The sequence below is a fragment of the Globicephala melas genome, chromosome 5, assembly GCF_963455315.2.
Source record: "Globicephala melas chromosome 5, mGloMel1.2, whole genome shotgun sequence".
NCBI lineage: Eukaryota > Metazoa > Chordata > Mammalia > Artiodactyla > Delphinidae > Globicephala > Globicephala melas.
Genome location: NC_083318.1, coordinates 39,159,219 through 39,303,397, shown reverse-complemented (window position 1 = coordinate 39,303,397; position 144,179 = coordinate 39,159,219).

Below are 144,179 nucleotides of genomic sequence, written 5' to 3'. Positions count from 1 at the left end.
ATGTGGCACATATATACAATGGAATATTACTCAGCCATAAAAAGAAATGAAATTGAGTTATTTGTAGTGAGGTGGATGGACCTAGAGTCTATCATACAGAGTTAAGTAAGTCAGTTAGGGAAAAACAAATACTGTATGCTAAGACATATATATGGAATCTAAAAATAAAAAATGGTTCTGACGAACCTAGGGGCAGGACAGGAATAAAGATGCAGATGTAGAGAATGGACTTGAGGACATGGGGAGGGGGAAATGTAATCTGGGACGAAGTGAGAGAATAGCATTGACATATATACACTACCAAATTTAAAATAGCTAGCTAGTGGGAAGCAGCTGCCTAGTAAAGCCAGATCAGTTCTGTGCTTTGTGACCACCTAGAGGGGTGGGATAGGGAGGGTGGGAGGGACACTCAAGAGGAAGGGGATATGGGGATATATGTATATGTATAGCTGATTCACTCTGTTATACAGCAGAAACTAACACAACAATGTAAAGCAATTATACTCTAATAAAAATGTTAAAAAAAATTATTGAATGACTTTTCCAAGATCATCAGGTTTCTAAGGAACAGAAAAGGAAAAAAGAAGCTTAATATTTTCACTGCAAAATTCTTTCAGAGATTCATTTGCAGCATTAAGCCTCAATTATGTCTTAGAAAATGTGATAATTTTTGACTTTCTATTTATACCAGCTTAAAATTTACAGAAAAATTGGGACAATAATACAAATGGTTCCTGCATATCCATATATCCCCCCAAATAGTTTTCCTATTAATATTTACTTTAGTATGGGAATTTCTTATAATTAATGAGCCAATATTGATACATTATTATTAGTTGAAATCCATATTTTATTCAGATTTTCTTACTTTTCACTTAATGTCTTTTTCTGTTCCATAATGCCATATTATATTTAGACTCTTGAGGCTCCTTTTGGTTGTGACACTTTCTCAGAATTCAGCATGACTTACTACTATTGCTGTTGACCTTGACCACCTAACTGAAGTAGTATTCGTGAGATTTCTCCAGTATAAACTTATTTATCCCCCTTTTCCACACTGTACTCTTTAGTAAGAAGTCACTTAGAGCAGCTCACACTTAAGGAGTTGGGGGTTATGCTCCAACTCTGAAGTGTGGAATATCTCCATAAATTATTTGAAATTCTTCTGCATTGAGATTTGTCTCATCTCCCTTACATATTTGTTCATTTATTTACATCAGTGTGGACTCGCAGATATTTATTTTATACTTTGGGAAGTAATTCAATGTTACTCTAATTTGTTGCTCAATTTATTCCACATTTGGGCATTAGTCTTGATTTCTTTTAAAATCAAATTCAAATTTAATTTAATTTCAAAATCACTCTTTGCTGGTATATGGGCAATCAACTGGTTTTAACTGTGTATTTTTGAATTTTGTTGTATTCCCCTACTAGTTCTAGGAGTGTTTTGTCCATTTCTTGGAATTTCCTACATAGATAAGCATGTCACCTGTGAATAAGTTACTTTTTTCCTTCTTCCATTTAAGTCTATATATTTTATTTTCTCATCTTATTTCACTAGCAAGGACTTCCAGCATAGAATAGAAGTGATGAGAGAGGCTATCCTTACCTGGTTTCCAATCTTTGAAAGGATCTAATTTACCAACATTAAATAAGGTATTAGCTGTAGAACTTTTTTGTATGTTCTTAGTCAAGTTGAGGAAGTTCCCCTCTATTCTTAGTTTACTGGAATTTGTTTTATTTTGTTCTTTTGTTTAACCATAAATGAGTGCTGGATTTTGTCAATGCTTTTGATGTGTCCATGTCAATTGATAGGACGATTTGATTGTTCTTCTTTAGCCTGTTGATGTAGTGAATTGCATTTACTGATTTCCAAATGTTGAAACAACTTCACATACCTGGAATAAAGCTGACTTGGTCATAGCATATAATTATCTTTTACATATTATTGGATTCTAGTTGCTAACATTGTGGGGGGACTTGTGCATCTGTTCATGAGAGATATTGGCCTGCTCCATAATTTTCCTTTTTTGTAATATCTTTATCTTGTCTTTATATGAATATAATAGGGGCCTCATACAAAGAATTCAAAAGTGTTCCCCCCTAATTTTCTGGAATAAAGTATGGAGAATATTTTCCTTATATATTGGGTATAATTTACTAATGAAATCATAGGAGTCTGATGCTTTTTTTGTTGAAGTTTATTATCACTGACTTAATTTCATTAATATATGTAGGTTTTTTCAGATAGTCTGTATCCCATTTTATGAATCTTGGTAGTTTGTGTTTTAAGGAATTGGTCCATATCATGTAAGTTATCACACTTGTGGACATAGAGTTGTTTGTAGTATTCTTTTCTTTTAATGTCTATTAGATGAGTAGTGATGAGCCCCTATTTTGCCTCTGATATAGGCAATTAGTGTCTCCTCATTTATTCTCCCTCCAGTTACCCTTAGTAGAATTTATAAATTTCATTGATCTTTTCAAAGAAACAGCTTTGATTATGTTGATTTCCTCTATTGTTTTCCTACTTTCACTTTTATTGGTTTATGTTCTATTTTTCAATTTCTTATATTTGCTTTAAACTTAAATTGCTTTTTGTATGATTTTTTTTATGCTTTACTCTTGAATTTTATTTATTAATTAATTTTTTTTAAATTATTATTATTTTTTTTTGCGGTACATGGGCCTCTCACTGTTGTGGCCTCTCCCGTTGTGGAGCACAGGCTCTGGATGCACAGGCTCAGCGGCCATGGCTCACGGGCCCAGCCGCTCCGCGGCATGTGGGATCTTCCCAGACCGGGGCACGAACCCGTGTCCCCTGCATCGGCAGACGGACTCTCAACCACTGTGCCACCAGGGAAGCCCCTATTTTTATTTTTAATTTTTTAATTTTTAATATTTTTTATACAGCAGGTTCTTATTAGTTATCCACTTTGTACACATTAGTGTATATATGTCAATCCCAATCTTCCAATTCATCACACCACCACCACCACCACCCACCACGTTACCCTCTTGGTGTCCATACATCTATTCTCCACATCTGTGTCTCAATTTCTGCCCTGCAAATCGATTCATCTGTACAGTTTTTCTAGGTTCCACATATATGCGTTGATACGATATTTGTTTTTCTCTTTCTGACTTACTTCACTCTGTATGACAGTCTTTAGATTCACCCATATCTCTGCAAATAACCTAATTTCATTCCTTTTTATGGCTGAGTAATATTCCATTGTTTATATGTACCATATATTCTTTATCCATTTGTCTGTCAATGGGCATTTAGGTTGCTTCCATGAGCTGGCTATTGTAAATAGTGCTGCAATGAACATTGGGGTGCATGTGTCTTTTTGAATTAGGGTTTTCTCTGGGTATATGACCGGTAGTGGAATTGCTGAGTCATATGTTAATTCTATTTTTAGTTTTTTAAGGAACCTCTATACTGTTCTCCATAGTGGCTGTATCACTTTACATTCCCGCCAACAGTGCAAGAGGGTTCCCTTTTCTCCACACCCTCTACATCATTTGTTGTTTGTACATTTTCTGATGATGCCCATTCTAACTGGTGTGAGGTGATACCTCTTCGTAGTTTTGATTTGCATTTCTCTAATAATTAGTGATGTTGAGAAGCTTTTCATGTGCTTCTTGGCCATCTCTATGTCTTCTTTGGAGAAATGTCTATTTAGGTCTTCTGCCCATTTCTGCATTGGGTTGTTTGTTTTTTTAATATTGAGCTGCGTAAGCTGTTTATATATTTTGGAGATTAATCCTTTGTCCTTTGATTTGCTTGCAAATATTTTCTATTATGAGCGTTGACTTTTTGTCTTATTTATGGTTTCCTTTGTTGTGCAAAAGCTTTTAAGTTTCATTAGGCCCCATTTGTTTATTTTTGTTTTTATTTCCATTACTCTAGGAGGTGGATCAAAAAAGACCTTGCTGTGATTTATGTCAAAGAGTGTTCTTCCTATGTTTTCCTCAAATAGTTTATAGTGTCAGGTCTTACATTGAGGTCTCTAATCCATTTTGACTTTATTTTAATGTATGGTGTTAGGGAGTGTTCTAATTTCATTCTTATACATGTAGCTGTCCAGTTTTCACAGCACCATTTATTGAAGAGACTGTCTTTTTTCCATTGTATATCCTTGCCTCCTTTGTCATAGATTAGTTGACCATATGTTCGTGGGTTTATCTCTGGGCTTTCTACCCTGTTCCATTGATCTATATTTCTGTTTTTGTTTCAGTACCATATTGTCTTGATTACTGTAGCTTTGTAGTATAGTCTGAAGTCAGGGAACCTAATTCCTCCAGCTCCGTTTTTTTCCCTCAAGACTGCTTTGGCTATTCGGGGTCTTCTGTGTCTCCATACAAATTTTAAGGCTTTTTGTTCTAGTTCTGTAAAAAATGTCATTGTTAACTTGATAGGGATTGCACTGAATCTGTAGATTGCTTTGGGTAGTATAGTCATTTTCACAATATTGATTCTTTCAATCCAAGAACATGGTATATCTCTCCATCTGTTTGTATCATCTTTAATTTCTTTCATCAGTGTATTATAGTTTTCTGCATACAGGTATTTTGTCTCCTAAGTAGGTTTATACTTAGGCATTTTATTATTTTTGTTGCAATGGTAAATGGGAGTGTTTCCTTAATTTCTCTTTCAGGTGTTTCTTCATTAGTGTATAGGAATGCAAGAGATATCTATGCATTAATTTTGTACCCTGCAACTTTACCAAATTCATTGATTAGCTCTAGTGATTTTCTGGTGGCATCTTTAGGATTCTCTATGTATATTATCATGTCATCTGCAAACAGTGACAGTTTTACTTCTTTTTTCCAATTTGCATTCCTTTTATTTCTTTTCCTTCTCTGATGGCTGTGGCTAGGACTTCCAAAACTATGTTGAATAATAGTGGTGAGAGTGGACATCCTTGTCTTGTTCCTGATCTTAGAGGAAATGGTTTCAGATTTTCACCACTGAGAACAATGTTGGCTGTGGGTTTGACGTATATAGCCTTTATTATGTTGAGGTAGGTTCCCTCTATGCCCACTTTCTGGAGAGTTTTTATCATAAATGGGTGCTGAATTTTGTCAAAAGTTTTTTCTGCATCTATTGAGATGATCATATGGTTTTTCTTCTTCAATTTGTTAATACGGTGTATCACATTGATTGATTTGCGTATATTGAAGAATCCTTGCAGCCCTGGGATAAATTCCACTTGATCATGGTGTATGATCCTTTTAATGTGTTGTTGGATTCTGTTTGCTAGTATCTTGCTGAGGATTTTTGCATCTATATTCAACAGTGATATTGGTCTGTAATTTTCTTCTTTTGTAGTATCTTTGTCTGGTTTTGGTATCAGGGTGATGGTAGCCTCATAGAATGAGTTTGGGAGTATTCCTTCCTCTGAAATATTTTGGAAGTGTTTGAGAAAGATGGGTGTTAGCTCTTCTCTAAATGTTTGATAGAATTCAAATGTGAAGCCCTCCGGTGCTGAACTTTTCTTTGTTGGAAGATTTTTAATCACAGTTTCAATTTCATTACTTGTGATTGGTCTGTTCATATTTTCTACTTCTTCCTGGTTCAGTCTTGGAAGGTTATACCTTTCGAAGAATTTGTCCATTTCTTCCAGGTTGTCCATTTTATTGGCATAGAGTTGCTTGTAGTAGCCTCTTAGGATGCTTTCTACTTCTGCAGTGTCTATTGTAACTTCTGCTTTTTCATTTCTGAGTTTATTGATTTGAGTCCTCTCCCTCTTTTTCCCGATCAGTCTGGCTAATGGTTTATCAATTTGGTTTATCTTCTCAAAGAACCACCTTTTACTTTTATTGTTCTTTGCTATTGTTTTCTTTGTTTCTATTTCATTTATTTTTGCTCTTATCTTTATGATTTCTTTCCTGCTGCTAACTTTGGGTTTTGTTTGTTCTTCATTCTCTAGTTCCTTTAGGTGTAAAGTTAGATTGTTTATTTGAGAATTTTCTTGTTTCTTGAGGTAGGCTTGTATTTCTATAAACTTCCCTCTTAGAACTGCTTTTGCTGCATTCCATAGATTTTGGATCATCGTGTTTTCAGTGTCATTTGTCTCTCGGTATTTTTTGATTTCTTCTTTGATTTCTTCAGTGATCTCTTGGATATTTAGTAACGTATTGTTTAGCCTCCATGTGTTTTTGTTTTTATGTTTTTTTCCCTGTAATTTTTTCCCTATAAATTTCCCTGGCATTTCTAATCTCATAGCATTGTGGTCAGAACAGATGCTTGATATGATTTCAATTTTCTTAAAAATTTACTGAGGTTTGATTTGTGACCCAAGATGTGATCTACCCTGGAGAATGTTCCTTGCGCACTTGAGAAGAAAGTGTAATCTGCTGTATTGGGATGGAATGTCCTATAAATATCAATTAAATCTATCTGGTCAATTGTGTCATTTAAAGCTTGTGTTTCCTTATTAATTTTCTGTCCGGATGATCTGTCCATCGGTGTAAGTGAGGGGTTAAAGTTCCCCACTATTACTGTTACTGTTGATGTCCTCTTTTATAGCTATTAGCAAATGCCTTATGAACTGAGGTACTCCTCTGCTAGGTGTATATATATTTATAATTGTTATATCTTCTTCTTGGATTGATCCCTTGATCATTATGTAGTGTCATTCCTTGTCTCTTATAACATTCTTTATTTTAAAGTCTACTTTATCTGATATGAGTATTGCTACTCCAGCTTTCTTTTGATTTCCATTTGCATGGAATATCTTTTTCCATCCCATCACTTTCAGTTTGTCTGTGTCCCTAGGTCTGAAGGGGTCTCTTTTAGACAGCATATATATGAGTTTTGTTTTTTTATCCATTCAGTGAGCCTGTGTCTTTTGGTTGGAGCATTTAATCCATTCATGTTTAAGGTAATTATCGATGTGTATGTTCCTATCCCCATTTTCTTAATTGTTTTGGGTTTGTTTTTGTAGGTCCTTTTCTTCTCTTGTGTTTCCCACTTAGAGAAGTTCCTTCAGCATTTGTTATAGAGCTAGTTTGGTGGTACTGAATTCTCTTAGCTTTTGCTTATCTCTAAAGCTTTTGATTTCTCAAATCTGAGTGAGATCTGAGTGAGATCCTTGCTGGGTAGAGTAATCTTGGTTGTAGGTTCTTCCCTTTCATCACTTTAAATATGTCATACCACTCCCTTCTGGCTCTTAGAGTTTCTGCTGAGAATCAGCTGCTAACCTTATGGGAGTTCCCTTGTATGTTATTTGTCATTTTTCCCTTGCTGCTTTCAATAATTTTCCTTTGTCTCTAATTTTTGCCAATTTGATTATTATGCGTCTTGGTGTGTTTCTCCTTGGCTTTATCCTGTATACACTCTCTGCACCTCATGGACTCCTGTATACACTCTCTGCACCTCATGGACTTTCTCCTTGGCTTTATCCTGTATACACTCTCTGCACCTCATGGACTTGGGTGGCTATTTCCAAGTAAGTTTTCAACTATAATCTCTTCCAGTATTTTCTCAGGTTCCTTCTCCCTCTCTTCTCCTTCTGGGACCCCTATAATGTGAATGTTGTTGCGTTTAATGTTGTCCCAGAGATCTCTTAGGCTGTCTTCATTTCTTTTCATTCATTTTTCCTTATTCTGTTCTGCAGCAGTGAATTCCATCATTCTGTCTTCCAGGTCACTTATCTGTTCTTCTGCCTCAGTTATTCTGCTATTGCTTCCTTCTAGTGTTAAACATTTCTTGCATTTTTTCAATTTTTGCCTCCATTCTTTTTCCGAGGTCCTGGATCACCTTCACTATCATTATTCTGAATTCTTTTTCTGGAAGGTTGAGGATCTCCACTTCATTTAGTTGTTTTTCTGGGGTTTTATCTTGTTCCTTCATCTGGTACATAGCACCCTGCCTTTTCATCTTGTCTATCTTTCTGTGAATGTGGTTTTTGTTCCACAGGCTGCAGGACTGTAGTTCTTCTTGCCTCTGCTGTCTGCCCTCTGGTGGATGAGGCTATCTAAGAGGTTTGTACAAGTTTCCTGATGGGAGGGACTGGTGATGGGTAGAGCTGGTTGTTGCTATGGTGGGCAGAGCTCAGTAAAACTTTAATCCACTTGTCTGCTGATGGGTCGGGCTGGGTTCTCTCCCTTTTGGTTGTTTGGCCTGATGCAACCCAACCCTGGAGCCTACCGGGCTCTTTGTTGGGGCTAATGGCAGACTCCGGGAGGGCTCACGCCAAGGAGTGCTTCCCAGAACTTCTGCTGCCAGTGTCATTGTCCTCATGGTGAGACACAGCCACTCTCTGCCTCTGCAGGAGACCCTCTAACACTAGCAAGTAGGTCTGGTTCAGTCTCCTATGGTGTCTGTCACTGCTCCTTCCTCTGGATCCTGATGTGCACACTACTTTGTGTGTGCCCTCCAAGAGTAGAGCCTCTGTTTCCCCCAGTCTTGTCGAAGTCCTATAATCAAATCCCACTAACCTTCAAAGTCTGATTCTCTGGGAATTCTTCCTCCCGTTGCCAGACCCCCAGGTTGGGAAGCCTGATGTGGGTCTGAGAACCTTCACTCCAGTGGGTGGACTTCTGTGGTATAAGTGTTCTCCAGTTTGTGAGTCACCCACCTAGCAGTTGTGGGATTTGATTTTATTGTGATTGTGCCCCTCCTACCATCTCATTGTGGCTTCTCCCTTGTCTTTGGATGTGGGGTATCTGTTTTGGTGAGTTCCAGTATCTTCCTGTTGATGATTTTTCTGCAGTTAGTTGTGATTCTGGTACTCTTGAAGAGGGAGTGAGTGCACGTCCTTCTACTCCGCCATCTTCCCCCAGCAGTGTATGATTTTGTTTTTAAATTTCCAGTGTGGAGAAATGATATGTGGCATCCTCAGACTTGATTAGATTGCAAGTCAATGTTTAGTACTCAACTAAAATACTCTGTCCTGTAATCAGTGAGGACCACAACCCAAGTGATCAAAACCTCTTTAAATTTCTAGAGAATATGTTATCTATTTTTTCTTGTACATAGATTACATATCAAATTTGATTGCAGTTTTTGAAAATGTGTAGTGTCACTTCTATAAGATTGATCATTTCTTGACTATAAGAAATTTGGTACCAAAAGTTGCTGCTTCAGCCACACCCAACATTGTGTTTAAAATAAAGATACTCAATAAATATTTAATCAGTGATTCTGGGTTATGTACTGTGGTGACCTCAATGTATAGTAAATCAAACAGTAATCTTTTCAAAGTAGAAGTAGCCTGTTTGGTCAGAGTCATAGGAAACCTCTAATAGGGTGATAAAGCCACCACTCATTTACCCCAGTCAGAAAGCAATAATTATTTTGATGTGTAACCAGGAGGTTGTTATGTTTCTTCTCCCAAGGTAAGACCAACCCTTATATGGTTATCTGGAGTGAATGTGGATTCAAAGTTCACATCTGTTTCCTTTGAGTATAAAAGAGACAAACAGAACAAAACAAAACAAAAAGCAAAAAACTCAGCAAAGGGAAAACTGGGCCACACACAAAATCAGTGGCTTTGGAGGCCAGCATAACCTGTTATTTTTGTTTTTGTTTTGTTTTTAATTAGCACTCTCCTACTTGAATGGAAAAATAAGATTAAGTGAATTATTGATAATATCCACATTTGGGAGTAGATAACTGATCTGCATTCACTCAAGGCATTGCCTATTCTAAGTGGAAAACAGCACTTATTTAATTTAAATTTTTATTTAGTCTCTATTGCTTTTCTTTTTATTTTTCTGAAAGGAAATAAAATAATGCAGTAATACAACTTTGCTTTCCTTGTAAATGTGTGAGATTAACACCAGATGATGTGCTTCATCGGACTGGGCTTATCAAGATATCATGATAAGTCATGCAATTGGTAAGCCAGAGTTCATGAAATCTTTCATTCAATAATCAGTAATTTTGAAGTATTTATTCTGTGTCAGTCATGGGGTATGTGTTTTACATTGGTTATACTGTTTAGCAAACAAACAAACAAACATAATGTAACGATAGGAAAGTTCTCCAAAGTAAAGGATGCTAGAACATGGTAGTCAAAATTGTACTCATCCTTTTAACCCCAAAGTTTATCCTTATTGAGTTCCAGGTATTATAATTTTTTGTTCTTGTGCTATATTCAAGGAATATTAGATGGATTGAGTGTCTGCTCAGGCATACTTGGTAAATATTTCTTTCATGAAGAAACACATGAAAGAAGTAAATTTCAGGGATGTTACAGTATATTAAAATTATAAATACAATTAAGTAAGAATTTCTACTGTAAAGAAACACTAGTCTATTGCTGCAATTCTCATGTAATCAGGCATGTACTATCATAGAGATTAGCATAAAGATTGAGGGAACCCAGAAGAGATAACCATTAAGTAAGCTTAGAGGTAGTGAGATACAGTTATGAAGAAAAGTTGATACATGAATTGGTCCTTAAAGATGAATAAGAGTTCACCAAATGGAAACTAGGTTATGATATTCTCAGCATATGAATTAGAATGTGCAAAGACATTGAGGTAAGACAGAGTTCAGCACACACAGGGACCAGTCAATATTCCTGTGTAAATAGACAATATGATCAATACATATCTGAGACTGTCAAGAAATATAATTGAAAAAATATGCTATGAAAGTTTGTTTTTTGCAGCAGTGTACAGTACCTGGCATGTAACAGGTGGTTAATAAATAATTTGTAAATTAATCTACTATATTTTCATGTAATGCAACCCAGTAGAGAGTTTAATTAAAGCTCTGAATCCTGCAAAGATCACACTAGTTCCTGAATAACAGGAAAAGACAAGCACAATAGGAAAAGAAAAGACAAGAGGAAGCCCTGGGGCTTCTCTGGTGGCGCAGTGGTTGAGAGTCCACCTGCCGATGCAGGGGACGCGGGTTCGTGCCCTGGTCTGGGAGGATCCCACATGCCATGGAGTGGCTGGGCCCGTGAGCCATGGCCGCTGAGCCTGTGCATCCAGAGCCTGTGCTCCACAACAGTGAGAGGCCCGCGTATCGCAAAAAAAAAAAAAAAAAAAAGAGAAAGCCCTGGGAGTGAGTATGGGAACAAGGTACTAAACCCAAGAAGTATGTCATAGGCCAAACCATGAGGATTGTCTTTTATTTAGGGGAAGGAGAATGGTGAAATCACACACAGTCCAGAGTGCTATTTTCAAAGGATAAAATTAGCAGGAGGTCCGTGTCTGAAGCAGATATATACTGATTTCTAACTATACTACAAAGCTACAGTAATCAAAATGGTATGGTGCTGGCACAGAAACAGACACATAGATCAATGGTACAGAACAGAAAGCCCAGAAATAAATCACACACTTATGGTCAATTAATCTACAACAAAGGAGGCAAGAATATACAATGAGGAAAACACAGTCTCTTCAGTAAGTGGTACTGGAAAACTGAGCAGCTACATGTAAAAGAATTAAATTAGAACATTCTCCCACACCATATACAAAAATAAACTCAAAGTGGATTGAAGATCTAAATGTAAGACCAGAAACCATAAAACTCCTAGAAGAAAACATAGGCAGAACACTTTTTGACATAAATCATAACAATTATTTTGGATCTGTCTCCTAAGGTAAAGGAAATAAAACAAAAATAAACAAATGGAACCTAAGTAAACTTAAAAGCTTTGGCACAGCAAAGGAAACCACTGACAAAATGAAAAGAAAACCTACAGAATGGGAGAAAATATTTGTGAATGATATGACCGATAAGAGGTTAATATCTAAATATATTTTTAAATATATTCACATATATAACATAAACAGCTCATATAATTCAATATCAAAAAGACAAACAACTTGATTAAAAAATGGGTAGAAGACCTGAATAGACATTTTTCTAAAGAAGACATACAGATGACTAACAGGCATAGGAAAAGATGCTCATCATTAATCTTCAGAGAAACACAAATTGAAACAACAATGAGATATCACCTCTCACCTGTCAGAATTACTATTATCAATAAGACCACAAATAACAGATGTGGATCTGGAGACAAAGGAACCCTGTTGGTGGGAATGTAAATTTGTGCAGCCACTGTGGAAAACAGTGTGGAGGTTCCTAGAAAACTAAAAATAGAACTACCATATGATTCAGAAATTCCACTTCTGGGTATATATTGGAATACAATGAACACATTAATTGGAAAAGGTACATGCACCCCAATGTTCATAGCAGCATTATTTACAGTAGCCTAGATATGGAAGCAACCTAAGTGTCCATCAACAGATGAATGGATAAAGATGTGACATGTGTATATATATACACACTGTACTACCATAAAAAAATGAAATTTTGCCATTGGCAAGAACATGGATGGAGGGAATTATGCTTAGTGAAACAAGTCAGGCAGAGAAAGACAAATACTGTATGTTAACACATATATGGAATCTAAAAAACAGATGAAGGAATGAATATAACAAAACAGAAACTGACTCACAGATATAGAGAGCAAACTAGTGGTTATCAATGGGGAAAGGGAAGGGAGGAGGAGCAAGATGGGGTAGGGGATTAAGAGGTACAAACTACTATGTATAAAATATATAAACTACAAGAATATGTTATACACCCCAGGGAATACAGACACTATTTCATAACTTTAAATGGAGTATAAGCTAAAAAATTTTGCATCATTATGTTTTATACCTGAAACTAATATAATCTGTAAATCAACTATACCTCAGTAAAAAAAAAACTGATGATTATTAAAACCAAATGTATCCCCAAGTGTGTGCAAATAAAACCAAGGACTTCAGAGAAATCACAAATATTCATTGAGTGATTTTACAAATAATTTATTTTTTTACTTAGTGCTGCTTCTAGTTAAGTAAGAGCTAAATTGGAAAATTTGCTTTGTCTTTCTATTTGGCTTTCTCTTTATAATTAAAATTTGATTTTGAAAATCACTGCCTCTGGTTGCTCTCACTTGATAGCAATTATAAACATCAGCAGTCGTCACACTGCAAAGATGTCCTGCCTCCTGCAGAGAGTTTTTCCCATATTTTAGAAGATCAAACATTTCCACATCAGTCCTTGCAATCATGCTCATTTGAGTCCTCATTTTCTCTCAATGTTTGAGGAATTCCATTAATAATATACAAGGTAGTGTAGAATATGGAACTGAGTTGGGCTCAGGGGTTAAAACACACAATAATTGATCTTTTGTTTTTTCCTGTTGTTGGATTTTTTTCCTGAAACTCCTAGATATCAAGGCATGGAAGCTAGATGTCCTGATAAGCATATGTACTTTAGACCATATGGTAAGCAAAGACTTCAGAGTGTCTCTACTCACTATTCCTTCCCTGAGACACCTAGTAAACACTGCAAACCCTTGCCATGCCAAGTACTGCACTGGACATTCAGGATACAGATGAAAGACACAGCCCTGTCCTTAAGGAACTAATGGGCTGATGAGAAACAAGTTCCATTAGTGAATGACAGGAACTGTGAAAGAAGTAGAAGCACAGAAGATGGACAATTACATACCTGAGGGCCTCTGACCCTCTTAACAATTACTGAATAATATCAAATCAACAGAAATCTGCACCTAGAGATTTCTTCACGTGAAAAGGCAATTCTTTCCGACCATTAATTCAGGAGGGAAAAGAAAGATTTACTTCAGTTGCTAAATGGTAAGATAGAACAGATACATTACATGTATTAATATATTATGAATATACATATATATTTATATTAATATAACAATTTATTTCTTCATTCTGACTTTGGTCCCGTATAAAAGAAGGTCAGGGCACTCTTCCCATTTACCCACTGTTAAAAGTTTTCAAAAGTGACCTGCCGAAAGGTACGCTATTGAATGGAACGGCTCAGTTGTTTAGAATTTATAAATGTATTGAAATAAACTTCAAGCTTTTGTTGTAACAAACTACAGATATAGAAACTTAGAATTGTAAAGAGTAGAAATGTGGCACTCAGAGAGCTTTTTCAGATTATCTGAGGCAATTTTTAAAAATTATTTTAAAGAAGTGGAAACTACTCATAACAGCACTGATAAGGGGCCCAAGAACTTGAGAAACAGAATAGGCTTAGATCCAGTCTTGGGGTGCATGGCAGGGATGAGAGTATTCTCCCCCACATTTGCTATTTTCTTTCAAGTGGAAGGGCTCCATTAGCATAAAACATCTGTCCCCTCTTTGACTCCTCACCTTCCTTCCTTGGGAGATGGATTGCTTGTCTGCTTGGTGCACGCAGAAGTGAGAACAAGGCATATATAGAAAAGATGTCCTTCTTTTTCTCTGGAGCTGGCCTGCCTGTGTAGAGCATGAGTGTTGACAGCCCTTGGCTGTGCAGTGAATTCGTTAGAGACCCCAGCCACTGTGGAAATGGACTTCACAGCTCCATTGTTGCCTGGATGGGAATGGGAAGTCTGTATCCAAAGTTAAGCATCAGGTAGCCCATTTCACCAATGCTGGCTTTATCAGTAATAACAGTAATATTTTGATCTCTGAACAGGGGTGTGCTGGTAAATGTCCTACAACTAACTATACAAGGGAAACAAACAAACAAACAAAAAACCCAGATCTGTAGCATCTGCAAAGTTCTGTGCTATACATAACCACACCTGGGCTTATTTCAACCTACTACACTAAACATAGTTGAAGAAGGAATTGGGAAGACATGGATATAATCGACTCGTAAACCTGCACAAGATGGATTCTGCTCAGAACTCTCTACTATTAACTTTATTATTTTACCTTATTTCTCAGTGGGTTCAGACCCTGGTTATACAAGAAGCATCTATTTAACAACCACCCTCAAACACCAATTTTCAGGTTTCCTGATTTCCAGTTGAATGTGTTTCATACTACATCACCATGTCATTTGTAAACTAGAGTTTCACTACTCATTACATAACCAAATACATGTGCAATTTATATATATATATATATATGTATATAAATGTGTGTGTACTGAGCATATTTATATATGTATGTATGTAGTGTGAGGGTTATAGTAGTGTTTGTACAGGTATATACATTATCAAAACTTATGGAAAATTTAAAATAAGTGAATTTGATTTTATGTAAATTTTACCTCAATAAAGTTAATTTTTAAAAAGTCAACTTATTCACTTGTAAAAAATATAATAAAAATATTAGTAGTAGTTTATATCAGACACAGAAAACCGATGAGATGATAGTAGTGAATTGTTTTACTTACAAATCTTCACCCTTGCTAATTCCATATTTTTGCTCTGTGATTTGCTGTTCCTTCACTGATGTCAAGTACCTATTCAAATTTAAAATAAAGAAAATAAATGAAAAAAATCATAGTACATTGCCATAAAATTGCTATCAAAACATAAACCAAACAGCCAAATTTTCTCCTATCTATAAGCAGCAATCTTCTTTGAGCTATAACCTACTCCTCTGATTCCTGAACTGGTATGTTTTAATGGGACAAAATTATACGCAGCTTGTCCTTAGCAGCAAATGTTAAACAGATGAAAGTTGCATGAAGCTTATAATTAAGATATTACTTTGACATTGAATGCTCTTAGTGGACTGGATATCAATTAACTTCTTGAACTTCTGGCACTTTAATTGATCATCTCACTTTGTTATTTTAAATAGGAGTTTTAAAATACTTTTCCCCAGAGTTATAGCTTCTGTTTATCTTTTTCCCTTGGGCTACAGTGTGAAATTAATATATTTCCATTGCTCAAATTATAGAAATTATATGCATTTGGCTTCTAAATACACACACGGACACATACACACACTCACACATTTCAGGTTTTCAGCCTAACACATGGTATGTTATAAGATACTTTTATATAATTTAACATATTGATATAGACCTATCTATCACTGAATATTATCACCTGATATTAAATTATATTTTAATGACATAAATGTAAGCTCCAGAAATAAACACATAATAGACACATTTATTCAGACACAGGCACATGTGATTTAAGAAAGTAATATAAGTGATATTTTCAGCATCTACATGCAAAAGGATGTGACTAGTTTCTTAATTGCCCTATAAGGGGCTATGCATTCCTACCAGCAGGGGAGCCATCGCTGAAAACATTTTTGAAGCTGTTTTGAAAATTGTCTTTGGTGCTAACCCTTCCCTGTACTAACCAGTGTTGACTCTTGGCAAAGTCTTGGTCATTGACTTAATATCTCGAAACTGCCAAAGGCATATGGAACCAAGACTAATGAAGATAGCTGGTGGAGAAGGTGAAGACACAGCTTGGAATCAATAACTCAGTGTGACCATGACATAATGAGGCTGTATTTTTCTCTGTATCTTCTAACCTATATCTTAAGCCAGACCAGACTCAAATGCAGAGTTCACAACATGCTTTGAACAAATGCGTATGAAATCTATTCTTAATTGCTTACTTGAGCTACACAAAATAATATATAAATATTGGCAGCACATTCATTCTTCTTATTTTATTCCTATCCTGGAAAGTCCCTATTTGACACCAATGGAATGTGATAATTCCCTCATCTTGGAAAAATGTGGTCTAAACTTCCTATAATACTTTCATGGAATTGCAGGTTTAAGACTTCAACTTATCTGTGAAGTGGGCACATAACTCTTAGGTCACGAGTGTTTTGTGAGGATTAAACAATAATGCATGTATAGTCTATTACGGCATCTGGGCAAAATAGATGTACAAGAAATGTTAATTATCTTTTTCTCACTCTTTGCTTCTCTTCCCAACTAATAAAATATTCAGGATATTCTAACTTGTTAAATTATGCTGTTAATCCAGCAAATCATAAATGCTATAAAATCCACCCCACACCCCCCAAAAAATATGCAGCCAACTTCAACCCAGCAAAGCAGAAATGCCATGAGTTTTAGGGATATTCATATACCACACATGTCACTCTTTTGTTCCAGTACAGGAAACTCTTTGGTCTTGTGTGATGAATTCCAACAAAACATCTCAACTTGAAGCAAAACATCTTTTTTATTGAAGTACAATTGACATAAAACATTATATTAGTTTCAGATGTACAATGTAGTGATTCGACATTGGTGTACATTTCCAAATGACCACCACATAAGTCTAGCTGCCACCTGTCACCATACATGGTTAGTACAATATTATTGACTACATTTCCATGCTGTACTTGACATTTCCATGACTTTTTTATTTTATAACTGCAAGTTTGTACTTCTTGATCCCTTTCACCCATTCCCTCCCCCAACAACCTCACTCCTCTCTGGCAACTACCAATCTGTTCTCTGTATCTGTGAGTCTGGGTTTTGTCTTGCTTTGTTTGTTTTGTTTTTTAGATTGCACATGTAAGTGAGACAGAGAAAGACAAACATGGCATGATTTCACCTTATGCAGCAAACGATTTTTGTCACATTTTCATCATTTGGCAATTTCTATAGGTGATGATAAAGCACTGAAGAGGATGGGGCATTTTAGACAAACACATTTACACAGACATATTTTGGATTGATTGGTTGCAAGGAGATAGTATCTGTTTTCTTTTTTCTTTTCTAATTTTGGAAAAAACAAAAAACATTGGAACGGAAATATATGCAAAAGCTTTTCAAATAGTATCTATTTTGGGCTCCCAGAGAGCTTAGCTGTAAAGGAAGGTGCTGAAATGTTGATGATGCCGAGTTTGAAATGAACATGTGCCTGAGCCAAGGTTACAGCCCTGAGGAGCCCCCTGCTTCAGCAGTCCCCCACGTAGAGGCAACGTGGGTTCACTCCACACTGTGAAATGGCTACACACTGTGAACACAAAAGTGGAATGACAGCATTTGGATGAACCTGCCAGTCTAATCTGCATTTTCTCACACAGGACCCATAATAGCCGTGGAAAAATTCTCCAATCAGACTATTCTACAGATAACAGATGACACCCCTCCTCTGGAGATGCAGATCTCTTGAATGAATCATTTAATTATATAGTGTTCCTTTCTTCTTTTCTTTTTAAGTGGGAGGTGTGGTTTTGAGTTGTCTTTTGAAGAAAGTGGACTTGAACCTGTCATTAACTAGAAAACATTCAGAGAATTCCTCGGCAAATGCAATGGTTTTACACTATGATTTGAATTTTCAGGGAGAGCTTAGAATGGCCTCATTAGGCTCCTGCAAAGGAGACCTCTCCCATTTATTTTTAATTTTGTATCCTTGTTCCTGGGTGTGATAGGAGTGCCTGTTGTGTCCAGCTGCCACATCTCTCCTACCTTTTTGGTGGAAAAGTCTATCCCATTATCTTAGTTGACATTGTACATTATGGTTCCTAGAATTATTTCTGAGACAGTTGAAAAGTTTGCTGGGGGTGAAATGTGGGAGGGAGAGATGGGTTAAGAGCCAACTGCAGCAAAATTCCTCAGAGATAATATAGTGGTGTCTTAGCAAAACTCTTGATGAACAAAGAGTGTCTTCAGGCTAAGAGCCAGATGGTCTGGGCTTAAGGTAAGGAAAACTTAATTGCTTTGCATAAAAACATAGGTTTTCTATAGGCAGAACAGGAGGGAAGAGGGTAAAGATTCTCAGAAATAAAGAGATGCAAAAATTTGTGATAGAAAGAAATGACCACGTTTAAGATAAGAGGCAGGGGCTCTGGAAGATAAGTCATCCAAGAGATAGATCTTTGGGCTGACTTTAAAGCTACTTAATAATTATTACAACAATGTTCATTGAAGCACTATTTACAATAGCCAGGACAAGGAAGCAACTTAAGTGTCCATCAACAGATGAATGGATAAAGAAGATGTGGCACATATATACAATGCAATATTAGCCATAAAAAGAAATGAAATTGATTTATTGGTAGCGAGGTGGATGGACCTAGAGACTGTCATACAGAGTGAAGTTAGAGAAAAACTATTTTAAAAAAAAATTATTTTTCTCAGAAAAAGAAAAATAAATACTGTATGCTAACACATATATATGGAATCTAAAAAAAAAAAAAGGTTCTGATGAACCTAGGAGCAGGACAGGAATAAAGATACAGACGTAGAGAATGGACTTGAGGATACAGGGAGGGGGAAGGGTAAGCTGGGATGAAGTGAGAGAGTAGCATTCACATATATACACTACCAAATGTAAATAGATAGCTAGTGGGAAGCAGTTGCATAGCACAGGGAGATTCAGCTTTGTCCTTTGTGACCATCTATAGGGGTGAGATAGGGAGGGTGGGAGGGAGAAGCAAGAGGGAGGGGATGTGGGGATATATGTATATGTATAGCTGATTCACTTTGTTATACAGCAGAAGCTAACACAACATTGTAAAGCAATTATACTCCAATAAAGATGTTTAAAACAGTAATTATTACAAATTACTTGTTCATTGGCTCTTTACTATTTCTTTGTTGGCATGAACCTCCAAATTCAGTTAATTTCTGCTTGGAAAAATGACCATGTCAGAGCAGTGCCTTGAGGAAATAAAGGCCAAGGGTTTTTGTTTATTTGTTTGTTTGTTTTATTCTCATTATTATTTGGTACAGAAAAGGGAACAACTAAATGAAACAAGATAGGAGATTTGAGTGGAAACAGAACATTAGATTAATAAGGGATTATGAGAAATGCAACCTCCTGGAAGAATGTCCCAAAACACTGGGAAGTGGACAAATAACCCAGGTTGTCCATAATTTGTATATGAACATTTAATTCATTTTTATTTAGATGTCATCATTCAGCATAAACCCAAAGTCTTAAAGGCTTGGGGATTACTTGGATAGCAATCTCAATATTTTCACTCTAGATTTTTAGAGATATTTTGTTTAGTTAGCTATAAGTCATTTCTTTGCATGTAGACATGGATCTTCAGAATCTACACATAAAATCTAAACTCCTAAGGATTGTATATGTGACTTGTGGGCCCAAACTACTTCCCACCCACATTTCTTGCCTTTCCCTATAAGACTTTTCAACAAACCTGTTTGCAGAAGAAAAATTTTCCCAAATTTAACCTGGAATAGAAACGATTTACAGGAGTGGGTCATGACACCTTCTCTCTAGAAGAGAAAGAACACATGCTGGAGAAGAGAAATAATCTTCTAGAGTGGTAGAGTTCATAGAACCCTCCTTCTCAGGAGCAATTTGTATTCCTGGCAAAATGCTAAGTGATATTCTGCTGAACTCAAACAGGATTAATTCTTATTCTGGGAACTTCACCCTCCCAGTTGAAGGTCAGCTAATTGTCAAAGAATCCAATGGCCTTTAAGGAGATTTTCTTTTCTTTCTGTATCTAACATGATTATCTGTAATTAATAGATAATCCAACAAGTTTACTTATTCTTTCTCTTGTTCTACAAAATACCTACTAAGAGTAAACCCTTGAATTGGCCCATTCGGCCTTTTATAAAAGTATCTCATGCAAGACTGTAATAAAACTTTGACTCATACTTACAACCACGCTGTCTGAAGTTTTCTTTAATACACATGGTAAAATATTTTGGCTGCTTCAAAGCAGCCAAATACAAATTTGAGACCTACATAGTACAGGCAGCCTGGAGGCTAGAATTACATGAAATAAAAACAAACAAATCAAATCAAATATTTATTTGTGATTTGAGTAAATACATATATCTTAGAATTCCCTGTTGGAGTGTACTATAGATCTGTACCGTCTTATAGGTTAGCTATTGGGAACAGTGGCTATTGAGGATTTGAAATGTTACTTGTTCAATTGAGATTTTCTGTAAGGGTAAAATACACATCTGATTTTTAATACTCTATTTAAAAACAGTATGCAAAATATCTAATAATATTTACATTGATTACATGTAGAATACTATATTGGATAAAATTATATATATTAGTAAAATTAATTTTACCTGGCTTCCTTTTTTTTTTTTTTTATGTGACTTTAACTATGCACATGTAGCTTGTATTTGCAACACACACTGTATTTACATTGGTTGGCACTATTATAGATAATGAGAGAAATTTTTATTGGTTTTTTTTTCTTTTTTCTTTTTTTAATTTTGTTCATTTGGTTGTTCAGTATGATTTCTAAGAGGGCTAGCTGTAAAAATTATGGAAAGAATTTTGACTTAACTTGGTATGGGATAATAATGAATGAAGCCCTCCATCTGATTGCAGACTAAAAAAGTAAATAGATCCTAGATTAAAGCACAACAGTAATTCTGTGTTTCCTTTTGTTTAACAAATATTTACTAAATTTCAAATATACACTGAGCATGGTACTATATCCTGGGGTTGCAGTGATAAACAAAGCAGGTGTTTTTCTTTTCCTCTCCTTTTTGCAGAGTAAGTGGGTATCAGCCATCACACCTGTAACTACAAGCATGGGGAATATCATAAAAAGGATTTTAAGTGGTGCTACTCGTAAATAACCAATAACCATTGATGAATAACCATTACTAACCTGGAGAGTTTTGAAGTGGACTCTGATTTAATATTTTTAAACCTGATACCTGAATGATCAATATATATTAGCTAAGTAAAGAGGGATCTTCGGTCAGGAAACTCTTCATTTAGGGCCATTCCTAGAGACGAATTCTGCCAAGAGCCATCAGGTGCTGAGGGATGACTGTCCTGGTCCTAAAGGGAAAATCTGAGCAGCACAACACAGTGTTCACTACAGAATTTGTTAGGTTTGAGTTGCTCCAAAATATCCAACTGTGGCTGCTTATTGTATCCAGAAGTAGATTAACTGTAAACTAATGAATCTCAGGCTTCAGGAGCTTTCTCTGGCAGGGGTCCCTACTAAGGCTCTGGGAAGGACACTGGCAGTGAGTTGGTAGGATCCTATACGTTTGTGAGTTTGCAAAAGTAGATATTTTAACCACTATTTCTTCCCTCTACATCTCTAACTTTCCTCTGAATTCATTGGCAAGTTCACAGGTATTTAGGGATCTGGCCATGGGGAAGATAAAGTAGGGATTCATCACGTTTCATAAACATAAACTTAGAAGGTTATATTTTTAAAATTTAGACTCACTTTCAAGACTAGTTACTGTTAGCTATTCCAGCATGGGAAGGTCTTTCAGGAATAAGACTGGTGTACATTATGACACAAAAGTGCAGGGGTCATACAATGACATAAACATGTCCTTTGAAGCCTAGTGTCAGAAGCATGTGAATAATGGAGGAGCAATAAAGTTTAACATGTAAGGAACAAACATCTAATCTCTAGAAAATTATTCTAATCATTTGATGTACTGAATTGTAAACAGAAGAATCAGTTCTCATCAACACCTACTTAAAACAGAAGGTCTCTCCTGTCAAGGATATACTTGAGGTGGAAATGGTTCAGAAGAGAGGATTGTTCTGAAGAACATATGGGTGTTCTATGTGTCCATCAAGGATCTCACCTAAGGGAAATGGAGGTTATAAGGAAAACTTCCAGAGAGCTTGACACAGGTTCTCAGGAGTTGGCAGAACATGGAGTAGCCCTTTGGTTCTGGCTAAGAAAGTCTGTGAGCAAAAGCTCAGGAGTTGTCCTTTTCTGATATCAGAGCAAAAAGTAGAATGATGCAATCAATATATACTTCCCCTATGTGCTGTCAGCATAAAGAGCTAGAAAAGAAGTATTGATCAAATCAAGGACACTGAAGTTGAGGTCCTAAGCAGAGAATCTCTCAGAAATCCACAAAAGTACTCAATGAAAGAACCATCAAAATGACATCCAATACCATAGGGGCACTGATGCTGGCTCACAACACTGCCAGCCATTTCCCTCAAATTACCTCTTCTGCTGAAACTATCAGGGATAGCAGTTGAATAATATGGGGTGGAAGAAAAAGAAAGAAGCCAACTTTCACCCACTGCCCACTGCAAATTCCCAAGGTTAAATCAGATCTAGGGCTTTAAATTGGCTAAGAGTTTTGAATGTTTATTATTGCATTAGCCTAAACCAGAGTTATTTGATGATTCAACCAGAGCAGATTTTTAACGTCAAAAAAGCGTAGAAGGGTGGGAAGCATCAGCAAAGTTGTGGAATAATTCTAAAATTTCAAACAGAAATAGAGAAAGTGCCATCCCAGAGAGTGGAATTGAGGGGACAGTGGAAGAAAGAATAAAGCTAGTTATTATATACCTTCTCAAGCCCAGTTTGACAATAAAACAAGTTACACATATTTGAGTTCATTCAGATTGTAATTTTTCATTTTTGTGTATTGAAAAATTAGTTCAATGTTGGATATATACTGGTCACAGAATACATTTTTAATAAATAAATGCTTCGTGTGTGTGTGTGTACGTTATGTAATGTAGTATTTGGGGGAGAGAGGTACTGAAAAGAAGTATCCTGTCTGACTTTGGAACTGGCTAAAGACATGACCTTACCAGTTGGGAAGTTGGGAAGGTAATTTTTCACAGCTATAGGCACCGATGAAGTGCTAAACCCAGTAGGGTTCAGAGGTCTAAGAGGATGAATTTCTTATACTTTATCAGCATTCATGAGTGGATATTTAACTACCAAGCTAATGACAAAAGGTTTACATCATCGGAATTAATGAGGAATTAAAACACTTGACTGAATCAAGGGAAATTTTTCAAAGTTATCTGCCATAGGCTATTGATCTCTCAGCAGTTCATTAAACACCTGAAGCAAACATTGCCCTGAGCTGGAAGGGCAATGGGTGGGAGCACAAGAGATTTACAGATGGAACAGGGATGTGATCCATCAGTATCTTCTTTGTCTCTCCTTGTCCACCCCCACTCTTATCCCAGATCTCTTTGTTGATGTGTTGACCTTCTTAGAAGGTCTCCTGTGATTAATGAAGTCAGATAAATATAAGAATGTCCAACACAGAGGTTTAGAAATCATGTAACCTGATGGTCCTTTTTCCTAAAGCTGTATTTGACCAGAGCAAATCCTGACTAAGGAATCAAACTGTGCTTTCCATAAACCAGATATTTACTATTTTTACTACTTTTCTAGTTTGACTTCCACACTCCCCCCTCTTTAAATTCCAGAGTAAATCATGCCTCATGTGGAAAATCCCTCACAGGCACCCTGTCTCATAGCCATATATTAACTGTTGCTAATTGCATAATATAGGAGCTTCTTTAAAATATGTGGAAATATAGAAGGAAAGGGAAAGTGATACTTAAGCAGGAATAGAAGCTGAGTGTTATCTTGAAAGTTGATTTAAAAAATCAAAGTCATTTAATAATTTTTCAAGTATAGAAGAACCAACAGATATCAAATCTCCTAATGAAATAATAGTAGATAACTAGTGCATGGAAGATCAATAGATAGATCCATAGATAGATATATAGTTAAATTTATACTTATACTTTAATGAATGTATTTAAATTAATTTTATTCCTTTCTCCTGGATCATTGACCAGTTTAACATATATTTATTAGCCACCTATATTGTTAGGAAGTGTGTTACATAATTAAGGAGAGAAGACAAGTAGGAGGTAGCCATGACTTGAGGGATCACAGTCTTTAAGAGACAACAAGTGAACAGAGAATCATAAGACAGGTAAACTGAGCTCTGATAGAGGCACTCTGCTTTCCAGGAATCTCAGCAAAAGGGTCGCCAGTGTTGGAGGGTGTTATGGACTGAATTGTGTCACCCTCCCCAAATCCATATGTTGAAATCCTAATTCTCAGGGCCTCAGAATGTGACTGTGTTTGAGATAGGGTCTTTTAAGAGGTAATTAAGGTAAAACGGGGTCATTAGGGTGGCTCTAATCCAGTACAATTTAGAGGAGATTAGGACACACACACAGAGGGAAGACCAGGTAAGGACACAGGGAGAAGAGGCCATCTAGAGCCCAAGAAAAGAAGCCTCAGAAGAGACCAAACCTACTGATACCTTATTTTTTTACTTTTAGCTTACAGGACTGTGAGACAGTAAGTTTCTGTTGCTTAAGCCACCCAGTCTGTGTTAATTTGTTACAGCAGCCCTAGCAAACCAATACAGAGGGCAAGTGTCTGTGAAGGGTATCCTAACTTTATCAGGTTCTGACATTATCAGTGGAGGCAGATTTAGGGGAAATGATAGTGTCTGTCTCCAAACAGAGAGAACAATACATGCAAAATTCAGGCAATGAGAGAGAGCAGGGAACATTAAAAGACTCAAAGTGTGAAATGCAAATCAAAACCACAATGAGGTATCACTTCACACGAGTCAGAATGGTTGTCATCGAAAAGTCTACAAGTAATAAATGCTGGCGAGGGTATGGAGAAAAGGGAACCCTCCTACACTGTCAGTGGGAATATAAACTAGTGAAGTCACTATGGAGAACAGTGTGGAGTTTCCTTAAAAAATTAAAAATAGAACTGCCATATGACTCAGCAATCCCACTCTTGGGCATATATTCAGAAAAGACAAAAACTCTACTTGAAAAGATACATGCACCCCAGTGTTCATAGCAGCACTATTTACAATAGCCAATACATGAAAGCAACCCAAATATCCATTGACAGATGAATGGATAAAAAAGATGTGAGATATACATAGATAGATAGATAGATAGATAGATAGATAGATAGATAGATAGATAGACAGATAGATAGATAGATAGATAGATATAATGGAATATTACTCAGCCATAAAAAAATGAAATAATTCCATTTACAGCAACATGGATGGACCTAGAGATTATCATACTAAGTGAAGTAAGACAGAGAAAGGCAAATGTCACATGATATCACATATGTGGAATCTAAAAAATGATACAAATGAACTTATTTACAAAACATAAGAAATAGGCTCACAGCCATAGAAAACAAATTTATGGTTACCAAAGGGAGAAGGGCAGAGAGGGAGAGGTAAATTAGGAGTCTGGGATTAACAGATACACACTACTATATATAAGATAAACAACAAGGACCTACTGTATAGCACAGGGAACTATATTCAATATCTTGTAATAACCTATTCTGGAAAAGATTCTGAAAAAGAATATATATATATACACATATATATCTGAATTACTTTACTGTACACCCGAAACTAAAACAACATTGTAAATCAACTACACTTCGATAAAACAAAGCAAAACAAAACCCTAATTGTATCTGACTAGAGGACAAAATGGGAATATGCATGGCAAGTTGAATCTGGGCTCTCAGCAGGGTTCAGATCTCAGAGGGTAGCAAGTGGCTGGTTAACAGGAGCCACTGACTTCCTAGCAAGAAAATAAAAAGAGTCCTACAGTGTTGAGGATGATACATTGGCAAAGTTGAATTTCACACTCTGCTTCATCTTTGGACATTTTGAACATTCTCTGCTTTGTGACTATTTGCTAACCTCACCTGTAATGGGGAAAGCCATATGATAGAACCCACAAAAAAGCCACCTTTACAAAAGGACATTAATTTATTGGCAGAGATTCTGAGGGGTGCTAGAATGGACTGATCACAACAGATGGAGACAGGTTGCTTGAGAAAGTGAACAGCTTCATGTCTGTGTTTCTTTTTCATGATTTCAAATTTATAACAAAATTAATACAACTTATCACCAGAGATTGACGATATTTCAAAAGCAATGAGTAACCACAGGCGTGAAGCATTTTACTATATATCTGAACACAGTCATTAGTTAAAACAAGAAATGTCCTTTAAACTATGAGATGGATGACTGGATAAGTGAATAGAATTCAGCCGCTGGCTAATATTATTTGATAATACAACTGAGATTATGTTTTATAAAGCAAGATTTGACCATATTAAGGAAGAAGCCCAAGTCATACTATATTGAAAGAAGAAGCCTTGAATAATGGTTAAATGCATTGATTACGGAACCACAGGCTCTCAGTTCAAATCCTACCTCTACCACGTATTAGCTGTTTAATCTCAGGAAAGTAACACAGCCACTCTGTGCTTCATTTTTCTCATATTAAAGTCATTTTAAGAATGATGACAGCATGCATTATGGGATGTGCCCACTGCTATAATAAATGTTTTATATATACATATATGTATTATCTTCTTTAATCCTCGGAACAACCTGTAAATATAAGCATTATCATTAACCCCATTTTATTCATCAAGAAACTGGGACAGAGAGTGGTTAATTAACCAGCCCAAAGTCACACAGCTAGTAGTGACAAAGATGAGATGTGAACCCAGATGATCTCTCTCCAGGGTCTATGCTTTCTTTATAATCTACTAGTTCCATAAGATTATTAGAACTATTATTGTTATTATTATAAATACTTACTATAGGCACACACTCTCCATTCAATTAACTTACTCCATACCTAGGTGTTTTTGCACATATCTGATCTCATCTTATCCTGAGCCTTAAGCAGATTGTCTCGAACTAGACCTCGGTTCCCGTCTTCCTATCCAGCACTCTGGCTGGCACCTTCCTCCCGAAGGGTCTCAGTTCTCCAGAATTGCCTTCAGTTTTATGCTCACTGGTACCTGGATTTCGCTGTTGGATCAATGCTTCCTTGCTCAGTTCTTTGGTTTTGGTTCCAGGATATCTTCAACTTTTTCATTCTCTTCCCTTAAAGCTCCTTCACATCGGACCCATTTCACCCTCAACTCTGGGCCTGCTTCTTGCTCACTGGCACCAACTGACTTCTCCAACAACAAATGACTTTCTTCCCCCTCCTCTCTTGATGTAAAACTTCATGTTTTCCAACAAAATAAGGGAGTCCAGAATGTATAAATTCAGGTGGAATGTAGTTTGTGAGAGCCTGAGCTTTGGAGAAGGAAACCTTCAATTTGAACTTGACCCTATCATTTGTTAATCGTGTGACCTCAGATGAAGTTCTTGATGTCCCTGAAACCAGGTAACTTTTCGTACCATGTAGATGACATCAGCCCCGCCCTCAGAGAGTTGCCTTAAGGATTAAAAGAGGCAACATGTGCAAATGCCTGGGTGCAGGTCACAGTACTCAGTAAGTCCTCAGTAAAGTGATATGTTTATTATTTTTAATTTTGCTTAAGGTAATGTAATTTACATTGCCAGAACTATTAGATACACAAGCAACAAATGACAAGGCACATGGGATCATAAATTTTCCCCGCTTAAAACCTGCAAAATCTTCTAATTACCTCCTAAATGAGTTTCCTAAGTTGATATCTGCTTCTCTCTTTTACCTCATAGCCATCTATCCTGCCATGCTTTATATTCCAATAACAACAAATTATATTCTTCCTCAAAAATCACCATATGTCTTTGCATTTACAGAGTGCGTTCCTTAATACTAAGAATCTCCATTCATTCATTTCCCAACCTGGAAATGTCCTACTAAACCTTAAGAATCCAACTCAAGTAAAGATCCCTCTTCTACCCTGTTTGAGAAACCAGGCTCACAATCTCCAACTGAAGCTGAACCAATGTTCCTCTCTGTGCAACCCGTGGGCCTTGAAAGTGCATCCAGTAGCATGCTCGTTCTGATAAATTTATACATTTTTAGTGATAGCCCTATCATTCTAGGTCTCACCTAGATTCTGAGTTCTTTATCCCATCACTGGTATGTCCTCAAGACTTAGTAAAGATTCCTGATACTTACCAGGAGTCCAAGTTTTGAATGAATGAATCAACGTATGAGAACGTTTATGAATAGTAGTAAATTAGACTATTTTTTAAGGCACTTTCTGCCAAGTTCCAGTAGCTGCAACCAGAGATCACAGATAGAGGGGTTTCTCTATATATTTTCAAGAATTTGATGTAAAGTTTCTGTGTTACCTAGTTTGAAGGTTGATATATATTACATCTTAAGCATATGTTTGATCTTTACATAGTTGGCTTCAATTTCCCTCTATAAATTGTGACAATTGGCATAAATAATACTCTGGGTTTTTTTCCTAACACTCTATGCCCATGTTGAGGCAGCACTGTGGAAGAGAAGGGATATGTGCTTTAGACCCATACTGCTTATTAGCTGGATAGACTCTAGCTACTTATTTTTGCTTAGGCAGTTTCTCTCCATCTTTAAAGAGGGTTTATAATCCCAATTTGCAAGGCTTTGTTAAAAATTAAAAATCATAATATTATACATTAATGTGCAGGATTTAAAAAGCACTAAATAGAAAATATCACTATTAATTATTGATTACTATTGACATACTATTTCATTTTTAACATCTTTATTGGAGTATAATTGCTTTACAAGGGTGTGTTAGTTTCTGCTTTATAACAAAGTGAATCAGCTATACATATACATATATCCCCATATCTCCTCCCTCTTGCGTCTCCTTCCCACCCTCCCTATCCCACCCCTCTAGGTGGTCACAAAGCACCGAGCTGATCTCCCTGTGCTATGCAGCTGCTTCCCACTACCTATCTATTTTACATTTGGTAGTGTATATATATCCATGCCACTCTCTCACTTCGCCCCAGCTTACCCTTTTCTACGTCTGCATCTTTATTCCTGTCCTGCCCGTAGGTTCTTCAGAACCAATTTTTTTTTTTTTAGATTCCATATATATGTGTTAGCATACAGTATTTGTTTTTCTCTGACTTCACTCTATATGATAGACTCTAGGTGCATCCACCTCACTACAAATAACTCAATTTTGTTACTTTTTATGGCTGAGCAATATTCCACTGCATATATGTGCCATATCTTCTTTATCCACTCATCTGTCCATGGACACTTAGGTTGCTTTCATGTCCTGGCTATTGTAAATAGAGCTGAAATGAACACTGTGGTACATGACTCTTTTTGAATTATGTTTTTCTCAGGGTATATGCCCAGTAGTGGAATCGCTGGGTCATATGGTAGTTCTATTTTTAGTTTTTGAAGGAACCTCCATACTGTTTTCCATACTGGCTGTACCAGTTTACATTCCCACTAACAGCGCAGGAGGGTTCCCTTTTCTCCACACCCTCTCCAGCATTTATTCTTTGTAGATTTTTTCATGATGGCCATTCTGACTGGTGTGAGGTGATACTTCATTGTAGTTTTGATTTGCATTTCTCTAATGATTAGTGATGTTGAGTATCATTTCATGTGTTTGCTGGCAATCTCTATATTGTCTTTAGAGTAATGTCTATTTAGGCCTTCTGCCCATTTTTGGATTGGGTTGTTTGTTTATATGATATTGAGCTGCATGAGGTGCTTGTATATTTTGGTTAATTCTTTATCAGTTGCTTCATTTGCAAATATTTTCTCCCATTCTGAGGGTTGTCTTTTGGTCTTGTTTATGGTTTCCTTTGCTGTGCAAAGCTTTTAAGTTTCATTAGGTCCCATTTGTTTATTTTTGTTTTTATTTCCATTTCTCTATTTCCTGTTTCCTCCACCTACGTTTTTCCTTCTCAAGATCGCTTTGGCTATTCGGGGTCTTTTGTGTTTCCATACAAATTGTGAAATTTTTTGTTCCAGTTCTGTGAAAAATGCCAGTGGTAGTTTGATAGGAATTGCATTGAATCTGTATATTGCCTTGGGTAGTATAGTCATTTTCACAATGTTGATTCTTCCAGTCCAAGAACATGGTATATCTCTCCATCTGTTTGTATCATCTTTAATTTGTTTCATCAGTATCTTATAATTTTCTGCATACAGGTCTCTTGTCTCCTTAAGTAGGTTTATTCCTAGATATTTTATTCTTTTTGTTGCAATGGTAAATGAGAGTGTTTTCTTAATTCCACTTTCAGATTTTTCATCATTAGTGTATAGGAATGCAAGAGATTTCTGTACATTAATTTTGAATCCTGCTACTTTACCAAATTCATTGATTAGCTCTAGGCCATTTGTTTATTTTTGTTTTTATTTCCATTTCTCTAGGAGGTGGGTCAAAAAGGATCTTGCTGTGATTTATGTCATACAGTGTTCTGCCTATATTTTCCTCTAAGAGTTTGATAGTGTCTGGCCTTATATTTAGGCTTTTAATCCATTTTGAGTTTATTTTTGTGTATGGTGTTAAGGAGTGTTCTAATTTCATTCTTAACATGCAGCTGTCCAGTTTTCCCAGCAACACTTATTGAAGAGGCTGTCTTTTCTCCATTGTATGCCCTTGCCTCCTTTATCAAAGATAAGGTGACCATATGTGTGTGTGTTTATCTCTGGGCTTTCTATCCTGTTCCATTGATATATATTTCTGTTATTGTCCCAGTTCCATAGTGTCTTGACTACTGTAGATTTGTAGTATAGTCTCAATTCCGGGAACCTAATTCCTCCAGCTCCATTTTTCTTTCTCAAGATTGCTTTGGCTATTTAGAGTCTTTTGTGTTTCCAAACAAATTGTGCAATATTTTGTTCTAGTTCCATGAAAAATGCCATTGGTAGTTTGATAGGGATTGCAGTGAATCTATCAATTGTTTTGGATAGTATAGTCATTTTCACAGTGTTGATTCTTCCAATCCAAGAACATGGTATATCTCTCCATCTGTTTGTATCATCTTTAATTTCTTTCATCATTGTATTATAGTTTTCTGCATACACGTGTTTTGTATCATTAGGTAGGTTTATTCCTAGGTATTTTATTCTTTTTGTTGCAGTGGTAAATGGGAGTGTTTCCTTAATTTCTCTTTCAGATTTTTTCATCATTAATATATAGGAATGCAAGAGATTTCTGTGCATTGATTTTGTATCCTGCTACTTTACCAAATTCATTGATTAGCTCTAGTAGTTTTATGGTAGCATCTTTAAGATTCTTTATGTATAGTATCATGTCATCTGCAAACAGTGACAGCTTTACTTCTTCTTTTCCAATTTTGATTCATTAATTTTTTTTTCTCTGATTGCTGTGGCTACAACTTCCAAAACTATGTTGAATAATAGTGGTAAGAGTGGACATCACCTTGTCTTGTTCCTGATCTTAGAGGAAATGGTTTCAATTTTTCACCATTGAGAATGATGTTGTCTGTGGGTTTCTCATATATGGCCTTTATTATGTTGATGTAAGTTCCCTCTATGCCTACTTTCTGGAGGGTTTTTATCATAAATGGGTGTTGAATGTTGTCAAAAGCTTTTTCTGCATCTATTGAGATTATCATATGGTTTTTGTCATTCAAATTGTTAATATGGTGTATCACATTGATTGATTTGCATATATTAAAGAATCCTTGCATTCCTGGGATAAAACTGACTTGATCATGGTGTATGATTTTAATGTGCTGCTGGATTCTGTTTGCTAGTATTTTGTTGAGGATTTTTGCTTCTTTCTTCATCAGTGATATTGGCCTGTAGTTTTCTTTCTTTGTGACATCTTTGTCTGGTTTTGGTATCACGGTGATGGTGGCCTTGTAGAATGAGTTGGGGAGTATTCCTTCCTCTGCTATATTTTGGAAGAGTAGGATAGGTGTTAGCTCTTCTCTAAATGTTTGATAAAATTCGCCTGTGAAGCCATCTGCTCCTGGGCTTTTGTTTGTTGGAATATTTTTAATCACAGCGTCAATTTCACTGCTTGTGACTGGACTGTTTACGTTTTCTATTTCTTCTTGTTTCAGTCGCAGGAGGTTGTGCTTTTCTAAGAATTTTTCCATTTCTTCCAGGTTGTCCGTTTTATTGGCATATACTTGCTTGTAGTAATCTCTCATGATCCTTTGTATTTCCATAGTGTCAGTTGTTACTTCTTTTTCATTTCTAATTCTATTGATTTGTGCCTTCTCCCTTTTTTTCTTGATGAATCTGGCTAATGGTTTATCAATTTTGTTTATCTTCTCAAAGAACCAGCTTTTAGTTTTATCGAGCTTTGCAATTGTTTTCTTCATTTCTTTTTCATTTCTTTCTGATCTGATCTTTATGATTTATTTCTGTCTGCTAACTTTGCGGCTTTTTTGTTCTTCTTTCTCTAATTGCTTTAGGTGTAAGGTTAGGTTGTTTATTTGAGATGTTTCTTGTTTCTTGAGGTAGGATTTTATTGCTATAAACTTCCCTCTTAGAATTGCTTTTGCTGCATCCCATGAGTTTTGGGTTTTCATGTTTTCATTGTCATTTGTTTCTAGGTATTTTTTGATTTCCTCTTTGATTTCTTCAGTGACTTCTTGGTTGTTTAGTAGTGTATTGTTTAGCCTCCATGTGTTTGTATTTTTTACACATTTTTTTCCTGTAATTGATATCTAGTCTCATAGTGTTGTTGTCGGAAAGGTACTTGATACGATTTCAATTTTCTTAAATTACCAAGGCTTGATTTGTGACTCAAGATATGATCTATCTTGGAAAATGTTCCATGAGCACTTGAGAAGAAAGTGTATTCTGCTGTTTTTGGATGGAATGTCCTATAAATATCAATTAAGTCCATCTTGTTTAATGTATCATTTAAAGCTTGTGTTTCCTTATTTATTTTCATTTTGGATGATCTGTCCATTGGTGAAAGTAGGGTATTAAAGTCCCCTACTATGAGTGTGTTACTCTCGATTTCCCCTTTTATGGCTGTTAGCATTTGCCTTACGTACAGAGGTGCTACTATGTTGGGTGCATAAATATTTACAATTGTCATATCTTCTTCTTGGATTGATCCCTTGATCATTGTGTAGTTTCCTTCTTTGTCTCTTGGAATAGTCTTTATTTTAAACTCTATTATGTCTGTTATGAGAATTGCTACTCCAGTTTTCTTTTGATTTCCATTTGCATGGAATATCTTTTTCCATCCCCTCACTTTCAGTCTGTATGTGTCCCTAGGTCTGAAGTGGGTCTCTTGTAGACAGCATATACACGCTTCTTATTTTTGTATCCATTCGGCCAGTCTATCTCTTTTGGTTGGAGCATTTAATCCATTTACATTTAAGGTAGTTATCGATATGTATGTTCCTATTCCCATTTTCTTAATTGTTTTGGGTTTGTTATTGTAGGTATTTTCCGTCTCTTGTGTTTCCTGCCTAGAGAAGTTCCTTTAGCATTTGTTGTAAAGCTGGTTTGGTGGTACTGAATTCTCTTAGCTTTTGCTTGTCTGTAAAGGTTTTGATTTCTCCATCGAATCTGAACCAGATCCTTGCTGGGTAGAGTAATCCTAGTTGTAGTTTTTTTCCCTTTCATCACTTTAAATATGTCCTGCCACTCCCTTCTAGCTTGCAGAGTTTCTGCTGAAAGATCAGCTGTTAACCTTATGGGGATTCCCTTTTATGTTATATGTTGCTTTTCCCTTTCTGCTTTTAATATTTTTCTTTGTATTTAATTTTTGATAGTTTGATTAATATGTGTCTTGGTGTGTTTCTCCTTGGATTTATCCTGTATGTGACTCTCTGTACTTCCTGGACTTCACTATTTCCTTTCCCATATTAGAGAAGATCTCAACTATAATCTCTTCAAATATTTTCTCGGTCCCTTTCTTTTTCTCTTCTTCTTCTGGGACCCCTACAATTCGAATGTTCGTGCATTTAATGTTGTCCCAGAGTTCTCTGAGACTGTCCTCAATTCTTTTCATTCTTTTTTCTTTATTCAGCTCTGTGGTAGTTATTTCCACTATTTCATATTCTGGCTCACTTAACCATTCTTCTGCCTCAGTTATTCTGCTATTGATTCCTTATAGAGAATTTTAATTTTAATTTCATTTATTGTGTTATCATTGTTTGTTTGCTCCTTAGTTCTCCTAGGTCCTTGTTAAACGTTTCTTGTATTTTCTCCATCCTACTTCCAAGATTTTGGATCATCTTTACTATCATTATTCTGAATTCTTTTTTAGGTAGATTGCCTATTTCATCTTCATTTGTTTGGTCTGGTGGGGTTTTACCTTCCCCCTTCATCTGCTGTATGCTTCTCTGTCTTCTCATTTTGCTTACTTTACTGTGTTTGGGGTCTCCTTTTCGCAGGTTCATAGTTCCTTTTGTTTTTGGTGTTTGCCCCCAGTAGCTAAGGTTGGTTCAGTGGGTTGTGTAGGCTTCCTGTTGGAGGAGACTGGTGCCTGTGTTCTGGTGGATGAGGCTGGATGTTGTCTTTCTGCTGAGCAGGACCATATCCAGTGGTATGTTTTGGAGTGTCTGTGACCTTATGATTTTAGGCAGCCTCTCTGCTAATGGGTGTGGTTGTGTTCCTGTCTTGCTAGTTGTTTGGTGTAGGGTGTCCAGCACTGTAGCTTGCTGGTTGTTGAGTGGAGCTGGGTGTTCACATTAAGATGGACATCTCTGGGAGAGCTTTCACCGTTTGATATTACATGGAGCCAGGAGGTCTCTGGTGGACCAATGTCCTGAACTTGGCTCTCCCACCTCAGAGGCATAGGCCTGACACTCATCTGGAGCACCAATACCCTGTCAGCCACACAGCTCAATTTTGGGATGACTCATTGTCTATTCAGGTATTCCAGAGAGGCAGAGTACATCAAGTTGATTGTGGAGATTTAATCTGCTGCTCCTGAGGCTGCTGGGAGAGATTTCCCTTTCTCTTCTTTGTTCACGGCTCCTGTGGTTCCATTTTGGATTTGGCCCCACCTCTGCATGTAGGTCGCCTGAGGGCATCTGTTCTTCGCTCAGACAGGATGTGGTTAAAGTAGCAGCTGATTAGGGGGCTCTGCCTCACTCAGGCCGTGGGAAGGGAGGGGTACGGAATGTGGGGCAAGCCTGTGGCGGCAGAGGCTGGCATGACATTGCACCAGCCTGAGGCGCGCAGTGAGTTCTCCCCGGGAAGTTGTCCCTGGATCATGGGACCCTGGCAGTAGGGGGCTGCACAGTCTCTGGGGAGGGGAGGGGAGGATAGTGACCTGTGCTTGCACACAGGCTTCTTGGTGGCTGCAGCAGCAGCCTTAGCATTTCATGCCCGTCTCTCATGTCTGCGCTGATAGCCGCGGCTCATGCCCATCTCTGGAGCTTGTTTAGGTGGCGCTCTGAATCCTCTCTCCTTGCGCATCCCAAAACAATGGTCTCTTCCCTCTTAGGCAGTTCCAGACTTTTTCGCGGACTCTTTCTCAGCTAGCTGTGGCGCACTAGCCCCCTTCAGGCTGTGTTCACGCAGCCAACCCCAGTCCTCTCCCTGGGATCTGACCTCCGAAGCCAGAGCCTCAGCCCCCAACCCCCACCCGTCCTGGTGGGTGAGCAGACAAGACTGTTAGGCTGGTGAGTGCTGGTCAGCACCAATCCTCTGTGCGGGAATCTCTCTGCTTAGCCCTCTGCACCCCTGTTGCTGCACTCTCCCCCATGGCTCTGAAGCTTCCCCATTGCCACCCCCCCATCTCCGACAGTGAAGGGGCTTCCTAGTGTTTGGAAACTTTTCCTCCTTCACAGCTCCCTCCCAGTGGTGCAGGTCCCATCCCTATTCTTTTGTCTCTTTTTTTTTCTTTTTTCTTTTGCCCTACCTCTGTATGTGGGGAGTTTCTTGCCTTTTGGGAAGTCTGAGGTCTTCTGCCAGCATTCAGTAGGTGTTCTGTAGGAGTTGTTCCACTTGTACATGTATTTCTGATGTATTTGTGAGAAGGAAAGTGATCTCCATGTCTTAGTCCTTCACCATCTTGAAGGTCTCTCCTGACATACTATTGTGATCTATCTATCTATCTATCATCAAGAGAGAGAGAAAGAGAAAAATAAGTTGAGAGAGAAAGGAAGGAGAGGAAGAGTTACTGGAGACTGAAAATGTACCAGTAATATTTGTTAGATATAGAGTCAGTTAAGTTCGCAAACTTAGGGAACGTAGATCAATAGGCATATATAAGAAACAGAAAAAATAATGAGCAGGGATTGCTTAATATTGAATTTCATTCATGATAAGAGTGAGGTGACAAAGAACAGAGTTAAAGTTCAACGAAATAGTCCAATTGAGTTGTTCTGGCTGAAGTCCAACATCTTCATGATAATGAGAATACAATAAGAAAAGTCACAAATAAATTAGGAAATAAACTAAGTAGAAGTGAATCAACATATAGTCTACTTTTGTCTTGAACAGATGCATGGGAAGGAATAAAGGAACAGTTTGTATACTGAACCAAGAATGAGAATTTTGTATTTAGTAATTTCTTAGGCACTTCATGTTGGCAAAAATATTTCTTCCCTACTCCTGTATTTCCTTCCTTTTGAAGAAAGCTCAAATAATTTAATGTCCTGGCTTCTTTCAGCCTCTTTACCAGTGCACTAAGTGTGGTTGTTCATCTTGTGCACTGTACAAATCTATGGATACCATTCACATTGTATTCTACTTAAATAGGCCCAGTGGAATAATTCAGTATACAACTTGTACAGATGTACTCAGATGCCTGCCTTAAACTCTCTCTATACTTGGGCTGAGGAAATAACTTTTCTCACTGAAACTTGGCCTGCTTGGCTTTGTTCCTCTTCTTAGCCTCTTGAGAAGGAGCTGCCTCCAAAGAACACATTTTTCCTTGTTCTTCCATGCTGTAACTGTACAGAGTCTGCTTCCTTGTAGGGTGACCAGTAAGTGTGGCTAATTCTGATGTTTAGTGTTAGGAAATTCAATTTCTCACACACGTAAATTGTGTCCTCCCACCAACTCTTTATTATTAATGAAGGGAATACTTTGGCTCCTATTTGCTATTTATTTCTCAGTTAGTTCATGACCCAGGCATAGCAAAGAGTAATGTTGTTTATTTAGCTCTTTTCAAGTAAGTCTAATGTGTGCCTTATGGACCTTGAGAAATGAACAAGGTGTAAAATTTTGTAGAATAAATTATGCATGGAATGATTTGGGCTTTGGGCATGGTTTGAACAGATGGCTATAAGCTTTGTTAGTAATTTCCTAAGCATAGACCATGTTGATTTTTCATTTAAATCCTAGTGATTTGCAGCCAGCATTGCACAACAGCTGATTTTTCAGTTGTAGAACTGGCTTTATGAATGTCTGGCTTGGGTATGTGGTATTGAACCTTTGCTGTATTTTGACTTTAGCAGGTTACTGCAGTGAATGGAGGCAGTGACTAGAATGACCCAACTCACGTGCAGGGTCTTTGCAAACCCCAACAAATGTGTGGACTGCCTCAGCAAGCAGGTTAGAGCACCTCAACCTTGCCCTTTACTTAGTTTATGTGTGTAAAGAGCGGGGACCATGGTTACTAGGGGCTGCCCTCATAGGTTTTGGTAATAAAAAGGAAGGAGAGGCAAGAATTTGATTGGAGAGAACAGATTGTCACTACAGAACTTTCCAGCATCAGTAGCTGAAGAATATGTGCTGTGTTTAGTCTGAAATGAGTGAATTGTGGATTGTTACAGAGCACAAAGGACATTCTGCCTTAAATCGTTAGCACCAGCCCTAGGTAGGAGACTGCATTGGTCTCCCCCAATTTCAATAAGGATTCAATGCCAAGGAGGGAAATTTCAGGGCTGGAACCAGCTCAGGCTTCTCCATAGGGTCAAGCATCAAGCCACTTAACCCTTCCAGTTCTCACCACAATGTGGTGTCAAGCTAGTACCGTATTGCTTAATTACTTATATGGAAGGAAATACTCTCTAAGAAGTATAATTATTTTAAGTCTTAAAACTTCCAAAAATACATGAAGGAGAAGCAGCCTTAGTACTGAAGGACTGAAAATGCCTTCTCATAAGAGTGGGTGGTAGATCCCACATTACTTTGTAGAGCCCCGATTCAATTAAGCACTATTTGCCTGAATCAGGAGGCAAGGCAAACACTCTTCTGATCTACCAGGCAGTATTCATAAGTGGATTTTATTGATACCGTAAATAGTGCCAAAATTAACCTCTTGCTGAGAGAGTTGCCCAACTGAGTTTTAATTCCAAGTCTTAGGTAGCAGGAAATTGACATAAACTGCCTGGTATCCCAGCAAGACCCCACCAAGACATACATCTTCTTTCAGGATAATCATAAGTCTCTGCTATGGTCTTTAGCAACACAAAAGATTGGCTTGAAAACAATTTTGTCTGAGATAACTCTTTTAAGAGCAGGGATTACATTGTTTTTCTAATTCTGGGGATATGATGCCAGTGCTGTGATAATCTTGTTTTTCATAATAACTCCTGGGAATCTTTAAAATAATGAGGAACACCAGTGACTCGGTGTTGGACAAATACAACTCTGAGGCCATGAAGGAGGAGATATATTTTAGTGAGAAAGAAGGCAATATTCAAGTTAAAAGGACACTGTTTCTACCAACATGCTGAGAACTCTTCCAACTGAGACTGAATGGACTAAAAATTAAGTACTTTATAATCTTTGGAATTTTAAATCACTAGCATAAGGAAAATTAATTAATTTATGGACATTTAATTCTTAATTCTATGGAAATTTAATATATTTGGACTTTTACTTGCAAAAGAATTTAATCTCCCTCTTTTACTATTTCCCCAGTAATAGTATATTAGCAGAGTGTTTATATTCAAATTTGGGCAATCTCTTTATTGAAATTTTGTTATTGGAGTATAATTATGTCATCAACCATGCTCTCAAAACAGATCTCATAACAGACTATGCTGAGCAATGTTGGGAAAAAATGTAGACTGGAAAATCAACTAGAGATTAAATTTTCAGCCTTGTAGTTGATTTAAGTAAAGTGCTCTTCTGACCCATTTTAGAGTCTTTGGGCAGGAGATGTTGGGGGAAGTCAGCTCTGATCACAGTCCTCCTGAATGTTACTCCAAGGTGTAGTGTCGGCATTGGCAGAGGGGCCCACACAGGTCTGGAAAGAACTGACTTGTTAAACTTTCACTCTCCTCCCTGGTCAGGGAAAACACAGTGTTAACAGAGCAAAATGTAGAGGAAGGCAAAAGGGAAATACTTCTCCCCTGTTCCTCATATTTCCTTCCTTGTGGAGCGAGATCAATTAGTGAAACACTCCTAGCTTTTCTCTGTTCCATTATTCACTACGTTATGGAGAAATTGACTAATCTTGGATTAATTTGGGAAATAATAAACTGTACATCCTTGGCACCATTCCTCCTTCTCCTTTTGGAAGAGTCTGAGTTCTCTTCTGTTCCTTTCAGTCATATATAGTACAGTTTTCTCTCCCCAGGAGCAGAGGTTTGTAGGGGTCTAGTGATACCTGTGCATGGAAGAGTAAGTCTTTCTAATTTGGGGAGGGGGCCAATCCTGGGGAGTCTACCTGGCAGGACAAATGAACTACATCCTCCAAACTATGATGTGTCACTAATAAAGATGATATTTTATTTTCATCTAATGATTAGTTTATTTTCAAGGATTGTTTCTTCTGGGCCAGCCTACATAGATAGAGGGTGGGGGGAATTTCAGGGTCTTGCAGGAAAAGGGTCCAAAATAAGTGGAGTCTTGTCATCTGGAATGGGTACACCCCATGGATGGGACAATGAGGAGAGAGACTGGAGTGGGATTAGGCCAGGATTATGTGGGATGTGATAATTTAGAAAGCTCTTTCCATCTGGAAATAGCTCTGAGTCAGCACTGTCTCTGTGTCAAGCTCAATGGAAACAATGCTGATAATGGAACTGAATTGGTCTAATTTATGTGTGTGACATCACCTCAAGCTGACTTCTAGCGAGAAATAAATCCTGAGTCCGTTTTACTGATCATTCTTAGCACTGAATTAATTTCACAATAGATCAAGTCCTGGGGAAGGTAAAGCCAGTCTCCCTAAGGCAGTTCATGGTGAGATATTTTGTGACTGTACAATCTCATACACCATGCTTAATAGAAGAACATAAAGATAGCTGAGCCATCCTCATCAATCAATGTCTTTTTGCCCAAATTTGAACTCACCTGGAGCAATAACAAACTACTTCTACCTTTGAATACATTAACTTCAAGCCCAGGCTGATGTATGTGGAGAGCAAGACAAACGACAGTTAACTGTCTCACTTCTCTCTGCTGGTCTGACCAGTACAAAAGCAAACAGCATTATTATCTCTTATAGTGTAACCGTATTTCTCTTAATTCAGCCAAGTATGTCCCCAAAACCTTCTTGTATATTACCATACTAATGCACCTTCTATGTGAAGCAGAAGGAGCAATGGGTCTGCAGTCTTGTGGAGTCTAGTCTAGGCTCTGATACACACTATTGTATCTTCCAATGAGTTTCCTAGCATCTTTAAACCTTGTTTTACTATTTTCATATATGAAAAGCCTTATGTTAGCCACATATTTGTAACCATAAATGATGAGACTATAGACTCTGAAGCCAGACGGCCTGGGCTCAAATCCTGACCCTGTCTCTTATTAGCTCTGAATCCTTTGCCAAGTTAAATGACTACTCCATGACTCAGTCTCATCAGTAAAATGGAGATAACAAATGTGTCTTTATATTGCAAGATTATTCCAATAATTAACAAACAGTGAATAAATGTAAAGTTCTCAGAATAGTGCCTGGCATGTTATTAGTCTCAAAAACGTGTTGTTATTAGTAGCGACAAGATAAAACTCAAACTCCTTTGTGTGTCACTGAAGACTTCACAATAATGAATTAAACTTCTATTGATGTCTGCTGCATCCATACCCCAAGGACCATTACCATCTCTAAATAACATGAGAGCAGACCATGTCAAATCCCTTGCTGTATTTCTAGTATCTAATCATGGTATCTGTATATATGTATATTGAGTTAGTGAATTAATTCATACCACACTCAAATCTACCTTGTTCTTGATCCTTGTCAGTGACATCCAGATTCCATGTTTATAGGTTCATGAAAAACACTCTCTGGTGGTCCTCTCCCACTTCTTTTCCAAAATAAATTTTACCTGTTCTTCAAGGTCTATTTCAAAGGTCATCTGTTTAATGAAACTGATAAGGTAACACGATGCTTTAGCTGGAAAAGGCATCACTGTTCTGAAATGAGAAAGAAATGAGGATCGGAGATAGAGCAACTCTTTCTAGAAGTTTAAAAAAAACCAAAAACTTCTAGATGAAGCCCAGAAATTTGGAGCAGTAGCTGCAGGGGTGTATATAGTTCATGGTCGTCCTGAGGAAGGCTTTGGGGCTTTAGCCATTCCATGTTCCTCAAATGTCCTTTAGCCCATCCAGAAAGTCCCCTTGGTGTATTTATAGTCTGATAAGAAGAAGTAACAATTTATTATGAGTGGAGTTCACGGAGAAATAATTTGAATACTTTGTGTTTTTTTATTGTTGTTGTTTTTTTTTGATCTGTAACTCACACTCTGAGGTACACCAATATGCTTGATATACAAATAGAGCGTCAAGACAAGTTCCCCAAATCTTCGTCTTACCATACGCCTCCTCTTAGATCCAATAAATAAATTTTGGTACCACCGCTGCTTAAGGGTGGAAAAAAATGTCTTTTAACACAAAAGACCTGGCGCTATGCTTATATACACATTAAAACAGAAGAAAATATAAATTGCTGTCCCATTATTCCTTTGACTTATGTAGGAAAAGTATTAAAGCCCTCATAGTATGAATAAGAACATGAAAGCACAGAGGTTCAACAACAAGAAAGAGAAAATGTAACAAGTTGAATGCAGGGCAAAAATGAGAAGCCTGTTCTAATTATTACAAACTTTGTCTTTTATTCACAGTATTTTAATGTTAATGGAAAGTAATCTGTAAATTTTAATTCCATAGCCATGAAAATTTAAACCAAAGCATTGCCAAGTCTTTGTTATTAATAACTGCTCATGAATATTATGGCAAGAATTAGTTTCTTGCCCTGTAGTTATAGTTGTGTTTCCACATCCAAGCTGGCCTTTAATTTCTTAAACTTTATTTTGGCTATGGAGAAAAATATTAGAAAAAAATGTTTACTAGTTACAGTATTAACCCAGCAGAAAGATTTGGGCTATTAATCAGAGATTGGACCTTTAGCCCACATATATAAATACTTTATATATAGATGAAAAGTTCAAGGAGCTGAAGTCTGGAAAAGTCAATTGTTCTTAAGGATCCTTTAAAGGAGAGAGGACCCAGTGTTTGCACCAACTGGGAACTACTCTATGTGTCTGAAATGGGAACGTTTTTCACTGTTTAATGCTCTAGAGGGTATCAATGTGATAATGTCTCTTTTGAATTCTTTTCTATACTGAGTATATATTATGTGCCAGCTGCTGTTTTAAATACATAGTGTAGAACTGCTCCCCCACAACAGCCATGTCTTTTCTTTATGATTCAAACTTCACTGGCCATACTTGTTGGCACAGGGGTGGACATCTGATCAACTGACCCAACAGATATCTCAGGGATTTTCAAAGTGGAACCAAAGACAGAGAATAAAGCTCTTTTCAATAATTCCAGCTACATGGCGAGTGGCTTTGGTGTCAGTAGTAGTCATAAGTTTCAGCGTGTCAGGGAAAAAAGAACCAGACATGCAAAGACATGCAAGAGATACATAGAGAGATCTCTGGAGCTCTTTTTTTTGTGTTTAAATTTATTTATTTTTGGCTGCGTTTGGTCTTTGGTGCTGCGCGCGGGTTTCCTCTACTTGTGACGAGTGGGGGCCACTCTTTGTTGTGGTGTGCGGGCTTCTCACTGAGCCGGCCTCTCCCGTTGCAGAGCATGGGCTCTAGGCACACAGGCCTCAGTCATTGTGTCTCGCGGGCTCTAGAGCGCAAGCTCAGTAGTTGTGGTGCAAGGGCTTAGCTGCTGCGTGGCATGTGGGATCTTCCCGGACCAGGGCTCGAACCCATGTCCCCTGCATTGGCAGGTGGATTCTTAACCACTGCGCCACCAGGGAAGTCCGAGTTTTTAATATCTTTGGAATCCAATATGTTTTCCTTTTTTAATAAAATACTTCAAGTTCAGTTTCTGCCACTCTCAATCAAAATATCCCTTATTTATTCAAGAGTCTAATAGGTTCAGGGAAGAAAATGTACTGCACAGTGTGGTAAGTGTAAAAACAGAGGAAATTCTAGGGTAGTGTGAGCGCTTAGAAGATAATTTTCTATTCCTACTCCAGCACTGGGGAAAATAACATATCCAGAGAGATGTGCTAGTTATTATATTTTGTTTGGTTTTAATTTGTTGTTTTAATTTTTTTTTATGGAGGAAAGCTGGTGATGTGGGTGGAGAAGGATACAGGATAGGTATAAGTGGTAGGAGATAAGACTTCAAGACACTGTATCATAGCTTTTATTTGTAAGCAATATAGTGCAATTTATATTGGATTAACCATAATGGTTCACTTACTTGAAGATTTATTATTATAAGAATAAATCTATATTAACCTCTGTTAATGACTGATTTGTCTGGCTTCATATCATTTTTTTTTTCTACAGGGTGGATGGGTCATCCTGATCTAGACTATCATGGAATATGGTCAACACAACCCAAGTGATTGCTTTGGGGATTGACATGTATCCTAAATCAGGTCAATCCAAATTCACCCTGGGATGGTTCTGATAGCAGTTCCAAAAGCCTCCCATGTTGGTGATCATGGGATGAGAAGCTGGGGAAGCATTTGGCCATATTCTCTAACATGTGAAAAATTATCAATCTGCAGCAGGTGGGTAAGAGCCCAGCACAGAGAAAAAGGGAAGAGCTATGAGAAGGCAGAGCGTGGAATCTACATACCCACCTAAGCCTGAGGTGAGATCCACCACATCTTTCTTAGTGATAAAGCTAATAAAATCCTATTCTTTGATTAATCTTGTTGAATGTCAATGAAAGAATATCAATTACACACTGGGTACTGAAGAGTGCATCAATGTGTTTCTCCTGTTGAGTATATATGTCTTTACTTTGCAAATCATGTTATAAAATGAATTTAATAACTGAGAAACAGCATAGATGTCATGTGTCCCAGCTGCCACTGTTTTACATATAAGAAAATTGAGGAATAAACCAGGCATGTTGCTTGCCCAAAATCAAAATGTGAATTGCTGGTAGAGCAATCACCTCTTTAGCAATTAGTAAGCTAGTCTATTTCAAAATTTGTACTATACATGTTATAATTAATTGTGTATGATTGCATACACACACACACACATATATACACACACACACATATCAAATTGAATGCAATTCGTGCTGTTGATGACAGCTCCACTTGACTTTAGAGTGGTTACTTTGCACAGTGAGAACAGAATACGTGAGGACTTTGTAGGTTATTTTTCACTTAACATTTTTAATTAAAACCATTCAAAAATATCCAAAATAGACAAAATAGTGTAATAAAAAATGTAGTTATCATCCAGATTCAGTAATAGTCATCTCATTAAAAATCTTGCCTCATTTGTATTTCTATCCATCCTCTGTATGAGGACTTTGGAGTCAACTCGTAGCTCCTTGGTCTGACCTCACTGAGAACAGAGAAGGGCTCAGTTCAGGAGCAGAAGACCCAAAATATGTACCTCCTATCATTTTGTCTATAGCTTTTTTCAACAATTTAAGTTTTTATTTTTTTTCTCTTGAAGATGACTCATCAAGGTCCAGGTGATTGCTGAAGCTCATTATCTGGGGCATGGTATCACTGCTGGGTAGAACATTTCTTTGAGAAGTGTCACTACTGTGTCTTCTCACTTTAGATAGTAGATTTGGTTCAGATTTGAAAACACTAGGGTCCACCCCTCCTTCATTTAAGCTGATTATGATTAAGCAGGCTGAGAAGAATTTAACACTGATAAGCCTCTGGTAGTGAGGACAGGCCTCCTTAACGTTTAGCAGTTAACACCAAAAACATCAGCACTTAACAACAGGATCACACTTTCCTTTGACACCAAGAGGTTATGATGATAACCTAATTGTTTTCTCTCTCCCAAAGATTTAAGGAGCTGCTGCTCTTACCCAGCGGCATGAAGCACATGGAAAGAACTTCAAAATCTGACCATGTTCCATGTTCCTATTAGGAAATATATTTAAAAGGAAACACGAAAAACTTAAAATCTCAAAATCAAACTTAAAGAATTTAGAAAAGTTGCATTTTCTCTAAAAGTCACAAAGACGATGATGCAGGAGAAAGAGTTGTAATTTTAGAAAAAAATCGTCCTAGAATTTTTTTAAAAAGTAAATAAAATCTGCTTTACTACTTTTTAAAACTAATTCCTGGAATGTTACTTAAGTTTTTGAGCACAATTCTCCTCATTTATCTTAGTTTAGGATACCCAGAAATCAAAACTGAGGCAAAAGTTGATAGCAATTATTTTATGAAGGCATGCAATATCAGAGAAACAGATGTCAAGTAAAGAGAGAGTCCGGTAGGGAAGGAGGGAGTGTTATCGATGTCAACCAATTGCTTGCATGTGGGGCCGCCTTCCAAGAGGTCATATGAACTGCCTTTTCTTAGAACAGTACATCTGAAGAGAGCTAGAAGACATTAGTCATAGAAGAAGGAATATCCACAGACTCCAGCTTCCCACTGGTCAAGTTCATGCTGCAGGCCATTAACCCATGGGTTGCACATGTGTGGACACAGAGCAGCGCCTGTCACACCTCAGTGACAACATGGAAGAGGCATGTGACACCAGCAAAGGGTGAGGCCTCTTGGGTTGGGTCCATGGAATCTGCATTTCAGCTCATAGAGTTTGATGTTTAAGTAGTAACTGGGATGAAACAAGTAGTTAAATGGCCAAGGAGACAGATGAAGGCACAAATATCTGAGATGGTGGGAGAGAGTTATCTATCTGATCTTAAAGAGTTGTTCTAAGAATTAAGTAGGATAACATGCTAAGGACTCCATCTATAGTAGATATTTTATATGTATCATGTAACCAGAATGTTCTGCCTCTTAGAAAATCACTTATGAAGTATTCCTGAAAAAATGTTTAACATAATCAAAAGGAAACAATTGGAAAAATTCAGAATGTGGGATAGTCTACAAGTCAACTGGCCTAGAGTCTTCTAAAAAGTCATTATGAAAAAGTAAAATTAAAACAATACAAAACATCTAGATTAAATTCTAGAATTAGTTTATACATTAAAAGAACCCAAAAAGACATAACCATCACATGCAATACGTGAACCTTGATTGGATCCAGAAATTAAAAAGTGAAAATAACTGTAAGAGAAATGGTTAACTGGCGATTTGAATATCAATTGTATATTAGGGTTACTAGAGTTAGCAAATAAAAATATAGGACATCTAATTAAATTTGAGTTACATAAAACAATGTAGTTTAGTATTGTATTTTAATATAAGTGTGTGCCATTCAATATTCAGGATATACTTATACTAAAAAGTTATTTGTTATTAATCTGAAATTCAACTTTAACACAGTGCTGTGTATTTTATCTGGCAACCTTACTGTATACTCAATGATATACAATTGTTATTTTCTTAGATCTGTTAATGCTACTTAGGGGTGAAATATCACAGTGTCTGAAACTTTGTTTCAAATTATTCTGAAAAAAGTATGTTTAATATTAACACTATATAAATCAAGGTTAAGGATATACTGATTTTAAATTTACTTTTTACAATGTCATATGTAACTTTATTTTAAATGAAAAATTGTTTAAAAAGTTAATCAACTCGTGACCCACTCCACATAATCTATTTAAAATTAGCAAGCAAAATGAGTATTTCAAGTGTTTCTTCTTTACCACGTAGTTAATCAAACTATGTTTCAGGTTAGTTTGAAAGGCAAGGATCAACTTAGGAGAAATCAATTACATTTGAGAGACAATGAAAAAAGTAATAAAATAAAAGATTTTTCAAAAGATATTTAATAATTTTGATCTAATTATCAAAGGTGGAGTTGATGGATACATTATGTTCAATCACCCATAAAACAATAACAAAGTGTGATTAGATTTCTTTGTCATAAAGCAATCATCAACAAGAAACTGATTCTCACACATTATGATTTCTGATGACCAATAATAGCAACACCATATTCTTCTAAATAGCTAGTGTACCACAATTTTAAAAGAAATTAGAAAATGTATAATGGAATAATAAAGAAAATATTTGAGAGCAAAATTTGTGAAACACAACCAAAGTGAATTAAACTAAATCAAGAACAAGGAGGAGAATAACAAAAATAGAAGCTAAAACCAATGAAATAAAACAGTAAATAATCAAAAGAGGGTGATAAAGCCAATATCTGGCTCTTAAAAAAGAACAAAAAAATGGTAAATCACTGTCAAGAGTAATAAATAAAAATAGAAAGGTGTAAAATAAAAATACTAATAAAAAGAAAATAAAACTATAGATATTTTAGTGATCAATGGGATATTATGAAAATTATATGCCAATCAATTAAAAACCTAGATAATATTTATAGAAAACTCAACTTATTGCAACTACTTCTATTTTTAAAAAATGGACTAGTTTAATAGCCAAAAAGAAAACTGAGTCAATAGTTAAATCCTCTGCCACAAATAAAACACTAGACCTAGATGTCATTACAAAGAATTTTAACCATACAATTGAGGGCAAGATGATCACTTTGGTGGTAACCTGCATTCCTCTTTCAAAGGCTCCTGTTGGATGACCCTTTCCTACATGGAACAGTCTTCCTGGTTTCTAATACCCACCCCCTTGTCCCTGCAGCTATAAGTGCTTCCTCCTATTGGAAGGCCCGAGGGTAATCCGTCATCCATTGTTGATTTCCTTTACCCTGTCCACACATTTATAAAAAGTCCCTTCATTATTCTTATTTCTGTAGTCCTTCACTCCTTTTTTTTTTTTCTCCTAGGACCCTGACCAGTCAAGGTGCCAAATGACCAAATTGAGGAAAAAGATAGGAACCAAGACAGGGGCTAATTAGTTTTTGTTTGTTTGTTTTTTAAGCTTTGTACTTTCTAGCTCATATGGTAGCTCTATTTTTTTTCTATCTTTTTAAAAACATTTTTATTGGAGTATAATTGCTTTACAATGGTGTGTTAGTTTCTGCTTTATAACAAAGTGAATCAGCTATACATATACATACATCCCCATATCTCCTCCCTCTTGTGTCTCCCTCCTACCCTCCCTATCCCACCCCTCGAGGTGGTCACAAAGCACCAAGCTGATCTCCCTGTACTATGCAGCTGCTTCCCACTAGCTATCTATTTTACATTTGGTAGTGTATATATGTCCATGCCACTCTCTCACTTCGTACTAGCTTACCCTTCCCACTCCCTGTGTCCTCAAGTCCATTCTCTACATCTGCGACTTTATTCCTGTCCTGCTCCTAGGTTCTTCAGAACCAGTTTTTTTTTTTTTTTTTTTTTTTAGATTCCATTTATATGTGTTACCATATGGTATTTGTTTTTCTCTTTCTGAATTACTTCACTCTGTATTTAGTACAGAAAACTCAATTTGTTTCTTTTTATGACTGAGTAATATTCCATTGTATATATGTGCCACATCTTCTTTATCCATTCATCTGTCGATGGACACTTAGGTTGCTTCCACTTCCTGTCTATTGTAAACAGAGCTGCAATGAACATTGTGGTACATGACTTTTTGAATTATGGTTTTCTCAGGGTATATGCCCAGTAGTGGGATTGCTGGGTCATATGGTAGTTCTATTTTTAGTTTCTTAAGGAACCTCCATACTGTTTTCCATAGTGGCTATATCAATTTACATTCCCACCAACAGTGCAAGACGGTTCCCTTTTCTCCACACCCTCTCCAGCATTTATTCTTTGTAGATTTTTTGCTGATGGCCATTCTGACTGGTATGAAGTGATACCTCATTGTAGTTTTGATTTGCATTTCTCTAATGATTAGTGATGTTGAGCATCCTTTCCTGTGTTTGTTGTCAATCTGTATATCTTCTTTGGAGAAATGTCTATTTAGGTCTTCTGCCCATTTTTGGATTGAGTTGTTTGTTTTTGTGATATTGAGCTGCATGAGCTGCTTGTAAATTTTGGGGATTAATCCTTTGTCAGTTGCTTCATTTGCAAATATTTTCTCCCATTCTGAGGGTTATCCTTTCACCTTGTTTATGGTTTCCTTTGCTGTGCAAAACCTTTTAAGTTTCATTAGGTCCCATTTGTTTATTTTTGTTTTTATTTCCATTTTTCTAGGAGGTGGTTCACAAAGGATCTTGCTGTGATTTATGTCATAGAGTGTTCTGCCTATGTTTTCTTTTCTTTTTTTTTTTTTTTTTGCGATACACGGGCCTCTCACTGTTGTGGCTTCTCCCGTTGCAAAGCACAGGCTCCGGACGCGCAGGCTCAGCGGCCATGGCTCATGGGCCCAGCCACTCCGCAGCATGTGGGATCTTCCCAGACCGGGGCACAAACCTGTGTCCCCTGCATCGGCAGGCAGACGCTCAACCACTGCGCCACCAGGGAAGCCCTCTGCCTACGTTTTAAGGAATCTTCTTAATGTTCTCCATAGTGGCTGTACCAATTTACATTCCCAACAACAGTGTAGGAGGTTTCGCTTTACTCCACACCCTCTCCAGCATTTATTGTTTGCAGAGTTTTTTATGATGGTCATTCTGATTGGTGTGAGGTGATATCTCATTGTAGTTTTAACTTGCATTTTTCTAACAATTAGTTATGTTGAGCAGCTTTTCATGTGCCTCTTGGCCATCTGTATGTCTTCTTTGGAGAAATGTTTATTTAGATCTTCTGCCCATTCTTTGATTGGGTTGTTTGATTTTTTGATATTGAGCCACATGAGCTTTTTGAAAATTTTTGAGACTAATCCTTTATCAGTCGAGTTCTTTGCAAATATTTTCTCCCATTCTGTGGGTTGTCTTTTTGTTATGTTTATGGTTTCCTTTGCTTTGTAAAAGCTTTTGAGTTTAATTAGGTCCCATTTGTTTATTTTTGTTTTTATTTCTATTACTGTGGGATTTATGTCAGAGAGTGTTCTGCCTATATTTTCGTCTAAGAGTTTTATACTAGCTGGTCTTACATTTAGGCCTTCAATCCATTTTGAGTTTATTTTTGTGTATGGTATTAAAGAATGTTCTAATTTCATTTTTTTACTTGTAGCTGTCCAGTTTTCTCAGCACCATTTATTGAAGAGAATATCTTTGCTCTATTTCATAGTCTTGCCTCATTTGTCATAGATTAATTGGCATTAAGTGTGTGGGTTTATTTCTGGGCTTTCTCACCTGTTCCATTGATCTATACTTCTGTTTCTGTGTCAGTACCATACTGTTTTCATGACTGTAGCTTTGTAGTATAGTCTGAAGTCTACTATATTAGCCAGCAATCCCACTCCTGGGCATATATCCAGAGAAAAACATGGTTTGAAAGGATGTATGCACCCCAATATTCATTGCAGTACAGTAGCCAAGGCATGGAAGCAACCTAAATGTCCATTGATAGATGAATAGGTAAGGAAAATGTGGTACATATATACAATGGAATATCACTCAGCCATTAAAAAGAATGAAATAACGCCATTTGCAGCAACATGGATGGACATGGAGATTACCATACTAAGTGAAGTAAGTCAGACAGAAAAAGACAAATATCATATGATATTGCTTATATGCAAAATCTAAAAAAATGATACAAATGAACTTTTTACAAAATAGAAACAGACTCACAGACTTAGAGAATAAACTAATAGTTACCAGGTTGGGGGGGGAGGGATAGATTGGGAGTTTGGGATTGACATGTACACACTGCTATATTTAAAACAGATAACCAACAAGGACCTAAGGTATAGCAGGAGGAAACTCTGCTCAGTATTCTGTAATAACTGAAATGGGAAAAGAATTTGAAAAAGAGTAGATACATTTTTATGTATAACTGAATCACTTTGCTGTACACCTAAATCTAACACAACACTGTTAATCAACTATACTCCAATATAAAATAAAAATAAATAAGTAAAATAAAATCCTCCCCCAAAAAAGCTTTGTACTTTCTGAAAGCTACTCTTGAGGATGTGCTCCTAACCCAATATCATTTGTGTCCTTATAAGACGGGACACACATATGGGGAGAATGCCATGTGGAAATGAAGGCAGAGATTGAAGTGATGTTTCTGCATATCAAGGATTACAAAAGGTAGCCATCAAAGTACCAGAAGCTAGGGGAGAGGCATGGAACATATTATTTCATAGTCCTCAGAAGGAACTGACCCTGTCAACACCTTAATCTTTGACTTTAACCTCCAGACTGTGAGATAATACATTTCTGTGGTTTAAGCCACTCAGTGTGTGGTACTCTGTTATGTCAGCTCTAGCAAAATAATACCTTACTGACCGCATGTGCCGTTCATTGGAAAGCCCTTCATTTCTCTCGCTTTAATAATTTATCCACTTCAAGTTTCAAGTTTCAAGCCTCACCTTGAAACTTCTATAACCATCATTCTCTTGCAGACTTCACCGATGCACAAAATTCCTGGCAAGCAACTCCAGAATTCATTTCTTGAACTCCTACATTATAGGTTTACAAACTCCTCAAAATACAGGATAAATAAATGAATCTTATGGGCAAATAATGTATCTGTCTGGTCTAAGCAAACCAATGTATACCGGTTAAATTATACATATAGAATAGCATCTCAATACACCAGAACATGTTGATTTTGTTTGCAGATATTTATGGTGGCTTTTTAAGAGTGTGGTATCAAACTGAATGCAGACCATAGGTTATCGAAAGGATGAACCATAAACAAATATTTGTTATTTGGATATTAAGGGGTTTGTAGGGCAACAAACTCATATAAGTTAAGAAACAAAATACTCTTACTTCATAATATATACATATTGAAAGATGACAATTATATGTTATGATTTTTTAAATTGTACAGTAATTTGAATTACAATTTTAAATGAACAATTGGGATGGATAATTATACCCCATTATGTCAACTGGGTTACTCTGATGAGTTCTATTACTGGATACTGGTGAAAGTAAAATGGGTCCCCAAATATGATTTATTTAGCAAAATGGTATGTTCACTTTATGTTCCTAAGCTGTTTCTATAGAAAATAATACTTAAATGTTTGGTAGTGATCAGGTTAAGTTTGGGAGATTCATCTGAAAAAACTGAAAAGGAGGACAAATTGGGAGATTGGGATTGCCATATATACACTGATATGTATAAAATAGATAATTAATGAGAACCTACTGGTATAGCACAGGGAATTCTACTCAGTGCTCTGTGGTGATCTAAATTGGAAGGAAATCTAAAAAAGAGGGGAGATTATATATATATATATATATATATATATATATATATATATATAACTGATTCACTTTGCTGTATAGCAGAAACTAACACAATATTGTAAAGCAACTATACTCCAATAAAAATTAATTTAAAAAAAAGCCTGAAAGGGAATATTTATTTTGCAGCCAGTGATATTTGCAAATGATATGACAACAAAGGGGTTAATACCCAAAGTATATAAACAACTCATACAGCTCAATATAAAAAAAAAAAAAACTTTATTAAAATTGGGTAGAAGGCCTGGATATACATTTTTTCAAAGAATACATAAGAGATGACCAACAGGCATGTGAAAAGATGCTCAATACTATTAATCATTAGGTAAAGCAAATCGAAACCACAATGAGATAATCCTCACACCTGTCAGAATGGCTATCATCAAAAAGACCACAAATAACAAATGTTGGGGAGTGTGTGGAGAAAAGGGAACACTTACACACTGCTGGTGGGAATGTAAGTTGGTGTAGCCACTGTGGAAAGCAGTATGAAAGTTCCTCAAAACACTAAAAATAGAGCTATCATATGATCCAGGAATCCACACCTGGGTACATATCCAAAGGAAAAGAAAACACTAATTTGAAAAAAATACATGCACTCTGATGTTTATAACAGCATTATTTATAATAGCCAAGATATAGAAACAACCTGAGTGTCCATCAATAGATAATGGATAGAGAAGATGTGGGATATATATTTACATACATTGTATGTATGTATGTATGCATACATACAATGGAATACTACTCAGCTATAAAAAAGAATGAAATTTTGCCATTTGCAACAACATAAATGGACCTGGAGGGTATTACGCTTAGTGAAATAAGTCACACAGAGAAAGACAGATACTCTATTTTATCACTTATATGTGGAATCTAAAAAAGTAAAACAAACTAGTGAATATAACAAAAAAGAAACAGACTCACAGATATAGAGAACAAACTAGTAGCTTCCAGCAGGAAGAAGGAAGGGGAGATGGGTAACCTAGGGGTAGGGGACTAAGAGACACAAGCTACTGTGTCTAAAATAAATAAGCTACAAAGATACATTGTGTAGCACTGGGAATATAGCCAATACTTTAGAACAAGTATAAGTAGAGTATAATCTATTAAAAAATTTAAATCATTGTGTTATACACCTGAAACTAATATAATATTGTAAATCAACTATATCTCAATAAAATAAAAATAAAATTATTGTCAGTAATAATTAGAGTCTTAATAAAAATGTTAAAAAGCATCAAATATAAATAAAGAAAATAAGCATGGGTATATCTATTTGTATCTTTGTTTAGGAGACAGGTCATTGAGCATGAAACTACAAAATCATTAAGTGGATGTAAGCACAGTGTACATAACTTTTTTGGCCCTAGTTTTCTCATCTCTAAATGTGTACAATAACATTTTCCTCTCAAGTTTGTTTCGATGGTTAGAGGAATTCATACATGAAATGTGGCTGACACTAGGTGAGCAATCAGATGTTGTTAGCTTCTTCCTGTCAGTTTTGAAAAGAAAAGATAGTTCTGATTTTTTATGTGATTCTTGAGGACATAGAAATAATTCACATTTCACTTTTTTGGTGAATTACCCCCAACTTGATAAAATAAGTTCAGCATATGTTGAAAAGTGAGCTTACAGTGTGTATCAGTTATGAGATGGACAACAGGAGTGTCCACATTGAAATGCTCCCTAGAGGACACCCATCCTCCCAGGAGGGGGCTTGGAAGGGTTCCTCTCCTCTCCGGGTCTCTTTGACAAGATTTTGCAAGTTGTTAAAAAAAGAAACCACTTATTTTCAGGATAGTCATTATTTCATAGTTGCTTTTTTAAGTCTACCAGCTTTCTGCAGTCTGTGTCCTCCTCTATGAAACTATCTATTTTTGGGACTAAAACACAGACCGTTAACCTACACATCTGAATTTTATTACTGATTCCAAAAGTGACCTTGGACAAAATTTGACTCCTTCATATTCTGTTCCTCTACCTGAAAATTAGGGGTCAAAATACCTGTCATCAACTAATCTCACTAGAGAAATATCAACTCTTTATCTAATCTTATTACATATGATTGTAAAGTGAAAAAATAAGAATTTCCTTCTGTAACATTTACCTAGTTCCCTCATGCACATGGTATTTCAACAAGCAGAAAGTATAAGCAGACTATGTATTAAATAGTCTAATTCACAAATTCTGATTTGAAGGTAAGACTCCACTCTTTATATAGTGTTTTCTTTGATCTTTCAGAGGAAGAACAGTAAAGGATCAAGAATCAATTTTCACCCTGGAGAGTCTCTGGTAAAGTTTCAGTTGCCCCACTTCTGATGAGTCTGATGATTAATCTTGAAAAACTTTAAAAAAGAAACGTATGTGAAGATAGTTTTGAAAAATAAAAAGATAGAAAAAGATAAAGGTGATGAAGTATTATAACTATATCCAGAGGGCTACAATTTGTCTTTTAGAGTATATAAAAAGATATTTCTGAGTTTGGAAGAAAATAGTAGAATTCTCATTTATGTATTTCTCATTCTTATTATTTCTGTTTTCCTTTCCTTTTTAATTTTCTATTCCTTATTGAAGTATAGTTGCTGCACAATATTGTATAAGTTACAGGCGTACAATACAGTGATTCACAATTTTTAAAGGTTATACTCCATTTATAGTTATCATAAAATATGGGCTATATCCCCACAGTTGTACAATATATCCTTGTAACTTATTTTATACCTAATAGTTTGTACCTCCTACTACCCTACCCCTATATTGTCCCTCCCCTCTTCCCTTTGCTTTTATATTATATCATACATATTATATAGGTATAATAGAACATGCATTTAATTTATAAACAAGTAAACAAATACAAAGTAAAAATATATGGGGATACATGTTCTAATTTGATAATTAATCGCAATCAGTGAAAGTTTGGAGACAACTGGGTTAAATTCAAAACATTGCAGTAGAAAAAAGAGATATTAACATTTACTGATTGTTATTGTCAGAGAGAGGTGGTCATCAAAATCCTACTTCAAGGTCTCCATACTCGCTGCTCCAACCACGTGAAATGGTCTTTCTCCTCAAATCCATCTACCTCCTTCCCAAAGTCCTCCAGGCCTATTCAAATATTACATTGCTAATAATTCTTCCCTGCATACCCTATCTAAAATTTAATACCCCATGTTCCAATGTTTCAAATAGCCTATTACTCTATTTTTCTTATTAGTACTTAGCCCTACCTACTGACCTATTATCTATTTTATTTATTTTCTATACTACACTATAGGTTGTATACTTTCTGCCTCCCCACAAGAAAGTGAGCTTATGAGAGCAGAAAATCTGTACATTCTGTTCACCTTTAAATCCCCATTTGCTAGACTAATGCCTGGCACACAAAGGCGCTAATGTTTGTTGAATGGTATATATCATTTTATTTATTCCTCACAACCAAGAAAAGCAGATATTATTATCCATACTTTTATCTGAATAAACCGAATGCCCAAAGATAGTAAATAACTTGTTTCAAATCTCAGCAAGTAATAGCCTTCCTTTGAGAGAAGAAAAGGTGAAAGAGGGCAGCAGGCCAGCTGGATGATAACAGCTAAGGGCTGGCATCCAAAGACAGATCAGACTTGTTATATGGGTACCCGAGGAGTCAGGATGGAGTTAATGAAGAGAAACTAGGGGAGGGAAATTTCAGATCTTAGCAGAGATGAATAGACTTAAAATGCAACTATTTCTATGGAAAGAGAAGAGTTCCTGGAAAACAGAGATGTTCAAAAAAAGTGTGTAAAATCAGATTGCAGGGCTCTGGCAATGATGATTAAAGTACTAGAAGGAACATGGAATTAGATGTTTCTAAGGATCTTGCATGATTTTTAAATATAAATTTTTAAGAAAGTGGCTGCCAATGACACCAATTATTAAGCTTCTATGGAAAAAGAAATGCTAGGATTTCCAATAAAAGCAATGAAAAATCATTGTTCTGTTTTGAGTAGATAAATCATAGTTCCAAGGAGGAGAAGGCTTGGGGGTGATGGAAATAACCTTCATAGTGCATCTACTGTACCAAACAATGTGTGAGGCACTCTACTTACATTTTCTATTTTTTCTGCACATCACATTTTCAAACGAGGACATTAAGGTTCAGAGAAGTCTTGCTTGCTCAGGGTGAACACACTAAGGAAGTCACAGATCTAGGACATGAGGCCAGGCTTTCAGATTCCTTTCTAGCCCCATACTTTGCCAACTCTAATACAGTTCGATTTTTTTTAAGTTAGGCAATAAATTAGTTGAAAAATATACCTAAATTAATAGAGAAGGGCCTAAAATTATTTTTATGGCCCAACCTTTGTCATTTAGCTTTGCTATTTTAGAATAACAATTTAAAAGTATTAAAAAATGTCAAAATCACTGTGACTATGAGTTCCTAAATTCAGGTAAGTATATTTAAAAAAAACCTGCCCAAATGAGGCTGGACTGACCATTTTTTTCCACCTCGAAAAGTCTAAAGAATAATGGCCAAATGTTTTAGAATAAAACAATTCAGTATGTTCACAACTTAGTGTATTTAAGCAGGACAGGTAACTTGATTAATCATTCATTCCTCATAATTGTGTTTAAATATATCACCATGCTTTATAAAATTAAATTATTTTATGATTATTAAAAAAATCCCCTTTATGGACTTTGGAAAATAGAGAAAATCTTTCTTAGATTACTATTGTTAAAATTCTTTCTCTTCAGTCATAAAGTATGTGATCTCAGGAAGGTTTGTATGAATTCGTCGATCAGCTAATATAATAACAACGACAAACAGTTCTACAGTACTTATTCTATGGCTACACCTCACCTATATAACTCATTTAATCTTTACTACAAATACAGTATGCTGTTGCATTTCCATTTAATAACAGTGAAAACTGGAGCAAAGGGATCTTAAGTAACTTGACCAAATTTACACAACTAGTGTGTGTCCTTAGCACTACACTAGAAAACTTTGGATATTAAAAATTATTTTCCAGGTGCTTTGCCTGTCCTTAAAACATAAAAACCCTGAAATATCTGATTATTACATGAATTAATATATTCATGAATTAACTAATCAATTGAATAACTAATAAAAGAGCTAACAAACAATGCATACTATATGATCAAATGCTATCTTTGTGGTTAATGAGTTGAAGTGCTTTGAAATCTGCAGGGAAAAAAGTATAGAATAGAATCAGTATTTGAGGAAAATGAGGTTATGCCAAACTTTAGGAAAGAGAAAGCTATCTCATTAATTCAACATATATACATTATTCACATAATGCTTAAGAGCCATTGGACTCTAGGGATATAGAAACAAATGTGGTATGTTTGCTGTCCTCAGTATCTTTCTAGTAGGAGAGAAAGATTTATAAACACATAATTGTAAAAGGGTTTGGTTTAGGCAATAATAGAATACAAAGTGTTTTTCCAAATGTTGATAGAAACTGTATGTAGATATCATTTGTAATTTAATATAAATTGTTATTTAGAGCAAGAGCCCTTGTGCCAGTGTCTTCACTTCCCATTTGTTTGAATTCTTTTTTTAAACTTCAGTGAACACTGCAACTGAATGCTGTATATTACATCCCATAAATAGGAAATGGACCTTAGCTCAGTTGTCTGTTTTTGTGATGCCAAGTGATGTATCATTAGAGTAAATTAGTGCTCTAGGATTATTTCTTTAAATAGAAAAATATGCAGATGCCAAATTTTCCCATGGACATTATCAACAAAAACTGTCAATCTCTTTTCACAATACGGATTCATTTCAGAGAGTCTACAGCAACTGCACAAACAGGATCTCTGTTCTAAAATAGGCATTTTTGTAACTGCATTTCCCCTTGCAGATCTGCTTATATATATTTGAATATTATTCATCCTCTAAAACAATGGGAGATTATTTCAAATTTAACATATTGAGTTGTGATGTGTCTTGTGTAAAACAAGTCTAACAGCACAATTACCTTCTTAATTACTCAGAATTTGTGTGCATCAATGCATGCTGTGATGCATGAAGGTGTTAAAACTTACAGCGTAGTTTTCAGATGACACCATCACAATAAAAAGTATTTAGACAGGACCAGAAATCAAAAATATTTTTACATGTTATCAAAAATTGAAATGAATATTGCTGAATTGAGGACTCGAAAAGTTCAGGAATTGAAATTAAGAATTCCAAAGATTCTCAGACAATATAGTTGCCAGGAACAAGCCTAAAGCGGTACAGAAAATAATTATCCCTGATATTCTGTCGTGTCAAGTGCTGTGCTCAGATTACTCTTCTGCTATTAAACTAATATGGTCCTTCTTTGAATCTATGGTGCTCATTTGGAAATCAGTTTTGTAGTCTTTAGGAGAGGTGAAAATAGAAGAGAATGACATTTTTGAGCTGCTAATAAATAGCAGACAAAATTCTAAGCTCTTCATAATACAAAGAGTAAAATGTGGACACTGCTTTCAAGAGAAAACACACATTTGAAGTATTGTTATTTTGTACACATACAGTAACTACATACAATATTACCTACAACTTGTATATGTTTGTTATGTATGTTAACATAATGTAGATAAGCAATGCCAGACAAATCATAATTATATTTGTGTTTCTGAACAAATTCATTAAGTGGACCTTGTTTCTCAGACACACTGAGCTTCTCCTTAGTATGAAAAACAATGCATAATAAATCAGGTGCCAGAATAGTTAACTAAGAATCTGCCCTTCAAGATAGCAAGAACAACTAGGAATCTTATTTCAAGTTAAAGGGATATTACAAATCTTGGAATATGTATACTTTTAGAATATGTTGACTTACACCTTATTTCTTCTGGACAGATTCTGGAACTAGACAAAGCCAACACATCCCACATCCCATTTTGGAAAGAGTTCTTCACTATACTGTAGCTGGTGACCTTCATAAGTTTACTCAGTTTTGCTGCCTTCAGAAGTGCCTCTTTTTGACATAAAGTTTCAGAACAGCTGCCTTTCAGGGTGATACCTAATTCGCTGGTTGGCATGGTCCGTCTTCAGTAGTTCTCTCTTTGTTTCTGCTCAGTTTAATTCCAAAGCCCTTACAAATCACCAACCAGGATAGAGAAAACCCCAGTGTTTAAGTGAGAGTGTGCCTAAGGAACCCTGAGATGCTTTTAGAGTGACAGGAGGGTATACCAGTCCGGGGTTTTAACCAGGGCCTTGTAGGTTCTTTCCCTCCTTCTTAATGTGCTAGTTTATCTGTGGCTAAATTAAGACCTTGGCAACACAGCTGAGCCTCAAATCAGCAACTGTCCAAACTTAGTTCATTGAACACTCAGTGTATCATGTGGCCTCTCCCGATGCTCTTTTTACCCTCCAATTTTTAGTGTCCTTTTTGTTTATATAAACCTCCTTATTTACTTATAACTCAAAGAGATAAAAATGGGGGGGGCAAATACTTTCTGTCCAGTGCTTCAAAGCTAAAAAGGCAATAAATTATACCTTTTTGGAAATATAACAGGATTCTTAGACTGGCCCAAATCCTTATTTTGTAATGTGTCTTCAAACATTCAGATCTTTATCCTGAGAGTGAAGAGGCAACCCTGTTTGGGTGATAACACGATCATTAGAGGACAAAGTTTATAAGGTGCCTGAACTCACAGAAGAAGGATTTTAGATGATCAGGCAAAGCAAAAGAATGCAGTATTGAACTCTGCCCTTCTTGAAAATGTATAACAGTAATTCAAAGGTCTGTTTTCTTATGTCCTTAGCTGGTTTTCCCTGTAACTTAGGACCCTGGGCAACAGTAAGCACATCTCATTGAGCAAATGAAGAGTCAGAAAGGCTCATTGCTAATAACAAAATCTTAAAGGCTAATGTGTATTCATTTAGCTTTATGCCAATTTCAATTTCCATCTATATTTCAGTTTAACTCCTAAGTTTTTTATGAGTTCTCTATGAAGAGTCAAGTGAAGAATTCCAAAAATAAGGGCACATGCAAAATCTCAGACTCCTAGATTCCCAGTGCAGAGGCAGTAATTTGAAATAAGCTTGGATCAAACCAACTCGCAGATCTTGAAGAGCCTCCTGGAGAGGTAGTTGGCAACTGGGACTCCCCCAGGAACATAGACATTGGTGGCAGCCATTTGGGGAGCTTATTCTACCACGAGGACACTGGAGCTGGCAAGTAGCATTTTGGAATCCTCCTCTAGCCTATTAGTACTAGAGGCTTATATGCCCAGCAGCCATGGCCAGTCTTGGGACCATAGAGCCAGCTGCCCTGGAACCCACATCTATCCACTAGTGGGCCAGTCCCAGCCCCAGGCCCCACTGGCTCCCACTGCCAGTTACCCTGTTGACCAGAGACCTAGCAACCAAGCACAAGGCAAAGCCTGGGAGCCAACCAGGTCAGGGGCCCAGCCCTGCCTACCTGTGCATCCACAAAAATCAGACCTGCCACAACAGAAGGGCCCATGCAGCCCACTTAGGGGACACCCTTAAACATATAGCTCTGCTGACTAGAGGGGAGTGTGCTGCCAGACCCCATAGGACATCTTGTACATAAGGCCAGTTCTCCAAGTTTGGAAAATGTAACTAACCTACTTAATACATAGAAATAAGTACAGAGAGTTAGGCAAAAAGAGGAGACAGAGGAATATATTCCAAAACAAGGAACAAGGCAAAACCCCAAAGGAAGAACTAAGTGGAGATAAGCAATGTATACAATAGAAAGTTCAAGGTGAGGATCATAAAGATGCTCAACAATCTTAGGAAAAGAACACAGTAAGAATATTAACAAAGAGTTAGAAGATATAAAGAAAAACAAAACAGAGCTGAAGAATATAATAACTGAAATTTAAAAATACACTAGAAGGAATCAACAGTAGATTAGATGTACAGAGGAACAGATAGATGAACTGGAAGAGAGAGCAGTAGAAATTATGCAAGCTGAACAGAAAAAAGAAAAAAAATAAATAAAAGATAGTTTAAGAGGCATCCAGGACAACATCAAACATACTGATATTTGCATTATAAAGGTCCCAGAAGGAGAGGAGAGAAAGAAAGGGGCAGAACATTCATTTGAAGAAATAATACCTGGAAATTCCCTAACCTGGGAAAGAAAACAGACGACTATGTCCAAGAAGTAAAGAGAGTCCCAAACAAGATGAATCTAAAGACATCCTCACCAAAACACTTTATACCTAAAATGGAAATAAAAAAGAATAAAAACTTGCCATTTGCAACACCATGGATGGACCTAGAGTGTATTATGCTAGGTGAAGTAAGTCAGTGGGAGTAAAATAAATACAATGTGATTTCACTTACATGTGGAAGCAAAACAAAGCAAAGGAACCATAAAAATGAAACAGTATGAGACTCATATATAGAGAACAAACTGGAGATAACTAGGTAAGATGGGAACACAGGTATCAGTAAAATGGGTAAGGGAAATTAAGATGTACAAAATTCCAGTTATACAATAAATAAGTCACTGGGATTGGCTGTGCAGCATAGGGAATACAGTCAATAATATTGTAATAGCTTTGTACGGTGACAGATGGCAACTAGAGTTAACATGGTGATCATTTTGTAATGTATAAAAATATCAAATCCCTGTGTTATACACCTAAAACTTATACAATATTGTAAGTCAACTATACTTCTATAAAGAAAGGAGGCTTTTTAGTAGCATAACTTGTGATTGAAATTTATAAATATTCTTAAAGATCAATTTTTTTACTGTGTAAGTTTTTCTTTCCTTCTCTCTCTTTCTCTACCAATATTCATTTTAACCCTTCGATTTCATTACTCAAAATTGTTGTATTCTTACTTATATTTTTTTCTATTTAATATAACCATTTTTGATAAAGTTGCATTTAGAAATTATGGTCCAGATCATATCCTGGTGATCTTTGAAAATACCCCTTGGTAAATTATCTGTATATGTGTTTATTTATTTTTTAGAATAAAATATTTTAAAAAAGAAACCTGTTTTATAGTGTTATTTTTTAATTTAAACTAAAATATTGTGTAAGGCTAACGCATAATGGGTAGGTCTTCTCTCTTTTGATAAAGAAGTAAACTTTTTTGTCACTTCAAGTTCCATTTTGCTTAAGAGGAAGAACTTTGGAGTCCAATATTACACTGTTTCAACCCCAGCTCATCCACTAAATATGAGACTTGGGCATATCACCTCATCACTGGGTTTTGTTGTTTTTCATCTGCAGTATGGGCAGAAAAATAATTACTTCACATATTTGTTATGAAGATTAATAAGTAAATTTATGAGCAATGCTTAGTATACTTCCTGGCCCACAATGAGGCTACTTAAAATACAGCTGTTATTTTTAGTTTAATAATAGCTATTGTCGAGAAATAAATTACCAGCGATTTTATGGTGTCTTTATAGCTAATGTCCATTTTATTCACACAAAGTCTAGAGAAGTAGGAAGAACAGTAATTCCTAAGCCCATTCATAGATGAGAAACCTGAGACTCATTCTGGGAAGTGGTCTGTTCAAGTTTAGGCAAATCATTAGCATTACAGTCAGAACTTGAACTGAAATCACTTGACTGCAATCTTGTGTTTTTACATCAACTTACTGTATTTTAGTATATTAATTTGTCTTTTGCATTAATACACTAAAGGTACTTGGGGGAAAAACACACACACACTCAAATGAGATATGTAAGAACACTAAAAAAGTAATTGTAAACCTGAGGTCAAGGGGACAAGCTCTAAAGAACACTACACGGATTCAGAGAAACGAAGGGGCAGGTCTAGTGACTTATCTCTGAGGCAAGCAAGGGAGGACATGAAATGCAGGGACAAGAGGTCAAGTTTAAAATAATAAATTCCTGTGAGGCTGATTCTTCATTATTACTGTTACTTGAACAAAGATACACAGCTGTTAGTTGGACCTTTGGCCCAAACCACAAGCTTCTTTATATGTCTGCTGTAAATTTCACTAAAAAAGCTGTTCTTAAGTAACATTTTTAAAAGAATAAATGTGGGGGAAAATGACATCAAATAGAGCTCAAATTGTTCTTAAGTTTGTTGGATTAGTAACTCTGTATTTTCAGCTCCCTATTTTTTTTATACCAAAATATTAACATTAGAAGGAAACAACAAAAAAGACTTGCTACAGATAGGAAATATCAGCCAATGGCATTCCATTTTGTAAGGGCCCCCTGCTGTCTCACTCAAAGAGAATTGCTGTTAGTTGGAAAGAAGGAGGAATTAGCTGTCACATTTAATAACATCAGACCCTCTATCAAGAGTATCCCATATTTTAGGTAATGCAATTCTTACAAAAACCTTGTGAAGTAGATGATATTTTCCCCATAAAAGAGTTGGCAAACTATGGTTTACTGACCAAATTCAGCCTGCTACCTGTTTTTGTAAATAAAGTTTTATTAGAACACCGCGACTTGCATACACTTATGTCTGGTCTATTGCTGTTTTTAAGTTCATACACGGGCTGAGTTGAGTAGATGCAAAAGGGAAGAAATGGCCAGCAGAGCCCAACAAAATAAGATTGCAGAGCCCTGGATAAGGAAACTGAGACTCAGTGAGAAGAAATGTCATCTTCAAGGTCAAATAGCTTTTGGTCTTTTAAAGATAGAGATTGACCTCAGATTTTCACAGTTTGATATGAGATAAAACCCAAAGACTTCTCCAGGGCAAGCAAGATGCACTTCTTAAAAGGTACCATTTCACACACATTGGGGAATATAATTTCATCATAGGGAAAATGGGTACTACATGGGGAAAATTTGCAGTTCAAAATATGAAGAGCTGCTGAGAGAAGAAGGTTCCCTCCTACTTGTCGGTACCCTTAACTTACGAAGTGAAAATTAAATGAGGGAAGATTAGTAGTTATATTCTGCGAACTAGGAAAGAAACATATATGTGTGTGTAATATATTTCAGTGTCAAGTATTAAAAGTTTTGGTTCTTTGTTCAAAAATGTGTTTCCTCTCATAGGATTTCCTTTTATATATGATGCCTCTTTGAGGATTTTGAAAAAGAATTTCCTATTGCCCTGCCCAGGCAGAAGGAGTGAAGAATAGTTGCTGACTTCTGCCCTCAGGCTGATAAGGAGGAAGAGGGCAAGGTTAGCAAGAGGAAACATCTGCGCATAGATATGTGAATTTGTGAACCAAGGGGGGGGTCTTTTAAAATGTCCCTGTTAATATTTGTGCTGTATTACCACATAATTCCCCATGAGTTTGGGGTTTTCAGATTTTTCACCCCACCAGATCATAAAGTCAAAAAGTCATGATATTATCAAGAAAGTTAAGAAAGCAGTATGGTATAGTGGGAAAACTCACAGTCATGCTCACAAAAACATGAATTCAAGCTCTGCTTCTGTACCAAAGATCCATCTGATTGAAACCCCAGTTTCTTTATTTGAAAATGGGATAAATATTGCCCCCACCTGCCCACAGGATTATTGTAAGGATTAAAACAGACAAAGCATATGAATATGCTTTTAAATTATTAGAGACTATGTAAAGTAAAAATTATCAGTATCACCAAGATGATGATGATGATGGTGGTGGGATGATGATGACGTTGAAAATGACAATGGCACAGATGACTAGCCCAGGACATTTTTGAAAGAGAAAGAGGGTGCTGTTAATGATTACCTTAGGGCAATACTTAAACCAGAATGGTTCCCAGCAAACTAGATATATGGTCTCAGCCACATTTCTTTTTTTTTTAATTTTATTTATTTATTCTTTTATACAGCAGGTTCTTACTAGTTATATGTTTTATACATATTAGTGTGTATATGTCAATCCCAATCAGCCACATTTCTTAAGCTTCTAACTTTGCATCATGCTTAATTTCTGAGCATCAAACTTCAGTCTGTGGTGAGAGAGGGAGAATTTATATCATTTCAGTAAAATGGTTCATACAAGAAAATCCTAACTTGGAAAGAGAGTGGAAGAGAAGGACAAGTGGAGGGATGGCTCCTAAAGTCCTCCCATTGGTGGTCTCTTACTAGAGAGTCACTGCTGATTAGTTATCTCTACCTGTATGTCCCTCAGGTCCCTCAAAATCAATTGTCTCAAACCAGATTTCCTTTCCCACAAACTCCTACCTCTTTTAAGTACCTCTTTCTTACTTTGGAAGTTGCACCAAAGTACACTTGTTCATTAATTGTGCCGTATTTTTCTGGCAGAAAATGTTACTTTTATCATCTAAAACTCATTCACATCAGGTCCTGCATCTTCAAGCCCACTTTCACTGATTCTGTTCAGACACTTATCATATCTTAGTTATTACAATAGCCTTTACCTTGTTTCTCTGCTTCCAGCCCCCACTCTTCCATCTTCCTTGACTTCTTTGTCTCCTACACTTCCTTTAAAGCTTTTGAGCTTAATAATTCCCCATCATTTTCTCTCCCATACTCTCACAGGGCGGTCTAACAGGTACTAATATTGCAGCACTTAACTCTGTGTACTGTAACTGAATGTTTGCCACACTTTCACACACTAGAGAACAGAAGGTATTTGAAACTAATGCTGTGAATTGCACAGTGTGTGGCACAGCATTTAGACTCGGTAACTTAATATTAGTTTCAGTGTGCATAGTTTTATGTGTTTACTATCTACCCATCAACATGTAGATGCTTTGGAGCCCCACCATTTGCAAAAAAAAGTGCAAATATTCTTGAGGGGCCACTTCCCCTTCTCTAGAGTTTGGTCATGCTGAAAATCTTGATGTCTTTATTTTTAACTTTTTCAATTTGTGCATATGGGGATTATCATATCTGATTGCTAGGACAGGTTTGATTTCCAAAAGCACATTGCATACTATAAACCACTACTGCCATGGGAGATCTTTGATATCTAGCTCAGTGGATTGCAAACTCATTTATAATGCTCTTAGATATCAGGGTCTCTTTATGGAATTCTGTGATATAATGATTATATCATATATTTAAATTTATCATGTAAAATAAAGTATTTACTATTAGAAAATGTGATGATACATGAATGAAAGGCAACATGAAAGGCATATTGTTTTAATAGGATCTAGGGAGAAGGTAGTTGGAGGTCATCTTTTCAACAAAGCTTTTAGCATTTTGGTTTTTGTTGCTGTTAATGCTTGCTTACTTACTCTATGTGCATTCAGTTTGTCTTTTGTTTATACTTCACAGGTGCTAACCTTATTATAAAGAAGGGAAGAAGATCTCATAACTGAGAAAAATTCTAAGAATTAACCTAGCTTTCTCCACAAATTTGGAAAAGATTTATATGGCTGAATACCTTCCCCTATATTCCCCAGAAATATTTGTTTGGACCAGAATCTTTATTTTAAAAGAAAGGAAAATTTTTAAAAATAAGAATTATTTCACGATTCCCACACACTAAGGAACTGAGAATTGAATTTTATGTCATACTTAGAACAAAATCCTGGCTTAGTTTGTTTTATTTTCTTTTCTCCAAACTTGAAAAGACCAGAGACGACACCTAGAGACTTTGGGAAAATAAGCAAGAGCAATATTATCTAGCCACAAAGAGGGGCATTATTAGCCAGCCATGTAGAGCACTAGAAATAGAATGACTTAAGTTGTTGGCACAGGACAGGATGACTAAGGTTACCAGAGGATATGACAGGGAGGGGCTCTACATTTCTGGAAGTATGTTTAATGTGAAAAGGAAAGCTGACTCTTAGGTCACGAATGGGTTACCTTGTATTGTGGTGAAATCTTGATGTGCTGCAAAACAGCAGGACCAATGATTTTGAAGAACTCGTGGTGTGGAGTCAGAGAGGCAGGGTTGAACCCCAGCTCTGCTCCTTACAAGCTGCTGAGTTATATTAAACAAGTCAATTAACTGTTGCCAGTCTCAGTGTTATATTTAAGTGATAATAATAGTCTAAAAATACATATACATGCATGCTTTTAGGATCAAATGTATAAAAACTGCTTTTATCTAAAAAATGTTGATACCTACTTAAATGTTGACATCAACAAACATAGGATGAGTAATGAGTTATATTATATGGTTGATTTTATTTTAATGCTAAATTTTTACACATAAAAATTCTGTAAAGGTCAGTATTTAACAATATGCTAAACCCATCTAAGAAATCAGACCCTTGGTATGTAGACTAGGCTGAATCTAAGCACTAAAAGATTCCAGACATATCTCTTAATTATAGAAAAGTCACAACTAGTGTTAATGCTTTCATCAGAACAATATCTTCATGTTATGTCCTTTATTACAGTCTTTTCTTCGAGTAGTCTGAAAATCCTTTTTGTTGAAACTTAGGTCAATATAGCTATTGTGTATTCTTCCACTGTCCTCCTTCTATGTGCTGTTCAAATTGCCACCAGCTCAGGAAATCATCAAACAGCAGAGAAGGATTACTACACACACTAACATTTCCAGTGCTACTGTTTAATGGTTTTGTATTTGTTATCCGTGTTCTTCTAAGTTAAATGGTCTAAGTTCACCTTGAATGCCTTTCCTGCAACTAGTATATGTGTGTAAACGGGAAGAAAAGAAATAATTTTTAATCTAATTGTGTTGTTGCTTTTATTGTGTTTTCTCTTCCTCAAGTTTAAAGATACTCAATGAGTAAAGAATAAACATTTTTGAGGCTTCTGTCCCTTGAAGAAGAAGGAGAAATTGGGCTTTCTTTTTAGGAATGAGTTCTGGGTTTTCAAAACAAGTTTCAGTGGAAGCAATTGTTAAGCACTGATGAGCAAAGGTTTAAAAGGCACAAGACCTGGCCTCATATTTTGGCTCTAACTTGTGTAAGATGCATTGCTCTGTTCACATGACTTGATCCTATGAATTGCAGCTGCATGATTACTAATACCGACTTCACTGGTGTGTAAGATTTGAAAATGTTTCATAAATCATCAAGCACTATGCAAACATTAGTTATTATTGTTACTACTTTTTTATTACTTCTATAGGGAAAAGAGTGCTGGAAGTTATAACTAAGACTTCTAGTTATTTTACAATTCCATAAATAATATTGTGAAAAACCTTAAATGCTAAGATTAAGGATGCTAATATCATATTAGGAGTATATATATATATATGTTTATATACATATATGACTATAATATTTATTTATTTATTTATTTTTATTCAGAGTAAATAATATGGTCCCTAAAATTGGCCACAATTGTAAACACAACCACCGCTAGTGCTAAAAAGTACACATCAACCCAGCATGTGAAAGAACTGTATTGAATAAAATCTTCTAGCTACATAATACCTAGAGACTGCTGTGTTAACACACACACACACATACACACACACATGCACGGATGGCATTAAAAAGCAAAGGAAATGAAGATGCTAGTGAGTTCATATGAGGGTGAAATTTCCTCCAGCACCTGGGGGTAGGTTAAGCAGTGGGGAGTCTAGTGGCTTCTTAGGTCTATAGCCTGAGGCCTGAACTACTCTCAGAGGTTCCCCTTAATTCAGGAAAAATTTAAGTGCAAAAGACCAGATTCCAAGTCAACATTTGACTCTGTTGTGGGAATATTTTCAGAACAATCTATTCTCCCTTCTTCTTGCCTGATGCAGATAATGAAGTTTGCTTCTGAAATCCCCGAAGTCCCCAGACAGCTTGGCCCTGGGCTCACATGTGGAGTGTGGCACTGGCCATACAGTGACTAGCTGCCCCCCCACCCAGGTGGTGAGGTCCAACATTCCTCAGGACTGTGTGGGCACAGGAAGTGGGATAATGCTACAGGGAGTGTTCTGTGCACTGCAGGTTGTTTTTTTGTTTGTTTGTTTTGTTTTGTTTTTGTTTGTTTGGCCGTGCTGTGCAGCATGGAGGATCCTAGTTCCTCAACCAGGTATCGAAACCTCGCCCTCTGCAATGGAAGCATGGAATCTTAACTACAGGACTGCCGGGGGATTCCCCATGTTGTTGTACTTCTTTCTCCCAATGTGAAATTCTACTAAAGTCTCACAATGAATTTATAAAAATTTGTTCACATATTTCCAAATACTGCCTAGGGAAGAATTACCACCCACGTTGAGAGCCTCTGGGCTAAAAGCAAGCTGTTGCTGAGGTTGGACTCTTAAGAAGAATCCGAGAACTTGTTCCTCTTCTCTGAACTGAGTACAATCTTAGACCTAGAAGGCAAATAAGGTTTCAATGGTCAAAGTATGAAGGACTATGCAGTGGACATCTAACATTTTTTTTGGTTGCCTAGAACTTAAATCCTTTACTCATGTTTACATAACCCCTGTCTGTCACCACAGTTTAATAGGGGTGCAGATTTAACTCTCTTAGCTCCCAGGGAAATGGGGGTTAATGTCTGTAGATTCACTCACCAGCCCAGAAATGTGCATGTTGGGTTAGTGATGGGAGTAAAGAATTTTATTTTCTGATGGGCATCAGGCTTAGCAGGAATGTCAAATTACTAGGAGTAGCCCACACAGTGGTGAGGGTCCTGCATGTAATGTGGGCAGCAAGGGATACTGCATTCAGGTTCTCCCTAGACTGGTTCTATTCTTCTGTTTGCACTGTGGTTCTAGCTAATAAGTCTCTCCTCATCTCTGTCATTTTCTGAGTTTGATTCTCTAGGCTTCTTGGAAATTTATGAATCTCTCCCTATCTTTTTAGTAAATACTTATTTTTCTGCTTAAAGTAGCTCTAGTTGCTTTGTGTTATAGATTGCATGTTTGCGCACCCCCTCAAATCCATGTGTTGAAACCCTAACTCTGAGCCAATGGTATTAAGAGTTGGGACCTTTGGGAGGCAATTAGGTCATGAGGGTGGAGTCCTCATGAGTGGGATTAGTGCCCTTATGAGAAGAGATACCTGAGAACTTTATTCCCCTCTCTCTGCAGTCAGCTATGTGAGGGTAGAGCTAGAAGACTGCCATTAGCAGAACAGAAAGATGACCCTCCTTGGACACTGGATCTGCACATACCTTGACCTTGGACTTTCTAGCTTCTAGTGCTTTTGAGAAATAAATGTTTATTGTTTAAGACACTCAGGCTATGGTATTCTGTTAAAGCAGACTGAACTAACTGTATTATATCAACCTAAATGTTCGAGTGATATGAATGGTTGACTATTTCTAAATCACTGAAGAGGATTCAGCACATTATCCTGTACATGATGGACCACACATGCTGGGGATTAATAGGCTTGTTCTACAAAGTTAATATTTCTATTCATTCAGTAAGCATTGGCTGTGTACCAATATTTGTCAGGTACTATGCTAGGTTCTGGGAATACAAAAATGATCTAGACCCAATTCATGTGAAGTTCTCACTATTTCTTAAAGTTGAGGGGAATACATAAATATTTACATTCACATGTTAGTGCTAAGATAGAGGTATGGCTCAGAGTTTTTATATATTTTGAATCCTAGTCTTTTGTTTGCTATATGTATTGCAAATATATTCTAGTTAATGACTCTTCTTTTCCCATTTTCATGGTGTCTCTGAAATAGAATTCTTTTTATTATAATCTGTGTTTCTGTGTCATGTATAAAATATCATCCTTCTGAAATTTAGGTTTATTAAAACGCTTACCTATATTTTTTTTCTCAGGGTTTTATGTTTTCTATTAGTTTTAAAAAAATTAATTTAGCAAACATTTTTCTTGAATCTATTGAAGTGATTTTATGGTTTATCTCCTTTAATGAGTTAATGAGGTGAATTACTTTAAATATTTTCTAATATTAAGCCATGCCAGCATTCCTGGAATATACCCAAGCAGTACTGACTTGGCTCGTATGTTGCTGAAATTAATTTGCTAATATATATATTTTTTAATTTTACCTCTACATTCATAAATGAGATTGCCATATAATTTTTATCATTTGCCTTTGTCCGGTTTGACACCAAGATTATCTCAGCCTTATAAAGTAAATTCAGGTGGATTACCTATTTGCCAGTTCTCTGGAGCAGTTTGTGTAAGTTTGGAATTAACTCTTCCAAATCTTGACTGTTTGTTGAAAATTGCCTATAATATCTTCTGAGCAGGGTGCCAATTTTTGGCAGTTATATTTAGCCACTTTTTTCTTGATAATCACTCAAGATGTATCTTTGATGTAACAGTCATGCATTTTAAATTTAAAAAAAACATTAATTACACCATTCATTCTTCTGTGGTCCCATACACACACTATTCTTATTTCTCCTTCTAATTCTTCTCTTGACAGTCTTTCCTCTTTATGTCCCTTTCAGGCATATCTATTTTGTATAACTGTCTGAAGTGATTCTGTCCCAATTTGCTTTTCTAGAGAAGTTTAAAGGACCCTAGAGAATAGAGCATACCAGGGTTCAGGAAATGGCCCTTCAATATTCTCAAGGCACAGAATGCTCCTGTCTTTCTCAAACACCCACTTATTCAATTCCTGAGTCCCTTGGAGGGATGTAAGTTCTCTTCTGAAAAATCATTTGCCAAGTGTTTAAAGAATACTCACCATGTGCCAGGCTGAGAGCCGGGATTCAGGATGAGTAAAACAAGGTCCACACCCTCTGCCCTCCCCAACAAGGTTTCATCGTCTTTTTAGGAGATGGACATTTTATAAAGAAACAGAGCAATGCAATAAACGTAGAGATAAAACCAAGGAACCTAGAGAAGGCAATATCTATATCTAAATGCCCAGGGATGAGAGGGAACCACTGAAGTCAATAAGTTCCTCTAGACCTTGGTTGAACAACTATTTGCCTAGGAGCATCCCATTTTTAGCACTTAAAGTCTCAATATCTAGGAAACTCCTCAGTCCCTGGTAAACCAGTTCAACTGGTCACTATATCTAGACCCTGAGTTCCTAGCGCTGTACCTGGACAGAGAGAAAATCAAAAGTGTGTATTTAGTTAGTTGACATATGACCCGAATAACCAAAAACATTGATTTTCACCAGGTATAAGGAGCAGAGATAGCAGGGCAGTCAAAGGAATAATGCCTTTGGGGCAGGAGAGAACACAGCTGTGGTTTGGAATTACAAGTCATCCCTTGTGATGAAAGTACAATGCTTACAGGGAAAGGATGGACGATAACATTGCTGAAATAGGCAATGGCCAGATAGTAAAAGTCATGTTGAGGAGAGTGGGCTTTATTTGACCCTTGGTCAGTATGAGATGATTAATAGGGAGGCATTAAGAAAGTTGGCTCTGAAAACACAAGAGCACGATAGCGAAGCATCTGAATTGCTTCACACCATCATATATACAAGGTTTTTACTGCTATTGGGCATACTTGTCTGCATCTTTATTATCAAGACCCAGTGTCCTGCAGAAGAGAAAGCCTCAAATTCTTGCATCCTCATCAGAGTGGGCTACACATTCACTGTGTGTCCCCAGGTAAGTATCTAAAATTCTTTCAGCCTTGGTACCATCCTCTCTAAAAGAGAAAGTGATACTAACTGTACAGATTTTGTCAGGAACCAGAGAAAATGCCAGTGGGAGAGCCCTAGAAAATGTGAAGCAACCAGAAAATCTGGGTTTGGATTTTGTAGCTGGAATGATTGGATGGCTAAGTGTGTAAGAGAAAACTGCTGAAAAAGAAAGAAGGAACTGAACTCATCAGCGATTGAAGTTACCCCTAAATTGTCTGTGCAACTTCAGCAAGGCTGCATAACAGGCCTTAAACTTGAGATAACTCAGTAATAGCATAGCTCAGCACACTTAAAGTTAGCTGCATATAATTTGTACATGAAATGGATCAGTCTGTGATCTCAACGCAAAGGAGAGCTATATTTAACCTGACATAGAAGGGAAGCTAACTTACAAATGAGTTAACAAACATGAGGCTGATATAGCATTTTTAATTAAATGCCACCTAGCAACACCTTTCTCAGTTAATTCCAACAAGAGACCTTATATTTCCCTGTGAGGGCCTTAATCCCCCTGGCTCCTAGCACTGTGAACACTCCATTGTTTCTATCTGAACTGAGATACCAATTGTTGGTCCATGGGGACTGAAGGTGCCATTCCCACCTGCATATCTCCAAAATGTGCCATCACCTACATCCTCCCATTTGTAAGAGATCTGGTCCCAGCACTGTAAGTAGGGCTGTAATCATGGCCTATTTGTAGAGAAATTCTGCATCACTTTGGTTTATCTAATCTATCATTTTATTAGGATGAGGTCAGAAATTACAACCTTGCCTGTAAACAGAGCTCACTCAGAGTAGCATGAACTCATGGCCCACAGACTTCATAATGGTTTAGGACCCTTGTGTCTTGGTTTCCAGTCTCAGGACTGCTGCTAACTGCTGGTGTGACCCTGGGTAAGTCCCTTGAACACTCTGAGCCTGAACCTCAGTTTTCCATCTGTGAAGTAGAGGAGAGTAATCTTACTTGTTTCACCCAGCTGTTGAGCTGAAAATAAAAGAAATAATGGTAAATGTGCTTTTGTAAACTACAATTGCTACCAGGGATACAAGACTTTAGAAAAGATTAATTAAAGTGCCAGATTTTGAATCAAAATTTAAACTTTGGTTTTCTACCTACAGGTCGGATAGTAATGTATGAGATAGCATCATTATCTTGGAGTAGTTAAAAGTTTGGTGCTGGAGTCTGAATGCCTAGGTGCAAATCCTAGGGCTACAATTTACTAGCCATGTGTGTGGCCTTAGGCAGGTCTCTCAAATACTCTATACTTCAATTTCCTCATCTGTTTAATGCTGATGATATTAATTGATTATAATATTGACAAACTTATTATTAAGTATTAACTGAGTTTATGTTATGGAGTTGATATGAAGATTAACTGAGTTAAAAATCTATAAAGCTCTTTGATCAAAATCTGGCACACTGAAAATCCCTCAATCCATGTGAGTCAGTATATTTATTTCAGTTACATTTTCTGAAATGAAAAGGATTAAGATACCTCTGACTACAACACAAAATAATGAGAAGCCCAAGATGGCAGCATACGAAGACCCTGAACCCACCTCCTCCCACTGACACATAGAATCTACACCTGCATATAAAGAAGTCCTTCCTGAAGAAGACCTGAGGGCTGATTGAACAGCTTCTGCACATAGAGGGAGGGACCACATAGAAACTGGTAGGAAAGGTGAAGATGCAGTATCCATGGGAATCCCACCCCCAACTCAGAGAACAGCAGTTCTCTGATATCACTGAGAGGCCTGAACTCAGAATTACCTGCCCTGGGACCCAGAAAAAAACACATCAGTTTAAATGGCACCTAGACTACATGGGAAGAAAATCCAATCACTAATCTTAGAGCATCAGCATAAAATAATGAATTTTAAAAACTTTGCCAACTTTAAAAAGTAATTCAAATATTACTGGTATGTGGGTGTGTGTGAATAAATATTGGTGAAGGGCCTTGTTGCTCTGAAAGGTGGAACTCCTGAAGCTGGAGTCTCTCTCTCTCTCTCCCTCTCACACATACACACACACACACACACACACACACACACACACACACACACGTGGATACCACACTCAGACATAGACACATACACCTGCACACACATATACACATTTACACACATCCAAATGCACTAGATTTCTAATCATTCTCAGGGCAGAATTTGTTTCCTTTAGCCAATTTTAAACCTGAAAGTATAAAAACCAGAGTCTTTCAGAAAATTAACAACTTTGTTTTCAGGAAGTCCCCTATCCCCCAAAGATCATTAATTTTCAAGTTGTGAGCCATTAATCTTGAATAAGACTAGTCTCTTGTCCCTTTTGGGTACTCAGTTACCTCAACTGTAAGAGGAACTTGGGCTATATTTGGGATGGTGGTTACTTGAGGTGAGGTGAAATGAGAAAATGATTCAAGAGGAATTCTTACAGTTTATTCTTACAAAATGTCTAATAAAAGTGAGAAATTATTATTTTCATTATTTTTCTCATTAAAGATACTGAAGATTGAGTAACCACGAGAAATGCCTGGAAGCTCCTGATGTTTATAAGGGCGTATCTGTCTGCCTTCTCTAGTGGAGTCTACATTTTTACTGTGCAGAGATACTGACATATTCTCTGATATACCTTTTGCACCTAGCTGCTCCCCTGTATTCTGACAAGTGTTGAATCAATAATGGAATAATCACAAAGAACTCTAATGCTGGCCTTTTTACAATCCAACTGCACAATGACAAGGATTTCATAGCTAGAATTCCTTTGAACCCACTCTCCAAATAGGTGACTCTCTAGCCTTTATGAGACAGAAATCAAATCACACAGTCCTGCTTAAAAATTCCCTTGAGCTCCCTAATGTCTAAAAGAAAAAAAAAGTTCGAATTCCTAAGCATGATATTCAACACTCATAGCATATTCCATCTTCTCCCTACCTTTCCTCCTCTCCCTTTTTTTGTGTGCCACGAAAGTATACTGATCCACCGAGTTCTAGAAAACGTGCCATGCTCTCTCCAAGCCTTGCAGTATTTCATGCTCTTCCCCATGCCTGAAATTCTCTTATCATTCTTAACTGCATCCCTACCAAACAAACTCCAGTTTAACATTCAAAGCTCACACATCTGCTCTCCTTGTCAGACCCAGGCAGCATTTCATAGCCCTGTCTCTGCGGGCACCCATCACACCTCATGGAGTGATCTGTTTATGTGTGAGTGTTCCCATGGCAGAAAGCATACTCATCTCTTATCTCCAGTACCCACCAGTGTTTGGAAACAGAGGACATGCTCAATATGTGTGTGGGGCAGAAACAGAAGAAAAGATTTTGCCTTTTCCAGGCGTAGCACAGGAGATGTTCATGGTAGGGAGCCTGGGAAGGCATTTCCCATGGATCTCTCAAAATGACCCCTTAGGAAAAGAAGGAAAAAAAGAGGTACTACTATTTTGAACTTCTCAGATGTGCCCAGCCCTCAAGAGCTTATTTCCTGTGAGACTTTGTCTCTATGAAGCTGAACTGGATTTTGTCAAATAGTAATTTGTCACATGTGTAATAGGTGGAGTAGGTGATTGATGTGGAATTTTGAAAAATAACTCTAACATGTCAGAAGGACAAAAAGATTAGTGAGAATTATTATTTATAGTAGTAGCTGTGGCTTTGCATTTACCCAGCCAGATCAAAAGCCTTATTTAAAGGGAACTACCTCATACCTAGATCCTTCCCTAACTAAATATTATTTCCAGTAAGGCCAGTATAGTCAAAATAGCCCAATTGTGTTAATTTCAGGCTATTCCATCTGCTTCCTTTAATACTTCAGAACATTTTTTGCTATACTGGTTTATAAAAAAATGTGACTCTGAATATTATAAAGTCTTTATATCACCAGAAACACAAATTTCCAAAGAATATAAATATACCTTTCCCCAGTTTTTTTGTTTGTGTGTTTTTGTTTCTTAAGTTGTTTTTAATAAGCCTGTGAGGGGCTTCCCTGCTGGCGCAGTGGTTGAGAGTCCGCCTGCCGATGCAGGGGACACGGGTTCATGCCCCGGGCCGGGAAGATCCCACATGCCGCGGAGCGGCTATGCCCGTGAGCCATGGCCGCTGAGCCTGCGCGTCCGGAGCCTGTGCTCCGCAACGGGAGAGGCCACAACAGTGGGAGGCCCGCATACTGCAAAAAAAAAAAAAAAAAAAAAAGCCTGTGAGTTATCGTCATGGACTGAATTGTGCTCCCATCTGAAATTTGCATGGTCAATCGCTAACCCTCAATGTAACATGGAGGCCTTTAAGGAGGTGATTAAATGAAGTCATAGGGTAGGGCCCTCATCCAATAGGAATGGTGCCTTGTAAGAAGAGAAGATGCCAGAACTCTCTCTCTACATGCACAAGGAGGAAAGTCCATGTAAGGACACAAGGAGAAGGCAGCCGTCTGCAAACGAGAAGGAGAGGCTTCACCAAAAACCAGCTCTGAAGGCACCTTGATCTGGACTTCTAGAAATGTGAGAAAATATGTTTTTGTTGTTTAGCATACCCAACCTGTGGTATTCTTTTATGGTAGCCTGAGCAGACTAACACAGTTACATGCAATGACATACACAGGCTTAAATGGGTATTGCAATAATTCTTAGCATATGTATATGCTCAGGTAACCCCTCCCTAATCAGGACAGAGAGCATCTGCAACCACCCAGAATGTTTCCTGCTGTCACCTCCCAAGAAAAGCTGACCTATACCTCCCACCCTACCACTGACCTGGTTTCTATCACCATAGATTAAGGTTTTCCTATAATAGAATGAAATCTTACAAAATGTACTGTTTTTTGGCCTGAATTTATTATCTCAATATGATCATTTTGAGATTTATACATGCCATTTCATGTGCCAGTTACACATATATGTATATACATATATATACATATATATGTATACACATATATACATATACATATATATACATATGTATGTATATTATGTAATATATTGTATATAAATTATATATTGCTGGGTGGTATTTCATTATATAAATATATCACAATTTATATATCCTTTATCCTGTTATTGAATATTGGAGGGGTTTTTCTTTCCTATTGTAAATAAAGCCACTCTGAACATTCTCATAAAAGTCTCCTTGTAGCCTATGTTTTCATTTCTCTTGGGTAAATATCTGGAGTGGAATACTCTGATCATTGGATGGTTGTATATTTAACTTTGTAAGAAACTTCCAAGAGTTTTTCAAAGTGTCTGTGCTAGTTTACACTCTCAATAGCAATGTATAAGAATTCTGACTGTGCTTCATAACATCAGCAAAATTTTGGTGTAGTAGTTGTAGCTTTTTCTATGTATGGTAACTTATTGTGGTTTAAATGTTCATTTTTTTAATGCCTAATGATATTCAGCTCTTAAAAAATCTTTTAAAATGTGTTTATTGGCCTTTATATATCTTCCTTTTTAATTGATTTTTAATTATAGAAATTCTTTATTCTGGAGAAAAAAATCTTTTCTCAGACATCTATGAAAATGATGTTATCTCCCATTCTGTGCTCTGTTTTTTCATTTTATTGAGAGTCCTTTGATGAACTGAGGAGCTTAATTTTTATAAAGTCCAATTGGTTATTTTTTATTATATACTAGGTCTGTCCTCAAATAAACTTTTGCCTGCCTCTCAGTCACAAAGATGTTTCTCCTATGTTTTCTCCTAGAAACTTTATGATTTTAACTTTTAAATTTACGTTTCTGATCCATTTAAATTAATTTTTGTATATAGTGTAAACCAGGGGTTGAGATTCATTTTATTCCATACATATATCCAATTGTTCTTGCATAATTTATTGAAAATAATTAATTTTCTTCATTGAATTGATATGTTACCATTTGTTGAAAATTAATTGACTTGATAATGATGGCTGTATTTGAGGAAAATTAATCTGCTACAATGATTTATTTGTTTATCTTTATGCCAAGTTAACACAATCTTGATCACTGAAGCTTTATGTTGAATTCCACTTTGTCCTTTTTCAAAATAGTTTTGGCAATTCTAAGTTTTGGCATGAAAATTTGGCTTACAAATTAATGCAACAAAATCCTATTGTAATTTGCTTCATGCTGTGTAAAATCTATTGATCAATTTGGGAGGACTGACCCTGGAAAAATATTGATTCTTCAAAAGCATGAAAATGTGTACTTCTGCATTTATTTAGATTTTAAAATTTATTTCAGCAATGTTTTATAGTTTTCACTAAGGTCTTATAAATCTTTTGCTAAGTTTATTTCTAAGTAATTTCTTACTGTATGCCATCGCAAAAGGTACACATGCCAGTTGTTTGGGGCAGATACTCCAGTACACTGGGGATGAATGGATATCCTTGTCTTGTCTTTGATCATGGTTTCACCATTAAATATGGTGTTAACCGTAGATTACTTACAGATGACCTTTATCAGATTGAAAAATTCCCATTTGTTCTATGTTTGCTGAGAGTGGTATTAACATGGGTTCTTTTTGCATTTATTGAGATAATTATGAACACTTTCCTTTTTTTTTTTGTCACTAATGTCAAAGTAGATTGATTTATTTTGTAACATTAAACCAACCTTGCTTGTGCTAGATAAAATGACTTGATTATGGTGTATTATCATTTTTGTATATTGTCAGAAATGATTTATTAATGATTATTTTGCTAAGGGTTTTTGTGTCTATTCATTAGAGGTATCAGTGTTGAGTTTTGTTTCTTATAATGTGTTTCTCTGGTTTGGGTATCCTAGTAATTATGTCTCAGAAAAAGAGCTGTGAAACGCTTCCTTCTCTATTTTCTGAAAGAATTTGTATAGTACTTTAAACATTTGCTGAATTTCACCTCTGAAGACATTTACACCTGGAATTTTCTTTGTGGAAACATACTTAAATACAAGGTAACTGCCTCTAATAGGCTATTCAGATCTTCTATTTCTACTTGAGGCAGTTTTGGTAATATGTGTCTTCAAGGAATTCTTCCATTTTATTTAAACTGAAGAGTTTAATGGCATAAAGTGTTTCATGATCATCTTTCAGGATTGTTTTAGTATTGGTAACATTCTTAATAATAGTATCTGCTTCATTCCTGATATTGGTAGTTTGTGTTTCATCTCTTTTCTTATTACTCTTATTTTTCTAGCTTCTTAATGTTTAAGCTTAGATTATTAATTTTAAAACTATGTTCCTTTCTAATAGAATCATTTGAAACTATAGATTTCCCACTAACCAGTGCTCAGCTGTATCAACAAATTTGTATCTTTATTAAAAATATTCACTGTATAGTAGAAACAATTTTGCATTTATTATTTTAAAATTATATTTATTATTCATCTTTTTTTAGTAGTAATTTAATGCTAAACAAAACTAAATATTACAAATTATTTCTTTGATCCATGTGCTATTTTGAAGACTTTTCATTTAATTACCAAAATATCTATTTTCAGATATTTTAAATTGTTTTTTACTACAATTTCATTACAGATAGACTATATAATTTAACATATTCAAAATGTGTTGAGTTGTTTTATAGCCCAGGATATGGACTATCTTTGTGAATTTTTATAACACTTGAAAACACTGAATTCTACAGTTTTGGGCTAGTCTATAAATATCAATTAGTTCAAGTTAGTTCATAATGTTTTTTAGTTCTTTACGCCCTTGGTGATATTTTCTCTGCTCTATCAATTTCTGAGAGAGAAATGATAAAACCTCAAAATGCAATTGTTGACTTCTAAAAAAAATCCGGGGCTTTGGTTTTATCAACTTTTTTTCATGCATTTTAAAGCTCTATTATTTGATGCATTTTAGGATTCTCCTCTTAGAAAAATTATAAAATTATAATTATAAAATTATTCTTTTTATCACTGGTAACATTCCCTGTTTGAAAGTCTACATTATCGGATATTACTACAGCCACTCCAGCTTTCTTTTGATTAGTGTTAACAAAGTATACCTTTTTCATTCATTTTGCTTTTAACCTATTTATGTCTTTTTATTTAAAGTGTGTTTCATGTAAACAGCACACAATAAGGTCTGTTTTTTATAATCTGTTAATTGATGACTTTCAGTGGAATGTTTAGTCCATTTATAAATAATCTGAATGTCAATATGATTGGATTTAAGCCTGTCACATGTTCTTATTTGTTTATTATTTGTCTCATCTGTTTTTATTTCTTTGTTGTATTTTATTTCACTTATGGACCACAGCCCTGTGATCTCTATTGTTAAGGCTGTAAAACATTTTTATATATTTTGTCTAGTTTTTGTCATTGTTGCTGCTTTTACAGGCAAAGAATAAATCCAATATTCATTATCCATCATAACAAAAATGGAAGTGCTTTCCTATTTGTTTTGAAGTTCAATTATGAATCTAATTTTCCAATGACTAATAAGTACTCCACAATCTTTGGGTTCTATGCCAGGAAGAGATGTGTTTTACATGCTGTTATCAACTATATGAGTAGATGTGGAAAAGAAACGTGGATTATGGAGGAAGGAACCCAGCTTTAGAGGAAGGAACCCTGAGAGCAAACAGGTCAGAGGTCAGAACAAGCAATGCATCTGGAATCCTGACTTCAGGCAAGCTTTCAACCCAAAACCAACTGTCACATACTTTTGAAATATCTGACTTAGAAACTCAGTGCCAGGTACATGAAATACGATTGATACTGAAAGAAAAAAAAAACAAAACCAAAACACACATAGCAGCCAATTCAAGGAATCTTTCATCAGTAGAGGAGAGAGTGAACCTGGCATGAAGTCAAAAGCTGACTGGCTGAGATTAGGGTACCTGAACTACATGCTTCCAGAAAGAAATCTTGTCAAGCGTGTTTGGAATTGTATTAATCATCCATTGCCTTGTAACAAATTATGCCAAAAACTTACCAGCTCATGAGAGTAAACATTTATTACCTCACTCTACTTCTGTGGATCAGGAATCTGGGGAGCATTTTAGCTCGGTGGTTCTGGTTCAGGGCCCGTCATGAGATTGCTTTAACGGGTTGGCAAGGGCTACAGTCATCTGAGTGGTTTGCGGGCTTTAGTTTCTCCTTGACTGCTAGCCAGAGACCTCAGTTCTTCACCCCCTGCCCTCTCCCTAGGCTACTAAGTATTTTTATATGGCAGCTGATTTCTCCCAAAGTGAGTGATACAGAGAGAAAGAGAAGTTGATGCCATTCTGCTTTTAATGACCTAGTCTCTGAATCACACACATCACTTTGGCCTTATTCTATTCATTGTTAAGTAAGTCATCAAGTCCAGCTCACTCTCAGGGGACAGGTTTACACAAGGACGTTACTACCACGAGGCAAGGACCACTGGGGATCATCTTCAAGGCTGGCATCTACAGGAACTGTGGTATTAGTATTAAGGGTTTCCTGTTTTTATCTTTTTGGGGAGTAAGGTGGCTATGAGAACTGGAATTACAGAAAACCTCAATGCTAATGGAAGAAAGAGTTCTAGTGTGTGTAAAACTATTTAGCTATTTTATATCAGCATCTAATCTCATCTCATTATCTGTGCACAGGTTATCCTGACCTCTGAAACTATAGTTTAAGGGACATTTCTTTTGTAATTCCATGTAAATCACATATTTTATATTTTTATTAAAAGCAAATATACTTGTCTCTTATGGAAAAGAAAGTACAAGTCCTCTTAAATCACTACACCCAGAGATAACCACTATTAATATTTTGATGAGCATTTCAGACATTATTATATCTACATAAACATATAAACTATATATCACATAATTTTATGTAATTTTACAATAATCCTGCACTTGTTTCTAAGCACCTGCATTTTTCACTTCATAATATGGTGTGAGCAATTTTCCATGTCAATAAATATAGCTCTACACCATCATTTTTGGTGAATGCAGTGTGTCCCATTGTATGGATGCTCTATAATTTATTCCAGTAGTCACTCATTAGTAGAATATTTAGGTTGTTTTATATGTTTTTAGAGAAGCTGAATGTGCTGTAGGGATGCCCAGCTTAACCCAAACCCAAAATAAAGGGCATTAAATTTCCTGGTTTTATTTCCTTTTCCATAGGTTTTTAGATTTAGTGAAAATGTCAGTGTTTCAGAATTATTTGTGAAAGATGTAAAATTGTTTTAAGGATTTCAAGAGGCCAGCGTTGGTAAGGGAACACGTGGTTCAGGAGGGCTTTCCTATTTTCTGGGTAAAGTTAACTTTATTAATTTTTATGAGAAGATTCACAGCTCACACTCTCTCCATTCATCCTTAATATGACACAATGAAGACAGAGGGAAACATTAATCAGAATCACTGAGGAGATAAGCTCCAAAGAGCAAGCTTTAGTGTAAAAACACATTAAGCAAGAACCAAACACCTAAGTCATGGCTGAACCTCCATTACCCCAAGCTCATTTAATTCTCCTTATAAAAGTAAAAGAACATTACCCTTAGATCATGTAACTAGGGTGAACATATAATTTATAAGCCAAATGGGGCACATTAAGGAGTGAAATAAGGTGTTAATCATTACCTGGTACAACTGACATAAACCAAAACGACGCCAGGCAAACTGGGACATATGGTCAACCCAAATATATCAATTAAGGAAACTAAGATACAGATTGCTGAGATGACTCATCAGCATCCACAGCCAGTAAAATATCTGTGAATCAAAATCAGACCCCTCCTGGTCCAGGTCTTTTACTTTTTCATAGATTTCCAGGTCTCTGAATATCTTTGCCTGTTTGTTTTCTGGTTGGTGCCACTTCTAGGTGAGATGTCATGGATACAATTTTTTTATTTGTTGAAAGTGCTTTTTTGGAGATATACTTCTATAGTATTGATCTATTTATTCTTACCCAAATACAACAAAGAATTATTAAATACTTGTTTACATTCTAGGTATCTTCATGAGCACCATTTTACTCAGGTTCCTGCAACTTAGGAATCTGCAGAGGGGTAGTTCATAGGTCTACCACTAGAGAGAGTGCTGGCCAAGATTTTGGGTCTATAGCCTGAAAGTTCCATGTTTTGAGAAGAAGGAACAAGAATGAGACTTTTTTTATATGACCATAAGATATTTTACCCCACTTCTGCCTCTAATTTTTACTAGTTGTTATTATTCAGTTTTTTATTTAATTTTAACACCTATTGGAAACTTTGTTAATTTATCTTTTTAAAAAATTTTCTTTTTTTATTAAAGTATAGTTAATTTACAATGTTGTGTTAGTTTCAGGCGTACAACACAGTAATTCAGTTAAATATATATTCTGTTTCAGATTCTTTTCTCTTATAGGTTATTACAAAATATTAAATATAATTCCTTGTGCTATACAGTAGGTGCTTTTTGGTTATTTATTTTATATACAGGAGTAGGTATATATGTTAATCCCAAACTCCTAATTTAGGTTCTAGGGTAAAACACCCAATACGATAAATTAGGAGTTTGGGATTAACATATCTGTGGGTTTTACCCCAGAACCTCCTACTCTTTCTTCATTTTATTCCCAAAGCTCCAATGTTTTCTTCAGTCGTTTAACTCATCATGTTATATTACAGTTGCCTAACACTGTTTCTGGTGCCACCCTTATCAGTTATGATCTTATGAAGGTTAAGAACTACCTTACCAAGGTAACTACCTTACCTTACCAGTTTCACTCTTTCTAGCACAAATTTGGTACTTGGTTAATGTTAAATAAATTAGTAAAATAATAAATGAGTACATGAACAAAATGAAAAAAATATGATATGATCCAAGAGGAAATCTATATTTTGGGATGGCAGTCTTGATACAGGATGCTTGTGATTGGGATATTAAATATGGATTTTAAAATTTCAAAGAAGGAACGTGTAGCCAGAGAAAATATAACAAATAGCTGACTTCTTAAGCTTATTTCCAACTTTAAATCAAAAGAAAGATAAAGGGACTATCTCATGTTCCTCAGAAAGGTAAATCATCAGTGTCAGCCAAAAAACACTGACTTGGGACAGATCATATTTTACATGTTAATGAGACGTATGTATAGGTCTGAGTATTGCTTATGTTTATCTGGTATTTCTCGGAGATCTGAAGGAGGTAGGTATGATGCAGAAGAATAAATGACCTAACCTCACTTCATGAGTTTTTATTTAAAATTAAAAGACCATTAAATATGAGATTTCTTTCTTCGTTTTTTCATAATTACAAGACACTGTCAGGATTCTGGAGAATCTTGATTCTGTCGCCCAGGATAGTTTATACTCTCTACTTCACGTCATCTACATCTATCCATGTACCTGTAATCAGATCAGTGTTTAACTAAAATATTAACTAGAACAGGGTTAAAGACAAGACCCTCAGATGCATCACTAGGGGCCTTTGATGAGTCTGACATTGATTCATTAATTCTTTCCTTACGATTTATGCAATCACCTATGAATTAAATTATTACACTGTCATATAACCCACATTTCTATATCTTGAACATGATGGGACCATGAGATTTTTGCCACGTCTTCTAAAATCATTTAAACATACGTATTTATTTCTGAGTCTAACAACCCTCTCAAAATGGTAATACATTTAGTTGCCCTGACCCATCTTCCATGAACCAGTGCTGTTTTTTAATTGACTAATGCCTTTTACACAAGTACTGATTCATTTAGTCATTTAACAAATTTTTATTTCTGATGAACCATCTGTGACAAGCATTATGTTAAATACTTGTGTCTAATCACTAGCTTCAATATTTTGCATCTACCTATGGTAGTTTAAAAAAAAGTAAGCAATATTTCCATGACTCTACTCTTCAGGAATCTAGTTCGTCCCCCCAGAATTCCAAGCTAGTCACTAACAATGACTCACTGATATCAACTTAAAAAAAAAAATCAGTATCATAAGTAACCTAGGGGAAAGGGGGAGGACGGATAAATTGGGAGATTGGAATTGACATATACACACTACTATATATAAAATAGATAACTAATAAGGACCTATTGTATAGCACAGGGAACTCTACTCAATACTCTGTAATGACCTATATGGGAAAAGAATCTATAAAACAGTGGATATATGTATATACATAACTGGCTCACTTTGCTGTACAGCAGAGACTAACACAACATTGTAAATCAACTATACTCCAATAAAAATTAATTAAAAATTAAAAAATCAGTAACGTGTAATTTTTCTGGCACAGGCTAGACAACTGAAGTCAAGATCATCGAAAGCAATTCTCTGTTTAAATCCTAATGAGTTTCCCTCCCTTGCGATCTTGTTTTTCCGTACTTTCTCCACTGAGGACCATCTACTAGTTCTTTGAGCCCTGCTATGACCTATCTAGATTCTTTTATAGCATATCCTCAGTTCTGTGTGCTAAACAGTTTCTCTTACTCTGTAAGCCATGTTTGATGTTTGGTATTATTGCAAATAGGAAAAGGGAAGAAAACCTAAGCCTCTATTTGTATTGTCATATTTTTATCTTCCTCACTGTCAGTGACATTGTGTCCCTCTCTATGACTTTTTATGGAATGAGTCACTTTTGTCCGTTATACTATGTGGGCAGAGTATTTCTGAAAAGCCACAGATCTTGCTTCTGTATCTCAACCCTTATGTCCTACTGCCAGTTACAGTTGTTTTAGCCACATGTGGCATCTTGGTTTTTCATATCTACTGTGCTATACATTGATGGTCCTGCTGGAGTTAAAAATGATAGCCTCATACAAATGCTTAGTGATGAGATTATGTACATGAATCTTCAGAATCATTGGGTCATTCAATCTTAAATAAGTCTAAATAATGACCCGAAATCATATGTATTTCTATAATGCCAAACTCCATGATTTTGAGTTCTCTCTGCATGATTTTTGTCAATATTCCTTAGGAAAATTACCTGTTTTGCTTTCAAATCCTGCTTTTGGTTACATGACAATGGTTTACTTAAAAAAATATTTTTCAAAATTACTATGCAAGAAAGCTTGGAGCCACATGCTCTGTAGTGAATATTGATTAAGTGCTTGCAACAACAACAATTAAGATATAAAACAAAGCCAAGAATGAGGACGCATCTAAGAGCAATAAGGTTATTTTGTTTTGTGTAATTTTGTTCCTTTCCTTTAATTTTTCTTTTCATATTCCCTCCTAGGAATCTTGTCTTCCCAGGAGAGAAAGTGCTTATTGTTGTAAGATCACTGAAAGAGTTAGAGAAGAAATGGGCTCTTTTGTTTTCACTCCATTCATCTTCTTTCCCTTTGCCAAAACAAACACATTTGCATTCTGAAGTCAACAGCACCAGTCAACTGTGCTTGCCATAGATTAACCTCTGTAAAACCTTTTTTTGAACACTTGGGAGGCTTTGATGGTAAAACTGAAAAATCCAAGCTATCTTCCTTTAACCCACTTGGAACTGCTTGAAAACTGTGCTCCTGGAGTTAATGCATGCCAATTAGTCGCTTTTGGCTTATTGTCAGTTTCATCGGTGGCTGAATTTGTCAAATTGTGCACATCTTACGTGACTTTCTGATGAAGTTTCTCTTAACTTGTTTCATGTTTATTTGGAGGTTCCACTTGAAATACTGCATTTTTATCCTCACAATACTCCTGCAATATAGCCAGGGAATGTATTTGCATTTGCATTTTTCAGATACTGAGACTGATATTTAATTGGGATAAGCAATTTACTCAGATCACAAGGCACCTGGCAACATCAGGACTTGAAGTCAGGTCTTATGATTATTTGTCCTTTTCAGATTATTTCCTCAATTCAGTGTTAAATTAAAGAATACAATTAATGGGAACTTCTTATCATAAAATGTCTTTTCTGACTCTGCTTCCTCCTCAAGCCACCATCACATTTCCATTTTTCTCTATGTAAATATTTTCAAAAGGATTGAGCAGTAGGAGATAGTATTGGGGCAAATATAGTAGTGGAAGCACAGTAGTTTTTAGATCTCCTAGAATTCAACTCTCACCACCCCAAAATAAAATAATGAGAAAAACTAAGATAACATAATAAAAACCAATGAACAACTTCTACAATAAAACCAGGTGATTAAGTATTTCACAAACCTCAGAAATATAAGTAGGTAGGGACAAGCCACCAACAGCTGTGAGATGGATATTACACCAACATCTGTATGGCGGAAAGCAGAAAGAAGAAAAATGGGGCATTTAGAAGCCCCAAGAGCAGAAAAGCTGCAATATTGCCACAGGTATAGTTGCAGTTTGTATCACCAGGAAAATATGCGTAATAGACATTTATTAGGGAGTGCTCTTAGGATCTATACCTGTGGAAGGGAGAAAATAGAAGCACTACTAAAGTAGAGCAGGGGAAAAAGTTGAGCTGTGATACAGTTCTGAAGATGGCTTCAGCACATCTCCTGGAGAGTTCTGGAGCTAGAATGGACTTCTGGCATTGACCCGAGATTGTGCTGCCTGGATGTTATTATACCTCTATATTGATCAGTCATTGACTGTGGACAAATCCTACAAGGATATAGGACCTTTGGTGAAGCAGGGGTTTTTTTTCCCAGCAGTAGCAATCCTTATAGAGGATCATCTTTTGGCAATACTCCCAGCAGATGGAATAATAAGGCTTTCATTCCTGGAAGGGAATTTGGTCAGCACATCACTGAGTCCACCAATGGTACTCACTGGAAAGTGGGAAGCTAGCAACCCAAACCAGGAGTAGGTTCTATACACTCCACCTTATGTGAAAATGCAAGGGAACTGCAGTAAGGTGCTGGAATGGTCTGAGACCCATGAAATTTTCTAAACAAACAATTCAAAGCTCTGTTCTAGGACAAAGCCCCATACTGAGAATTAACTTGTAGGGAGACTATAAATTGAGCAGAACAGGCAAAACAGGAAGAAGGAAAAGAAAATAGCCTGAAATTTTTGAGTAGTTATCAAAAAGTATGAAGCCATTTTTTTTTTTTTTTTTTTTTTGCAGTACGCGGACCTCTCACTGTTGTGGTCTCTCCCATTGTGGAGCACAGGCTCCGGACGCGCAGGCTCAGTGGCCATGGCTCATGGGCTCAGCTGCTCCGCGGCATGTGGGATCTTCCCGGACCGGGGCACGAACCCGTGTCCCCTGTATCGGCAGGCGGACTCTCAACCACTGCACCACCAGGGAAGCCCTCTTATTCATTTTTAAATCAAGGTTTTGTTTTTCTCTTTTGAACACTTCCTTGAAATGGCAGAACTTATTAGGGGAAAATACGCAATCCAGCAAACAAGAGTTCACCCTAAGTCTAACTTTTCAGAAATACTAATAGCAATCATTTGTACCTTATTATAGGTTGAAAAATGCTTTCAGAAATTTGATCTCATGTTATCCTTGTAATTAAACTACGTTTGTCATCATTTTACAAATGCAGTTACAAGACCCAGAGAGTTAACTGTCCCACTTAAAAACACGCAACTAATGACAGAGCCACAGCTAACATCCAGGCTTTCTGATTTTAGGTCTAATAATATCCCAGGGCTTCCCTCAATCAGAGCTGTCCCTTTTGAGGACTAAAAATAAAGCTTTAGAAATCAAAATAAAGCTTTAGAAATCAAAGTCTGGCAAAAAAAAAAAAATATATATATATATGTAGAGTAAAAAAAAAAATCACAATTGAAAAGTCACCAGCAGAAGAAATGGGGTGAAACGCAAGCAAACTCTGCTATTTACCTGTATGCTCTTTTGGTTTAAATTTCCATTTGAATTCTGGCATGAAATTAGCGATCCACTGAAAATATTCTGAAAAAAACTAGTATTCAGAGTTACTAAAGAAGGTTGATGAGTTTCACACACATACCCCCCCCCACACACAAACACACATACACACAACCTTGCAGGTTGTGCTTTTTAACAGACCTAAATGTAAACTTCTGGAACCCAATAAACTCCAAGTTGGTAATACCTAAAATTAGCCCCAGTATGTAACTGTCTGTAAAGAGAACTGTGAGAGTCTGTTCTGAAGATAATGATAGGGACTCAAGTCCAGCTTGGAAGGGAGGCCTTCTGTGGGAGACAGACACTGATGTAGAATATGGGGTGCTGTCCTGACACTAGAAAGCCAGGGTGTCACTCCAACTGAAGCTCATTCATTCTCTTTGCCCCAGAGCTTGAACCTGATCAATGTCTGTCTCACAGGAGCTTTCCTGGAGGCTCCACACCACTTCAGCAGTGAGTTCTTGCTTGCTCGAGACACTTGTGTTTTGCAAGTTGCGGCGAGGACACCTGGTAATGAATGATGCAAGAGACACAGGTGGCCCAGGGCTGGGCCTGGTGGGCAGGTTCTTGGAGCGGCGCCCCTGTGAGGATCCTCTGTGCAGAAGGAGAACACACCAGCAGCCAGATTCTTGCTTAGTCAATTATGCACAATCACTGTCAGTCATGTCCTCATGGATGCCCTGGAAGGGCATAAACAAGGCAGTGCTATTGCTTGAAGGGAACACACTTACTCTGGTGGAAGCAGCAGCAATAGCACTGCTTATATTCAGTATTTTCTCTCTTCAAAGAGAACAAACTCCTCAGTAAGACTGGAATAAGCTTTCCATGATTCTTCCTTGTCTGTCTCTCTACACACATTTCCTGTAATGTCTCCACATGCATTGGAAGCCTCAACAATGCTGGAGGACTATTATGGGTTGAATCGTGTCCCTGCAAAATTCATATGTGGAAGGACTAACCACTAGTACCTCAGAATGTGACTGTATTTGGAAATCAGGTTATTACCGATGGAACTAGTTAAAATGAGCAGATACTGGAGTGAGGTGGGCTCTTAATCCAATATGACTAGTGTCCTTAAAAAAAAAAATAAAAAGGAGAAATTTGGACACAGAGACACACACAGGGAGAACGTCTTGTGAAGATGAAGGCAGAGATCAGGTTGATGCATCTACAGCCTAGAAATGGCAAATATCACCAGCTACCACCAAAGGCTAGAAGAGAGGCCTGGAACAGATTCTTTTTTATAGCTCTCCAAAGGAACCAACCCTACTGACACCTTGATCTCAGATTTCCAACCTCCAGAACTGTGAGACAATACATTTCTGTTGTTTAAGCCACTCAGTCTGTGGTCTTTTGTTATGACAACCCTAGCAAACTCACAGAATGATCTCCAAAGGAATTGTTCTTAAATTCTGGCATTTGTGTTCCTAGGACAGTGAAGGATTAAGGGCACAAGGTTTGGAACTAGACAGAATTCAGTATTATTTGCAGCTTAACCACTTTCTGTGTGATTCTAAACGGGACACCGTTGGAGACTCTGCTTGTAGTTGTAGTGGTTAATAACATGGCCTTGGACTTGAGACAGACCTGTTTACAAATCCTGGTCTTCCACCAGCTGAGTTATATTCTGTTCTGTTTCCTACAAACAGTGGATACAATACTACTTCCTGGGGAGCCTGTGAGAATTCAATGTCACAGTGTACAGAAAACTTCTACCTGCTGCCTAGGCTTGGTCACTACTCCTGCAGAGGCAGCAGGAATTTGTTTTCCTGGGAATCATTTCCCTTGTGCTGTTGGCACTATTCTATTTCTCTAGCAGGTTCTATAGACAGGTGGCCTTCTTGGGAATTCCTTGCCATTTTGGTTTAGCTATGTCCTATCATCTCATAAAAGCCTGTTCTTAAGTCATGCATCCACCCACAAATACACATATTAAACTGTTCTGAGGTAGCTTAGTTGCATGCAGACTTTCCCTACTGGACCACATCCTTTGAGGGAGAGACCTTGTTTTCTAATTCCATATCTCAGTTCTTCAAAGAATATTTCACTAAATACATGATTAATGAATGAATGAATGAATGAATGGTAAGGTTCTAAGTCGGGGTGAGTAATTTCCAGGAGGGAGTTCTGTCCTCCTGGGTCGCAGTGAGAGCATACTTGTGGCTTCTATCTGATTCTGGGACATAGAACTTTGAGGAAGGGAAGTGGGGAGGGTGTCTCCCTCCAGGGATGGAAAGACTCTAGCCAGATGAGACAGACGAGACCCTGCATGACTGCCCCTTGCTCATACTTAGATCTTACCCTTTACAACACCTCACACTTAGGAAACATGCTCACACATGCTTTCTCATTTAGATATCACATCCACTTTTCTTCTAGGCCAGGAAGACTGTAATTCCCCATGCACCAAGGAGAAAACTGAAGCAGATAAATTTCTCAGGATCACATACACTAATGAGAGATAGACATGGGACAAGACGACAGTCTTAGATGCCATGGTGTTCAGCTCTTTGTATAACTATGACTTCACTTGACATTCTGACTTCATGGAATTGGTTTCTGCAGTAAGGCTTTAGTTTTCTGACTGAGAACAATTCAATAGACATTTACATAAGAGTCAGCATGCATGGGTTTTCCAGGACTAGCATGCCTCTAACAGGACCCTAAGCAGAACACATTCAAGTGGAGGATGAAACCTCCAGGACTGAAGTAAAATCCTAGAGCAGATCATCAAACAGGAAGTGGAAAACACTTCAGTGAAGTTGATACCGAGCAGGACCCTGTGGGGCTCCTGGGCACAAAAGCCTTTCAGTGTCCCCAGTTTCTTGATTACAGGAAATAGGCTTCATTCAGCCTCCATGACCTTCCTGGAGTTCCAATGGGCAGGTTCAAACAGATGCTAATTAGGAAAGGGAGGGTATGTGGAGAAAAGGGAGGAACAGTCAAGAAACAGTAGTGCAGCCTTGGGGTAAGGTCATGATTCCCCCTCAAGGGATACACATAACAACACCTTTGAACTGTTCTGCAGATACTGAGACCCCCACCAGGTGGGAGGAGTTAATGGTTTGCTGCCCACAAGCCCGTAGAGCCCAGACAGGCTGGAACCAGAAGGTTGGTGATGCTGACTCCCACTTATCTCACCACCAACCAATCGGAAGAATGTCCATGAGCTGATCACACCCTCCTCTTCGAACCATTACTATGAAACCCCTCACTACCCCCTCCAGGTTGGGACACACAGTTTTGAAGGTATTAGCCCCCTGTGGCCCCCTTTGCCTGGCAAAGTAAAAAAGCTATTTTTTTTCTACTTCACCCAAAACTCTGTCTCCAAGATTTAATTCAGTGTTGGGGTACAGAGGCTGGATTCAGCTTCAAAATCTTAGTCATGATCCTAATTCTGACAATTACTAGTTGATTGATAATTCTCTTACCTCCCTGATCTCACAGTTTTCATCTGAAAATTGGAAATAATATTATCTGCTCTGATTTAGAGTTCATGACAATCCATTGTAATATGAGACAGGAAGGGCATCCCAAAAGTTTGTAGCAGACACACAGAGGTTATTAATCTGGGCTTAATAAGAGTTAGTTTTGTAGTCAGCACTTAATTTTCTTTTGTAATTGAAGTATAGTTGGTTTACAATGTTGTGTTAGTTTCGGGTGTACAGCAAAGTGATTCATATATATATATGTGTGTGTGTATATATATATATATATATATATATACACACACACATATATATATATATTTTTTAGATTCTTTTCCCTAGTAGGTTATTACAAAATATTGAGTATGGTTCCCTGTGTTATACAGTAGGTCCCTGTTGATTCTCTATTTTATATATAGTAGTGTGTATATGTTAATCCCAAACTCCCAATTTATCCTTCCCCCATCCCTTTCCCCTTTGGTAACCATAAGTTTGTTTTCTATGTTTGTGGGTCTATTTCTGTTTTGTACGTAAGTTCATTTGTATCATTTTTTTGATTCCACATATAAGCAATATCATATGAAGTTAACACTTAAATTTAAATTAAGTCCAAAACATCCTCCAAAGTCCTTTGGGCAAGTCCTAAGTTAAAGACTAGCACTATTATTTCTCCTTTGTCTAACACATCCAGCTTTCCCTTTAGTGCACAGAAGATCACTTCTTCTCTTAAGCACAAAATACATGGCTAACTTGCTTCTAACATGTGGTAGGAAAAGTATGAATATTTAATGTAAGAACCAGACGTCACTGAGGCTACAGCACATCCCTGTCTCCCATGCCACATGCAATCAAGGAAATATTCAGAGAAGCAGAGAAATGGGGGGGTGGGGGGAGGGGTGGAATTACAATGTAAGAGGGCTTGAGTGTTAAGAGGGTGTGTGCATGTGTGTGTTTCCCATACATACTCTGAGTCTGATTAGTAATCTGAAGGTAAAGAGTCAGCAAATATCTGAACTGAGTTCCTCTGGCCAAGCAAAGACTCCAGGTGACTTTTGTTTTTTTTATATCAAAACCAGATTGGGTCATTTGTAGAGGCGTGGATGGACCTAGAGACAGTCATACAGAGTGAAGTGAGTCAGAAAGAGAAAAACCAATGTCGTATATTAACGCATATATGTGGAACCTAGAAAAATGGTACAGATGAATCGGTTTGCAGGGCTGAAATAGAGACACAGATGTAGAGAACAAACGTATGGACACCAAGGCGGGGAAAGCGGCAGGGGGTGGTGGTGGTGGTGTGATGAACTGGGAGAGTGGGATTGACATATATACACCAATATGTATAAAATAGATAACTAATAAGAACCTGCTGTATAAAAAAATAAATTAAATTTTAAAAAAAGGAACTAGATTATGATTAGGTTGATTTTCTATACCCCTCCCCACCTTGGGGTGTTAGAGTTTCAGAGGATAAGGGGTAGGGGGTGGGCATACTAATCAGAGTCCAGACCAAGACAGGCACTCAAAAGCCACCGCTAAGAGGTTTATCTACAACTGATCTCTCTCTCTGGCCTCTTCACAGGATCCCTGTTCCCTGTTTCAGTTACTATGATTCTTAGAGGCAGTGGCATTAGGTTCCAGAATCTTCTCCTTGCCTTTAGTCTGAGAATACTCCAAATCCATCCCCTGCACCATAGCCAGCTTTTAAATTGTAAATCTGACAAAGTTATTTACTGCCTAATACCTGTCTGTATCTAACAGGTACCCTTCAAGACAGTATTCAAAATCCTTAAGAAGGCTTTCAAATCACTGGGCAAGCCAGCGCAAACAAACTCTCAGGCTTTATCTCTAACCATACCTCTGTAGAGTGCTGCCAGATTAAATTAAGGACAGAGAGGAGGAGAAAAATGGCACACAGAAAATACACAAAACAGCCTTCTTTGCATTGTCTGAGTCTATGGAGCTCAGGTATAATCTGTGTTAAATTTATTGCCTCTCTGCCACCATCCTATTAAATAAGAAAACTCTATAAACATTTGACTTTGCACTGGATCATCAATATTTAAGGATGGAAGAGACACTGGGGGGATTTTCTCCATATTTCGGGAAGCTCTGCACCTAGTCTTTAGAAACTCAGCTTTTTAAAACATCCTGTTTAAAGATGACCCGAAACCGCCCCCCAACAACGTGTCACTATTTTTCTGTGTCCTTCAGAAAACTTGTGTTAGGGTCAGTAAGCATGTAATGAATGTTGGGGTTTTTGTGCCCACATATTACTGGTGCTGAAATGGATTCTGAGTAAAATCCTCATCTGCTTTAGCCAGAGTGAGTGTTTCAGAGTGTTACATCGTGTGATAGTATCTGTGTTTTTTCTAGGCAAAAGGCAATCTGCTTTTAACTTAAACTCAACTTGGCAAGTGTATGTCCAATAAAAAAGAGTAGCCCTTAAACCTCACTCCCATTCCCAAAGAGAATCAAATCACAGAGAGCGAGAAACATACAAGGAGAACAGACAACTTCGGCATATCAAGCAATTGGCAAAGAGCATATTGGTGGACTAACTATGCAGACAGGCAGCTGACAAAGCATGCTCTTGTAAAATGAACTATAATAACCAAATAAGCAGAAACGGGATACTTTCTATAACCAGTATAATGAAGGGCCCTGGAATAAACAGATAACAATCTCAAGTACACAGAAGCCCAGAGCACATGGAAATAAATAAAAATACCTGGAGTGATGGAAGGAACAATATTTGTTCAGAGCAGAGAAAATGCAGTTCCCAAAGCCAGGCTGAGCTAAGGGAATAAAAATACTAGAATCAGAATTCCACAATATACTACATAAAATGTGTTGCATATGATTACGTTCAAGTTCAATGTACAGGATATAGTTCTCACTCTATAGTTACAGGCTTCTCAATTAACCTCTGTCAATGTCTTCATAAAATCTTACATATTGTAATAGACATCTGCACTTTGCTGAATGATACAAAAGTAAAATTTCTGGTCCAGGTTCTGAAAATTATAGTGGTCAGACCAGGTATATGACATCAATTCTATCTTTGCATACAGGGTGAGAGAATATTGTGCATTTCATTCATTCAACTCATTCAACAAATGTGTACTGAATCCATAATATATGGCAAGTGCATCCCTAAGTGCTGAGGAGATACTATTAAAGAAATCAGAAAATAAATTGTTATCCTAATGGGACTGACAGATAATTATGAAACAAGATAGGGGCTTCCCTGGTGGCACAGTGGTTGAGAGTTCGCCTGCCGATGCAGGGGACGCGGGTTCGTGCCCCGGTCCGGGAAGATCCCACATGCCGTGGAGTGGCTGGGCCCATGAGCCATGGCCGCTGAGCCTGCGCATCCGGAGCCTGTGCTCCGCAATGGGAGAGGCCGCAGCAGTGAGAGGCCCAAGTACCGCAAAAAAAAAAAAAAAAAAAAAAAAAGAACAAGATAATTTCAGTTTGTGATGAACACCATAAAGAGAATGAAGCAGAGTATACCGAAGAAAGCGGTGACAGTCATGGAAAGACAACTTATGAAAGAGCAAATCATAAACCACAGAATTAAGATGACTGCTTGGGATATGAAGGCCAAGAGGGCCTGAGACGGACCCAACAAACTTCTCTCCAGCCCAAAGTGAAGAGGAATGACTGCAATTTCCCAAGAAAGGTACAAAAGATAGCTGAGAGAACAGAGCCAAGAGACTTGGGAAAAACAAACAAACATAGTAATGACAACTAACAACATCTCTGTAGCACAACAGAGATTTCAAAGAAAGTCCACAAGTATTCCTTTTTTAAAATTTTTTTTCACAATACCATTGTGTCTTTATTATGAAAATTAAATGTAGGTCTTGTGAAATTAAAAATAGGATTTGCCTCAGTCTACTACCCTTATTCCTTTCCTCCCACTTCTTCCAGTATCTATTGACTTAATTTGGCACACCTTTTAGTAAACTCAATAAGGCAAAACAGGCAAATCCCTTCTCCCAAAGATTTGGTCATTGTGCGCTGGATCTACAGATATTATTACTTTTTCCAAGCAAACAACCTTTGCTTGGTATCCAAATTCTACTCTTGGTAAGCCATGCATCACTCTATGCACAGGTATTCCTTTAGCATCTTCTCACACTACTAATGTCAGGGAGGCTGCCACTATTATCTCCATCTTATAGATAAGGAAAATGAAGCTCAGAGCTGCCATGCAACTTATCCTTGGTCCCACAACTAATCAATGGCAAGGCAAGGTCTAGAACAGGAGTCAGCAAATGACAACCTGTCGACTGAACCCAGTGGGCCCACTGCTTTTGTTCATAAAGTTTTAATGGAACACAACCTTACTCATTCATTTACATGTCTATGGCTGTGTTCATGCTCCAACAGCAAAGCTGAGTAGTTGCAACAGAGACTATATGGCCTGTAAAGCCTAAATTATTTACTATCTGACTTATTACAGAAAACAATCGTCAATCTGTTACCTAGGACAAAAGTTTTCTACTTCTGAGTCCAGTTTTTCTTCCTGTGGATGGTGCTGTATGAACGTATTTCATGTTTGTTAATCTTGACCCCTAACTAGCTGAGTCCTTGAGAGAGGAGCCATAATCTATTTTATTTTTTAAATTTATTTTATTGAATTATAGTTGATTTACAATGTTGTGTTAGTTTCTGCTGTACATCAAAGTGATTCAGTTATACATATATACATATTATTTTTCATATTATTTTCCATTATGGTTTATCACAGGATATTGAATGTAATTCCCTGTGCTATACAATAGGACCTTGTTGTTTATCCATTCTATATATAATAGTTTGCATCTGCTAATCCCAAACTCCCAATCCATCCCTCCCGCACCTACCCCTCCTCCTTGGCAACCACAAGTCTGTTCTCTATGTCTGTGAGTCTGTTTCTGAAGAGAGGAGCCATATTTTTAAATGCTGCTTCCTGGGAAAAGGGAAGGCATATCACAGACATCCATTGTCTTGCTTTAACTTCAACTAAAAAGAAAAAATAGGAATGGAGCAATATAAATTATTTATGTATATATTAATCTAATGGTTAATCCAGATATTCACTCATATTGTTTGTTTCCTACTTCAGCCAAATTACATTATCATCACTGAGAAAGGAGGACCAGTTTATATTTCTATGATGATAATGACAGATAAAATTCTTAATCAGTGCTTTATTTTATGATGAGTACTATTTCTCAGTGACACAGCAGAAAGAAAACTGAACTGGAAAATTAAAGAAGGTAACTCTATGCCCTAGAAAAGTAGTTTCTCGAAATCTTAAATATTCAAAATCTTATCTAGGAAATTATTTGAAATACCTAAACACTCCACAAAATATGATTAATAATAAGAAATCTTTGAGTTCATCATTAATTATTTTATTCATTTATCAATCATTATTAAATACTATTCCAGCTATCTACTGTTATATAATAAATATCCCCAAAACCTATAAGCTTAAAATAACAATTTTTTAAAATTATTTCTCAGAATTCTAGAGTTTGACTATGCTCAGCTTAGTGGTTCTTGCTTCTCATGTGGTTGAAACTAGTCAATGGGTAGGACAGAAGTTATACCAAAGGCTTCCTCACTCACAGGTCTGGTGGTTGATGCTGGCCACTGGTTGGAACCACAGCTGGGGCGGTCTGCTGAACACCTACCCGTGGCCTTGCTACATAGCCTGAGCTTCCTCACAGCATTGTACATAGGTTCTAAGAGCAACTGTCCCAGTAGCAGGAAGTGGAAGTGACCAGTTTCTTACAGCCTGGGCAAGGTGTGCCTTTTGCTGTAATCTATTATAAGAGCAGTCACAGAATCCAGTTCAATCAAATATGTCAAGTCTTTATTTAAAACCTCCACAGTCTGGTATCCAACCACAATTATGGACATTACTCCAAAATTCAAAATACGTTCACTCACTCCCAAGATCCCACAATTTTATCACATCATGGCATTAGGCCCAGCATCAAGGTCCACATTTTTTCATTTATATTGGCTCCTTGAGTGTGGTGCCTTAAGAACAGACCCTTGGATTCTAGATTCTCTCAATCTAAAGACATATAAACTAAAAAGACAACTTATCTGACGCCCACAGTCACTAAACATACAATGGTGGAACAGGTACAGAATAACATCTACTGACACTCCTTTAGAACAAGGCGGACAACAAAGTGCACAGGGAAGTTACTGGCCCATAATAATTCTGAAATTCAGCCAAGCAAGTGTTCCTCCATTCCTGAACAGGGTCCTTTATTCTTCTCTGGGAGTGATTCTTCCACGTTTTGGTTCAGTACTTGGCTCATGGTTCCTTCCTCTGAGTCATGCATCCTTTTTCATAAGAAAATTGACTTTACAACTAATTAATCTTCTCAACCTGTGTCCTAATACCCTTTTCATTTTGCATTGCCTCTGTTTCCTTATATCTCAGCTTGTGATGCTTCCATAAGAAATTTATTTCAGATGACATGATACTCTGCAGAGAAACTCCTAAAGAAGCCACCAGAGGACTACTAGAACTCATCAATGAATTTGGGAAAGTTTCAGGATACAAAATTAATACACAGAAATCTGTTGCATTTCTATACACTAATAATGAACTATCAGAAACAGAAATTAAGGAAACAATCTCATTTACCATCACATCAAAAAGAATAAAATATCTTGGAATAAACCTACCAAAGATGGTAAAAGATATGTATTTGGAAAACTATAAGATGCTAGTGAAAGAAATTGAAGATGACACAAACAGATGGAAAGACATACCATGCTCTTGGATTATATATTTATATATAGAATTTATATTGGTAAAATGACCATACTACCCAAGGCAATTTACTGATTCAGTGCAATCCCTATCAAAATACCAATGGCATTTTTCACAAAACTAGAATAATTTTAAAATTTGTGTGGAAACACAAAAGACCTCAAATAGCCAAAATCATCTTGAGAAATAAAATATTTGTAATTTTTGAAATAAATTTTATGTGGTTTTTCTCCTTTACAATAAACCACGCATCTCCTTTACAATAAATCACGCATCCCTGTTAGAAGAGCTCTTTTCTACTTCAGGTTTCCTGTGAAGCTGTTATCAGAAAATGTCCTGAAGATGATCAGAAGCCCATTGTTTAATGGAGAGAATCTGCAAGGTGTCACATTATAATCCATAGATGAGCTCTTATTTGTTTGAAGATTTTTATGAGACACTGCTTTGATTGTTCTCAGGTCATAGAACAGCCCATCCTCTATTTGGTCTTTGTCCAAAGCCATTCTTAATTTTAGACTCATTTGCTGTCTGGAGAGGCTGGAAATGGAAAACAGCATGAATTTGGAAAGCAGCAAGCCCTGACACATTTACATTTAACTGTTTGTTCTTTAGCTCATTTCTTTCCTCTCCCATTTTACCAAGACACCGGCTGAAAATCTTTGAGATCATTAGTTACATCATCTAATTAATACATTGCCATAGTGCCAAGATAATCAGACTTTCTGCCACTACACAAGTTCTCTTTCCTCCAGCTTCTAAAAAGATTATTATTACTTTTCTCTAAGCTCTCACTGAAAGACTTCTTGAGATATTTTAGGCTCTTACTAGCAGTCTCCTCAAGGTCCTTCTACTTTCTTTTCACTGCTTAATCCCAAGGTCAATTGCCACTTGTTTTATTTATTATGGCAGCACCCCACTTTTGATACTAAAATCTATTTCAAATATCTATCTATTCATAACAGGTCACCCCAAAATTTGTGGCTTAAACCAACGAGCATGATTTTAGTACTGTCTCTAGAATTCTGTATATTGACTAGACTCAGCTATATATACACTAAGCAGGATTCTCTATGTTCACTGGGAAGTTCTTACTAGGGGTCTCTCATATGGGTGTAGTTAGAACGTGTCTAAATTTCAAGTCCTTGCAAAGGCCTCCAAACTCACATGTCTATCAACTGATGTACCCTGTCAGTGGGACTTGTGCTGGAGCTGATAGTTGGATCATGGTCTCACCATGTACCTTGGGCTTCCTTGTGGCATGGCTGAGGTCTAACAGCAAGTGTCCCAAGAAGTAGGAAGTGGAAGGTGCCTTTTCCTTAGGTTCAGAAGCAGAAGGTGGATAGGCCGCACTGCAAAGAATTTGGAGGCTGTTTTTTGTTTGTTTGTTTGTTTGTTTTGCGGTACACGGGCCTCTCACTGTTGTGGCCTCTCCCATTGTGGAGCACAGGCTCCGAACGCGTGGGCTCAGCGGCCATGGCTCACGGGCCCAGCCGCTCCGTGGCATGTGGGATCTTTCTGGACCAGGGCACGAACCCGTGTCCCCTGCATCAGCAGGCGGACTCTTAACCACTGCGCCACCAGGGAAGCCCGGAGGCTGTTTTTTTTAAAGTTTTACAAGTTCCTACTGTGGTCTAGACACAAGGTTGGGCACTTTAATGTCTTACAAACGTGAATATGACATGCAGCATCTCTTCAGTGAAATCACAGCATAGGATGGCTTTACACTCTATCAACTTAATTAAGTTGAACCTTCACAGAATTCTCTTCTCTATGTGAATCCACATTAGGGTTTAACACAGGAAAAAAATATGAGCATGACTTGGAATGTAGAAGTGAAACCACCATTATTATTTTCCAAACATTGGTTTAAGGTGACAAGCCACTGCAACATTTATATTTTGTTGCCAATATGCTGACTTACTTGCTAGCTGGTACAAAACCAGTGGCTTAAGGTTGTGCTAAAATTGCAGCTCCTCCACCTGATGCTGGATATCTGGATTTTTTTCAAGTCTTAGACAAGGAGCATCAGTTTCCTCTGTAGGTCACCCATATGGTTGAGGTTGGAGGCAGTGACAACTGTAGGTCCCCCTTTGTTCTCATGGATTCCAGTTTTCTTTACAGGTTTCAGTTTGTCCAGCTGTTCTCAATTTTACTTCCAGCTTTTTTTCCTAACTACCGGCCTTACAGACCTTCAGCGACTTTAGATCTTACTGCCAGATGCTGAGGCAACTGTCTTCCTTAGACCTCATATCCATCTCCCACAATTATCTATGGCTTAATAGGTATCTTTTTTTTTTTAACATATTACTCATAGTGGGGCTGCTTGCCTGATAGCACCCAAATGAATACAAGCAGAGCATAACTTATTAGAATTATAATACAGAATAATATGTATTATCATGTAAAGAAAAGAGTAACTAGGGAATGGATACAGCTTTTACAGAAGTGACTTTTTCATGGGTCTTTTAATTAATAAATATATTTTCACAATGCAGAAAAGACAAGACTGGCATTCTAGGTAAAGCAAACAGTATTGATTCCACTGACTTTTAAGTAAATGACTGAAAAAAATCACTCCTATGGACAGTAGCTGGTGCTTTATTAAATTACATGCCTTGGGGGGCTACTAGGCTTTCTCTGTTTACCCTGCTCATGAACTTCCCATCTGGTCAAGAAAACTTTGGACTCCGTGACATCTTACTCACAGCCCCTCCTTCTGATTTTTTTTTTTTTTTTCCATAAGTCTCTAAGGAAAGCTGCTATTTATTCCCAACCATGGCATGGTCAGGATGGAGAATCTTAATAGCTTCCTCACTACCCCAGGGCTGGCTCTTCGTAGCTGCACTTGTCTTCTCTATTTGTAGTTCATTCCCAGAACTTCAGACACACCCATGAACAAATGTGTGTATCTTTATAAAGCATTTTCTCAAAGGGAACATCAATCATTTCTCAAGCCAAATATAGACTCTCGCTGTTATGGGAAGAGTTATATATGAAAATGCAATCCCTGAGTTAAACTCCATTATGTTACAACTAACCTGTCAGCAAGGAGCACCAAATATAATTTCCATTAGCCTCAATTTCCACAGCTACAATGTACAGTCATTATTTGGTATCTGATTGGTTCCAGGACCCCAGCAGATACCCAGATCCGTGGATGCTCAAGTCCCTTATATAAAATGGCATAGTACAGTCAGCACTCCGTGTCTGTGGGTCCCCCATCTGCAGATATACAGGGCCAACTGTAAATAATGTCATCTTTAAGCTGTGTGCCTGGGGTTGCCTTTGGTGGTGTTAGTTGAATGGTGAATACAATGTATCATTTTGTTCAGTGCCAGCCTTTGTTTCCATCTGTTTTAGTGTTAGGAAGTAAGAAGACTTGACAGTCTAGAGATCTAGGATTTCACTCTTCAATCCCAGATTTTATTTTCTTGCAGGGCTTGCTGAAGATTAGAAATAAGGTAAATATTGCACCTCAAGTAATGTCTGGTACATTACAGGTACTCCTTGCTAGGGATTTAACAGGATGCAATGTAAGGCTGGGATAATGCTAAGATGGTAAAAGGTGCTAGTACAGGGGACCCAGGGATACTAATGTCTTGCCTTGGTCGGCCACTTTTCTCTGCCAGGTCACTGGGGAGAATACAAAGGCAAATGAAAGTCAGGCACACTTCACTAATATCTGGCTCTTTGTCTCAAGCCATGTAGATTAGAGGGAGCTTGGACGCACCATGTGGAGACCTAGTCGTTTCTAGTTTAAATATCGTATATGTGGAATCTAGAAAAATGGTATAGATGAACTGGTTTGCAAGGCAGAAATAGACACACAGATGTAGAGAACAAATGTATGGACACCAAGGGGGGAAAGTGGTGGTGGTGGGATGAATTGGGAGATTGGGATTGACATGTATACAACAATATGTATAAAACAGATAATAAGAACCTGCTGTATAAAAAAAATAAAATTAAAAAAGAAACTAGAGTGTTTTTCTTTCCCCTAAGCTCAAACCTATATCTTTGAACTCACCATTCAAATTATGGTAAAAAGTTTTGCTGAGCAGAGGAGGGAAAAAATGAATACAGAGCGGGGAGACAGCCTGAGAGAGTATATTTGTGGCAGAGTCTAGATCCAGACTGGTCTATGCCTTCCCATAGTACAAGTAGCAACCTGCATCCAGCACTTACTTACAAGAACGGAGAGTGCCTATAAAGAAAGAAATACCTAACATGGCTAGAATCTTTACGCTATTACTTCTCTGCCCACATGGAAACAAAATTCCAAACACCCTACTTATATGTATTCCAACTTATATCTACTTTGAGGGTATACCCTTAGGAAAATGAGGCTCATTTAGAGGTGTTAATTTTAAGAAACTTCCTCTCACAAGGACCAGAAGAGTAGTGGAATTTATGCATTTACCCATGACTTATCAGTAATCATCTCATGAGTAGTTATATTCACTCAATTTTTACTTTTTTTTTTTTTTGGTGAAACAGACTAATGCACTTTGCTGTTAATCTCAGTTCTGATAGCTGTGTGACCTTGAACGTTGCTTCCTTCTGGTACTCAATTTTCACTTCCTTAATAAAGGAGGTGGACCAGATAATTTCTTAAGTCCCTCTCAGCTTAAGTCCCTCTCAGCTCTAACATCATAGTAGATAACCTAGTTATCTACATGTCTTTAAACTACTTAAGGAAAAATTTAAAGGGCAAAGTTTTATTCTTCGAGAAATTATTCTGTATCCCACTTTTTAGTTAAAAAATCTCTGCTGCATGCATTTAACAGACACAAAATCTTGGTGATTTTGCTAAAGCTAAAAATAGTGTCTCTGACAAAAACAGGAGAGTCACGTTGTTTATAAATAGCAAGGCTTCAACTCTGGGGCTTGTTCGGTCAGAAAGAACAGCTTAAACTGAAAGGCAGAATCAAAATAAACCTATTTAACGAGTTTGGCAAGAGTCCAGGTGCAAGACTGAGAGCTCTTGAGTCAGCTAAAAGAATGGTGCAGAGGAAAAGAATTAAGAATTACCTAATGTGCTGTGAACAAGATGATGTGTCTGCTTAAATTATGACCCATTTCATAGGAGAGGAGAGTGAGGCTTAGAGGAGATTGCTGTCCCGCCTACAGTCACAGACAGATGGGGAGGGACTGGCATCAGAATCTACTTGTTCTTTTCTCTCCTTTATCCCCACATCTTGCAGCCATTCTGAGACAATCACAAAGCTTTCTGCTTATGCAAACACTTCCTTTTACTCAGTTGATACTAAGCAGAAATGTGGGACTGAGATTTGAGGAGCCGTGAGTGCCGAAGCAGGCCCAGACAGAGGGACCCCACTGATTAATGAATCAATTAATAAAAGAATATGTTTAGCAGAGACTACATACAAGATACTCTGAAATGGACTTTAGGAAAAACACAGGCCTTGGTTTCAGGACACCTATACTCCAGTAAATAAGACAAGATCATAGCTAATTAAATGCCAGAACTGAATAGTGACCAGAGAAATAGATAATATTCATTTGTTAAACATTTCCAAACGTAATGGTATTTATTTATGGGCAGTGGTATTTCATGAGAATTTTAATTTATTTTTGTTTTTTTAAAATTATAAGGCTGTAATAAATGTTATGAAATATACAATGTAAATTCTCCAAGGACCAAAGACCATAAAGGTATGACCTATTTATTTATTTATTGTGAATTATTTGGTAGTATTTTTTTTACCTAATTTATTTCTTAGAGCAGTTTTAGATTTACAGAACAAATGAATGTTAAGTACAGAGATTTCTCATATACTTTCTTACCCCATACAGAGTTTTTCCTATTATAATATTTTGCAGTAGTGTGGAACACTTCTTACAATTGATGAGCCAATATTGAAATATTATTAACTAAGGTCCATTGTTTACATTAGGGTTCACTCTTTGTACTGTACTTTCCGTGGGTTTTGGTAAATACATAGTGGCATATATTTACCACAAAACTATCATATAGAATAGCTTCACTGCCCTAAAACCCCCCTGTGTTCCACCTATTTATGTCTTAGCTTCCCCCTTCCCCAGCCCCTAGTAACTACTTTTTACTGTCTCTATAGTTTTGCTTTTCCCAGAATTTCATATAGTTGTAATCATATCACATGGAGCCTTTGTCACATTGGCTTCTTTCACTTAGCAATAGGCATTTAAGTTTCCTCCATGTCTTTTCATGGCTTAATAGCTTATTTCTTTTTATTTCTGAATAATATCCCATGGCCTGGATGTACCACAGTTTATCTCTTCACCTATTGAACAACATCTTGGTTGCTTCCAAGTTTTGACAATTATGAAATAAGCTGCTATAAACATTTGTATGCAGGCTTTTGTGCGGACATAAATTTTCAGTTCGTTTGGGTAAGTACCATGACACACAATTACTGAATTATATAGTAAGACTATACTTAGTTTTGTAACAAATCGCCAAACTGTCTTCCAAAGTGGCTGCACCATTTTGCATTCTCACCAACAGTGAATGAAATTTGCTTTTGCACTATATCCTTGCCAGCATTTGATGTTGACAATGTTTTGGATTTTAGCCCTTCTAATATGTGTGTAGTGGTGTGTTACTGTTTTAATTTGCAACTTCCTGAAGACATTTGATGTTGAACATATTTTCATGCTTATTTCCATCTATGTATCTTCTTTTGTGAGATTTCCAGATCACTTTCCTATTTTTAGTGGGATGTCTGTTTTCTTATTGTTGGGTTTTAAGAGTTCTTTGTATAGTTTGGATATAAGTCCTTTATAAAATATGTGTTTCAAAGATTTTTTCTCCCAATTTGTAGATCATCTTCTCATTCTCTTAACAGTGTCTTTGGCAGAATAGAGGTTTTTAATTTCAATTAAATAAAATTAATAGCTCATGCTTTTGGTACTGTAGCTAAAATATCATCTCCAAACCCAAGTTTATCTGCATTTCTCCTATGTTATCTTCTGGGAGCTTTATAGTTTTGCCTGTTATATTTAGGTCTATGACACATTTTGAATTAATTTTTGTGAAAAGTATGAAGTCTGTAACTAGATTCACATTTTGGTATATGGATGTCCAGTTGTCCAGTGCCATTTGTTGAAAAGACCATCCTTTCTCCATTAAATAGCCTTTGCTCCTTTGTCAATGAGCACTTGACTGTACTTGTCTGGGTCTGTTTTGAGCTTTCTATTCTGTTCCATTTATTTATATGCCTATTCTTTTGCCAGTACCACACTGCCTTGATCCCTATAGCTCTATAGGGAGTCTGGAAGTTGGGTGATGTCTGTCTTATAACTTTGTTCTTCTCCTTCAATGTTGAGCTGGCTATTCTGGGTCTTTTGTCTCTCCCTATAAACTTTAAAATTGGTTTATTGATATCTCCAAAGTAACTTGCTGTTTTTCTTTTAATTGGAATTGTGTCGAATCTATAGATAAAGTTGGGAAAAATGGACATTTTGACAATATTGAGTCTTCCAACCCATGTAGATGGACTATCTCTCCATTTATTTACATCTTTCTTGACATGATTTATTTCTCAGACCTAAAGATAAATGTTGCATCTACAGACTGCATTTTAAGCTTGCAGTACACATACATACATGATCCTTGTTGCAATTATTAAAAAGCAAAAGTAAAGACACAACACGGTAGTAAGTGCTAATAATGGAAGTGTATATAAAAAGCCATAGGAGTACAGTATCAGACCAGATTAATTCTGTGATAAGTTGATGCAAGGAACTCTCTAGCTTCTCCAAGATGATGGTGAATGAGAAGTTCATAAACTAGTGAATTATCAGAGGATCTTTCTAAACCAGGGGTGTGTGTGTGTGTGTGTGTGTGCGCGTGTCCAGGATAAGACGCTGTTCAAAGGCATTCTGGAGACATAAAATATTGGGGGGGGGTTATAGGACAGAGATATCACTTTTGTCAAAGGGGTTTGGATAATTAAAAGGAAGAAAAGTCTCCAGTAATGGACACACAAGGTACACAGGGGGCGGGGGGCAGAGTTAATGAAGTGTCAGATTGTATAAGGACTGGTAAGAAGATCAGTTTGCTCTTGTGTAGGAGGGCAATCGTTGGTAAGGCAAAAAAGTATGAGAGAATACCTGCTGCTTTTGCAGGCAGCAGCTCTATTCCTGGCCCATGTTTGCATTGCTGTCCTTCCAAAAATATCTCAAGAGGGTACACCCTCAGGTAATTCACTACTTACTCATTCATCCAATAACTCTGTGGATGATATTACACTCTGGGTACACTATTCTAGATGCTGGGGCATACAGATGTAAACAAGACAGTGAAAGTCTCTCCCCTAAAGTGCTGAAGCACTTTATACTGCTCCCCTTGTCAGCCATCTGCCTCAAGTTACCTGACTCCACACTGTGGGCCTCTTTAAATGCTTTTGTCCTATTATTTGCTTCAATGAGCAATTCAGGTTTTCTATTCTTGTTTACTGACCTAAATATTTCTTTAAACTATACCTCATCCTTTTTCACTCCTTCACCACTCAGCTCTTAATTCAATATTTTGATTCAAGAACATCTGAAACATCCTTTTTCATCCTTAGCACCATAAAACTCTAAGCACTGAGGTTCCTTTCCTCATGCCAGAGTGGGGAATTTGGGTGAGGATGTGACATTCATATTGTACATATGCCACCAATTGTACTTATCAGTCGCTTTTCTGCTGGCGTAAAAGGCTAAAATTACTTCCTTTTTTGGAGGGGATGGGATAAGGTGTCATGGAAAGAGTGGGGCTATTCTGTAAATTGATTGCCTAAAAGAAAGAAGTGTTTTTCCAATTGGAAATGGGAACTGCTGGAAAAGCCTAGGCAAAGTCTGAGGCATATGGTCCACAACCCTGGCCATCACCTAGAAGGAAAGCTAGTCACATTGTCAAAGAAAGAGCCAGACATTTTACACGCAGTATTTCCTTGAATTCCTCAAGTTGCATGAAGGTATAATTATTGTCATTTTTCACTGAGGCTCAGGACCATTAAATCATTTCCCAGGGTTACAGGGCTCTTAATTGGCAGAGCTAGGATTCAAACTTGGGTCTCCTTCTATGGTTTCCCAAGCCTTCGGTCTCTCTGTCACCCCACACTGCTTCCCAAAACTGGCTGGGCATCCAGAACTGAGCTTTTATTTGAGCTTGCCAAACAATGCATTGTACCAGGTTTGACTGGTGCCCTGTCCACCCACTCTTGGCACTAACCATTCCAGTACTTGCGTGAAGTCTCCTGCTGCAGGAATCTAGGCCTCTCTACCTGTGAGGTGAAGGGATGCCACGGCCGAAGGGGGAAACTGGGGAACCACTGGGAGGGCAGAGGATCAAAAGGGAGCGTGGCCAGGATTCCCTTACTCACTTGGGCCCCCAGGAACCTGCTGAGATGCCGGGCCTAATCCTCTGCCCACCAAGGACCCTCCAACCGCGTGGGCCCTGAGGAAGTGGGGGGGAGAGAAGGGGAGCAAAAGTAAAGGCTGGACCTCTGGGACCAGCACCACTGAGAGGTGGCTGGGGGGGGGGAGGAGTTCCTACGCCCAGCGGGACCTACGCACGGTTAGGGGTCCAGCGGCGACAGGGGAGACTCTGGGGGAGACAGTGAGGGAGGGGTGCGAAGGAACAGAAGGGAACAGGACCAGTGCCTTCCCTGTCCATTTAGGCACCAGGAAGCCTCTTGGGCTCCAGGGCCTAACCCTCTGCCCTCGGAACCTCCCTCCTGCCGCTCAGAACACAAGCCTCGGCCCTACACCGCCACTCAGGGCCCGACCTCTACACTCGGAGACTCCCTCCAAAGTGCCGGGCCTAAAACCCACCCACATACCCTCAGCCAGAGCCTTACCTCCAAACTCCGGAACAGCACACTCCAGACCCTCTCCGTACAAAGTGCTGCCTCTCCCCTTCTGCGGAGCTCCGAGGCAGAAGCCCTGCCTCAAGCTTGAATGTTGCCCCGCCTAGGCCCCGCCTCACGCTCAAACGTAAGCCCCCGACCCGCCTAGGCCCCGCCCCACGCTCAAACGTAACCCCCCCACCCGCCTAGGTCTCACCCCTGCCTAAGTTCCACCCCTGCCTAAACTCTGAACTCATAGCCAAGGTTTTTTTTGGCTTTTTTTTTTTTTGGCAGTATGCGGGCCTCTCACTGTTGTGGCCTCTCCCGTTGCAGAGCACAGGCTCCGGAAGCGCAGGCTCAGCGGCCATGGCTCACGGGCCCAGCCGCTCCGTGGCATGTGGGATCTTCCCGGCCCGGGGCATGAACCCATGTCCCCTGCATCGGCAGGCGGACTCTCAACCACTGCGCCACCAGGGGAGCCCACCAAGGCTTTTTTGTAATTTTATTTTTTTCTTTTTTCCTCTTTTATTTTTTTAAATTTTTTACTTTTTTAAGTTTTTGAATTCTATTTTATTTTTTTATACAGCAGGTTCTTATTAGTTATCTATTTTATACATATTAGTATATATATATGTCAATCCCAATCTCCCAATTCATCCCACCACCACCACCACCCCCTGCCGCTTTACACCCTTTGTGCCCATATGTTTGTTCTCTACATGTGTCTCAATTTCTGCCCTACAAACCAGTTCATCTGAACCATTTTCCTAGGTTCCACATATATGCATTAATATACGATATTTGGTTTTCTCTTTCTGACTTACTTCACTCTGTATGACAGTCTCTAGATTCATCCACGTCTCTACAAATGACCCAATTTCGTTCCTTTTTATGGCTGAGTAACATTCAATTGTATATATGTACCACATATTCTTTATCCATATGTCTGTCAATGGGCATCTAGGTTGCTTCCATGACCTGGCTATTGTAAATAGTGCTGCAATGAACATTGAGGTGCATGTGTCTTTTTGAATTATGTTTCTCTCTGCATATATGCCCAGTAGTGGGATGGCTGGGTCATATGGTAATTCTATTTTTAGTTTTTTAAGGAACCTCCATTCTGTTCTCCATAGTGACTGTATCAATTTACATTCCCACCAACAGTGCAAGAGGGTTCCGTTTTCTCCACACCCACTCCAGCATTTGTTGTTTGTAGATTTTCTGATGTTGCCCATTCTAACTGGTGTGAGATCATAACTTACTGTAGTTTTGATTTGCATTTCTCTAATAATTAGTGATGTTGAGCAGCTTTTCATGTGCTTCTTGGCCATCTCTATGTCTTCTTTGGAGAAATGTCTATTTAGGTCTTCTGCCCATTTCTGCATTGGGTTGTTTGTCTTTTTAATATTGAGCTGCATGAGCTGTTTATATATTTTGAAGATTAATCCTTTGTCCATTGATTCATTTGCAAATATTTTCTCCCATTCTGAGGGTTGTCTTTTCGTCTTCTTTGTAGTTTCCTTTGCTTTGCAAAAGGTTTTAAGTTTCATTATGTCCCAATTGTTTATTTTTGTTTTTATTTCCATTACTCTATGAGGTGGATCAAAAAAAGATGTTGCTCTGATTTATGTCAAAGAGTGTACTTGCTATGTTTTCCTCTAAGAGTTTTATAGTGTCCGGTCTTATATTTAGGTCTCTAATCCATTTTGAGTTTATTTTTGTGTATGGTGTTAGGGAGTGTTCTACTTTCATTCTTTTGCATGTAGCTGTCCAGTTTTCCCAGCACCACTTATTGAAGAGACTGTCTTTTCTCCATTGTATATCCTTGCCTCCTTTGACATAGATTACTTGACCATAGGTGCATGAGTTTATCTCTGGGCTTTCTATCCTGTGCCATTGATCTATATTTCTGTTTTTGTGCCAGTACCATATTGTCTTGCTTACTGTAACCTGGTAGTATAGTCTGAAGTCAGGGAGCCTGATTCCTCCAGCTCCGTTTTTCTTTCTCAATATTGTTTGGCTATTCGGGATCTTTTGTGTTCCATACAAATTGTGCCATTTTTTGTTCTAGTTCTGTGAAAAATGTCATTGGTAGTTTGATAGGGATTGCACTGAACCTTTAATTTTCTTTGGGTAGTATAGTCATTTTCACAATGTTGATTCTTCCAATCCAACAACATGGTATATCTCTCCATCTGTTTGTATCACCTTTAATTTCTTTCATCAGTGCCTTATAGTTTTCAACATACAGGTCTTTTGTCTCCTTAAGTGAGTTTATTCCTAGGTACTTTATTTTTTCTGTTGCAATGGTAAATGGGAGTGTTTCCTTAGTTTTTCTTTCAGAGTTTTCATCAATAGTGTATAAGAATGCAAGAGATTTCTGTGCATTAATTTTGTATCCTGCTACTTTACCAGGTTCATTGATTAGCTCTAGTAGTTTTCTGGTGGCATCTTTAGGATTCTCTATGTATAGTATCATGTTGTCTGCAAAGAGTGACAGTTTTACTTCTTCTTTTCCAATTTGTATTCCTTTTATTTCTTTTTCTTCTCTGATATCCATGGCTAGGACTTCCAAAACTATGTTGAATACTAGTGGTGCGAGTGGACATCCTTATCTTGTTCCTGATCTTAGAGGAAATGCTTTCAGTTTTTCACCATTGAGAATGAAGTTTGCTGTGGCTTTGTCATATATGGCCTTTATTATGATGAGGTAGTTTCCCTCTATGCCCACTTTCTGGAGAATTTTTATCATAAATGGGTGTTGAATTTTGCCAAAAGCTTTTTCTGCATCTATTGAGATGATCATATGGTTTTTATTCTTCAATTTGTTAATATGCTGTATCACATTGATTGATTTGATAATATTGAAGAACCTTGCATCCCTGGGATAAGTCCCACTTGATCATGGTGTGTGATCTATTTAATGTGTTGTTGGATTCTGTTGGCTAGTATTTTGTTGAGGATCTTTGCATCTATATTTATCAGTGATATTGGCCTGTAATTTTCTTTTTTTGTAGTATCTTTGTCTGGTTTTGCTATCAGGGTGTTGATGGCCTCATAGAATGAGTTTGAGAGTGTTCCTTCCTCTGCAATATTTTGGAAGAGTTTGAGAATGATAGGTGTCAGTCTCTAAATGTTTGACAGAATTCACCTGTGAAGCCATCTGTTCCTGGACTTTTGTTTGTTGGAATATTTTTAATCACAGTTTCAATTTCATTACTTGTGATTGGTCTGTTCATATTTTCTATTTCTTCCTAGTTCAGTCTTGGAAGGTTATACCTCTCTAAGAATTTGTCCATTTCTTCCAGGTTGTCCATTTTATTGGCATAGAGTTGCTTGTAGTAGTCTCTTAGGATGCTTTGTATTTCTTCTTCTTGTAACTTCTCCTTTTTTATTTCTGAGTTTATTGATTTGAGTCCTCTCCCTCTTTTCTTAATGAGTCTGGCTAATGGTTTTTCAATTTGGTTTATATTCTCAAAGAACCAGCTTTTATTTTATAGTTCTTTGACATTGTTTTCTTTGTTTCTATTTCATTTATTTCTGCTCCAATATTTATGATTTCTTTCCTTCTGCTAACTTTGGGTTTTGTTTGTTCTTCTTTCTCTAGTTCCTTTAGGTGTAAGGTTAGATTGTTTATTTTAGATTTTTCTTGATGTAGGCTTGTATTGCTGTAAACTTCCCTCTTTTAACTGCTTTTTTCTTTTTTTTCTGCGGTACGCGGGCCTCTCACTGCTGTGGCCTCTCCCGTTGCGGAGCACAGGCTCCGGATGCGCAGGCTCAGTGGCCATGGCTCACGGGCCCAGCTGCTCTGCGGCGTGTGGGATCTTCCCAGACCAAGGCATGAACCCGTGTCCCCTGCATCAGCAGGCGGACTCTCAACCACTGCGCCACCAGGGAAGCCCTGAACTGCTTTTGCTGCATCCCGTAAGTTTTGGATTGTCATGTTTTCACTGTCAGTTCTCTCTAGGTATTTTTTGATTTTCTCTTTGATTTCTTCAGTGATCTCTTGGTTATTTAGTAACGTATTGTTTAGCCTGCATGTATTTGTGTCTTTTACGTTTTTTTCCCTGTAATTCATTTCTAATCTCATAGTGTTGAGGTCAGAAAAGATGCTTGATATGATTTCAATTTTTTTAAATTTACTGAGGCTTGATTTGTGGCCCAAGATGTGATCTATCCTGGAGAATGTTCCCTGTGCACTTGAGAAGAAAGTGTAATCTGCTGTTTTAGGATGGAATGTCCTATAAATATCAATTAAATCTATCTGGTCAATTGTGTCATTTAAAGCTTATGTTTCCTTATGGAATTTGTTTGCATGATCTGTCCATTGGTGTAAGTGAGGTGTTAATGTCCCTCACTATTATTGTGTTACTGTTGATTTCCTCTTTTATAGCTGTTAGCAATTGCCTTATGTACTGAGGTGTTCCTATGTTGGTGCATATATATTTATAATTGTTATATCTTCTTCTTGGATTGATCCCTTGATCATTATGTAGTGTCCTTCCTTGTCTCTTGTAACATTATTTATTTTAAAGTCTATTTTATCTGATATGAGTATTGTTACTCCAGCTTTCTTTTGATTTCCATTTGCATGGAATATCTTTTTCATCTCCTCACTTTCAGTCTGTATGCGTCCCTAGATGTGAAGTGGGTCTGTTGTAGACAGCATATAGATGGCTCTTGTTTTTTTATCCATTCAGCGAGCTTGTGTCTTTTGGTTGGAACATTTAATGCATTCAGGTTTAAGGTAATTATTGATATGTATATTCCTATTATCATTTTCTTAATTGTTTTGGGTTTGTATTTGTAGGTCCTTTTTTTCTTTTGTGTTTCCCACTTAGAGAAATTCCTTTAGCATTTGTTGTAGAGCTGATTTGGTGGTGCTGAATTCTCTTAGCTTTTGCTTGTCTGTAAAGCTTTTGATTTCTCCATTGAATCTGAGTGAGATTCTTCCTCAGTAGAGTAATCTGGGTTGTAGTTTCTTCCCTTTTATCACTTTAAATATGCCATGCCACTCCCTTCTGGCTCTTAGAGTTTCTTCTGAGAAACCAGGTGTTAACCTTATGAGAGTTCCCTTGAATGGTATTTGTCATTTTCCTTTGCTACTTTCAATAATTTTTCCTTGCCCTTAATTTTTGCCAGTTTGATTACTATGTGTCTCGGCGTGTTTCTCCTTGGATTTATCCTGTATCAGACTCTCTGCGCTTCCTAGACTTGGGTGGTTATTTCCTTTCCCATGTTACGGAAGTTTTCGACTATAATCCCTTCAAATATGTTCTCGGGTCCCTTTTCTCTCTCTTTTCCTTCTGGGACCCCTATAATGTGAATGTTGTTGCTTTTAATCTTGTCCCAGAGGTCTCTTAAGCTGTCTTCATTTCTTTTCATTCTTTTTTCTTTATTCTGTTCCACAGCAGTGAATTCCATCATTCTGTCTTCCAGGTCACTTATCTGTTCCTCTTCCTCAGTTATTCTGCTATTGATTCCTTCTAGTGCATTTTTCATTTAGTTATTGTATTGTTAATCTCTGTTTGTTCCTTCATTCTTCTAGGGCTTTGTTAAATATTTCTTGCATCTTCTCAATCTTTGCCTCCATTTTTTTTCTGAGGTCCTGGATCATCTTCACTATCATTATTCTGAATTCTTTTTCTGGACGATTGTCTATCTCCACTTTATTTAGTTGTTTTTCTGGGGTTTTATCTTGTTCATATATCTGGTACATAGCCCTCTGCCTTTTCATCTTGTCTATCTTTCTGTGAATGTGGTTTTTGTTCCACAGGCTGCAGGATTGTAGTTCTTCCTTCTGCTGTCTGCCCTCTGGTGGATGAGGCTATCTAAGAGGCTTGTGCAAGTTTCCTGATGGGAGAGGCTCTTGGTGGGTAGAGCTGGCCGTTGCTCTGTTGGGCAGAGTTCAGTAAAACTTTAATCTGCTTGTCTGCTGATGGGTGGGGCTCGGTTCCCTCCCTGTTGGTTGTTTGGCCTGATGGACCCAACCCTGGAGCCTACCGGGCTCTTTGTTGGGGCTAATGGCAGACTCCAGGAGGGCTCACGCCAAGGAGTGCTTCCCAGAACTTCTGCTGCAGTGTCCTTGTCCTCACGGTGATACATAGCCACCCCCCACCTCTGCAGGAGACCCTCTAACACTAGCAGGTAGGTCTGGTTCAGTCTCCTATGTGGTCACTGTTCCTTCGCCTCAGTTCCGATGTGCACACTATTTTTTGTGTGCCCTCCAAGCGTGGAGTCTCTTTTTCCCCCAGTCTTGTCAAAGTCATGCAATCAAATCCCGCTAGCCTTCAAAGTCTGATTCTCTAGGATTTCCTCCTCCTGTGGCCGGACCCCAGATTGGGAATCCTGATGTGAGGCTCAGAACTGTCACTCCAGTGGGTGGGCTTCTGTGGTATAAGTGTTCTCCAGTTTGTGAGTCACCCACCGAGAAATTATGGGATTTGATAGTTATGGGATTTGATAATATTGTGATTGCGCCCCTCCTACCATCTCACTGTGGCTTCTCCTTTGTCTTTGGATGTGGGGTTTCTTTTTTAGTGAGTACCAATTTCTTCCTGTCGATGATTGTTCAGCAGTTAGTTGTGATTCTGGTGCTCTAGCAAGAGGGAGTGAGAACACATCTTTCTCTTCCATCTTGAGCCAATCTTGAGCCCATCTCCCCTTCTCCTGTTTTAGATTGGGGTTCTGTTTTACCTTGTTGATTCATTATTGTTGATTCTTTTATACTTTTATTTTCCCTAATAAATCTTTTATTTTTCTAACGTTATTTTATTCTTTATACTTTGTTATTGTTCTCTCCTTTAGGCTTGTTCTCCCCCCCACCCCTTTTCTTTTCTTTTTTCTGTTGTGGTTTTATTTTACCTTGTTGCAGTTGTTTCAATTATAGATTTATTTCCTACTATAATGTTTATCTTTCTAATATTATTTTGTTTTGTATCCTTGATATTGTACTGCTCCTTTTTTTTCTTTCTTTCTCACTTTTTTTTTTCTTTTTTTTTCCAGTGCTGGATGTCTCAGGACAAACAACCAGTAAGACAGGAATATAGCACCACCAAGCAAAAAAAAAAAAAAAATGAAATGACAAAATAACATGTTACAAATGAAGGAGCAAGGTAAAAAATACAAGACCAAATAAATGAAGACAAAATATGCAACTTACCTGAAAAAACAGTTCAGAGGAATGATACTAAAGATGATCCAAAATCTCGGAAAGAGAATGGAGAAAATACAAGAAACATTTAAAAAGGACCTATAAGAACTAAAGAGCAAACACACAGTGATGAACAATACAAGTACTGAAATTAAAAATACTCTAGAAAGAATCAATAACAGCATAACTGAGCAGAAGAATGGGTAAGTGAGCTGGAAGATAAAATGGTGGAAATACCTGCCAAGGAGCAGAATAAAGAAAAAAGAATGAAAAGAATTGAGGAACATCTCAGAGACCTCTGGGACAGCATTAAATGCACGAACATTCAAATTATAGGGTTCCCAGAAGAAGAAGCGAAACAGAAAGGGTTTGAGAAAATATTTGAAGAGATTATAGTCAAAAACTTCCCTAAATGGAAAAGGAAATAATCAAATCCAGGAAGCACAGAGAGTACCATACAGGATAAACCATAAGGATAAACCCAGAGAGAAACACACCAAGACATATATTAATCAAACAATCAAAAATTAAAAAGAAAGGAAAAAAAACTATTAAAACCAGCAAGGGAAAAGCAAACATGACATACAAGTGAATCCCCATAAAGTTAACAGCTGATTTTTCAGCAGAAACGCTGCAAGCCAGAAGGGAGTGGCAGGACATATTTAAAGTGATGAAAGGGAAAAACCTAAAACCAAGATTACTCTTCCCAGCAAAGATCTCATTCAGATTTGATGAGCGAGAAAGGAAAACCTTTACAGATAAGCAAAAGTTAAGAGAATTCAGCACCACCAAACCAGCTTTACAACAATTGCTAAAGGAACTTCTGTAGGCAGGAAACACAAGAGAAGGAAAAGACCTACAAAAACAAACCCAAAACAATTAAGAAAATGGTAATAGGAACATACATATCGATAATTACCTTAAATATAAATGGGTTAAATGCTCCAACCAAAAGGCATAGACTAGCTGAATGGATACAAAACAAGACCCATATATATGTGGTCTACAAGAGACCCACTTCAGACCTAGGGACACATACAGGCTGAAAGTGAGGGGATGAAAAAAAGATATTCCATGAAAATGGAAATCAAAAGAAAGCTGGAGTAGCAATTCTCATATCAGACATAATAGACTTTAAAATAAAGACTATTCCAAGAGACAAAGAAGGACTACATAATAATCAAGGGGTCGATCCAAGAAGAAGATATAACAATTGAAAATATTTATGCACCCAACATAGGAGCACCTCAATACATAAGGCAAACACTAACAGCCATAAAAGGGGAAATCGACAGTAACACACTCATAGTAGGGGACTTTAACACCACACTTTCACCAATGGACAGATCATCCAAAATGAAAATAAAAAAAGAAACACAAGCTTTAAATGATACATTAAACAAGATGGACTTAATTGATATTTATAGGACATTCCATCCAAAAACAACAGAATACACTTTCTTCTTAATTGCTCATGGAACATTCTCCAGGATAGACCATATCTTGGGTCACAAATCAAGCCTTGGTTAACTTAAGAAAATTGAAATTGTATCAGGTATCTTTTCTAACCACAATGCTATGATTCTAGATATCAATTACAGGAACAAAAAAAAAAAACTGTAAAAAATACAAACACATGGAGGCCAAACAATATTGCTACTAAATAACCAAGAGATCACTGAAGAAATCAAAGAGGAATTCAAAAATACCTGGAAATAAATGACAATGAAACGTGATGACCCAAAACCTATGGAATGCAGCAAAAGCAGTTCTAAGAGGGAAGTTTATAGCAATACAATCCTACCTTAGGAAACAAGAAAAATCTCAAATAAACAATCTAACCTTACACCTAAAGCAATTAAAGAAAGAAGAAGAAAAAAAAAAAAACCCAAAGTTAGCAGAAAGAAAGAAATCATTAAAATCAGATAAGAAAATAATTAAAAAGAAATGAAGGGAAGAGTAGCAAAGATCAATAAAACTAAAAGCTAGTTCTTTGAGAACATAAACAAAAGTGATAAACTATTAGCTAGCCTCATCAAGAAAAAAAAGTGAAAAGACTCAATTCAACAAAATTAGAAATGAAAAGGGAGAAGTAAAAACTGACACTGAAGAAATACAAAGGGTCATGAGAGATTACTACAAGCAACGATATGCCAATAAAATGAACAACCTGAAAGAAATGGACAAATTCTTAGAAAAGCACAACCTTCTGAGGCTGAACCAGGAAGAAATAGAAAACATAAGCAGACCAATCACAAGCACTGAAATTGAAATTCTGATTAAAAATCTTCCAACAAACAAAAGCCCAGGACCAGATGGCTTCACATGTGAATTATTTCAAACATTTAGACAAGAACTAACACCTATCCTTCTCAAACTCTTCCAAAATATAGCAGAGGGAGTAACACTCCCAAACTCATTCTATGAGGCCACACTTGCCCTGATACCAAAACCAGGCAAAGATGTCACACAAAAAAAGAAAACTATAGGCCAATATCTCTGATGAACATAGATGCAAAAATCCTCAACAAAATTCTAGCAAACAGATTCCAACAGCCCATTAAAAGGATAAGACACCATGATCAAGTGGGGTTTATCCCAGGAGTGCAAGGATTCTTCAATATGTGCAAATTAATTACTGTGATACACCATATTAACAATTTGAATGATAAAAAAACATATGATAATCTCAATAGATGCAGATCCATTTCCTCTAAGATCAGGAAAAAGACAAGGTTGCCCACTCTCACCACTATCATTCAACATAGTTTTGGAAGTTTTAGCCGCAGCAATCAGAGGAGAAAAAGAAATAAAAGGAATCCACATCAGAAAAGAAGTAAAACTGTCATTGTTTGCAGATGACATGATACTATACAGAGAGAATCCTAAAATTGCTACAAGAAAACTCCTAGAGCTAATTAATGAATTTGGTAGAGTAGCAAGAGTAGCAGGATTCTGTGCAAAATTTTTGCACAGAAATCTTTTGCATTCCTATGCACTAATGAAAAATCTGAAAGAAAAATTACAGAAACACTCCCAGTTACCACTGCAACAAAAAGAATAAAATACCTAGGAATAAACCTACCTAAGGAGACAAAAGATCTGTATGCAGAAAACTGTAAGACACTGATGAAAGAAATTAAAGATGATAAAAACAGATGAAGAGATATGCTGTGTTCTTGGATTGCAAGAATCAACATTGTGAAAATGACTGTACTACCCAAAGCAATATACAGATTCAGTGCAATCCCTATCAAACTACCAATGGCATTTTTCACAGAACTAGAACCAAAAACCACACAATTTGTATGGAAACACAAAAGACCCGAATAGCCAAAGCAATATTGAGAAAGAAAAACGGAGCTGGAGGAATCAGGCTCCCGGACTTCAGACTATACTACAAAACTATAGTAATCAAGACAGTATTGTACTGGCACAAAAACAGAAATATAGATCAATGGAACAGGATAGAAAGCCCAGAGATAAACCCACACACATATGGTCACCTTATCTTTGATAAAGGAGGCAAAGGTATACAATGAAGAAAAGACAGCCTCTTCAATAAGTGTTGCTGGGTAAACTGGATAGCTACATGTAAAAGAATGAAATTAAAACAGTCCCTAACACTATACAGAAAAATAAACACAAAATGGATTAAAGACCTAAATGTAAGGCCAGACACTATCAAACTCTTAGAGGAAAACATAGGAAGAACACTCTTTGACATAAATCACAGCAAGAACCTTTTTGAGCAACATCTTTGAGAAATGGAAATAAAAGCAAATATAAACAAATAGGACCTAATGAAACTTAAAACTTTTGCACAGCAAAGGAAACCATAAAAAAGATGAAAAGACAACCCTCAGAATGGGAGAAAATATTTACAAATGAAGCAACTGACACAGGATTAATCTCTAAAATTTACAAGCAGCTCATGCAGCTCAATATCAAAAAAACAAACAACCCAATCCAAATATGGGCAGAAGACCTAAATAGACATTTCTCTAAAGAAGATATACAGATTGCCAACAAACACATGAAAAGATGCTCAACATCACTAATCATTAGAGAAATGCAGGTCAAAACTACAATGAGTATCACCTCACACCAGTCAGAATGGCCATCATCAAAAGGTCTACAAACAATAAATGCTGGAGAGGGTGTGGAGAAAAGGGAACCCTCTTGTACTGTTGGTGCAAATGTAAATTGATATAGCCACTATGGAGAACAGTATGTAGGTTCCTTAAAAAACTAAAAATAGAACTACCATACGACTCAGCAATCCCACTACTGGGCATATACCCTGAGAAAACCATAATTCAAAACCAGTCATGTACCACAATGTTCACTGCAGCTCTATTTACAATAGCCAGGACACGGAAGCAACCTAAGTGTCCATCAGCAGATAAATGGATAAAGAAGATGTGGCACATATGTCCTATGGAATATTACTCAGCCATAAAAAGAAATGAAATTGAGTTATTTGTAGTCAGGTGATTGGACCTAGAGTCTGTCATACAGAGTGAAGTAAGTCAGAAAGAATAAAACAAATACCTTATGCTAACACATGTATATGGAATCTAAAAAAAAAAAAAATGGTTCTGATGAACTTAAGGGCAGGACAGGAATAAAGACGCAGATGTAGAGAATGGACTTGAGGACACGGGGTGGGGGAATGGTAAGCTGGGACAAAGTGAGAGTTGCATTTACATTTATACAATACCAAGTGTGAAATAGCTAGTGGGAAGCAGCTGCATAGCACAGGGAGATCAGCTCGGTGCTTTGCGACCACTTAGATGAGAGGTTAAGGAGGGTGGGAGGGAGACACAAGAGGGTGGGGATATGGGGATATACGTATGCATATAGCTGATTCACTTTGTTCCACAGTAAAAACTAACATAACACTGTAAAACAATTATACTCCAATAAAGATGTTAAAAAAAAAAGAATCAGTCTATAAACTCTTCATATCAACAGGCTAAAGAAGAAATATCACATGATCATATCAACTGATACAGAAAAAGCGTGTGACAAAATTCAAAACTCATTCATGATATACATTCTCAGAAAACTAGTAATAGAGGAGAGTTTCCTCAACTTGGTATATAACATGTAAAACTGCCCCCCCCCACCAGATTGGGAACCAGGTGAGGAGATCCACCCTCACCACTACTATTCAACACAGCACTAGATGTTCTAGCCAGTGCAATAAAACAAGAAAGTGAAATCAAAGGCACTTGTATTGGAAAGGAAGAAATACAACTGTCTCTATTTACAGATGGCATGATGGTCAGCAGAGAAGATCCCAAAGAATTGACACATTTTTTGCCTGTGTATGCCCTATTACTGCAGCACCATTTGTTGAAAAGACTCTCCTTTGAATTCCTTTTACACCTCTGTCAAAAATCAAGTTGCTGATGTTGGACAGTTTCTGGGGTCTCTATCCAAATATGTGTCTCTCCTTCCATTAATACCATACTGTTGTTTGTTTTTGTTTACCAGTAATAAACAAAGATTTATTTGGATTAAAAAAAACAGAAATAACTAAGATGTCCTTCAGTAGGTGAATGGATAAATAAACTGTGGTACATCCAGACCACGGGATATTATTCAGAGAATAAAATAAAAGTAATTATCTATCAAGACATGAAAAGATGTGGAGGGACTTTAAATACATCACTAAGTAAAAAGAAGCCAATCTGAGAACACTCCAAACTGCATGATTCCAACTTTATGACATTCTGGAAAAGGCAAAACTATGGAGACAAAAACAGATCAGTGGTTGCCAGGGTGAGGGACGAAGAGGTGAATAAGCAGAGCACAGAGGATTTTTAAGGGAGTGAAAATACTTTGTATGATGTTATAGTGATGGATATATGACATTATGCATTTGTCAATACCCATAGAATGTACAGCACCAAGAGTGAACCCTAAAGATAACTGTGGACTTTGGGTGAGTATGTGTCGACATAGCTTTGTTCTTGGTAAAAAAGTGTACTACTCTGGTGAGAAATGTTAATAATGAGGGCAGTTATGCATATGTTGGGGCAGGGGGTATATGGGAAATTCCTGTACCTTCCTCTCAATTTTATTATAACCCTAAAACTGCTTTAAAAATAAAGTCTTAAAAATGCCCCCAAAATGAGATGTATCCCAAATTCGTGGGCCATTATAGACAATAAGTAGCAGCTCCCTCACTGCCATACACAATAATAATTCTAGTAGAATTGAATAAAATCTCTCTTTAACAAGTTGATTAAAAGATTAATTTTTGGCTTATATGCAAAATATCCTCAGTAAATGCTTAAAAGAAAGCAGAAACACCTGGATTGTGAAAACAGTCATTGTTTTGCTCAGAATTTATTAATACATAGAGTTATGCTCCCATGGTGCTTATCATTGTAGAAAAAAACTTATTCTGTCATAGAGGCAGAAGGCTCGATTCAGGGAAGTATGTCTCATTCAAAAAAATTTGGCTAATTTGACAAAGTATGTTTTAGTAATGGACAAAGTATGCCTGTAGTGCCACAGCTTTATTTTTTTTTTAAGTTCAAGAGGAATAATCCTGCCATTTACAGATGGTGTCAGTGGAGGCCCTTGACAAAGGATAAGATGTCCTCTGAGAATGCCTCCATTCTGGAGTGATGTATTTCATCCCTCTGCAGACTTGACCCAACACACTGTGTGGCATTCCTCAAATGAGGCACCAGTGACATTCATTTTTCCCTTGCTGCTTCTGAGACTTATGTCAACACCTAGCTGGTGAAATTCTTCATTATGTTTCCTAGTTTTAATAAGAATGCAACCAGCCCAATTCCTTCGAGCATCTAAATTCACTGCATTCTGGGAGAAATTAGGAGAAGTCAATCTCTCTATATTTATTGCCCTGAAAATGAAGCATGCAGCTAGAAGCACTTTTTTTCTGGCAGAAAATAATTTTATGAGTACAACTCAGAACTTAAATTAATGAAAGAATGAGGATCTATAATTAGTTTTCCAATGCAATTGTTGTTACTGAGAATATAGTTTTCCCCCTTAAAAAGAGAGAGATAGAGAGAGAGAGAGAGGGAGAATGATAAAGCAAATATAGCAAAATGTTAACCATGAATACATCTAAGTAAGCAAATATAGGAATTCATGTACTAGTTTTGGAACTTTTCTATAATTTGGCAACTGAAACAAAATAAATGTTAAAAAATTGTGTTCACACCTCTCCTATAGCAGCCCTTATACCCATTAAGTACCCGAATTTCTATATCCCATAACACTTAAGTTCTAATATCAAATATATAGTATGTTTATCATGAATCTCTCTCCATAAAAATACAAGTTCTCAGGGACAGGAATATTTGCAATTTTGTACAACGAGGTAATCCTCTTTCTAGAACTGTACCTAGCATTTTGTAAATGTAAAATAGATATTCTTCAGTTAATGAATAAATGTATAATTAGTTAAAATAGAAAAAAAAATTAATTACAAAAATAATCGTGTTGAGAAATGAAGTTGCCCATTGCATGTAAGGTGGTTCCTCATTCACTGAATGCTAATCACTTGATTTGCTCTTTTGCTGGAAAGAGTCAAAAAAAGAGAATAAAGAAGAAGAAAAAAAAAGACAAAAGCTGTTTTACGATACTGTGTGTGGTTCCTTTAGGAAAAGGCCTTCAGGAAGGCTCTCAATTGAAGTTCATTGAAAGTTTAACTGAAGTTATTAAATGACTGCTTTTGGCAAAAAAAAAAAAAAAAAAAGGACTGAACAGTAGTTTTTGAGTAGTGTGTATAGGCAATATTGTTTTCTCTTGCTCTTACTAGCTTTACCATCTTTGTTCCCATCTTCCTCATGAAAGAGTAGAGAGATGCTGCTTTGATAATAGGGTTAAATTTTGTTTGTGTTGATTTTTAGTTTTAATGAAACATACACAGAGATAGTAATTGGTCAAATTTGTCAAAATTCATGATATATATACATACACATATATATGTATGTGGGTCTATATAAACATGTATATTTGTATGTGTATATCAGCTATTAGAGAAATTAGTAAATTTTATATTCTTCAAACTGAGGCAAAGATATCATCTTCACTCTGATGTTGTTTACTAGAAAGCCAAACTCTTTTTCTTCTTCCACAAATCATCCTTTTAGGTAGGAGATATTTTTTAACTTCAATTCTTGAACTACCAAAGCATATTTCACTATCAGGCCATGCTAAACATTAGCAGTTACAGAGTTCCTGAATATCTATTTGTGTATGAATAATTCAATGTACTTTGAAGAAATGTTCCACGAATCATTAATGAACAAGAAAATATTTGTGCTAGGTACATCCAAAAGATGGAATGGGGGGGTTATTTGGTCATTTGCAAGCTCGAATCCAACAATAAATCAGAAATCAGTGTAAAGAACGTGACACAGGATACCCGTGAGGGAGTCTTTTCTTATCCACCCAGTTTGGTTTATGAGACAAGAAAGGTGTGTGATTAAACATGAACACAGGTATACTCCCATGCCTAATTTCTGACTCATTATCAAGTCTCTGGATGAAAATCTTGTCTTAAAGAAATGCAGGATTAGGAATTTACTTTGAAGATATTTGAAAGAAAGCATTCTACTCCAAGCACTGAAAATTAGATGTTTAAATTTATTTCAAAAATCACTTTTTTTCGTTTTGGAAAAGTCCCCTTAATCCCAAATTCAACTTCCATAGCACTGGTGGTCCCAGTGTCTGCCAGCCTGTATGTGCCTAAATGTGTTTGTACAGTTGAACTTAGAGTTAAAAATTAGTGACACATCCCTTTTTTCTTCCTTTTCCTCCCTCTGTTTCACTCCAGCTAGAGATTGACTGAACTGATTACAAACCCAGGGCTCTACAGTTTCCCACTAAAACACATTAACTTTAATAAATGTTCTTACCCATGACCTTACATTGTTTTCTCACATACATTATCTAATTTCATGTTTACAGTAACATTTGAGGTATGTATTAACTTAGCATTGTTTTTCAGATTAAATACCTTAAGTTTAGACAGGTTTGCTCAGCCATTAATTAGTAAAGCTGAATTTGAAACCGGTATCTTTTATTCTAATTCAATTTATATAAATAACTTCTTAGATGCAGTTTCCTTGTGTGTAAGTGGATGAAATATGTCTGTGTATATATATAAATTTCCTGGTATCATTTAGAAGATGTATAGTAGATGTTGTGTGTGTGTGTGTGTGTGTGTGTGTGTGTGTGTGTGTGTTTCTTATAAATGAAGCATGAGAGATTCTGGTTTAATACGGAGTTACATATATCAGAATTCAGAATAATCAAGAAAGTATCTTAATTAAAAATATATACCCTGTTTAGAGGCTATTATTTTAACTTTATTACCAGAGAATTAGAGACGATGTTAATTCCAACTCTAAGGCAGTGCCCACCTAAGTGACTATAAGTCAGTAAAACCACAGGATCACGAGATGAACAGCAGAGAAATTTCGATCCCAGTTGAGATATCCAGCAGGGGATGGGATAGACGAGTGGGACATCCGAGGCGACACCAGAAACAAATGGTTTATGGATAATGAGGCTGAGATTTCCCATCAGCACTAATTCCTGAAACTGTTCTTTTTCCACCTGAAGCCAGGGGGGTTTGTACCACTCCCACAGGAGACATTTTGCAGAAAACAGTAGTGGAATTTTTGCAGAAGGCATGCTCACATAAAAAGTCTGTCACAACTTCATTATTTCCAGAATATATGAAATAGCAAATAAAAACAAAAATAGCAAATAATAGTTGTGATAGATTGTAAAGTGGCTACAAAATCTCCCTGTGCCTGAATGTACCCCTCTTTGCTATGCGACAGAGTGTATCTTCCATCCTGTGAAATTGAGTTGGTCATGTGACTTGCTTTGGCAGATGGGGTATTAGCAAATGCCTCAAGCAGAAGTTTACAAGCACTAGTGAGTAGGGCTTGCCCACTTGCTGTTCTTGGAATCCTAAGAATCCTAAAATTGCCATATGAAAGAGCTCAAGCTAGCCTATGGGACCCATGTGGAGGAGAACCAAAGCATCCCACTGACAGCCAACCAGCTGCCAGATACACCAGTGAGACCATCCCCAGTCTGAAACCAGCTGGTCTCACAGCCGACCACCAATGCATGAGAGAATCCAGCAGAGATCAGACCAGAAGAAACATCCAGCCCACAGTATTATAAGATGGATAAAATGACTATTGTTTCACATTTCTAGTTTGGGGCAGTTGTAATGCAGCATCAGCTAAACGGACACAACACTGAAAGTACAACCAGTGAAGACTGAGTCAGCAAAGCAGAATTTCTCAGTCCTTTAAAAAATAACTCAGAGAAATCACAGGCAGAATGATTGGGAAAATATCGTATTTGACTAGGATATGCCATAGCAATTGGGTCCTGTAGATTGCTGCTTGTGGTGGGCAGTGTCACATTAAATGTCATAAAGGGCTGAATACAGACCCAGACTCTACATTGTAGTATGGAGACGCTCTCTAACCTTGCTGAGTTTCAAGGGTTTTTTAATCTATAAAATGGAATTAAAAACCTTTTTCTTTTACAATGTCAATTAGTATTGTATCAGTATGCCATCTGACACAGTGTAGGTGCTAAATAAAATGATAGCAATTTTAGTTTTGGTGATAATAATAATGCAGGTAGAAATCCTGCACCCATACCCAGAACACCCTTGCATGAGCTGTTTAGGTCAAAGGGCACCACAGGATACAGGCTGCACATTTGATGTATCTGTTCTGATAGGGTGAAAAGTTTGACAAGGACCAGCCTGGAACAGCCTGGGGCAATGGACTTTGGAGATTGGGAATAATGAAGAAACACAGTAAGGAAACATGACTGATGATTTAATGAGGGTGAGGGGCTTGTTATTAACACCAGAAATACACTGAAACAATGTTTGTTTGTTTTTTCACAATGTGGAAACTTTCCTCCATGTAGGTGTATAGATCTAAGAGCAGAGACACTGAAAAATAATTGTTTTAATTATTTATTTTCTTTATTTTTTTGGCTGTGTCAGGTCTTAATTGCAGCATGCGGGATCTTTTGTTGTGGCGTGACGGCTTCTCTCTAGTTTTGGTGCTTGGACTTCTCTCTAGTCGTGGCATGTGGGTTCTCTCTCTCTAGTTGTGGTGTGGGCTCTGTAGTTTGTGGCGTGTGGGCTTAGTTGCCCCGCAGGATGTGGGATCTTAGTTCCCTGATTGGGGATCGAACCCACATCCCCTGCATTGGAAGACAGATTCTATACCACTGGACCACCAGCAAAGTCCCTGAAAAATTTTTTATTCTAATATTTTAGTTTACATCTTTAAAGGAGTCTCTTGTTTTCCATATAAGTGTTTACACTAAGTTTTCACATTTGGGGATTAATTTAATTTAATAAAATAATATTTATCAAAGAAATGAACTACACTTATAAATAGACATATCCTAAAAATCTACTTCTGATGAAAAAGCATTTCTTAAAAGTTAAATAAGCAAGTAAATAAGTAAACTGCATATCTTCTATCACACATATAGTTAAAGGTTAAAAAAAATAGCCATAAGACCTCTGTTCCTAAAAAAATGATGATCTATATATCTTCAAAAAGAAAAAAAATGCCACCTAGTAAGAAAAAAAAGAAAAAAAAGAACTTTTTTTGTGTGAAATATACATATATTATAAGGAAAAAAGTATTTTAAAAACCTGTTTAAATGAATAAACAATTTTTTTTTCCAAAAAAATTTTGGAAATTCTTAGGGCTCAAAATGAAGTCGGAATCTTGAATCCTGAGTGATTATTTATGAGGGAAGTTGGTAGCTGCCCCAAATCATTGTCTAATCCCTGGTAATTTTTAGGCTCCTATTGAATACAATATACACTGGGGACAGAGACCAGGCTTTGGGCCTGCAAAAAGTGAGCAGCTGAAATAGAAAGGCTGCATCAGCCCAGGACAGGCCACATCCTCAGTGAACTTAGAGGTGAGAAAAAAATCCAGCCTCAATGCCAGTATGACTTGTCCTTGGGGGTGAGTAAAAGAAAAAGAAAAATAATTCTTCTTAGCTGTAATAAAGGAAAAATTTTCAAGGTTTTAAGGAAAATAGTATTTTTATGCCAGTAAGACTTCATAAGTAAATATTGTAATGCATGAAACAGTAAAAAATTAATTACCTAATTAATAAAAGCTTACTATACCAAAATACACCATTCACAAAAATAGTGGCGAAAAACAGACACGAAATAGTTATTTATCACACATATAAGCTTTATAAAGAATTCCTGGAACCAGTAAGAAAAACAAAGCAAGCTGCCTAATAGAAAAATGGCCAAAGACATGAACAGATATTGTGCTGAAAAATGAAAACACATCAACCAAAAAAAATAAAGCAAAGATGATCAACATCATTAGTAATCTGGGAAAACCAACCTAAAAATCACAATGAGATACCATTTCACTCCTCCTAAACTGGCAAAACATTTAAAAGTCTAAAAATTGAAAGGTTGGGCAGGGCTGTGGAGCAATGGGAACCCTCATACACTAGTGGTAGGAGTGTAAATTGGTACATTTGCTTTGGAAAGCAATTCAGTATTATCTATAACAGTTTAAGATGCAAGTATACCATGACTCAGCAATTTCACTCCTAGATAAACTTTGCTTTGTGTATCAGAAAAGACATATACTAGAATGACCTTGTCTATGTTGTTTGTAATAAACTCAAATACCCATCTTTATGAAAACAGAGCAAAAATTGTGTAATAGACACAAAAGTGTCTATATGGCAGTAAAATAATTAATTAGATCTATATGCATACAATGAATTAATTTCAAAGACAAAATTTTGAGTGAAAAAGCCAAGCTATAGAGTAAAATTCAGGATGATATTTAAAGCTCTAAACAGTGTTAACCATTATACTGTTTTAAAAATGGATAGAAAATGACACCTCATATTAATGGGTTATGTCTTCCTGGGAAGGAAGGTTTTATTTCTTAATGAAAGGTGGTTAAGTGGTGGTTACACACACATATATTTATAATGTGAGGCTTCATAAAGATTTCATGCTTATGAAATATTGCATAATCCATTTTTTAAGAATGAACTTGAAAGCCACATACCAGTTATACCAAATTCATGCTAGTCATTAACCATGGGGGAGGGAAAAGAGACTGGGTTTGTGGGTATGAGAGAAAGAAATTTAGAAGAAATTATTGAGGTACAATTGACATATAACATTACATTAGTTTCAGATGTACAATATAATGATTCAATATGTGTATATATTGTGAAACAATCATGACAATAAGTCTAGTTAACATCTGTCACTATACAGAGTTACAAAATGTTTTTCTTTCTACTTGGGATCCATGACTTTTCCTTGTTGCCATTCATATTGGAGCACTAGTGTCCTGCCCTGGGCACACATCTAAATTAGCCACCCAAGCATTGTCTGTGGTATCACCTTGCTTTAATTCTTTCCATAGCACTTATCAATGTTACATTGATTTGTGTAAGTATTTATTGTCTCTCTCTCTCTCTCTCGAAGGTAAAATCACATATATAACCCTGACTATGTGCCTGGGTTCTCTGTTCAAGAACTCCAAGTGTGTCTACTGATTTAAGATTCAGTACAGCCCTTAAAGGTAGGTGACATTCTTGTCCCCATTCTACAGATGAAAAAAACTGAGGCACAGAGACACTAAGTTACGTGCTGGAGATCCCAGAGTGAGTAAGCACCACAGCCAAGACTTGCCCTTGGACAGGCTGGCTCTAGAATCTACCACTTCACCTCTCTACTATACTCACCACTTTCTGTACAGAATGACATGGGCTTTGTGTTTTTCTCATTTTTCTCTCTATCCCTACCACTTAAAATGATATTTGGCACATGGTGCTAACTATTTAAAAATTTAAATTTAAAAATTTTTGAGTAAATAAATAAATGGTACATTTTAAAGAAAATCCATGTTTATATTGCTTGTCTCATACACACACACACAATCTAGAAAGCAGAATGCTGTGTGACTTAAATGTTCAGCACCCTAAATTTAGCTACACTCTGTTTCAGTTTCTTCATCTGTAAAATGGGCATAATAATAGAACCTATAACACATTGGTAAGGATTAAATAATGTAATATACAGAAATATTTAGAACAGAGCCTGTGTGTATATATGTGTGTGTATATATATGTACATATGCATATATTATTTAATTATATATTTTACATAGTTTTATTGTATGTATTTTACGTATTATATATAACTTCTGAATAAACGGTAGGTATAATTGTGAAGAAGATAAACCTGGATGACTGGAAAACATTTTTCTTTTGTACTTTTCTTTCTTTACCAAATTTCCAAACACATAAATATGTTATCTAAATGTAGTCATTTATTTATAGATCTATATCTGTATGTGACTCCTTCAGGCTCTTTTGAGGAGACACACCTAAACTGGCGGGGCCCCTTTCATGTTATTGTCACTTAACTGGCTCCAACTGCCTACAGCAAATCTGCATCTTCTCAACAGAACAGTGTCTCATTCAAGAACTATTAACCTGGAGCCTGCAATTGTGCCAGGATCCCTCTTAGCAGCAAGGGGACAGAGGTGGAGGCATAAGCTCAACCATCCAGTTGCTCACATTCCACTGGAGGGAGGAGAAAGAACGGCAAACAAACCAGTACTGCACAGCACTCTGAGTTCTATGACAGAGGGAACACTGCCAGGGCAGAGTGAAGAGCCACAGAGACATCAGATTGCCCTGTGCTCCCATCTGCCAGGACAGTCTTGATCCAGCAGGGTGTCCAAAAGGAGACCTGTTCTCTTATTCTCAAAAGCCAGCAGAATTCTAATAAGAAGGATCTGCTCTAAAAGTAGGTCACTACCTTGTCATGCTGGTCTGTTTCTCTTTCCTCACAATAAACCTACAACACAGCAAATATTAATATACCCATTTTACAAATGAAATACTGAGGCAGAGAGGTTCAGGAACTTTCCTGGGATCACACAGCTGATAAGAAGAAAAGCTCCAGAATCCATGTCTGAAGATCACAGGCAGAAGAAATTGTGCCAATTATTACAAGATGTCTTTGAGCAAGTTATTCACTTCTCAATTCGCAGATCTAAAATGGCCTAATAAATGTGATTTGCATTATTTCTATGGGGGCTAAATGACATGATGCACATGACAGTGCTTTTTAAACTATACAGGGCTTTAAAATCAAAAGGATTATGATAGTAAGCAATTATTAATTACAGTTATTTTAATAATATAATGGTTACAGAATTGTTATTATCAACGATTTATCATATTACTATTGTTACATGTTATCTAGGACTAAAATTATAACTAGGCTAAGGAATGAAACAGAGTGGAAATAAGTACTTTTTTAGAACCCAGTTTCAGTATTTAATCATTCCCAGAAGTCCAACCCCCAGCCAGGGCCTTGTCCTTCAGGACAGAGGTGGGTGGAAGGATTTCTGGCCTGCCATGTTATCTTGAGTATCCTACCAAGAATAGGGATTGGTCTCAACCAGTGGAAGATCAGACTGAACCAGGTTCTACCACAGTCCCAGAAACACTTTTTTCTCTTAGATATGTGTGTATGTATTTTCTATTTTCATATTTTTTATGATTACAAACCAGGAACATTTTTATTGTTTATTCCCCATAGACAAACTATATTAAGATTTTGGTGAAAACACGCATCTTTTACAAAGGTAGAGATAATAGTTGCCCGCGTACCGCAAAAAAACAAAAAAAAATAGTGTGGTTAAGACTTTTTTACAATGTGTTCATTGCCATTGAAGTTCTGGTTTTGTAAACAGTATTTTCAGGAATCCAGACTATATTGTCTATAAGGCTTTCGACCTGCTGGACCATAAGTCAGTCAAGTTCTTTGTCCCCAGAAACAATTTTTAATTTCCCCTGATTCACCCTTATGCTTTCTCTTCCTTCTGGTCTCCTGCCCTGGTAAATGGCACACAAGCATTATTCTAATTAAACAAACTCTTCCTGATTGTTCATTTCACCCTACACAGGCACCAAATCTTGATAATTCTAGCCCTTAAATATCTCTCATACCTGCCCCTCCTGATCCGTTCCCACTAATGCCACCTTAGAAGAGTCACTGATCAATCCTCACAAGTACTTTCAGTAGCTTCTTAAGAGAAATCATAGCCTCACACTCATTCCTGCAAACTGCCTGTCCCTCATCTGCCAGCGTGATGGTTTCAAAGTGCAAATGTGCTCAGAGTGTAACCCCATCACCTTCTCTTTGTACTCCTATGGAATCTTATGTGTGCATCCTTGATATTAATTTTTTACTCAGTTTAAGATGCCTAACACTGGTTTAGGTGATGAGATTTTAGTTGACACATGGACAGACCCCTTTTTTATTTCACTACTTATGTACATTTATTTTAATGCAATAGAAATGATATGATGTATCCAGTAAATGATAGCATGTATTATTCATAAATGACGTATAATTAAAATGGTATAAAAATTTAACAAGCAAATAATTAAAAGATTGACTGGTGAAAATGTCAAAAATATCTCCAAATGAAATATTGGTGACTTAAGTTTGTGAAGCACTGTCTCACGCCTTTGTTTCATTGTATTATAGACACACTCGGGGCTGAATTCCCTGCCAGGCAATGAGCCCCAGGTACAGAGACTCCCTTGTTGCTTTCTTTATCTCAGGCATCTCTCCAGATGCTCCAATGATGCAGAAGGGAATCACTTTTCTCTCTTTGTATGGTTTAGACTTTTAAAAAAAATGTTGGTTGTGTGTTTTGGTTGAGATCTCATGCACCCTCTTTGTATATGATAATTCTGCAGCTTCAGTTTTATATTATTGTTACAATGAATAATCAGGAAAGAAAACACCTGTTTTAATAGTTTCAGGTGCTGAGATGGGATAGGGCCCTTCAAATGGATGGTCCGTTTGAAGTTGAGTCCTGATATCTCTAAGTCTACCATTTACTGATTATTTATTTTGTTGTTCCTTTACTCAACAAACATTTATTGAGCACCTAATATGAATTAGACACTCTGTCACAAAGGTCCATTACATGTAGCTCCTATATTCAAGTCCATCATGGAATACAAACAATATATGAGAGCCTTTATACTGTTGGAAGTACCATGTAGGGATGTGTGCCATGCTACAGATGCAGGAAGGTAGGACATCTAAATCAGTCTCAGGAGGTCAGGGAATGCTCAAGGACATGTTGAAATCACCTAGGTAAAGAAACTTTAGAACTTGATATTTGTTGTTATCTTGTAATAGTGTTGTCTGTGCTCATTGCTGCCACTATTAGTTTTGTTAGAATCTTGGAGGTCTCTAGGGATAACTTCTCTATACAGAGGAATGGTTCTGCCTAGAAGGACCCTGTGTCATTTCACCCACGGAAAACAGTATTTGGAACTCAAAAACTAATTTTTCCAAATTTTTCTCTAATGTATGTGAATTTGTTTTACATTGTATTCATTACTTATTTTCTATTAATGAATCGTTTGATTACTTCCCTTGTGAACAGAACAGAATTTTCCAGCAGTTGAAGATCTGAATAATGCAGAGATAACTAATTATGTTATTTTTTTTCAGCATGCACATTTCAGATGCAGAAAGATTCTTACCGAGGGAAAATAAAAACCAAACATGTTAAATTGCCACTGTCTAGAAAATGTGATGGGAAAGTACTCTAGATTAGTTTGAAAATTAATGACTAGACTGGATAAATAAATAAATAAATAAAAGCATGATCTCTCTGTTAAACCAGTAGCAAATTGTGGCAAGTCAGCAGCTCTGGTGTCTAGGCCTGCCACTCACTATTTAGTGAGTTAATTGGGATCTTGAGCCCTTGGCTTCTCTGCCCCATCCCTTCATTTTAAAAATAATTCCCTTTCTGTTCTGACAATCAAGAGATTATGAATCCATGAAATTAATTTCAAAATAAGAACAGACAAATTGTATTTCTTTAGAATAAGTAACTTTTGTGATTTTTGATCTCCAATCCCAAGGCACATGATCAAATCAAGCAAGGTACACACTCTAACTCCAAAAGCCAAGCAGAAAATTGATTTATTTAACATTAGAACAGAGAGTAAAAATAAGGACTGAAAGAAAAGAAAACTAATAATATCAATTCTTCTGCTACTGTGTGATCTTTTTTTGCACTTACATGAACTGTTCCACATTTTATGATTTCTTATTTAGAGAAAGTACTTATATCCAAGGCTGATGTCCAACAGAGGCTCACACTGGGAAAGCCATGTTGACCATTTCAACCAGTGTCTGTTCTGCTCAGTCACAATTTGTGTCATTCCAGTGGTTAAACATTTTTTGTCACCCTGCTTATATCCATTGGGAAATTTATATGACCTCTCTCTTAACCTGAATAGTTGGGGATAGATAGATATTTTATCCTGTATCTGTCAAACATTATGGAAATAGTCCAGCTTTGGGATTGTACAGGCCTGGGTTTGATTCAACCAACCACAGATTATGTAGTACCATGGTATGTATTTATTTTTTAAAAATATGTGTGTAAGTGGACTCGTGCTGTTGCAATCCAGGTCATTCAAGGGTCAATTATATATATATAAATATATATATAATATATATATATGAGCTTATATATACATATATATATAATGAGTTGGAAACAGTAGTTAACAAACAGAATTCTCACAAATTATATGATTCTATTTTTTTAAAAAACTGTTTTTCTTGCGTTCCTAAGGCACTGATGTATATTATCTTTAGTTATCTAACAACCCCTCCCTTCTCTTCTAAACATGTTTGTGGTTATAGACAAATTTATTAAACAGTTTAAATTATCTGTGAGTTGTAGACAAATCCATTAAATAGCAAAGAATCAGTTCAAGTATCCAGTCTTCTGTACACATTCCTATTGTAAAATCCTAGGCTGTGTGTCTATGTCACATAAAATCATGAATACAGGCATGTGTTGAAGCTTCTATTTAGAAACTTATGACCGATATAGCTGATGATGGTTATTCTTAGAAAGCGCCAATTACAAGGATGCTTGGAACAGTTCTAGACTAGTGGGATGGTAATTGACCTTCCTCTGTGGCTGATTCCTAGGGAATAATCCAAGTTACTAGGTTTATAGGAGGTGAGAGCAGGCCTCCTACTTGTGGGTGTGGCATTTCACAAGGATTTTTTCCTCTACTTTAATACTCACAGGCAGGCTTTACTTTGTACAATCCCATATTACCTACTAGTCTGGGAGAGGGAGGTGGTAAAAACGAATGCAGGATGTTGGGATTCTTGAAACAGGATACAAATTCAGTGCTACCCAGGTAAGCTTGAAAATTTATGTGTTGGAGTCATTTTGGGTTTTAATTCCTTCTTTTCCACTTGGTTGCTAGTTGGCCTTTGGGCTATTAGATAACCTCTCAACGACAAGTTTCCTCATTCATTAACTGGAAATCATTACACTCACCTAATAGCATCACTGCCAAGATTACTGGAAATGTTACCTGCAGTCCAGTCAAATAACTTCAAAACCACTGCAATCGTTTCAAAAACAAAATCATTGTTTGCTCAGCTGAACAAAATAATTCCATATTTGACTCCCACTTAAAGCAGCTAAGAATCTGTATTTCCTCTTTTTCCTGGCCTTAGTTCTCCTAATTTATTGTATTTGTTAACCTACTATATTGTAAAATATAATGCATGTAGAAAAAATACCATAAAATAATTTTGCAATCTGATCAATAATTCTTAAGTGAACTGCCATGTAACCATGAAGCCATTATTCAGTAGGTTATGACCAGTATCACAGAGTCCCAAGGCCTTTCCTTTCCCGTCATCTTTCTCTCTCCAGAATTGAGCACTATTCTAGTGTCTCTGATCATCATGTTCTGATTTCCTTCATAGTTTTACTACCTATATACATCCCTAAAAATACAGTTTAGTTTCACTTGCTTTCTAATTTTATATAAGTGAAATAGCACCATATGTATTCTTTTCTTAATGTCCTGCCTTTATTTCCCAAAATTTGTTTGTAAGATTCACGTGGTTGGAAAAATCTTTTTCCTTTGCTGGGTAACATTGCCTTTAATAAATGCACCCCAGGTTATATATGCATCCCACTGTTGGAAAGCATTGGTTTGGTTTCCAGTTTTAATCTATTATAAGCAGTGTTGATGTATACACCCTTGTATGTGCTTCCTGGGGCTCAGGTATTTTGGCATTTCCACCAAAGCAGAGGCTGAGATAAAGATGAGGGTGTAGGAACTTCATTTGAGAAATGATGCAAGAAAGGGAAGTGAGGGAGCAGATAGAGTAAGAAGAGAATAAGGACAAGCAATAAGTAATGGTTTTAGCTGTGGCGGCTTAGACATTGGGCCTTGAGTCTACCAGGACCTCCGAGATACAGAGCTTCCAAAAATGACCTCAAGGCCTCTATGTTGAAGTCTTCACCCACAGACTTCCGACCCATAGCTGCTGGGACCTGATCCAGGGGAATTAACTCTTCTCAGAGGTACAGTAATCTTGTAAATGCTTTATTTTAATTTAATCTTTTTCTTCTGCTTTTAGTACAAATTGACATTGTGTCCAGAAATCGTGCTAAAATATTTGTTAATAATTATAATAATTAACTGTAGATGCTTTTGGATTTTCTACACACATAATCATATAATATGCAAATAATACCACCTTATTTTTTTCTTTCCAATATTTTTGCTTTTTAAAATAATTATTATTATTATAATTTTTTTACCCCCAGAGGACGTCTTACTAACTGAATATACCTGCTATAGTTTTTATCATATTGAAGAAATTCCACACTATTCTTAGTTTGTCAAAAAATTTGCCATGAATGGATTTTAATTTTATGAAAGATTTTTAATGCAGCTACTGAGATGACATGACTTTTCCTATCACTTAATAAATTTGGTAAAATTAAATTGATTGATTTTCTAATGTTGAAACAAATTTAAGTTCCTGATATAAAAGCAAGAGGGAGGGGATATGGGGATATATGTATACGTATAGCTGATTCACTTCGTTATACAGCAGAAACTAACACACCATGGTAAAGCAATTATAGTCCAATAAAGATGTTTAAAAAAAAAAGAAACAATAAATAAAAAGCAATTTGATCATGATATAGTATGCCTTTTACACATTTCTATAAAAAGTTCGTTTACCCTTTTTTAATCTTGCTTTTATATATATATGTATATAATATGTATATATATTTGTTTTAAATTTACATAGATAAATATATAAGAAACATATACAGGACTATGCATAAATATATTTTAATATATATATATTTATATTATATACATATATATATTAAACATGTTAAATGTATTAGATTTAACAATACATGTCACTTTTATATGTATGTGTGTGTGTATATATACATATATATATGTATATATATATATATAAATTTAGTAAAATTATATTCCAAAGAGTTTTGGCAAGTTACTGAGTTACTCATTGCCATACAGCCAGTTAAATTACAGACCTCCAAATATATGTAGGATTGGCTGAAAATCTTTCTTCCCTGGATGGTTGATAGAACTTACTGGTGAAGGCTTGTAGACTTGAACTTTTCTCTAAGGGAAGATTCCCAGTTATAATTAAATGTCTGTGATGGTTGCAGGAAAATTCTGACATCTGGGTCAATGTCAGGAGAGTTATATTTCCTAGACATGTGTCTAATCCCTCCTAATTTTCCAATGTATTACTATAAAAGTCTTCTTAAGTCATTGTTTTTTAGTGCCTATAGGTCTTAAAGTGACTTTTTAAATCCCTAATATTGGTTATTTGTGCCATCTGTTTTCTTAATCAGTCTCGTCAGAGTTTAGATGATTTTATGTGTCTTTGCTGATTTTCAACTTTACTGACCCTCTATCATATGCTTTTCATGTATTTCATTAATTTCTGGTCCCATTTTATGACTGGATCCCGGAATGTAATCCCCTGGAATGTGGCCCACTGCCCGACCGCCCTCACTTTGGGGCATAGTCCTGGGTCTCAGGTCCCCAAGGGAGGGTTCCTGCTCAGTCCCCTCCTTGTGCAGACCCAGGTTTTGAATTCCGTGCCCTACACTCCACAGGCCACAGAAGAGAGTGCTTTTCTGTGGATTGTAAAAGTTAGCAGAAAAGTGGCTTGGGAGATGTCTTAGCTTGTTGGGTTTCCAGTTTTCCTTGAGTTGATCCTGATAATTCATTAATATCTTGTCAACTTTTAAGAAACTTGTGAAATATTTTATTCAGCTTTATTCGTTGTGTGGGTGGTAGTTTTGTTTAAATAACAAGAAAAGCCTTACTTGTATTTTAACTTGCTTCATAACAGTATTTCTCCCCAGTTGTGCCTTTATTCAGGAACAGGTGCAGGTGCTGTCATAATAAAGTGGAATATAAAAATAAATAATATGTGTAGCATATGTATGTGTGTGTGTATATATATATATATATATATATATTCTGAATAGGGAAATCTTTATTATAGTGTTCTGTTCTCTTTTTCTTCCTTATAGTAGAATCACCTCTACTTGTGCAATACTCTTATTGAGCTTGAAAAGCATTGTAGGTCATGTTCCCTAACCTGGATGAGGTCAATGTGACATTCACCTCTATGTGTGAGCATGCTTCACCAGATATAGAGTAATTTAAGAGTCTTAAATTGGAAATCATAACAAATTTCTGATTTATTTTCTATTTCAACCATGGCAAGTAGAAACAATAATATCACATCTTTTTCAAAAAGAACATCTTCAATAATATTATGACGTGATATTTTTATTTATTTATTTGCGGTGCGCGGGCCTCTCCCGCCGCGGAGCACAGGCTCCGGACGCGAAGGCCCAGCGGCCATGGCTCACGGGCCCAGCCGCTCCATGGCACGAGGGATCCTCCCGGACCGGGGCACGAACCCGTGTCCCCTGCATCGGCAGGCGGACTCCCAACCACTGCACCACCAGGGAAACCCTGACATGATATTTTTAAAAGTTGACATTTCAGGATGTTAGTAGGTATGCCAAATAAACACACTAGTCTTTTATATAAAAGACAGACCTAGCATGCTCAGTATCAAATTTGGCTTTACCCAGATTCAAAGTCATGAGACTTGTTAAAGTGAGCGTTCTAAATCTCAGGAAAAAGCTGCTTGGAACCTACGTGCACATTTACAATACTTTCTCAGAGAGCAGCACTGCTATTCCTACTCCCCACATCAGAGTTTTGTTTTTTTAGGACATCTGAAAACAAAAATGTTACATCAGAATAAGTTACCCAATTGCCTAGTGAGTCGATGATCTTACCAAAATGCGGTAGCTTTGTCTTTATTAAGCAATATCATTTGTAGAGACATGCTAAGCCAGAACTTTGAAACTTTACCATTTTTCTTCTTCCAAACTAAGCACCACTATGCACTGATAATCTTCTCTTTCCTTAATTAAATAACTTACATTATGCTGAGATTACATGAAGAGGTGCAGTGACGGGCTACATGTGGCACACCTGAATTCACCTGCTCTGGTCACAAACCCTTAGAACTACTCACCATTGGCCTTTGGAGGGATTGTTGAGTGGAATTAATATTTAAGGATTTTTAAAGAACAAATCTTACTGATCTGTGATGTGTTATGTCCCACTAGGGGACCATGAGGTCTTAAGAAGAGTCCAAACTTGGTTCAGTTTTGAGTTAATCCACATGCTAGTTAGGTAATCTTGACAAAAGTTATCTAAATTCTCAGTATTCCAGTTTATCTATTGAAAATGTGATATTGCCTGTCCAACTGGCTGTCTGTCTAATGTAGCAAGATCATTGCAACCTGGCAGTGTACTGAAATAAAGTCAGATACTAGGGATTCTTTCTTGTCTTGTTCTAACAGTGTACTTATTTTCTTCTCATCCATACTCTTCATGCAGCCTGGAGAGAGATAGTGGTCACAGCTATCTCACAACCACATTTCACCTTTCACAGAGCAGCCCAGTAAAAGGATAAAGTCCAAGCCTTTATCACCTCTTACCTGGACAACAGTTAAACCATCATACCTGGGATCCCTTGGTCCACACTTTTCCCAACAGTGCTTCTCCATGGAACTCGCATAGTGATCTTTCAAAAATGTTCCTAAGACTGTGTCACTCCCCTGCTTAAAATACCCCCAAGTCTTGCCATCACCCACTCAGACCAAAACCTGAAGTCCTTGCTGGTTTCACAAGGCTTGGAAACATTTCACCACCACCTGACTTTCTAATCTCACTCCTCTGAACCTCCAAGTTCCACACTTGCTCATCTTCTTTCTGTTTCTCATGTACACCAAGCTCTTTTCCAACCCACCTCACAGCCTTTGCACATTCTGTTCCCTCTCCCAGGCATGCCCTTCCCTCAGTTCTTCACGTGGATGACTTCTCTAAACCTGTCAGGTTTCTTGTCACCTTTCCAGAGAAACTGTCCTCATGTGCCCTTTCTAAAATACTCTTTCCCCAATGCCTGTCACCTTCTTGACATTGCCCTCTGTATTTCTCTCATATTAATTACAATCTCAAAATATCGCCTAAGTTTAGTCATATCCTTTGCTGTCTGCCTCCTACTCCAGTGTAAGCTACAAAAGAGAACTCATCTGCCACATCCATCGCTGGATCCTTAATTACTTGAAGGGTGCCTGGCACATGACAGGCTCTCAACATTTGGGAATACAAGAGCCTTTATAATCCACCCCAGCCTACCTTGTCTGTAACACTAACAGCCTCCCCCTCTGTATTCCAACACCACCAATATAATCATTGCTTTGCCTTTGAACATTTGCTTTTTTCTCAAGAAATAAAATGCTTCTACATTGCCTAATCTTGCATACTCATCTTTGGAGGTGTGTTCCATCAACATCTTCTCCAAGAAACCTCTGTGACCACCTTAAATTGTGTTAAGAGCTCCTTCTCTAGGGCTGAATTACCCAAATCATACCCTTATTATTTGTTCACCAAGTGCTTTTAGAATGCTTGGGATGGTTTGCCCCCTTCCACCATCCCATACTATGCCAAAGGTTAGAGACAGACCTGTTTCTCTCCATATTCACAGTATATAGCACCATGCTTAACACTTAGTAGGTGCAGAAAGAAAATGTGTGTTGAATGAAAAGCTGAAGGAGAGAATGGCCAATAAGATCACATGAAACAGCTTGAAATAAGTCAAAGAATAAAACATATGAAAGCAACAGAAAAAAAGACAAAACATTTCTTTGGGTATTTCTCGGGGCATCCACTCATCCTGAACTTTATTATGTGAGAGCCTGTCCTATTCTAGGGATGAGGGACAGGGAAGAAAATAAGCAAATCCCAATGTTCTATGCATTCTGCAGACTTCTTGTTTTCTTCAAGAACACCATGAGTTAGAGTCATAGATGAATGATAGTTGGGTTTAGGTGACATAAGCCAGAGTCTTTTGTCCAAGATCAAACAACCATCAAAATGGCAAAACTGGAATTTACAGCCAAGATTTTTGGTGTAATCAATACGTGTGTTTGGCTGCATCGTGCCCCTTCCCCTAACCTGGAAGGGAAATCATGGTGTATTTAATACACACGCTCTAAACTGAGGCAGAGACACATTAAACCCTTTACTGGTTGGATAGGTGGCCAAAGTTACACTCATTTGTTTGAATTCGAAACATAACTCCAGAGAGTCTAATATTAGTTAGTTCCAATATCTTTGCTGAAGTTATAGAAGACACAATACGAATTTCAAGTGATAAAAATAGGAATGCCTGATGAAAACTGGAAGTTTATTTAAGGCTAAACTAAAATTACTCAAATCGTAGTTAAGGCTTGAGGGACTTCACAGGTTATCTAGTTCAGAGAGTCTTTCTTTTCATTTTTGGGGGGAGGGTCAGGTACCAGAACATCCAGGATTTAAGCTATTTTATTCAGAACACTATTAAACATGAAACTTAAAATAACTAAGTGCTAAGTATGTATAGACAAGTAGTAGCATATGCCAATTGCTTAAGAAGACTGTGTGTGTGTGTGTGTGTTCCTGCATAGGTGTGTGTGTGTGTGTTTACCCAGAGAAAATGTAGGTTATTTAGTTTGCCTAAAAGTGATTGATCTTTTATTAGAGCCCTCCCTCAAATATTAGCTAGTCTAGGCTGGGGAGGAGGTCTAAATTAAGTATAATCTAGCAAAGGTTTACTAATGCAATAATATAAGTGTCTCTGTAAGCAATTCTCAGTCTAAGATTCCCCACCCTCCCACCCCATACCCCAGTCCTCTTTTCAAGATGCCATAAGAGTGTAAGAAGAAGCATACTATATCCTCATAGAAGCTGTGTGCTGAAGGAGGTCCTTGGGTCCACACAATGCATCCTTGGTGATCCTTGCCTGCAAAGACTACATCAGTCTCTTTCATGTATTAGTATCCACTGTGATGCGCTGTCTCTCACCACTTTTGGGGAAATACTGTGTGAGCATCCACATAAGTCCATGCCCCTGGAGCACCCTTCCCTAGAGTCTCATTAGCCTTGATCCTTTGCTCTCAGAAACATCAAGTCTCCTTTAGGCACATGGGAGTACCATGATCTCCTGAAGACCATTGGGAAACAAGAATGCTACCACTTACTCAGTGTCCAGCTGCCCTACTCTGATGCTGCCACCATAGACTTGTGCCATCACACTGCAACAGCCAAGATGAAGCTGTGATTTCTATAAGCAGACCTTCTCCTAGAAGTTTGTGGTCTACCACGCCTGTTTCAGAGGAAGCGTGCCACCAGCCCCTTTATTGTTTGGATTCTTCATACACATTTGGATTTTAAAAGTCTTTAATTACTTAGATTCCTTATTAATGGCAGATGAGAGAAAAACAAGAACCCAGAAACCTGATTTACTTCTGTTCCCAAGTCTTTCCCTTGTCTTCATTATGGAAGAAGAAAAGGAAATTCAAATTTAAAAATCATGTGCATTAGCATTTTTTCTATGATTGAGAAAGTTCATCATTATTCTATCTTTTTCAGTGAAAAACCTTATTTCAACTCATGAAATTTCAAAGTCTACATTATTACAATTTGAAGAACACTTATATAACTCCAGTAAATCATTTCAAAGCTGAACCCCAAAGAGAACATGCGACTTGTGTAAAATCTGAACTCTGCTTCTTACCAACTGTCCCTCTCAGCAATTCTAAGGGGCACTAACTTTTTATCCTCTGAAGTAGATGGTCATGTAAACAGTTATAATTAGTGGTTGGATAAACCACAGACAAACACATTTTTAAAAGTAGCTTGGGTCTCTTAAAGTCTCT